A 112,767-nucleotide genomic window follows, 5' to 3' on the forward strand; every position below is an offset into this window, starting at 1 on the left:
CCTTATTCTGAGTCCTGCCATAAACATTCCTATCAGCAAGATATTGTATAAATGTTTGACCGCTGAGCGCTACGATCATTCAGAACCATCTTACGGAAGTCCATGGCGAAGAGTAGTTAGTACGGAGCGGCGGTTGCGCATGTGCGCTGCCACTGCATCCAAATTCTATGGATGTTACAGAAACAGTAAAAAACAACATGGTGGCTTTGAGTGCGACGCACATCGTACGGCCAGAGTTCGCAGGGTCGCGCCGCTTTCTAAGTATCTGAAGGAAGTGAATGCGGTCGCATTGCAAGCCGCGCATTGATGCTACTGTGACGTGAAACCACATCCTGCCGTATTTCTTGGAATTGTTGCGTGACGGTCGCGGCAATCCGCACATCGGAACACGACCGCGGTCACTGTCTTACTTGCGCCGATTGCAGTGCAACATTGTGATCGTGGGCTTTGTGATGTTTGTTGCTTTGAAATATAAGAGTACAGCCTAAGGCCGGCGTCACGGGCGTTGCGGGACGAACGAATCTCGCACGAATATGAACCCCGTTCTCTTGAGGGGTCATACACATGAGCGATGCTTTCCTGCGTGGCACTGCAATGCGGGAAACAAATCATGGCGTGTTTCTATCTTTGTGCGTGCTCTCGCATCGTAGCGCCCATTGTTACCAAGTGGGCCGGCGGCAGCACCGCATCCTGGGTGCACGAGATGCGCGGCTTCTCCATTAAAAACAATGGGCGAAAGTCAGTGATTCTCCGCCGCGGCCGTCATTGTGTCTTCCCTGAAGTGATGCAAGGAGGTGTTATTCCAAAAACATCTATGAGGAATTCACATGTTGGAGAGTGCGATATCGGGCCGGGAATGACCATGTGAAGATAGGCTTTGACTACTTTCATACGGGCTACACAATCGCGTGATTTTGCGGTGATGCGACATCGCTACAAAATGTGTGTTTGTGAAACCGATGCTTTCCAATGGGTTCCTTCACATTTGCAATGTTTTTACTGATGCAATTGTGCTAGATCATATTTTCTCCAGCAGGTTTCGGGGTATTTCTGTAGCTTCCAAATTGTATAGTGTGCACACATCATCGACCAGATCAGACACAAATGCTGGTCTAAACCGGGAGAGTCTCTACAATGTGTAGAGCCTCCGGCTTTTTATTATAACACATAACACCTGCCCTTTAATGGGCGTGCAACAGATTACATCAGTAACATATAAGATTCTCATTTGTCGGATCATATAGAATCTCCCGCCTCTCTGCCCACCCTTCCTCAAGTCCGATGAAACTTGGACTTTGTCTTCTTAGCATGCAGGCAACCTTAAGGAATTCCTGTGTACGTGACAACTCAACTTGGACTTTGTCTTCTTAGCATGCAGGCAACCTTAAGGAATTCCTGTGTACGTGACAACTCATTGTTTAAATAACTTCAGTGTTGGGTGTGGAAGAAGGCTAGGAAAACACTCAGTATTGAATATAGGTATACATATAACACTATGACCTTTAACTCTTAGAGGCTGCTTGTGCAACTTTATGTACTCAGCTAACATTACACCACACATCTTTCACCATGCCATTGTCCAACAAATACCATGATGAGATTGTGTGGCCATTAACCTCCACAAAGTTAAAAGTCATTACAATAGCATAATACATTTGGTTTATACAAATCAATAGACATTTTATACTAACTAATTATCATGTATATCACACAATATTGCGAGAAAAGAAAATTGCGGCATGCTCTATCATAGATTGGTAGAGTTGGAAGGGAGTGCAGGATCACTAAATCATCGCAGACAGATATTTGTCCAGCCTCTGTTTGAACACTTCCATTGAAGGAGAACTCCCCACTTCCCGTGGCAACCTGTTCCATTCTCACCGTCAGAAAGTTTTTTCTTACTGTGATGCGCCATGTTTGCCCATGAAGCCTCCTTGTTTATCGCACAAACTTTCGTGCGATGTGCTTTTAACATTAGATACTCCTATTGACTTTCGCAATAAAAAACTGCTTGATTTTATCGCGGGAAGAGGGGGGGGGGTAGCGGCGCGAGATTAGAGAGGTGAGAGAAGCATCTCTGACGCTACAAAATCACGGGGGCAAAGCTGTGAAAAAGGCCCGAGGGCAATACTCCACAGGGTGGGATATTCTGCAGGACACTGCAGGATATTCCACCTTGCAGAAAAAATCTACAATAAACATGCGGATTTGGTGGGGAATCCTCCACATGGCAAATTCCACTGTGTGTTGTGAAAGTATCGCACCCACCTGCCCTGAGGGCTCGCTCACACGGGCGCACGTGTCCCGCGCATAACATACAGATTTTTCACGCGAGTAATATTTGGTTTCTATTGGGCCGCTCACATCTGCGATTTTTTTAATGCGCATATTATGCATGTCCTTTTTTGATGTGTATCACGTATGTCACACGCACCAATACAGCCGGTGGGTGTATAACATACACAGCCAGCACGCAGGTCCGTGCATGTTTGCTGTGTAATGCGTATATTCCGCACGTATTCAGCGGGGCACATAAGAGTGCGTTCACGGATAACTGTGCTGCAGAAATCTGCTAACGATCCGCGCCAAAATCTACAGCAAATCAGCGAGGTGTGAACACACAGGGGGGGAGGGGTACTCCACCAGATGCTGCAGAATATTCTGTTTAGAAAAATCTGCACCAAAATCCACTCATTATTACGCGGATTTTGATGTGCAGTTGAAAATGACGTGAAAAGTGGCAGCAATTCCACGTCAAAATGCTGAGACTTGTAGTTCCATTACAGTTGGTGATAATTGTATTTCATTCCTATTTCTGTTATTGTTCATATTTTTTATACCAATAAAGATATTACACGTTTTGAAAAAAAATATTTTGTGTTTAAGAATAAAGTTGTTGTATAGTCAAAAAAAAAGCAAAAAAAAGAAACAAGAAAATCCACTCAGACGGAACGCGTCTCCCAGCATGCCGTGCGCTATGACGTCAGCTCCGGGAGCTGCAATTAGTAGGCGGGGCCTGCTGTCTCCACGGAAACCCCAGTGGCTGGTGGGCTGAGGCCTGGAGGGGACGGTGACTGTGACGGTACGTGATACGGGCGGTGTGGGGGATGGTCACCGGGGCAGGCGTGGCCTGGGAGGGGGAGTGGCTGATATTACATGGGGGTATAATAGTCATATAATACTCCAGCTGGGCTGCCAGTGATAATGGTGGCTGCTGCAGTATAATAACCGGCTCTGTTATAACACCGAGGCGATGGTTGTCCTCAGTGATGCTATTATTACATGGGTGGTGATGACGGATCCGCGGCGCCGCGCTGTAGATTATAACCATATTACGCCATTGGCCGTCTGATATCCTTAAAGGAATATTTCAGAATCCTGTTTGACATCACATGATGTCACTCAGCCGGCGAGAACACCGGCGCCACTCGCATGACCGCCATATTGGGAATAACGCGCTGATTACAATCTGCTCGTCGTGCGGCTCCGCCCCCGTGGGAAACCATTGAGGTCACATGACGATCCCACGATTTTACGGGCCCGCCACACGGCCGCAGAGCTTTGTATCATCTGGTGATCCGCAGATTCCGTGTAGTGAACCTCGCGGGTGCAGAAGCTTCTGGAAAGGGGTGTTTAAGATCATGTATGAAGCTTCTGATTTTTTCTTAAAGAGGTTCTGCAGCAGCTGATGTGAATCATACCATCAAATCTTACAGGAGTAGAACTTTGTTTTCCCTAAGAATGGCGCTGTGTAACCGCCGCTCCGTCCGCAGTCTATGGTGAGAGCCAAGCGCCCCTCCCCCAGCGATCAGAGCCCCATCCCCGCCCTGTGGAGGGCGGCAGAGAGCTGTAGGAGAACCCCCACCCAGGCCGCCCGTCCGCTGGTGTGGAGTTATAACGCTGCGGGAGAACATTTATTGTCACTGCGATTCATCGCAGAGATTCGCCATGGCTGTCCGCTCCTGTGCATCGCGCTGCGCTTCCACAGTTCTCCTATGGCCAGCGGTTTATGCGTTACCCGCGTGCAGATTACGCCAATGAACAATCGCCCGTGGACGGGAGGCCTTAAAGGGGTTGTACGAGTATGAAGAGCGCCGCACCTCCACTGCGCAGCGCTTCGGCTCCATCGGACGTTGTCGGCCCCTGGCAGGCTGCAGACACCCCAATATAGCGTTCCATGGAGACGTCTTCAGCCGTCGAAAGGAGCTGCAGCATTTCCGCAACGTGTGAGCAGGATTTGCTTCCACTCACTTACAGTCCGTCGCTCCGAGCCCCATCGCAGGCGCCGCTGTGCAGTCACTGCTGTGATGTTACCACTCGTCCATGGTAATCCTTCACATGCCGGTCCCTACGGAGGGTTCTGGTACTGATGGATGTCCCAATGTCCTGTGAGACCCCCTGAGCGAGGGCAGACGATGTGTGTGATGTCTTCACAGCTCCTACAAGGCTTCGTTGTCCACGTCCTGTCAGTTTGAGGTCTCCATGAACGTGGCGGCACCGCACACACCGGATGGCTTCCATCCCCCAATAACATGGCCAATAGTGGACTCTGGGAGGTCCAGAAGCTGCGATGCCCGTACTGATTGGTTGGTGACATCCCAACACCCTGCCACACCCCGTTGTCAGCTCTACAACCAGGGACAACCTGGGAGGAATTGGGCTAAGCAGCACATGTGAAAAAGACTTGGGTATACTAATAGATTATAGACTGAACATGAGTCAACAATGTGATGCAGCAGCCAAAAAGGCAAACACAATTCTGGGATGTATTAAGAGAAGCATAGAGTCTAGATCACGTGAGGTCATTATCCTCTCTACTCTTCCTTAGTCAGACCTCATCTGGAATACTGGGTCCAGTTCTGGGCACCCCACTTTAAAAAAGACAGACAAACTGGAGCAAGTTCAGAGAAGAGTTACCAAGATGGTGAGCGGTCTGCAAATCATGTCCTATGAGGAACGGTTAAAGGATCTGGGAATGTTTAGCTTGCAGAAGAGAAGGCTGAGAGGAGACTTAATAGCTGTCTACAAATATCTGAAGGGCTGTCACAGCGCAGAGGGATCAGCCCTATTCTCATCTGCACAAGGAAAGACTAGAAGCAATGGGATGAAACTGAAAGGGAGGAGACACAGATTAGATATTAGACAGTGAGGGGGATCAGTGAGTGGAACAGGTTGCCACAGGAGGTGGGGAGTTCTCCTTCAATGGAAGTGTTCTCTGATAATGTACCTGATTGGTGGGGATCTGCAGATCCGCTAATTGAAGGGGCTGCAGCGTCTTCTGTAGGTCATAAGTGAGGATCGTTTCTTCTGTGACGTTACCAGGAGAGGCGCGTCCGGCGGGGGGCTTCTCCATTGTTTATCATTGGCTTCCTTCCCGTTTCTTGGCGGGGATAACCCTGTGATCGCCTTGTTCTCATCACATGGATTTTTGTGCCGGTTTTCCCATCGACTCTACAACCAGATTGCAGCCCTCAGGATTGGTGGCTTTACCGGAAGGCTATAAATGGCCGCTCTCACCGAGTCTCACCAATGACCTCCCAGCAGGGCACACGGAGGAGGCGTCGTATTCACGAGGTTCGCCCCTTCCTCACATCTACTGTTACCTGGACAGTCAGGCAGTGTATGGGGGCTGTTGGTGTAGAGTGGTGGGCTCTGAGCAGAGTCTGAGGGTCTCTGCTTCCCAATTGGCTACCCCACTTGTACCTAATGAGGGTCTGCAATACTGTCCCTTTATTATCTGATGAGGTGACTAAATGTCCCCAACCCTCACCCCAAACCTCCTCCGCAGCTGCAGCACCTTCCAGACTCCACGCTCCGGCGCCGCTATGATATCACCGCTGTCCTCGGATATTGTGGAAGGGGGGCACTTCTTAGATACTCATTGTGTCCTTGGGGCCCAGGTCAGCGGTTTGGCCCTTGTCCTGGCCCCGTTGGAGGGGCCGGCTCAGGCGCCAATCTTCTGAGACCACTCTCTAGCTTGTGACATAATGTTTTGCCCCCTGAGGGAGACAGCCCTTCAAAAATGGGAGCCTGATATACCGGACCCTGACTCGGATGCTCGGGGAGATCGGCCCTCTACATGCCGGGGGTCCGTGATGCTCACTGGGGACGGCCACGTATGGGTTCTGTGGGATGTCCTCGGGCTCATGGACTCCCACAGTCCCTGCATCCTCCTTGGTCTGGTAGGTGACGCTCCGGCTAACGCAGTAACCTGTACTCCGTGTCAGGAAGGTGATCCTGATTAATGGAAAGCACCGTAAGACCGCTACCGCAGCCGTGGTACCCGTGTACAGCCTCGCATATATGGCCGGAGGTTGTCCCGACTGATTCCGATCAGTCCAACGCCCCCCCTTAATATTCTACTAGACGCGTCTGACTAATGTTGTCCTGTTCAGAGATGTCAGCGGCCTTATGGCGTGGATTTCATCCGATCGCTCTGATTGGTCGTCGTGCTGCGGGGAGGTTTGTTTGTTGATGTTACTTTAGGGTATGTTCACATGTCGCTGATTTGCTGTGGATTTTGGTGCAGATCTGCAATTTAATTCAAATTGTAAGGCTGGGTTCACACTGGGCGGATTTCGGGTGAAAATATCGCGGTTTGGAGGCAGTGAAAAACCGCAAGATTTTCGCCGGGAACCCGCTGCTTCAAAACCCGTGGCACTTAGCCGCGGGTTTTGAAGCGGCCTGGCCGCACGCTTTTCCACTGCGGCCGGCACTCCCATAGAGGAGAGCGTGGCTGCAGTGGAGGGAAAAAAAATAGACATTCTGCGGCTGGCGAATCTGCGCCAGCTTCTGCCGGCTTTGCCACGGCGGATTCACCGTCCCGTGTGGACAAGATTTCTGAGAAATTTTGTCCACATGGCTGGCTAATCCTGGGATTAGTGGCCGCCGGAAACCGCCCAGTGTGAACTCAGCAAATCAGCGACGCGCGAACATACCGAAGGCCTCGTGTCCACCGGGAAATTATGTGTATCAAATCCGCATCCCATTAGAAAGCATTGACCATACGCGGTTAATTAAATAGCTGCAGATGGGATTTTAAGTGATTTGTGGATTTTATGCGCCGGGGGAAAAAAAAACTTTGCATGTTCTATTTTAACACGGAGCACACACGGGAAGGGGGGGGGGGGGATTTCCCGCATGCAAAAAAAAAAGACCATTTAAAATGCATCCGCGCGGCCATATTTTTCCCGTGGACATGAGGCCCAAGGCCGCCCTCACACGGACTGTTTTGTACAGCGCTTAGCGGTGCCTTTTCAGCGCTGTACAACGCTTCCATTCATTTCAGTGGGGCCGCTCACACAAGGCTGAGCGCTGCGCTGTGACAGCTTTGATGCGTGTTCTATCTTTGGCCGTTTTCAGCCCTGCGTCGCCCATTGAAATGAATGGGCAGCGGTTTCAGTGCTGCTGAAAATGTGGCATAATTTGGTACCACGTCTTTGGCCGCGCTAAACGCAAGCGCTAGCTGCACTACCTAAAAAAAAAAAAACGCACTGCTCACCCAGCTGGCGCCGTCCGGGTCCCCGCTGCTGCTCTCTGGAGCTCTGGGCAGGCTGCCGGGCACTTGTCAGCACCAACAAAATCATCTATTTCTGGCGCTGGTTCTGTCTGGCCAAGGCAATCCTCAGAGCCAATCAGAGCAATCCCTTGGGGGAGGCGGGGAGTTTTCAATCCCGTGAATATGACCCCTATTGAGCGATGTTTGTCCCATCTTTGGACATCCCCCTCTGAACGCGTTGCCCATTGTTTTAGATGGGGCTGGCAGTAGCATCGCACGGCGTGGGAGGGGCAGGCGAGTGAGATGCGAGAATGTTAAACTGTTACCTATGGCTACTTCCCCGATGGGATGTCATAAGTTGTGCTGCGGTCACCTCCGGGTATTGAGGACGCTCCCCTGGCATTCTCTGTCCTGATTGAGGTCAGTAGTGTCCTTGTAGCGGCGCTCTGGTCTCCGCATCAGCGGGGGGCGGTGGGATTACCTGCCACTTCCACTTTGTGGCTTTCTCTTTCGGTCTTTCAAGATGGCGGCACCATCCCTTTCTCTCTCCGGTGCACACTGTGCATTGGTAGTCTTGGGCGTTACACACTGCGTTCTGATTGGCTGGCGCTGCTCGTGTTTGCGTCTCGTTTAGCTGATTTTTTTTTTTTTTGTCTTCCACAGAAGATGTCTACCATGGAAAAACAGCTCCACCTCGGACGGTTACCCCCACGACCACCTATGCCCAGCGGCCTGCAGTCCGGGTCCAAGATGAGAATGGGGTAAGAGGCGGGCGGAGCTGGTGTGTTTGTACAGCAACCCCCCCCCCCCCCCAAAAAAAAAACTATATAAATTTGGTATTGTACGCCATAAAAACACGGCCCCCCCTTCCCCCCCCCCTCCTCCCCCTTTTTCCATTTGACTCCACTTAGAATTTTCTAAAGGTTTTTCGGTAGATCATGTCGTACAGTAAGTATCACCACTGAGGAATACAACTCCCTCAGAGAGCCGTGTTGGCGAGTGGGGAGGGGATAAACCTGGGGTGGGGAGGGGGCCGCGTCATTGAGGAGCCTCAAAGGCTTTTTCCTGTTAATGACATCATTGTGCTTGTTTGTAGGCCAGGAAGAAAGCGAGACTTCACCCCCGTTCCCTGGAGCCAGTACTTCGAGTCCATGGAAGACGTGGTCGTAGAAAGCGAAACCGGCAAAGATATATCCTTTACTGAAGTGTGTGCAAATAATGGGGGTATTTATGGTTGGTGGTCCCATATCTGCCCCAACCTCTATTACAGGATCCCAGAACAGTATGGCCAAACTTACCAAATAGTGAAAGGACAAAGATGGGGAGGCAGAAGGCTCAGATGCTGCATGGAGGAGCTTTAAACAGGTACATAGTGCTAATGAGCAACGGCTCACATGACCAAACCAAGGAAGGGAGCGGCTAAACAGGTAAAACATATATGCAAGGATGCCGCCCAATGCATATCCAAAGCCTACAGCTGAAGCCGGCCGAAGAATGACAGAGAGCAAACCATGCGCCACTGACACCCCGGGCTCCCCCAGTGCAAGAGATGCAATCGGCCAAAGCACAAATATGGAGGAGCGTTGCAAAGGTGCACAACACTGACCTAAAAGCCGCTCACACATATCCCTAAATGGCAGGAGCGGTCGTCCAGCACAGAAAACGTACATGTATACATAATACAGAAGGTGTAAGGCCAACTAATAAATGTGGCCCCTCATACAGGCTTACAGCCTATTTGTTACATCGGTGGGCCGCCCTCTACCACATTGGCATGGACACCCCAGGCTCCTCCAGCCTGTGAGGCCAAACTGCCAAATACAAATCTGTTGATAAATAACGATATACACGAGGTATTAGTATTACGGCCACAACACAGAAGCTCACAAGCACCCGTCAAGGGTCCTCGTTCTCTTGTGAGTCCCCCTCAAATGTAACCTCTGTTACGGGGACTCTAAACGACGGGGGTGCACAAGAGGAACGTTTGGTCAAATGCGTCGGGTCGTCCAGGTCCAGCTGGTCCAGTCCCTATTGTTCTGGTGGTTATACTTCGCTGTGTGACTGTAGTTGTTTGTATCTCGCGGACCCCGCAGCCCCCATCATTTCCTTAATGTAAAACACAGCTTTCGTATTTACAAGAGTGGATCGGAGGGACCCGTCTTGTTACTGCTTCACGGAGGGGGACATTCTGCGCTGTCCTGGGCAGTGTTCACTGTGAGTATAGACATGGGCACTGATGCTGTGAAGGAAACAATCAGTATGGAGGTCAGAATGCTGGAGGCTAATCGTCCGTGACAACCCGCGTTACAGACTTCTGCTCTGAACATCCAACATTTAGACTTTTTTTTTTCTTTCACCCAGAATGCGATTATCAGCCGGATTCAGTGTAGAATCGTTGCATTAGACCAGCGGGGCCACGGTGAGCACCAGACCGGTTGTCCTGCACAGTATTGTCTGCCGATTCTGCCTGCCAGAAATGTCTTAGTGGATTGATTTCTCTTCCAGGAGAAACTAAGGTGAAGAACCCCGAGGACCTGTCGGCAGAGACCATGGCACAGTGAGTCTGGGGGATTTTACAGATGCTTTAACCCCTTCCCGCTCCTGGACGTACCTGGTACGTCATGGTAGCGGGATACTTCCCGCAACATGACGTACCTGGTACGTCCTGGAGATAGCACGGGATCACATAAGATCCCGCGCTATCCCGCAGCGGGAGCCGGCTGTCAGTCACAGCCGGCGTCCCGCTCCAACAGCGGGGGGACATCGGAGATGCGCCCGCCGCTGTTAACCCCTTCCCTGCCGCGATCTAAGTAGATCGCGGCAGGGAAAGAGTTCACAGAGGGATCGCGATCCCTGTGTGTCTCCGGCCGGAACTCGCGATGTTATCGCGAGAGCCCGGCCTGTCACCATGGCAACAGGACGCCAGACACTGGCGTCCTGTATTGCCTGTGCCTATAATCGCTGTACAAGCGATAAGGCATGGCAGAGCAGTAGCTTTGCCATGCCTTATGACAGCGATCATAGGCACAGTGCTGCAAGTCCCTCAGAGGGACTCAAATAGTATAAAAAAAAGAAAAGTGTAAAAAAAAAAAAAAAATGTAAAAAACCCCTTTTTTATGCTTTTTCTAATATTAGCATAAAAAAAGGGAAAAAAAACGAAAACCCCACATATTGGATATTGACGCGTCCGTAACGACGTGTACAAAAAGTTGAACACGATTTTTATTTTGTACGACAAAAAGCGTAAAAAAAACCGCTAAAAAACAGAGGCAAAATGCTAATTTTTAGCATTTTGCCTCACAAAAAATGCAATAAAAGTGATCAAAAAAGCTGTACATTTCCCAAAATGGTACCAATAAAAACTACAGCTCGTCTCGCAAAAAATAAGCCCTTAAAGAGCTCCGTACATAGAAAAATAAAAAAGTTACATGACTTTGAATGCAGCTATAGAGAAAAAAAAAAGATTTCCAAAAAAAGGGGGTTTTATTGCAAAAAAGTGTAAAAACCTAAAAAAAAATAACAATTTTGGTATCGTTGTTACCATACCGACCCGCAGAAAAAATTTAGTGTGTCATTTATGCTGCATGATTAATGCTGTAAAAAAAAAAAAAAATCTATGGCAGAATTGATGCGTTTTCTCTCCCTGTTATCATTAAAAAAAAAAAAAAAAAAAATGTTTACGATATTGTCTATATACTCAAAAGTGGCACCGATAAAAACTACAGATCGCCACGCAAAAAACAAGCCCTTATGCGGCCGCGTCCACGGAAAAATAAAAAAGTTATGGCTTTTGAAAAATGGAGATGGAAAAATCCCAAAAAATCGCTTGGTCCTCAACGCCAAAATAGGCCGTGTCATTAAGGGGTTAAAGGGGTTGTCCCGCGGCAGCAAGTGGGTCTATACACTTCTGTATGGCCATATTAATGCACTTTGTAATGTACATCGTGCATTAAATATGAGCCATACAGAAGTTATTCACTTACCTGTTCCGTTGCTGGTGTCCTTGTCTCCATGGTGCCGTCTAATTTTCAGCGTCTAATCGCCCGATTAGACGCGCTTGCGCAGTCCGGTCTTCTGCTTTTCTCAATGGGGCCGCTCGTGCCGGAGAGCGGCTCCTCGTAGCTCCGCCCCGTCACGTGCCGATTCCAGCCAATCAGGAGGCTGGAATCGGCAATGGACCGCACAGAAGACCTGCGGTCCACCGAGGGTGAAGATCCCAGCGGCCATCTTCGCAAGGTAAGTAAGAAGTCACCGGAGCGCGGGGGTTCGGGTAAGCACTATCCGTTTTTTTTTTTAAACCCCTGCATCGGGTTTGTCTCGCGCCGAACGGGGGGGCTATTGAAAAAAAAAAAACCCGTTTCGGCGTGGGACAACCCCTTTAAAGAAGCCGTACCAAATTCTAAAGTTATCCCCCCACCTACAGGATAAGGGACAAGCTTATGACTGCTGGGACCCCACCAATCCCAGGATCAAGGGGCAGAAGTGTTGAGCTCTCCATTCATTTCAATCACAGCAATGGAAACCGCAAAAAGAGTATTCAGCAAGTTCTGGCCCTGTGATTGAAATGACTGGAGCGGCGGCGTGCGTGTGCTTCCTCTGCTACATTCACGCAAGGACTGTCAGGGCCATAGTTCTCGGGATCAGTAGGGATCACAGCGGTCTGCCTCCTCCAATCATGAAGTCATCCCCTCTGTGGTGGATAGAGGATGACTTTAGGCTTTAGTCCAACCCCTTTAATAATGCTTCTTGAGTTGTCCCCTTCAGTCAGGTTGAATAAAAAAAGCAAAACAACTCAGTGATAACGGAGATGACTGATTGCCTAGTAATCTGATCACATTGTACTGTGTAAATGTCCCGATAATGAGCGCCAATCATCAAGCACCTGTGTGCCATGCCTTGTCACGGGCCAATTCAGAAGATATGGGGAATAAACGATGGCGTATACGAGTGCTCATTACCTGTACGGCAGCAGATCTGATCCCACGGGAAGATGAGCTGTCGACAGCAATGTTTTTAAGGGCTGCACAAAAGGTGCAATCAACCAATGACTGAGCATTTGCTCGCTTATTGACTGATCTGGGGTCTTCTCATGCGGCTGATGATCGGCCAAAAGAACATTACCATGGATGATGGAGCTCTTGTGCCCAGTAGCTTTTCCTGCACATATATATGTCAGTCATTCTCATACATGATGTTGTATGTTAACAGGGACATTGGAAATGTGGTGGAAGCCTTGTATGGAGACCTCCCACCTCCCATCATGCTGATTGGGCACAGTATGGGGGGAGCGATCGCTGTCCACACTGCCGCTGCTAATCTCGTCCCAAGTCTGCTGGGCCTGTGCATGATCGACGTTGTGGAAGGTGAGTGCTGTGGCCGAACTCTGACAGATGTAACTGGTGGAGGAGGAAGAGATGCTGACACATATACTGTCATCATGACCGCCGCCTCCTGATCCCTACTGCGGCACTGCACTATGTACCAAGTCTGTATCTGCTCCTCTGTGGTGCAGCAGCCGTAATCTGGGAGTATATAGACGCTATATCGATGTTCCTTCAGCCTCAGCTGCCATCCCTGACATTTTAACTCGGGGGCCAAACTATTAGGAAATTTACTTGACACAGTTTGAGTGATCAGTAAATTGCAAGAGAGCAGAGACCGAGCCTTCGGGCAGCTACTAACGGGGCACCGTTGTTTCTGTGGGGGATTTGCGTTTTTACGGTCTTACAGTTGTAAAAATCTTCTCTTCTCTACATGTAGGGCTATGAGAAGATCATTGCGTATACTTGGGGCCCCTTTACACGGAACGATAATGGTTCAGATTCTTGCTGCATCACAGATATAATCGTTCAGTGTAAATGATGCCAGCGAGTGAACAGTAATTTGTTCGCTTATCGTTCGTGGCATAAAAACCGAAGACAACTGGTCCATGTAAAAAGGCAGATCCTCTATGAACGACTGCCTGTTTGCTGATTGGAGGTGGGCAGCTGCAGCGATCTCCGGCCTGCCCTGCCTCCATTCACCAAATAGCTACATGAAAGCACTAAAGTGATTACCGTTGGACGGCCGTCGTGTGTCCTCTGTAAAAGGACCCGTATACTTTGGTGAAAGCTTTTTCCCATTCCTCAGGTACTGCAATGGACGCTTTGAACAGTATGCAGAACTTCCTGCGCAGCCGCCCAAAGACCTTTAAGTCACTGGAGAACGCCATTGAATGGAGGTCAGTGAGTTCTAAGGCTTATTTATGTGATGCGCTCGTGTACTGTTGTGGATAATAATAAAATAACTGACTGACGTCTTTCCTCAGTGTGAAGAGTGGTCAGATCCGGAATCTGGACTCGGCTCGGGTCTCCATGGTGGGACAAGTCAAGCAGTGAGTATTCAGCTGCCCGTGTGGGCATTAGTGCAGCCTGCAGGCTGATTGCTCCTAGCTACCGCATAAACATGCATCCTCCGCTCAGCGCACATGGTAATTTCAGTGGGGCCCCCTGTTGTAGCTTTCTGACGGGTCACTCCAATATCGCTGCCAGCGTCCGTATTTAGCTATATACTAATGCAAAGATCCAAAATGGCAGGTAAAAAGCCACCATTCCACTAGGAAGTGGAGTTTGTACCTGTGGCAGGTAAATCCGTCCGCTGACGGTGATATGTTGATGATATGATGTTCACAGCAATCTCATGTGACCATGACAGCCTGTGGAAATGTCAGGCCTGCACACATCTATTGGTTGCTGCGGACATCATATCCTCATGCTGCCGGAGTGGTGCAGCTGCCAAGTATATAGGAAGATGTAGGATTCCATTGCAGTTGCTAATCAGTTTGTTGGAGGCGATAAAGTGAAACCAGGGTTGGTTGTACAACGCTTTGTTGAGGGGCGTCAAGGAAGATGGCCGTCCTGTGTGAACTGACCGCGTAAAACAAGTTTGACTTTTTCGGAAAGTAGAAGGATCCTACTGCCAACCGTTGCAGAAAATGGACTTTGGGTCATATAAAGCACCGTTTTTCCAGTCTTCAAGTTCTCGGAACAGGTCAGGTTTTCAGGATTTCCGCAGCATTGCACACGGGATGTAATTACTGTCAGTGCCTCAGAATTTACCACAGGTATCCTCAAATCATGACCTTTTGGGGGGCGAGAGGACTGGAGATGTGAAAAACGAGTGTAAGGCTGTATTCACTCATTGCAAAAATAACCGCATCGGGAACGCCGCGCTCTTACTGGGGTCACAGGAAAAACTGCATTTAAAACCACTTGTAATACAAGTGCAGGTTTCCTGTTGTGGTTTTGACTGCAGCATGTGAATACAACCTAAAGCTTCCCTTACATAGAGGGGCAGATTTACTCCTGACTAATGGTAAGCGCTACTGTCGAAAATGCAAAAAGGTGTCGCTTCTGAAAAAATAAGTGAGTTCTGCTTTATCCGCAGATGTGAAGAGGCCACAAGTCCTGAAGGACTGAAAGCTTTAGTAGAAGGAATAATTGAAGAAGAGGAAGAAGATGAAGAGGAGAATGGAGGGCAGTCCATTAACAAAAGGAAGAAAGAGGATGACACGGAGGTAAAGCTCTGCTCATGTCTGCTTTGGAGGTACGATTTGGGCGCTCCGCCACTGATGCGGCCAAATATCCCCAAAATAGTGCAGTATGTCTAGTAAAACAGGAAATCGGAAAGACCCCCATTGTAGTCTGCCCGGCGTCCGGTGGTTCTGTCATGGGATTGGTCTGTTTGGGCAGGGATAACTGATCCAGAAACTGCACACCGCTGTTAATGCTGCTATGATCCAAGCCTTGGAGGCTTGTAAAACCTAATGATTAAATGGGTTTCTGGTCCTATAATATTGACGGTTTATCCTTTCAGCAATAGACTATTGGGGGTCCAACTCCTGACAGCCTCGTCGATCAACGGATTGAAGGGGCTGCTGCGATTTTTGTCAAAAACAGGTGCCAGATTTAACCCCTTCACCCAGGGTGCGGAATTTCTTTGGAGCGAGATCAGGAGTCAATCATTGAAAGTTGATACCTGGCTGCAACAGCCGCGATTGGCGGGAATACCCTTTAAATGCTGCTGTCAATTCTGACAAAAGTTAAATCCCCAGATCGGCCCTCTAACGATAAGATTGTGGGGTGCCGTAGAGTTGTCATGGCAGCCCATGGCCTTCTGAATGCCTATCGAGGTGTACCTGTGGCATGTCTTGTTGGACTTGTCAGAATGCAGTATAATGCAGTACATTATATCAGCGCTCAAACGATTGGAAGTTTGTCTTCTTAGAGATCCTTCACACTGGCAAGCTCGATATTGGGCCCTGATTCACAGCCCGATATTGTACTTGCCACCATGTGAAAGTCCCGTGAATGCGAGGGATTCTTCTTTCATTGCCTCGCACGAGATTTGTGCTTTGCAAGAAGCACAGATATGAACCCCACTCTTTTGAATGGGCTCATACACGAGCGATATTTTCCTAAATGGCACCGCGATACAGGTGAGGACTTTAAGGGGTTGTGGTGAACCTGTAATGTTCTACATGGAAAACCAACTTCATATCAGACCGGCGCGGTACGCTGTAGATGGGAAGTCTTAGATTTTGGCTACATTTCTGGTACCAGTCAGCAGGCCGCCGCGTTGTCTCTGGTTTGGTGCAATGGTTAAACATTACCAATTGTGATGCACCACAAGACTGATGTATGATGATGCTTGGCTTGTTAGGCCGCCTGCACACGGGCGGAAATTCTGCGGCGGGCTTTCCGCCCTTGAAAACCTGCATAGGAGTGCATTACAATATGCACTCCTATGCAGACGGCCGCGGTTTGGCTGCACAAAATCTCGTGTGGCAAACAAACCGCGTCATGTCCTATTTCTGTGCGGGGCTCGCAGAGCCCCCCACAGAAACGTCAGTCACCCGGCCGCCGGCTCCGGTCTGCGCATGCGCTGACTGCCCGGCAGCCGGCACATGAAAGAGCCGGGGCCGCCGGGCGCGGGTGAGTACGCGCTCGTCCCTGCAGGCGCTCTGGTCGGGTCCAGCGGCGAGAATCCTTGCCGCCGGATCCGACCCGCTCGTCTGCAGGCGGCCTTACAGTAGAGTTGTCAGTCTTGTATCCGTTACCTGTGCGTCCATCGTACCCTGAGGGTGGGGGGGGGGTGTCCCCTATAAACAGTGACTGCTATATTGGAGAACTCTGTAACCTTTCATTATACTAATAGCCTTTATTTGCTGAGACCGGGATATCTTGTAATCTTCTGTCTTTTTCTTGGTTTTGGGGGGATTATTTAGACCAAAAAGGAGCGCCCCTATACCTGGAGGATTGAGCTGTCGAAAACTGAGAAATATTGGGAAGGTTGGTTCAAGGGTCTTTCCAACCTCTTCCTCGGCTGTTCAATTCCTAAACAGCTTCTGCTGGCAGGTGAGTGACGTCTGCGGACCCGGGGACCCAACTGCAAGGTTGAAGAGTGATATGTGAGAAGCCGAAATCCCCTTACCGAGTCTCTCTAAGTCCTGCGGGACCGCTGTATGGCTGAAATAAGGAAACTGAAGTTCTGGAAGTAGGGCCTGTGCGAGAGCGTACAGGAAGGAGGCCCAAAACTGATCTGAACCTGAACCTCCTGCTGACGATGGTGGACGACTTCCTGGATGGCCTGCCCCACCATAGCAGGAAGCCACCACTTCCAGTACACTTTCGCATAGGCTGTATTGCTATAACTTGTGTTTCCTTACTTCAGTCATAGCAGCAGCTATTGTAATTTTTTATCTAGGACTCCAGTATTGGGATTTAGCTCTGGATCTGGCTTTTTGACAACACCTTGTATATGTTATACATAGAATCACTACTTTATTAGATCTCCGTCCGTCTCACGATTGGCGCTTTCCTGTATGGTAATTCTCCCCATGACCCCGGAGTGCAGCATAAAATCACGACCAGTTTTCCATGGACCAGTTTCAGTGTGAATCCACATTAGATGGGAAATCCAGCGATCGGAGCGACTTCCAACGAGGCCGGTCATCGGTGCTAGACTAGCCGGGGGCCTCACTGCTATCCGTGGGGGGTTTCTTGTATAACGGTGTGGAGAGTATACAGAGAATGGCGCGATTGAGGAAAACATCCAGCGAAAGGGGATTCTGTGGACGGGAACAACTCATCACGGAAAGGGGTCGGAGGAGGATGTCAGGAATCGTTCTGACCAACAGGCTGCACAGTCAGCTGAATACAACGCTGGGACTCCAACTAACGTGTCCGAACGCACAACTCGCCGTTCCTCCGCACGGATGGTATAACAGCGGGCGACCAGTTCCAGCGCCATTGTGTCTAAGAGAAACTCAAAGGCGAGACTTCAGCGAGCAAAAGAGCGCAAAACTTGTATCACTGAGCAGCGGAAAAAAATCTCCTGATCAGATGGACCCAGATTTCTGTTGCTGATGGGAGGGCTGAATTTGGAGCAAGCAGCATGAATCGCTGACCCCTTCCTGTCAGCCGGTCAGAACATGTCAGCACCTCCATCTAATCTGCAGGGACTACAAGAAGCTTCCTGTTCGCAGGACGGTTTCATCATGAGTGGAATCTACACCATGACAAACCTTTGCCGTTCTGAAGGCCAAGTCCAACGCTACCAGATGGGGGCTAATAAAGTGACTATTCGGTGTCTATAGATGAATACACTTACCTAGGTACCTACATTTACATGTATCTGAGGATTATATTACATGTGACTCTAGTAAAGCACAACTATTATGGGCAACATATATGTCCACATGACGGGTACGGTTTGTTTTTCAGGTGTGGACAGATTGGACAAGGACCTCACAATAGGACAGATGCAGGGTAAGGCCACTTCACTTCTGCCCCATGGACTCTCCATGTTTCTAACCCCTCTGTTATCATTTGTGTACTGTAAGCCCCCTGCCAGGTCCAGCAGGTAAAACCCCACAGATCAGAGGTGTTACATGCTGCCCACTCAAGTTATTGGGTGACCATGTAATACACGGGCGTGCAGAGTCCTCCAGAGCACATGGGTGCCCCCATTGTTCTAGAGCCGCACATGGCAAAGCGTCTCGCTTTTGGAACTGCTGCTTACGTCAGTTGGGTGGGAATTCGCCATGTGAGATCTTTACCCCGGACTCCATGTCTGTGTGAGGAGGACTTGCAGTTTTTTGTGGGGGTCTACAATTCTCTGCTCACGGATGTCTTTTGGCTTCCATTCCAGGAAAGTTCCAGATGCAGGTCCTCCCGCAGTGCGGCCATGCTGTACACGAAGATGCTCCAGATAAAGTAAGACTCTCACGGGGTGCAGTGTAAAGGGGGGGGGGGGGGCAAAACTATCAGACTGGTGGCTGCAACCCCTGTGACCGCCACCGAGGCTCAGACAGCGGAGTTGGCGTTGACTCTGCCATACGTTAACCCCACAAGGATGTGTCCTTGTTTTGGACCTAAGGACGCAGTGATTTTTTTTCAAAAGCCATAACTTTATTTTTTTGTGCACATGACCATATGAGGGCCTGCTTTTTGTGTGGTGAGCTGAACTTTTTATATTTGTACCATTTTTCAAATACCTATAATGTATTGTATTGTTTGTTTGTTTTTGAAGGTTTTTTTTTTTTTTTTGGAGAACAGGGAGAAAAAACACCAATTCTGTCATTTTATTATTATTTTTTTTTTATTTTAAGAAAGCGGACACTGTCTCCTAATCCAGAGTAAATCACTAGGCCTTTGCCATCTACTTTGAGACTGAAGGGGCACAGTGCCGATTGATTTCTGCATCCACCCCCCCCCCCCCAACCCCCACCTGAGGTTGCCCTGCACCGTGATCTGCCTTGGTGCAGATGGGAAGGGGATGCAGCGCTAAGGCCCATTTGTTCTCCGCGTTGGTGGGGGTCCCAGGAGTTGGATCCTACCAGTCATAAACTGTTAGCATTTTCTAGCAATGTATATTAGATCACCTTATAAAATGGGAATATCACTTTAAGTCATGAGCACCTGTGGTTGGGGCCCATGCACTGTCCACCAGGTGGCGATGTAGCTCCTATATGCGTCTAGTAGGGGAGATTTATCATATACGTAATTTTGTAGTGACGTTCCGGTTATGTTCATGCCTGAGATGCATGCAGCATATTACATTATGACAGTTGGTGCTCACAGCATGCCCTCCAGGCTCGGAGTAGTTTTGAAACTTCTTTTTTTTTAACGTTTCATGTTCTAAATGAAGTCTATACTGCGGCGCCACCTAAATCAGGTCTACAAACTTGGGCTGCAATTAAAATGGTGTGACCTGACATACAGATAGAAACAAACATTGAGCGCACAGGGTTCATAAATCGGGTGGACAGTAGCTAGACCAGAAATGCACGTTTTAGGACCAAATCCAGACACGAGCTTTGGTAAGTCCCCCTGTTGTCTCTTGGCGCCTCGCTAATGACTTCTCTTCTGCGCAGGTTGCTGAAGCGGTTGCCACTTTCTTGGTCCGTCATCGATTTGCAGAACCAGTTGGAGGATTTCAGTGGTAAGAGCAATAACATTAAAGGTGTTGTGCCGCAATAGTCCACCCTTTATCCATAGGATGGGTAATGAAAGCCTGATCGGTGGGGGTCTTGCTGCTGATACCCACACCGATTCTTAGAATGGTGGTCTGGTTTCCCTTCTCCTCTCTGCACCCCTGCAGTGAGGAGGAGATTGGATGGAGCGATGGTCGCACATGCACCGCACCTCTCCACTCATTTTCAGTGAGACTGCCGGAGATACTGTAGCGCTGGTACTCTGCTCTTTCCATCAGCCCCATTGAAATGAGTGGGGTGGCACCACGCATGTGCAACCGCTGCTCCATTAAGCTGACGTCACTGCCGGTGGCAGTGGGGGGTCTCTAGTGGGGGAACGCCTCCTTATGACCCCCACCTGTCCTAATATCGTTGCATGTTCTTAGTTGTCTCCTGTCTGTTTTGCAGCGTGTTCCCGACCTGTTAGTGCCCCGCGGCCACAGAACCATCTTGTAAATAACTTGCTCCGGAGGCGGCAGTGATGATCCTGGTTCTTCTTCATCGTCCCTGGTGCAGCAGAGCGACGCCTCTATCAGTAAATGCCACCGTCAAGTATCCATGGTGTTTCTTTCTTCTCTTCCTGGTCGGGGCGCTGTTGCTGTGTTGGCGCACTCATCACAAAACCGGACCTCAGTGGACCGATTACTCGGAAGTGACCACTGCTTATCTCCATTATACCTTATGGTCACAGTTTGGAGAAGCACAGGCTTCTAAGGGGCCACCTGTGCCCCCTAGTGGTGAGAGAGAACTGGGCAAACCTTTTTTTTTTCTTCTTAATAATTTTAGTGTATAATTTATAACCTCCGGTGCACAAGAGGGGCCGACTACTGATTCTAGATGCAAGCCTCTTCAGATGTGTAGCGCTATTCTGCATGTGCAGATTTCAGGGTGTATAGGCCGAGTACAGCTAAAGAGAAACTTCCCGCAGCTCAGGAGCCGTTACATTGTATCAGTCTATACAATCCTCTGTGAGCAGCACCCCAACCGTCAGCTGTGAGAAGTCTTACTAGTAGTGAGTTATCAATTCACTGACTGCAAATGGTGGTCATGAAAATGGTTGGGGGCTCATTCACAAGTGCATATATGTTTGTTTAACCCTACTTGCGCACGTAAGTGTACTTACGCCCTTTTGAATGAGCTCTTAAGCCTAGGGCAGCCGTATGCAGACTCCACATAGACCGCACACGGACCCAGAGTAGTCATTGTGCCAATTCACACAGCCGTCGTCTCATATGACTCTCATGAAACACACATTGTTCTGGCCTGATTTGCGGATGAGACTCGCCTCCGTGGGCTCACAGCATCCAGACGCCGGCGATCTTGCAGGATTGTTAAATTTGTTTTAACTTTTTTTTAAGGATGCGAAACCCGGATGATGCACTGAAGTAAACAGAACTGTGGACAGATGAGAACATATGTTTTGTGGTACTTGTGGTCCGTCACACACGGGGCCGGGCACCTTGTTAAAAGGGGCTTCTGAGATTAAAAAAAATGTCAGGGGCCGGAAAAAGGTGTATAACAGAATTGAATGCTGAGCGCCGCCGCTCTGATCCTGGAAGCAACGGCAGCGTCACCCCTTCATGCGCTCGAAGCACATGATTGCTGCCATTGAACCGGGAAGAACCGCACAATTGACTTTTATCGCCCAGCTATAGGATAGATGCTGAAACTCTGGCTGTTGGGGATTTATCACTGGGACCCCCACCGTGAACAGATGTCCCGCTCTTCTCGTCATTGTGGGCTTGCTGCACCCCTCTGTAGTGACTTGGCCACTCTGTTCATTTCATGGGGGCTGATGGAAGTGGCGGAGTAGAGGTGCGCTTGGTTATTTACCGCAGCCCTATTGGAGTGCATGGAGGAGTGTGCATGACTACTGCTCCGTTCAGCCTCCTACGCCAGGGGTGCAGCGAGGAGGAGAGGGGGACACGGTACCCTGTTGGAATGGGGTGGGGGGAGTCCCAGCAGGGAGACCCCCATTGCTAGGACTTCTATCACCTACCCTGTGGATCGGTGATATGTAGATTGCGGTACAATACATCAGATTAAACTGGTTTGCAGCTGAGGGTCTTGGGGCGATTGGACAGCTGTATGGTGGGTATGGGAGCTTCCTGCGTCTCCTTGCGAGTAGATGTCGGGGTAAGAAGGATCAGGCACGTCTGATTTCATGATACTTGATCCTTTTTGCAGGAGATAAGTGTCTGCCAGGGAAGGCCGGCAGCCGCTTATCCTCTCCCCGAGCAGAAGGAATAGATACGGTCTGCACAAGCAGTGCCCATCAGTTGGCATCAGAACCTGTTCTTTGGCAGCTCTGCCCCCTACATGAACCACCTCCGCCAACCAGAAGCAACAACCTTCAGCATCCTCGGCTCAGAACGTAAAGCAGGATGCCGGCATTTGCCAGTCTAACATTGCTGACTGTTCCTATGTTGCTGCTGTCAGTTTGCACCAGTTCTCACATCATCGCCGCGGTCGCGTCTCGCATTCACTTTACACTATGAACAGAATTTGCTTTGTGCCCAGAGTCAACTATTTTTTTTCTGTTAATGAATGTAAAACCTTTTATTTATGGACAGAATCTGAGAACAAATCAACCCGACTGTCCGACCGAAGTGGAGTGTACAATCAGGAGGCCACAATAAAGGCTGTACAGTCATCCGGTGTGTTATTATATAGGGGTGGAGTTACTGTAACACATGGTCATAGATACTGCAATAATGGAGGGGCGAAGTCCAACAGCTCTTTAGCAAGGAGCGTCAGCAAGCAGGACCCAGTTTACATGGAAATATGGGGTACCCGCACAAGACGTTGGCACCGGATCCTGTAAGACCTCCGTGGATCGGATGAGATCTGGGAGGAGAAGTCGTCCTCCTCACCTCTCTGCCCCTGAGCAGTTCCTGCAGTGTGGTCGGTGCATTATCCTGATGGTAGGGGCCGCTGACATTAGGGAATCCCACTGCCATGAAGGGTCTGTATAATAGGCAGGTAGTACATGTCCCTCCCCATCATGCCAGGACCTGAGCAGCTCGTTGCCCATCACACTGCCCCCTGCTGGCTTGTCTTCTTCCCATCCAGGTGCCACCTCTTCCCCAGGTACGTTACACACCCGGTTGTCCGCATGATAGAAGACGGACCTGATCTGATGATTCACATCTTCCATGCTCCAGTTCCTTTGCTCTCGTGCCCATCGTAGGCACATTTGGCAGTGGACAGCGGTCATATGGGCACTGTGCCCGGTCTGCAGCGAGCCCCGCTGTCCTGTGTAATGTAACGCCTACCTATCCTCACCAGCAGGGACTTTATCAGTAATTTGTACTAGTGGGCTCAGACAAGACTAGTGACCTTAGCCACCGGCACATCAAAGAGCCTCAGGTGCCCATCACCTTGTCCCCGGTCATCCTTCCTCGGAGACTTTTGGTAGGTATTGACCAGTACCTACTGGCAACACCCCACAAGACCCCGTTCTCTACCACAATGTTTCTCAACTCCAGTCCTCAGCGCCCCCAACAGGTCATGGTTTTAGGATCTCCTATAGTAAGAACAGCTGTGGCAATATCTGAGGACTGACGATAATTACATCACCGATGTAAGACAGGAAATCCTGAAGACCTGACCTGTTGGGGGCGCCGAGGACTGGAGGTGGGGAACACTGAGCTACGATTTGGCCCTCGTCGGAGGCGCTCAGATCCTTCCGCTTGCTCAGTTTTTCGGCTTCCAACATCAATTTCAAGATCTGTTGTCAATGATTTTCAATGACCTTATTGAATCGCTGTGATTGGTTAATCCAGGTGCCAGCACTCATTGGTTAATCCAGCGCTGCGTCAGCCAATCAGAAAATTGGCTTCCTGGAGGCGGGGTATTCAAGCCCCGCTTCCAGGAATAACTGCTCTGTCTGCTTGAAGGAGAATGCGGCAGCCGGCAGCAGCGACCGAGACCAGCACGGGGACCGGCATGTCGGCGGTAGGTGAGTATTGTTAGACACCCCCAGAACATAAGACACTGTGCCTCTTTTGAGGCAAAAATTAATATAGGACAGTGTCTTATTTTCAGGGCACCACAGTATAGGCCGCCTATCTGCTTATCTGTTCTAAATATTGCATTGCCCTGTGTTATCATTTTTGTTATTCGCTCATTGGGTCACACCTTAGACCGAATGATTGTTCACTGTCGCTCGTTTGAACGATATATATAATTGTTCCATGTAAAAGGGCCTTTATCCTCACAGACATTATATTCTCTACATGACCAGCAGAGGGCGCCCTCTTATGGGTTCCTAATACTGTATCTAATCCAATCTCGTGCGCCATTTTTGTGGGGTTATTTTTGCAAATGAGAAAAAAATACAGTGAATGTGCGCAACAAATCGGCATGTGTGCACAGAGGAAAACGCCGCGTATTTCACGGATCGCGATCGCATACATCCTCAAGGCTCATATCACACGGGTGAGTGCGATATCAGACTGTGATACTCGGCCCGATATCGCGCTCGCCAACATGCGATGTCTCCGCGGATGTCAGGTGTTTTTATACCAAAACCGCCTGGCATCACTTTGCGTCGGCGGATCGCGGAGTGTCTCCTGTTCTTTTCAATAGGGAGGCATCGCATTCACTTGCACCCAGTGCTGCCACCGACCCCTACTGAAAACCATGGCGATGCGAGTTGCACACCCTAAGATAGGACTTGCCGCAATTTGGGAGAAACTCTGCAGTCCTCCGCTGCGGCTGATCGCTACTTCCCCGAAGTGATGCCAGCCGGTGCTGAGCTAATGCCTCGCATTGGTGGGGAAATCACATGTTGACCAGTGTGATATTAAATGTGATTCATGGCCCGATATCGCGCTCACCCGTGTGAAGTTAGCCTAGGGGTGGCAATGCATGCAGCGTTTCTCCACTGCAAGTGGAGGCTCCGCTGAGTGCGGTCGGCACCTGGACTCGTCATGCTATTTGAATTGCTGAAGTCGGGTGCCGGCCGCAATCAGCGGAGCTGCGCCCGCATCTTGTGGTGGAGCAGCGCTGTGAATGCTGTACGGGTGTGGTCGGCTGACCTCAATTAACTCTTTCAATACTTCTAGTTCTCTGTTCAGCTAACCTAATCTGTAAATGGGGATCGGCTCCGGAGCGGGCAGGACGCGCGGCGTTAGCGGTTACCATGGCGCTCCCATGTGGATTAGGAGGTGAATGTTTGTTCCACATGAGGGATTATTAGGGCAACGGCTGCCGCTGCATTCCTGGCCCTTCTGGACTCCTCACCACATTATTCATCTTACCGGTTACATCCCGCTGTAGGTCTGTTCTCCCACAATTCCTCACTCCGCTATTGGGTGGGACCTACAGTGCTGGCAGGGACACCCTTGCTATGAGGCAACCTGAGACAGCTGCCTCAGGCAGCAATCTGAAGCCTGTCAGAGAGGCGGCAGCGGGGCGCCAGCCAGACTGGATTTTTTGCCGGTCATGTTAATGGTCAGTTAAAAAACAAATTGCCAGCTGTGAGCCGGCCGGGCCGCCTGCCAACACTGGACCCGCTCCGGCTACTATGGAGGACACTGCTACTACTGGGACACGATTACTACTGGGATGACTAAAGGTGCTATTACCACTGGGACCAGTAGGGGGGGGGGTAACTGTTACTACTGAGGCCCCTAATGGGGGCACTACTACGACCACTAACAGGGTCACTATTACTACTGGGGCCCTTAAGGGGATCACTATTACTGCTAGGACCCATTAAAGGGGATACTTGCTGCCACTACTGTGGGCACTATTATTAATGGGGCACATTAAGAGGGGCACCATGACTACTAGGGTCAATTAAGGGGGGCTTTATTACTACTGGGACACTAATGAGGTAACTGTTACTACTGGGGGTATTATTACTTCAGACAAGTCTCAATGTGTTGGGTATCTTGTGTATTTGGTTCTTTCAATGCCTGTAAAATGAGGTATTTTTCCAGAGGGTCTAGAGATCAATGTCCCCCCAACTCCAGTCCTCAGGGACCCCAACAGGTCATGTTTTCAGGATCTCCTCAGTGTTGCACAGGTGATGTAATTATGGTCGGTGCCTCAGACATTGCCACAGGGGTTCTATCTATAGGGTATCCTGAAAACATGGCCTGTTGGGGGTCCCTGAGGACTGGAGTTGAGAAACACTGGTCTAGAGGCTTGTGGCACCCATGAGTACTGTGCATTCTGAGGTTCATGAATAGAATGCCAGAGCTACAGTAAAGACTGCCACACTGGTTCATCTTCAAAAAACGGAGAGAAACTTTAAGATTTCATAAGACTCTTTCTCGGGGGCGAGAGTTGTAGTGGGGTGCAGCGGTCCGAGGCCCTTTTTTTTCCCCTAGAGCCTCCCTTTTTGTCTTTGTTCTTTTCTGTGTATTGCCCTTTAAAGAGCGCTTCCCCTTCAAATCCTAAAACTTCCCTTGGTGAGGTGTGCTTCTGGCAAAGCTAGATGACAACTAATATAAATCGTCATTACTCTGCCATATAGGTTAGTACCCAGCTTTCCCAGACCCCTGCATGTCACCTTTGTAATGATACATACTGGGCTGATTCTACATTCACCTATCAAGTCTGCAGCCGGCGGCCAGAGCTACGACTTGACGGAAGCTCAAGGGTGAGCAGCTGTGATTCCTGGCTGTCTGCACAGTCCCCAGCTGCTGCCGGAGAGCCCTCTGTATAATGCACAGACTCCACATATGAAGGTCTGGACGGAGGCCAAGAACTACAGCCGGCTCCTGCCAGCGCCTCTACAAACGTATACTGTACATCCGGACCTAATATCCAGGACCTTCCCCGAGCCGCCGGCAATCACAGACCACTAAGCCGATACATGCAGGGAATGGGGGGTAGAGGGGAGGAACCATATACTGTATATACACTGATGGCTCCTTTATCAGCCCCATCTTGGACCTTTCTTGGTCTTCAGAACTGCAGCAATTCATCGCAGTGTAGATTCCACAAGGTGATGAAATCATTCTGCAGGATTATCGGCCCCCGCGGACAGGAAGCTTCTTGTAGTCGCTGCAGATTAGATGGCAGTGCTGACATGTTCTGATCGGCTGACAGGAAGGGGTCAGTGATTCATGCTGCTTGTACCAAATTCGGACTCCCATCAGCAACAGAAATCTGGACCCATCTGACCAGGAGATGTTTCTCCGCTGCTCAGTGATACAAGTTTTGCGCTCTTTTGCCCGCTGGAGTCTTTCTGTTTCTCTTAGACACAATGGCGCTGGAACTGGTCGCCTGCTGTTATACCATCCGTGCGGAGGAACGGCGAGTTGTGCGTTCGGACACGTTAGTTGGAGCTTCAGCGTTGTATTCAGCTGACTGTGCAGCCTGTTGGTCAGAACGATTCCTGACATCCTCCTCCGACCCCTTTCACGGATGAGTTGTTTCCGTCCACAGGATCCCCATTCGCTGGATGTTTTTCTCCCCCGCGGTTGGCAGTGAGCCCCCGGCTAGTCTAGCACCGATGTCCCAACAGCTCTATAAGCTCATCGACTAATACCATTATATTAGGGAATGGTTTTATGCAATTCCTTAATATTGGGTAATAACCTCATTTCGGTGTCGTCCTCCTCAGTGTTACCCTCAACTCCCCCGCCCTGATCTATGAGGAGCTCCGGGCTGAGCTGGAGGCGACCTCCCTGCACCGCGCTCCGTGTCTGGGGGATGACAGGAGATCATTCTTATTCTGCTGATTGATCATCTTTCCCCACAGAGCAGGATGTGTGACGACTCGGGCTGCGACAATGCCAATCTCAGAAGCCAACTGCATCATATTCCAGGATTGAGAAAGCACATGGGATGCAATCGCCTCTCCATCGTGTTTGTCAGCGGCAGGAATCGTCTGAAGTTTGCTAATTTATAAACATTTATAATGTATAAAACTATAATTATATAGCATTTTTTTAACAGTGACAGGCATTTTTGCAGTTTTTTCCCCTTTTTTTTACGATGGCTCAAGCCTGGTTGTCTACAGTAGTTAATGGCATAATTCCTGGCTTGGAGTAATGAAAGAGTTAATATCAGCTTTGCTCATGGACTAGGGTGACAAAGGAGTTCACAGTAAAATCCCTGGTGGTCTAAGGCAGTGAGGTACTTAATGACTATATTCATTCCATAAGGCGACCACAGTGCTCTTGGCTCCAGTCCTTACTCCAACAAGATCTACTGTAGACAACACACTCGTAGCAATACTATTAAAATCATAACCTGCTTCAGAGAGGGGAGGCTTAAAATTGAGAAACACTGAGCAGTTTATCTCAAAATCCCTGGTGGCCTAGGGTAGTGAAGTGGTTAATATCAGCTAGCTTGGTGATCTAGGATAGAGAAGAGGTTACTTTCAGCATCCTTGGTGGTCTAGTGCACTAAAGTGGTTACTATCAGCATTCCTGGTAGCCTAGGGCCAAGAAGCTGTTCATTTCAGCATCGCTGGTGCTATAGGGCAGTGAAGTAGTCTATTTATGCATCCCTGATGGTTTAGATCAGTGAAGTGCTCCATTTCAGCATTCCAGGTGGTCTTGAGCACTGAAGCCGTTCATTTCAGCATTCCTGGTGACCTGGTACAATGAAGTGGTTCATTCAAGCATCCCTGGTAATCTAGGGCAGTGTAGCACTTTATTTCAGCATCCCTGGTAGTCTAGGGCAGTGTAGCAGCTCCTTTCATCATCCCTGGTGGGCTAGGGAAGTGAAGCGGTTGATATCAGTATTCTTGTTGAGCTAGAGCAGTGAAATGGTTACTGTCAGTATGCCTCATCATCTAGTGCAGAGAAGCTGTTTATTTCAGCATCTCTGGTGATCTAGGGCAGTGGAGTGATTTTTATTTAAGCATCCCTGGTGGCCTAGTGCAGTGAAGTGCTCTATTTCAGAATTCCTGAAGGTCTCAAGCTGTGAAGCAATTCATTTTAATATACCTGGTGGTCTAGAGCAGTTTTTCTCAACTCCAGTCCTCAATGCCCCCCGACAGGTCATGTTTTCAGGATATCCTATAGAGAGAACACTTGTGGTAATGTCTGAGGCCCCGACAATAATTACATCACCTGTGCAATACTGAGGAAATCCTTAAAACATGACCTGTTGGGGGGGCGTGAGGACTGGAGTTGAGAAACACTGATCTAGAGCAGTAAAGCACTCTATTTCAGTGTCCCCGGTAATATAGAGTAGTACACTGGTTAATATCACTGGCCCTCGTGATATGGTGCAGTGAAGTAGTTCAATTCGGCATCCCTGGAGGTCTAGGGCAGTAAAGTGGTTAATATGAGCAGCATCCCTAGTGGCCTAAGGCAGTGAAGCTGTTAATATTAGCATCCCTGGTAGCCTAGGGCAGTGAATTGGTTCATTTCTGCATCTCTGGTGGTCTAGTGCAGTGAAACTATCAGTTTCAGCATCCCTGGTGCTCTCCTTGCACTACTCATAGCAGTCTATTTTGGAAGCACCGCTGTAGCCCTTTTATATATGTTACAACCGTCATGTGATGTCCGGGGGTTCCTATTCTAAGGGAGAATAGCAGCCTATTGTTTCATTCCCCCATGTTTTGGGGACGGTCCTGCACCGTTGCTCCCTGCCGTACCGAGCTCACCATGGGATCACACCTACAGCCTCCATGAACATGAAATACAAGACAAGTAATGAGAAACACTAAGGAGGTGCGATGTTTATTACACAACCTACTTAGATCAGTGCAGTAAGATCACAAGTGCAAAAATACTCTGAAATACTCTGTACTGTTGGAGCAGGATATCAGCACACGCCTCCTGAAATGCTCTATGCTGCTGGGAAGCCCACTCATTACTCTCTGAGGCCCCCCACAAGATCAGCATACTCCTTTCCTGCTCAACTGAAGTCAATGGGACTGAGCTGCAATACCGTATAAGACCTGTGGACAGGTGGGGCACTGTTTGCAGAAGAAACAAGCCATGTTTTTTAATCCCGTACAACCTGTCTAAGATGCTTATATTGCTGGTGCCGGAGATGATGCCTGCTACGGTATGACCTGGAGGCCCAAACCCAATCTGCAGACATCGTGTTATAGAGCAGGAGGAGCTGAGCAGATGGATATATAGTTTTATGGGATAAGACTCAGTATAACGTGTGTTATTCATTTATATCACTGCCCATTCTCAGTTGAACAGTCCAATGGGCGGAGCTATTAGTGATTGACAGCTACCTGCTCTGCTCCTCCTGCTCTATAAGATGATGCCCGCAGTTTGGACAGCAAGTTCAGCTGACAGATTCCCTTCAAGGTTCACAATTTCTGTGATTGTCTCCATCCGATATGTCTCCGGTCACCTTAGGAGTCCTAAAATATACAGTATGTCCAGAATAGGGTAAGGTCTTGGTAGGGTCAGTGGTTCACTTGCCTCTGCTTGGTTAATAATCCACTTGGTTGTCTTCCTTTCCATGCAAGCTCTAAGATGCCCACACATTTCTTGCATCATCTACTTCCATAATCATCCATAGATACTAACTAACCAGATACCGGACAGTTCTGTATTTCTAGATCAGTCAGTACATTGGAAGACCCTCTCTAGATCTTCCATCCTTGCTCTGGAGATCAACTTCAGAAATGATTCCAGAACATGGACTAAGGTGTCCATACTTTCTGGTTCCATACGAGGTACCAGTCTGCAAGCTTCAAGGAGCCGTAACATCATCCAGACAAGGCTGGACGTCGGCTCTCACACTCCTGATCTTTGGCTCCTCCATCAGTCTTCTCAGGAGCCAAGAAGACCTCCTCATCTCCTAAGACATCTACCTGTGTACTCTGGATCTTCTACTCTCCAGGGTTCAGTCCGCACGGTCTGTTGAACTCTTGGCCGTACTCATGGATCCACTTGTTCGCTACTGCAGGAAGATATAAGACTATGTAAATATAGTATATATAAGTCTACAGAATTAGAAGGCTCTCTGGAAATATCAGAGATGTTACAAAAGATACTATCATTGGGGGTCTGGAAGCCAAGAAGGATTTTTCAAGGAGACTGTAACCCCCGTGTCAGAGAGTCAGAGTGAGTCCAACAAGTGCCGAGAAAGTTCTTCTTTGCTTCCATCTCAAGGAGTCCATTAGTGGTATCTTCTGAAACATGCATGTAATATAGAGCATAGCGCTATAAGTAATATGGCCTCTCTGTTTTGTGTTACTTACCCCATTTGCTACCAAGCAGTACAGGGCAGCCGGCATGCAGCATGTCCTCATTACCCTCCCCGTTCCTATGGAGATTCCACCAGAAAATGGCAGCATTCTGAAGAAGAAAGATGTAATATATACTGTCCCTCATCACATGTATAATATATAATGTCATTTATGAGACATACGCAATATCATCTACCTTTTACTACATGAGTAATCTATACTGCCCTTTACCGCACATAATAATAATAATCTTTATTTGTATAGCGCCATCATATTCCACAGCGCTTACATAGATGGGGGATACAGAAAGACAAAAGTACAAACATTACAGAACCACGGTTACATAGTAATCAGCTGATGGAAACAATAGGGGTGCGGGTCCTGCTCCAACGAGCTTACATACAAGTAATGGGGTGATACAGAAGGTAAAGGGGCTGGAGATGTGCACGGTATGGCGAAGTGTGAGCGATGTTATACACATAGACAGTGGTCAGACATTTAGCCGTGTGACGGCAGAAACAGTATGACTGCAGGAGTGGTTTATGATGGCTAGCAGGGATTGCAGTCAGTAGGTCAGGGAGCATGTTATCAGGCGGAGTACAGAGGGGTTTGTTTAGGGAATGCGGTATGCCTCCCTGAAGAGGTGCGTTTTTAGAGCACGCCTGAAGTTCTGCGAGTCCTGGATTGCTCGGGTATCCTTTGGTAGTGCGTTCCAGCGGACCGGTGCTGCTCTGGAGAAGTCTTGGAGGCGGGAATGAGAAGTTTGAATTAAAGGGGCGCTCAGTCTGGTTTCGTTAGCAGAGCGGAGAGCCCGGGCTGGGTGATGGATTGAGATAAGGGAGGCGATATAGGGGGCGCTGCGCTGTGGAGGGCTTTGTGGATGAAGGTGGCGAGTTTAAATTGAATTCTGTATTTAACGGGCAGCCAGTGCAGTGACTGGCACAGGGCAGAGGCATCCGAGTAGCGGCTGGACAGGAAGATGAGCCTGGCTGCCGCATTCAGGATGGATTGGAGAGGTTAGAGTCTGGTGCCGGGGAGGCTGACCAGCAACGAGTTGCAATAATCGAGCCGGGAGTGGATGAGGGCAACAGAGAGCGTTTTTAGCGTGTCCACAGTGAGAAAAGAGCGGATTCTTGCGATGTTCTTGAGGTGCAGCTGACATCTTCGGGCCAGAGATTGGATGTAGGGGGTAAAAGAGAGATCAGAATCGAATATGACCCCAAGGCAGCGGGCATGTTGTCTCGGAGTTATGGTGGCGCCACACACTGAGATGGAGATGTCAGGATGAGGTCGGTTAGTGGAGGGTGGAAACAGCAGGAGGTCAGTTTTAGAGAGGTTTAGTTTTAGGTAGAGAGAGGACATGGTGTTAGAGACAGCGGACAGACAGTTAGTGATATTTTGGAGTAAAGGTGCAGAGATGTCACGGGCAGAGGTGTATAGCTGGGTGTCATCAGCATACAGGTCGTATTGGAGGCCAAATCTCCTGATGGTTTGTCCAATAGGGGCTGTGCAGATAGAGAAAAGAAGGGGGCCGAGGACAGAGCCCTGGGGGACCCCAACAGCAAGGGGAAGAGGAGGGGAGGTAGAGCCAGCAAAGGAGACACTGAAAGAGCGGTCAGATAGGTAGGAAGAGAACCATGTATCATAATATATATATACTACCCTTTATGACGCATGTGTAATATAATCCATCCTTTACCACACATGTGTAATATAAATTGGTAATTACTGCAAATACATAATACAATCTGCCCTTTATCACACGTGTAACAAATTTTGACAATCTGCTCTTTATCACACCTGTAATATAATCTACCGCTGAACATATATGTAATATATATATTGCTCTATACCATACATATCTCATATATAGTCCGACCTTTAGTAATATAATCTTCCCTTGACCATACGTGTGTAATATAATCTGCTATTTGTCACTCTTGTAATATAATTTGATAATATTCTCTGTCACACATATTACACATGTAATATAATCTACTATTGAGTGTAATACATATATATTGCCCTATACCACACGTGTGTTATATAGTCTGACCTTTAGTAATAAAATCTACCCCTGACCACACACATGTAATACGTACTATCCCTTACCACAAGTGTGTAATATCATCTGCCCTTTACCACATCTTTGATGTATTGCCTCTGCCAGCGATGCTGCCTATATGCGTACCTTTACCACAGGGGTCGTGAAGTTGGCGTATATAAACGCTGTAGCTCCTCCCAAGTCTACAGAACTCAGCTGAAATAGAAATAAAGACTCATCATTTCCTCGATAATAACCCCAAAAACCCATCCTATCCCAGAGGTGCCTCACTCTCCATAATATGCTTATTACACCCTCAGAATATCTGCTCAATCTGTCTCCTCCCATGCATTTATATAAAGGGGCGGGGTCATTCCACTGTACATGGTGGGGAGAGGGGAGGGGGGTTAGAGGTTGTGTAATTAGTGCTAACTGATTTGCAGAACCAGACGGGACTTACATAAATCATGAACGTGGCTATTCTGTTCCCGGCGTTGGTGCGGTACAGGGGGCTCTTACGGGACTGAAATTGAATATATGGTTTGAAATTGAAGAAAAAAAAGATAACAAAAACTTACAACTTAATCAAAACATGAAGCAACTTTGTAGATAGTCTTTAATTAAAAATCTATTGTTTTGTGTCTACAGCCCCTACACAGACCTATATATCTCCCTGGTCAAACTTAGTGTAGTCAGATCCTGCAGCTGTGCTCCACTTTATCTTTCCCTGCTTCTCACTGATTTATCAGAACTACACTCTTTGTCAACAACCATCCGCCCCAGTAGAAGTTGTCACTTTGCTGCAGACCCCGGCATGCGGCTCCATCTCAGACAGATCTGTAATGATGAGAGTTGTGGTGATTAGATGGACAGTCTTGTCACCGGAGGCCCTAGAAGTGGTTCCCCCCTTGGCCTATAAGAGGCTCTCCGAGGCTCCCTGTATGTAGTGACTTCTTTTTCCGCTTGTAGAGCTTGTTGGCCACTAGACGCCTCTACGACGCAGAGAAGAGATTTCACCCCGTTACCAGAGGGGGCGCATTATTGGGATGTGAGAAGGTGGATGGTCGTATCGATGAGGCTGTCTGAACCATTTCCAGGCGCTTGGCTGAAGGACATTTGGTCTCACAGCCCCCATCACATGTACGGCCTCTGACCCCCACCATTGCCCCCATCACATGTACGGCCTCTGACCCCCACCGTCGCCCCCATTACAAGTACGGCCTCTGACCCACACCGTCGCCTCCATTACATGTACAGCCTCTGACCCCCACCGTCGCCCCCATTACATGTACGGTCTCTGACCCCCACCATCGCCTCAATTACATGTACGGCCTCTGACCCCACCGTCGCCCCCATTACATGTACGGCCTCTGACCCCCACCATCGCCTCCATTACATGTACGGCCTCTGACCCCACCGTCGCCCCCATTACATGTACGGCTTCTGACCCCACCGTTGCCCCCATTACATGTACGGCCTCTGACCCCCACCGTCGCCCCCATTACATGTACGGCCTGTGACCCCCCCACCGTCGCCCCCCTTACATGTACGGCCTGTGACCCCCACCGTCGCCTCCCTTTGCAGTGATGTCGGAAACAATGAAACTTGACGCTGCAGAGGGGAACTGGTTGTCTTCAGCGATGAACCCAGATTTAGTTTGGGCGCTGACGACGGCCATGTTCATGTCTGGAGACCTCGGGGTGAGCGCCTCAATCCTGCCTTTGCTGTGGAGCAGCACACTGCCCCCTGCTTGTGTGGCCATCACATACGACAGTCGGTCCCCCCAGTAGTGGTAGGAGGGACAATGACAGCTCAGCGATATGTTCAGGACGTCCTGCACCCACATGTGTTCCTCTCATGGTGGCTTCCAGCAGGATAATGCTCGGCCGCACACAAGGGGGTCCCAGGAAGCCCCCACAACATTGTGTTCCTCTTATGGCGGCTTCCAAGAGACAGTGACATCCATGGATAAGATTTCTGATATTTTTGAAAGAGGAAAAACAAAAAATGGGAGAAAAGGAGCCGCGTCACTGAGGGGTTAAAATTGGGCAGGATGCAGATACTGATGGGGATGGCCTCCATTATGACCCAAAGGGTTAAGCCAAAATCTAGCAGACAGGCCGTTCTTATGTCTCCCTGGCATACCGTGGCATGGTCAAAGTGCGGCTCATAGTGCCCCCCGATGCCGTAGTTGACCACCTGCAGGTACTCGGCGTACGGAGCTTTAGCATGTAAGCCGGTCGCTGCTGCAATCCGCGTGTCGAGATTCCTGGTGACCGGGTCGGCCGTATCCTTCAGCCAGGCACTGCAAGACAAGACGATGGGGGAGAGACGGCCTCGTTACGGGGGGAGAGAGAAGGCAACCGAGGCCGATTCACACCGATGTATGTGGGCGCACACTGAGGCCATTGATTTCAACATGCTGCGTGTCCCTGTACATTAACGCACCGCAGGGCCCATAAAACTCGTTATGTGTGAAACGCTGCGGAATCCCGCTGGAAGAACGCATCTGGAACTCATTACACTAATTAGTCTTTACAATTGATGCGTCTTTGTTTTCTGCGCACAAATGAAGATGCGTCCAGTAAAGTACGCCGATGCCGCGCGCAAAAAAGCAAAGTTCATTAAAAAAATGCTACCCTCATGCGCGTGAAGGAGGCCTGACTTCTAATAGTGACTGTTTGCACTCATGGGGGTCACCATTGTATCAGTGGTCTCAAAGCACGTTGATTGGTAGAGCTACAGGGGGTGCTTGCTTTGTGTGGTTATGGGGGCACTGTGAGGGTATCAGAGCCTGCCTCTGCCATGGGGAACAGTGTAACCAGCACTGAGATGCCATTCCTATGGGGGGGGGGGGGGGGGGGCATTGCTGTGAGGCACTGTTGTGTCACTATTATGGGGGTACTGTAATTGGCATACCTATGGGGAACCGTTTCTGCCACTGTTATAGGGTATTATTTCTGGCATTGTTATGGGGTCACTGTCTTGACCATTGCTGCAGGTCTTTCTGGCATTGCTATGGCTACACTATCTCTGGCATTGTTATGGCGGTATTTTTTTGTAGCACTGCTAATGATATGGGGGTATAGTTCTAGCACGGTTACAAGGATATCTTTATGGCACTGTTATGGGGTATTGCCTCTAGTATTGTTATTGGGGTGTTTCTTTCTAGTAATCTTATGTAATTCTTCTTCCATCGTTATGGGGGACTTGTCTCTAGCATCGTGGGAGTATTGGTTTCTACTGTTGTTATGGGGTATTTTTATACAGTGTTATGGGGGAGTTTTTAGTATTGTTCTGGGGGTATTGTTTCTGCCATTGACATAGGAGTATTTATATAATATTGTTATGGGGGGGGGGGGGGGGTCTCGCTTTGACATGCAAGTATTTTATAGCGCTGTTATTGGGGTATTGTATATATTATTGTACTTGTCTCTAACATTGTTATATATATTATCTACCATCGTTGTGGGGGTATTTTATAGCATTCTTATGGGGGTACTGCCTCCATCATTGTTAAAGGTGTACATTTTCTATCATTGTTATGGAGGTTTTTTTTCTAGCATTCTTGTAGGAGTATCCCCCCCCCCCCCTTCATCGTTATGGGGGACATTTATAGCATCATTATTGGGGGACTTCTAGCATTAGTATGGCGGTACTTTTTCTACCAGCGTTGGGGGGGGGGGTTGTTTCCAACACTATAGTGGCAGTATTTCTCCGATAACCTTCTGGAGGGACATTATTGCAGGGGCACTATGACTGGCACTGTTATTATTGGTGGGGCCCGTGTACTCTGTCCCTACAGTCCTGGCGGCATTATTTCTGCCTGTGTTATAGGCCTACTGTGCTGGCATTATTATGGGCGCATGGCATAGTGCACTGTTATGGGGGTACCTGTTCTGCCTTCAGTAATGGTGGTGCAGTTTCTGGTGCTGTTATAGGGCCATTGTGATTGACATGATTATGGGTACCTGGGACTGCTATGGCTACACTGTTTCTGGCACTGTTATAGTGACACTTTGACAGGCATTGTTATGGGGGCACTGTAGATAGTGCTAAGGCACAGATTATGGCAGTGCTGTTGGGCCAGCACTCTTCTATAGGCTCTGTGATAGTCTGGGGGATCTATGACTGTCATTATTATGGGGGCACTAGTTTTAGCATATGTGACCTCTACAACTCTTCCTGGCAGCTTTATGCAGAGATCCTGAAGCAGTTTATTACCTTTTGCTGATCCTGTATTCCGCCTGCGCCTGCTGCATCCCGGAGGCGACCACCGACCGCTGCAGCTGCAAGAGATGATGAAGAGATAATCGGGGCGTATTGCGCAACTTTATTACCGTGTATTATTCACCCGGCTTTCCTTTCATCTTGAAGGATCTCTGTGTATAGAAGAGCTTTCCAAGATGTTCAGAGACTTCTCCATCCTCCTCCTCATCCTCCGCGCTCTCCGGGGTCTCCGCCAGATTTTATGAGCACAAGGGAAAAGCTGCATCATAATGGTCGATGGATCGGCACCAAGACGCCTTCTAAGAATGTGTAATGCAGAACGTCCCGTCTCTACAGTCTCGTAAAGCGTCTTAGAGGAGGCGCCTTTATAGTCTGCCCACAATAACTGTATGACCAGCGGGATCATGTAAGACGCCAACACCTTCCAAGATCCCATAATATACATGTCACATACTGATGGTACAGGGAATCACCTGCCTGGGGTTTACTTATAGGGTAATAGTGAGTGCAGCTCTGGGGTATAATACAGGATGTAACTCAGGAGCAGTACAGGATAAGTAATGTATGTACACAGTGACTCCACCAGCAGAATAGTGAGTGCAGCTCTGGGGTATAATACAGGATGTAACTCAGGGTCAGTACAGGATAAGTAATGTATGTACACAGTGACTCCACCAGCAGAATAGTGAGTGCAGCTCTGGAGTATAATACAGGATGTAACTCAGGATCCGTACAGGATAAGTAATGTATGTACACAGTGACTCCACCAGTAGAATAGTGAGTGCAGCTCTGGAGTATAATACAGCATGTAACTCAGGATCAGTACAGGATAAGTAATGTATGTACATAGTGACTGCACCAGCAGAATAGTGAGTGCAGCTCTGGAGTATAATACAGGATGTAACTCAGGATCAGTACAGGATAAGTAATGTATGTACACAGTGACTCCACCAGCAGAATAGTGAGTGCAGCTCTGGGGTATAATACAGGATGTAACTCAGGATCAGTACAGGATAAGTAATGTATGTACACAGTGACTCCACCAGTAGAATAGTGAGTGCAGCTCTGGAGTATAATACAGGATGTAACTCAGGATCAGTACAGGATAAGTAATGTATGTACACAGTGACTCCACCAGCAGAATAGTGAGTGCATCTCTGGAGAAGGTTGGGTGTGTGAGAGCTCTGCAGGATCCAGGGTGTGGTCACCAGTTGGAGAAAAACCTACCCAGCAAAGGCTACAGGTGCTGGGCTTGCTCCAGCCATGGAGTCCCAGACCTCCTCCCTCCGGCTTCGGTCGGGGGGAGGGAGGACTGCACCCCAGGAGGGGAGAACACCTGGTCGGAGTGGCAGCAATGTCACCCTGACTCCCCTGGAGGAGCCCAAGAGGACCCGCAGCCAGAGGAAGAGAGTGGAGGACCATGCGGAAAAACAACGTTTGCAGGCAAGTTGGGCTGATCGCAAGGAGGGCGAGTCAGTGACGGATGTGGCAACCCGTATTGCCAAGTACATAAAGGACTTTGGGCATGTCGGGAGGCAGCTGAATAAATATAGGCAGGAGCTGCACGTTGCCCGCTATGATGCGGAGCGGGCCAGATCCCGCACCAGGAAGTTAGCCATATCGCGGCAGATTGAAGCCTGTGAGGAGGCCATTGAGTTTTATGAGGAAGAAAGGGAAAGGATTCTGCAAAGAAGTGGGCCTTTCAAAGAGAAACTGTTAAACGACGAAAGGTTTAGCAAAATGGCATCTGTGAGCAGCGGTGCTATTAAAGAGCGCTCTGCCAGGTGCTCAAGCAGCAGCACAGGCGAATCAGACAGTGCTGAGGATGGGCGAGCTGGGTGCTCTGGTGAGCAGCAATCGTCGCTGCCAGGTGGGACTACTGGGCCCAGCATCCCAGCTGAACAGGTCAGCCTGCCCCCCACGTCAGGCGAATCTGACCAGGAGGACACCGACGACAGCTGCAGCAGCAGTGGAGAGGGGGCGCTGATAATGCGGCAGATACAGCTGCAGGAGTCCCCAGAGAGGCTACAATCCTGCTACTTTGGAAAGGATTTGCCCCCAGAAACCTCAAGCAAAAAGAGGAGGAAAAAGGAAAAAACGTATATTCAAGAAAAGTTCGTTTATGTCACCAAGCACTCTGGTTTGGCTGAAAAGTCAGACCAGGTTGGTAACCCTGAGCTCTTAGTCCCGGGCTCTGTGGTGGGTCCGGTGCAGGGGACTGGGGAAGAGAGGGTTAATGCGGCCCAAAACTCTAAGCCCACTTGTGCTAGTAGTGGGAATGGAGGAGTAAAGGAGGTGGAGAAGAGCATTGGGAAAGCGAAGAGTCGCGGCCAGTCCAGAGGTGCTGACGCTGTTGGTCACGTCCCAGTGGGAGGGGGGCGTGATCCGGCGCCAGGTCCCACCGGTGGTGGCTTAGCTGTTCCCCCTGTGTCCCTAAAACGCCTTTCCGGTGCAGAGGGGGCGCAGGGGGTGGTGGCTGAGTCTGCCGATCCTCCCACACATGCTAAACATCCTTCTGCTGCTGGAAGGAAAGCTGGAGGAACTGCAAATCCAAGAGTGGCTAAGGTGGGCGGAGCTACAGCCACCAATGTCAAAAGACATGTTGAAGTACATCTTCAGCCACCCACCGAAGGTGCCATGGACTTGCCCTCAGGGCATAAAGAGAAAATTAAGAGTAAAGGTAACATGGGTCCTGGTCCAGCAGCTAATGGAGAAGTGAGTGCGGTAATGGATGCGGCTGTTGGTACCCCTGCTGCCCCTGTTCCTGCTGCCCCTGTTCCTGCAGGAACAGGTGTCCCCGATTCCCCGGCTGGTATGCCACCTTTTGTACGGGAGGGTGGGGCTTTGGAGGGTAGTCAGGGGGTGGGTCAGGATCCAGTCGCCCCTCCAGGGGGGATGCGTCCTCCTCGTCTTTGGGCTCTGGGGACGGCGTTTTGCAACAGCGCCTCCTGGAGGCCTTGAGGAGGGGGGAGAGCTCGATGAATGTAGGGGGCAGAGTTGTGGATTTGTCTCTCTGGGTGGAGAGACATGGTCTTGCTGCCTTCCGAGAACAAAGGGGGGAGACCGTCTGGTCCCTGCCGACAACCGGGCAGGACATTGGCCGTAGGAATGTGGCTCGTCTTCAGTGGAGAGGCAATGACGCATGCCCATCCAGGAGTAAGGTGGTGGAGCTTCTGCTGAAGATGGGTTTCAGGGCAAATGACATCTATGCCCTGATCCATCCTTATGGCACGTCTGAGTTCGACATCAGCTTTGCTCGCCCGGAGGGCCTGGAGCTCTTCTGGGGGAATTATGAGCTGATGAAGGACGAGCCCGGCTGGCGCGGTTTCGCTGCACAAGTGGTAACCCGCCAGACTGGAGTCAAGAGAGTGACCGTTTTGACTCGTAACGAGTCCCTCTCTTGTTACGATATCATGACTTGGATAAGTCGGTACGGAGAGGTGGTGGATATGCCCAATAAGAACCGGGACGAACACGGCATCTGGTCCGGAGCCTGGACGTTTATGGTGAAACTTAAGCGTTCAGGGAATTCGGTGGCCCACATACCATCCGCGGCTTTCCTTGGCAGGGATCGTATCTTGGCCTTCTACCAGGGGCAGCCGAAGCTCTGTCACAAGTGCGGCGACCCCACACATTTGAGTGCAGCCTGTAACGTCATCAAGTGCGCTCTGTGTGGCGAGGTAGGTCATCTTGCGGCATCTTGTACAGAGATTAGGTGTCACCTGTGTGGTGACCTCGGTCACCCATTCAGTCGCTGTCCACGCTCTTTCGCCAATGCGGTCAGGGCCCCAGCGGAGGAGAGCCGTGAGGTTGCTTCTGCAGGGGAGGGGACCAGCAGAGGCGATGGAGCCCAGGAGCCAAGGAAGAACAAACATGCTGGGGCAGCCAAGCTAAGGCGCCAAGAGAAGCGCGGAAGGGGCAGGGAGCTGGTGGAAACCCAGGTGGCAGGTGGGTCAATGCTGGCCCCTGCTCCGGACGCAAATCATGTGGCTGAGGCTCCAGGGGACAGGGAGCTGGATGAGGAGGTCAGGAGGATCCAAAGGGAAGAGGATGCCACTTATTCAGATTCTTCCCACTATGAAAGTGTGGGTGAGGGCAAGGATGAGTGGCAAAAGAAAAAGCGCAAGCAGGGCTCCAAGAAAATGAAAAAAAGGGAAGGGAAATCTTCCCCTGCAACGGGCCAGGTGCAGGAAGGCAATCCAAACTCTCCTCTTGTTGGGCTCTCCAACAGGTACCAAGCTCTCTCGTCCTCGGAGGAAGAGGTGCCTAGGACAAGCGTGGGGCCTACAGGGGGTGCTGAGCCTTCCTCTTGTGGGGGTTTGGTGACCTCCAGGGGGAGGGCTGGCCCAGAGCCCAGTGGCAAGGAGGATGAGGTTGAGGAGCCCCTTGCCATGGACCTTTCAGTGTCCAAGAAACGTGGCAAGGGGTCATCCTCAGACCCTGATGAGAAGGGGGGTGGGAAGAAGAAAGCCATCTAACTCAATCACCAATGATGGCGGCACCCGCTCCGTTGACGCTGGCATCCATTAATGTTGCCAGCATTAAGTCTGATATGGCTAGATTTGCGGCCTTTGATTTTCTCGGCCGCGTTGAAGCCGACATTTTGTTTTTGCAAGAGACCAGGCTGCCAAATTTGGCAGCTGTGCATAAGGCAAGGAGGGAATGGAGGTCTGGTCCATCTTACTGGTCTCTTGTGGCCGAGCCATATAGCGGAGTTGCGGTACTTTTTACCGCAGCGGTTGAATTCCGACGGGTTATCGAGTTAGAAATAGGGAGGTGCCTGATCCTGGATGTTCTCATGAAGGGACAAGAGCTTCGGCTAATCAACATCTACGGTCCCCAAACCAAGCGGGACCGCAAGGATCTCTTAATGAGGATCAAGCCGTACCTTTTTACCAGTCGGCAGGTGATCTTTGGGGGTGACTTTAACGCAGTCACGAGGACCCGTGACAGGGGAGGCTCCCTAGGCAAGCTGACTTATGATAGCGTCGCGCTTAATAGCATAGCTAGCGAAGCTCGCCTGGTGGATGTCCACATCCGGCACACCCCAGGCCACGCGGGTTTCACCTATTATAGAGGCGAGTGCAGGTCTAGAATAGATAGGTTTTATTTGAAGGAGGAAGCCATCTCTTCACCAGTTTCTGTTGTTGAGGTGGAATTCTCCGACCACTGTCTGATTTTGTTTTCCCTGAATGTTGCAGAGACCCCCCGGATGGGTAGAGGCTTATGGAGGCTGAATTCATCACTCCTGGAGGAAGCAGAGATAAGACAGTCCTTTGAGGATTTTCTGCAGAGCCAGGTACCATTACTGGATTTTTGTAGCAGTAAGTCAGAGTGGTGGGAGATGCTCAAGATCAGGGCGGCGAGGTTCTTCCGCCAGCTCTCTAGCCTCAGGAGCCTGAGTAAGTACCGTCTTTATCAGGGCCTGAGGAGGAAACTCGAACATCTCGTCTCGACTGGAGGTAGCCGTGAGGAGATCTCCAGAGTGAAGTCTTTGCTCAAAGGGTGTCAGTATAATAGGCACGCATCTTTGGTTTTTGAGAGGGACTTCGGGAAGTACCACTCACCTGACCCTTACAGAAACTGCAAGATGTCAGTGAATCGTAAAGTTGTCACTGGACTGATCGACGGTACGGGATCTCTGAACAGGTCCAGATCAGGGATTCTGGAAGTCATCAGATCCTTCTACTCGCACCTTTTGAGAAAGAGGGATCTAGATCAAGATGTGATGTCGGCTTTCCTGGCTGAAGCTGTTCCTGAGCCAGGGGATGACATCTCCCTTAATGTTTTGACGGAGGAGATCAACATAGAGGAAGTTAAACTGGCGATTGATGGGCTTGCGCTCAAAAAATCGCCAGGACCGGATGGCTTAACATCTGAGTACTATAAGACCTTTAAGGACCTCTTGAGTCCCCTCTTGACTGAGGTTTTCAATGAGTGTCTTTCCTCGGACACTCTCCCAAAGTCAATGAGGAGGTCGGCTTTGATCCTTCTGTCAAAGGGTAAAGACTCGAGCCGTATTGAGAACTGGCGTCCCATAGCGCTTCTCAATACGGACAGGAAGGTTCTGGCAAAAGTACTGTTTAATCGGCTGGTCAAGTTTGCACCCCGGCTCCTCTCGGGCGCCCAGCATTGCTCTGTTCCAGGTCGTAGCACCTTTAGTGCTGTTCTAGGTGTCCGGGAAGCAGTGGAGCAGGGTAGGGCTGGTCACTGGGAGGGGTACCTGCTGTCCTTGGATCAGGCCAAAGCGTTTGATCGGGTTAATCACGAGTACCTCTGGTCTGTTCTTCTGAGATATGGCCTGCCAGTGGGGTTTGTCAATTGGCTCAAGACATTGTACGCGGGGGCTGAGACTTTCCCGCTAGTGAACGGTTGGGTCGGCCACCCATTTGAGGTTGGGTCTGGCGTCCGTCAGGGTTGTCCTCTGAGCCCCTTGCTGTACGTGTTTGCCATTGATCCTTTCCTTAGGATGATTGATGGTGGGCCTATGGCGGGGGTCGGGATGGATCGGGCGGTGCCGGAAGCCGCCCTCAGGGTGGCAGCGTACGCTGATGACGTCACAGGGGGGAGGCAGAGTACGTGATGGAAGAGGTGGATCGCTACTCGGAAGCATCTGGGTCCGGCATCAACTGGGATAAGTGCGAAAGTCTCTGGTTAGGAAGGGGAGATCCTACATTTAGTCTCCCGGACACCCTTCCAGTGCCCCAGGACTCGGCTAAAGTTCTCGGCATCAAATTTGGCCGGGGAGATTACCCCATGCAAAATTGGGTGGTCAGGCTCGATGGTGCCACTCAGAAGGTGGCCCAGTGGAAGGGTTGGTCTTTGACCCTTCGGGAAAGGGTTAACCTGATCAAAACATACCTGCTCCCTTTATTCATCTACCTGGGCAGCGTATGCATTTTGCCAGAGCCTCTCTGGACCCGGGTCTACAACCTGTTCTTCCTAATGTTGTGGGGGAACAGGTTGAACCTAATAAGGAGAGATGTCACATATCGCACGAGGAGACTAGGGGGGTTATCTATGGTCAACCCCGTGGTGTTTCTCGTAAACACCTTTGTTAAGATCAATATAGGCAACCTCTGGCAAGAGAGGGCTCCTCCGTGGGTATTCTCCTGTTGGGGATGGCTTCGGCCTTTCTTCCAGGAATGGGAGACTGGAGGGCGAGTGAAGGATCTTCGCACGCCGCACGGGCATCTTCCGGCTTACACTACCGTGGTTCTGAAGATGATACGTCGGTGGGGTCTGGGGATGTGGGAGATCAGAACTCTGTCGAGGAAACTCCTCGATAAGAGGGTTCTGTTGACCCATTTCCAGAAGCCCCTGGCGCTCAAGGACTGCCCAAGTCGGGACCTGGAGGGAGGGTTACGTTTATTGAATTCTGACAGGATCCCCTTGAAGTTTTGGGACTTGACTTGGCGCTGTTTCCACGGGAGACTGTATGTAAGGGGCAACTTGAAGAGCAGGCCTCTGGTGGATAGGGGTTGCCCCCGCCAGGAGTGCAGCAACGTACTGGAAAGCATGGAGCATTTCCTGCTTCAGTGTCCCTTTAATACAGAGGTGTACAAACGGGTGGGAGCCTCCATTGGTTGGCCCAGGTTGGCACGCCTCTCGTATGCGGAATGGGTCTATGGGGCATTCGGGGACCTTGGTGGCAGGGACCGGTGCACTTTATTCTTAGTCAGCCTAGTGGTCAGGTTTCACATTTGGAACGCACGGTGTCTAGTTTCGACGGAAGAGAAAATCCTCCCCGCGGATGAGGTGAATAGAAACATCCTGGGTGACCTGGTGAAGGTGCGCTCTCTGGATTATGAGAGGTCGGGCACGACTAAGGCCTCTCTCCTATGGAGAGGGTTTGTCTTTCGTTAGGGACAGTCTTCTTATTGTTAGGCTCTTTGTAGGGACAGAATAGGGAGAGGTAGGGACAGTTTCTCTGAGGGTAAGTTTTAGGGAAGGAGTAGGGACATTGTAGGGACAGATTAACTATAGGGATAGTGTTTCTCTATTTGGTCGGTGCCCGGCTTATCATATCCAGTCCTGGTGGAGGGATGTGTGTGACACTAGTAGAGTTTTTGTTTTCGGTCAAAGATAAAGTATGTACGGCTGCAGGTAACTGAACCTTAGGCTTTCGGGTATTAATATGTAGTGTTGGTTTGTAGTTGTGTAGTATAAGAGATGTTATATGTTTTGTTTTGTATATAGGGCTAGGGGTTATAGATAGGTTGGGTGGGGGTTTATTGGGGGGAGGGGGGGGGATTTATGCCTCAGCCGTAGCTTGACACGTCCCGGACAATGAACACTGGGCACGGACTGTTGGTGCGGGCGTGGCCCTCAGGCTGCGGCGGGCAGGGTGTGTGTATGCGGTGCAGCTCGGCTCGTCCTGGACATAGACATTGAGCACGGACTTGGGATGCAGGCGTGGCTCCCAGGCTGCACCGTAGGGGGTTGTTTGGGGGGTGTGGTGGTTTGGTCTGGGTATAGGGTTAGTTTAGGATTATGTAAGGTTTTATTCTTTAGGTGGTGGGCATTAAAAAAAAATAAATAAAAAAAAATAAGGTATTCGGTTGTTCTTCTTATTATTGTTATTATTACTTTTGTTATTGTTTGCATTATTGTTATTATATCATTGCTTCGGTTATTAGTCAATTTTTTGGGATTTCAGGCTGGATCCTGTGAGTTAGGGATATGCTTTCTTACATATGGGTTTATTGTTATATGTAATGTATATGTATTGGTGAGAATGAGTGAGTAGGTAGTTTGGAGTGCAGGTTGGTGTAGTGTGCGGTGTGTATTATTTGGACCAGATGGACCTTTGGCTTTTGTTCCTTTGTCCTGCAGTAAGGCAAAGTACAGATAACACAAGTGATAATTTGCTTTTGTTTTATGTTTATGTCTTATGCCAAGTGAGCGATATTTATGTTCTGTTTATTGTTATGTTTTTCACTTTTATAATAAAAAGATCTACAGGATGTAACTCAGGATCAGTACAGGATAAGTAATGTATGTACACAGTGACTCCACCAGCAGAATAGTGAGTGCAGCTCTGGGGTATAATACAGGATGTAACTCCGGAGCAGTACAGGATAAGTAATGTATGTACACAGTGACTTCACCAGCAGACTAGTGAGTGCAGCTCTGGAGTATAATACAGGATGTAACTCAGGAACAGTACAGGATAAGTAATGTATGTACACAGTGACTTCACCAGCAGACTAGTGAGTGCAGCTCTGGAGTATAATACAGGATGTAACTCAGGATCAGTACAGGATAAGTAATGTATGTACACAGTGACTTCACCAGCAGAATAGTGAGTGCAGCTCTGGAGTATAATACAGGATGTAACTCAGGATCAGTACAGGATAAGTAATGTATGTACACAGTGACTCCACCAGCAGAATAGTGAGTGCAGCTCTGGGGTATAATACAGGATGTAACTCAGGATCAGTACAGGATGAGTAATGTATGTACACAGTGACTCCACCAGCAGAATAGTGAGTGCAGCTCTGGAGTATAATACAGGATGTAACTCAGGATCAGTACAGGATAAGTAATGTATGTACACAGTGACTCCACCAGCAGAATAGTGAGTGCAGCTCTGGGGTATAATACAGGATGTAACTCAGGATCAGTACAGGATAAGTAGTGTATGTACACAGTGACTCCACCAGCAGAATAGTGAGTGCAGCTCTGGAGTATAATACAGGATAAGTAATGTATGTACACAGTGATTCCACCATTACACTTTATGATTGGATGGAGATGTCTGGAGCTTAAACTCACCCATGGAGCAGCAAGTTCCTTAATCTTCTTCGCCTCATAGTCAGTGACAAAGTCGTGGTAAAGGACTATATAAGGAGTTGTGTTCACCACCTCCTTCTTCAGGGGTTGGAGTACGAGGTAAGGGCTGTTTGCATCATAAGAGCATTTGAGTCTTGGATCCTCATAACGAAAAGTCTAGAGTAGAGGAAGACAAGAAGACAAGGAGTGACGGAGGGACCTCTGATAGCGAGTCCTATGTACCCTCTAGTGCAGGCGGTGGCACCTCTATATACTTAGCCACCATTGTCCCATACACCCGCTGCTGCACACAGACTACTCTGAGGGCTGCACAGACTTCTGCAGGTCCCTTATAAGAAGAATGAAAAGACTGAGGAAGAAATCGTGGAGACGTGCCAGAGAGGCGGAGAAGAGTCAGGAAGAGGGGAGAACATCATGTCCCTACAGGGTGACCTGGACGGCATAATACCACATACCTGGGACCCCAAAGTCCGGCAGAGCCCCTCATACAGGTCTCGTGTCCTCAGATGGGTGACGTTCGGCCTCAGCAGGTTTGGCGCCAAGACGTCTTCTCCAGCCGGAGTTTCATCCAAGATCTTCTCGTATTTGGCGACATTTAGAGCCAATCGCATGTTATAAGGATCTAGGAGAGAATAAAAGGGAGCGTTTGCCTGGATATATGAATAGAATGCCAGAACAGCAGTGCAGACTGACACATCAGCAGAGGGACTGTTTCACATGCAATTCAGGATGTGTGTCAGTGGGGGGCGCCCTGGCGGCTGCTGTGGTACAACTACTGGTCTTTTGCAGAGAAATGCTGATTGAGGTTCTGATTTCTGTGATCAGTGGTAGCACCGCTGCCCCTCCGCCGATAGTTGTGAGGGCAAAAGTTCTACAACGGGGAACGCCTCAGTTGGGGCCGTTTTATCCTCAGATATAATTGTTCAGATTTTCGCGGGAATCTGAATGATAATCGTTGGGTGTAAATGTCGGCAGCGACTGAACGACAGACAAGAATTCTCTCGCCATTCAGAGTCTGCAGGCATAAAAATCAAATGGCGATCGCTGCGTGTGAACAGGCAGTCATCTGCGAGCGACGGCCTGTTTACTGTGAATGGTGGCCAGGAAGATCTCCGGCCGCTCCGCCTCTATCCACCAAGCGATCAACGCACAGAAGGAATAACCGCTGGGACGCCGGCCGGGCGCTGAGGGGCCTGCGTGAAAGGACGCTGATTCACCGCAGAACGTCTGCTTGCGGAATCGGGGCGAACGCTGCGCAGCGTTTACAGCAGCCCTGCGGAGGGATGTAAAGCTGCTGCACGTGGTGACGAATCCGCAGCGTGGCTATTAATGCTGAGAAACTGCGCCACAGAATCTAACCCTTGAAATACAAGGGGAGAAACACTTATAGGGCCTCCGGTGACCGTTCACCTAATCACTATAACTCTCATCATTTACAGATCTGCCGGAGATGGAACCGCAGGACGGAGTCTGCAGCAACACAACAACTTCTTCTGGGGGCCGGAGTGTTTTTGGCAAAGAGTATTTGTGATTCCCGCAGTATCCATATTTAGAATGAAGTCCTACAAGGATCAGTCAGCAGCAGCCACAAGGATCAGTCAGCAGCAGCCTGCTTGCTGATGGTTTCCATGTAGGCACTATATGACAGATCTGCTGAGGAGACGTTCCACGGCAGAGGGATGAGCGGTGGTTCACATACCGTACAGCAGACACTCCCTGGAGAGATCTAACGCCCGAGACACATTCCCCGTCTGGAAGAAGAAGAGACAGTCAGTAATACCGGAGGAAACCTCTAATATGGCGTCACGTTTAACCCTTAGCCATCCCCTGAGATGACGATATTTTGCATACGGCACGTACGCCGTAGTTTAACATGAGGCTCTTTTCTGTTAGTGGTTTATATGGGGGCATCCCTTATGAAGGCCCATTTACACGTAACGATTATCACTCACAGTTCGTTCAAACCGCCATAAATGAGCGATAATCGTTACATGTGAACGCGGCATCCGGCAGTTTTCACTTGAGCGATGATTTTAAGGAAGACTTAAAATCTGTCTTTCAGCTACTGGAGATAAAGCAAATGCATTTATCAGACTGCAAACGGTTATCTCCGTGGGCAGCCGGCAGATAACATTGTAATTTGCAGGGAGCAGAGAGCAGAACAATGCAGCAGTGAGTACAGCTGGGCGTGTGCTTAATCACAGGCTGGGCTCTGCAAACAGATCCTGGAGGTCCTTTTACATGCAAAAGAAGATGATAAAGTGTTAATAGCTATTAACACTTTATGCAAAAAGATCACTAAATATTTTAATATTTCAGTCGTTTAAAAGATTTTCTTTGCATGTAAATGGGCCTGAATCTACTAGGCCCCCGGCTGGTTCCCCCTTATTGTTCACATTATTAGAGACCCCCATCTACTAGCACATTGTACCCCCTTCAGCCTTCAGAACTGCAGCATTTCCTTATGGTGTAGATTCCACTCGGTAATGAAATTGTTCTGCAGGAATATCGGCCCCTGCGGACAGGTAGCTTCTTGTAGTTGCTGCAGATTAGATGGCGGCGCTAACATGTTCTGACCGGCTGACAGGAAGGGGTCAGCGATTCATGCTGCTTGCGCCAAATTCTGCCCTCCCATCAGCAACAGAAATCTGCATCCATCCAACCAGATGTTTTCCTGCTGCTCAGTAATACAAGTTTTGCGTTCTTTTGCCCGCTGGAGTCTCGTACAATGGCGCTGGAACTGGTAATCTGCTGTTATACCATCCGTGCGGAGGAACGGCGAGTTGTGCATTTGGACACGTTAGTTGGAGCTCCAGCGTTGTATTCAGCTGACTGTGCAGCCTGTTGGTCAGAACGATTCCTGACATCCTCCTCCGACCCCTTTCAGTGAGGAGTTGTTCCCGTCCACAGGATCCGCTTTCACTGGATGTTTTCTGCAATTATGCCACTCTCCACACTGTTACATGAGAAACCCCCCCTCGTCCACCGCGGTTGGCAGTGAGCCCCCGGCTAGTCCAGCACCAATGACCCGGCCTCGTTGGAAGTCGCTCCGATCGCTGGATTTTCCCATCTAATGTGGATTCACACTGAAACTGATCCACGGAAAACTTTCATGCTGCACTCCAGGGTCACGGGGAGAATTACCATACAGGGGAGCGCCAATTGTGAGAGGGGTGGGGCCTCTAATAAAGGGGTGGTCAGTGTATTAATATTTATACACTAATACTGCTATATGCTGTGAAGTAATCCCACACAGAGCTCACATAATATTAGCATACAGTGTGGGCATAATCCTGCCATACAAAACCCACATAGCACACAGTTTACATGGGACTGCTGTTCAGCCAAATAAATCAGACAACTGACTTATAGGGCTACCGGCCCTTTAAATATGTCACATTGTAGAAAGCACAGACTGAAAAATGAGTCAGTGCAGGAATATTCTGGAGTGGGGGGACCCAGAGGAGTTTACTGATGATTTTTCCATATGCATCAGGACTCCCCCCTTTCTTACCCAGAACTCCACTAATCCTCTGTCTCTCACACATATAATAGATTGCCAGACAAGCTCACATGGGGTATAACATGAGCTGGGTGTGACGGGAGGTTCCAAGGGTTACTTTTACTTTCCACAATGTTAGTTTCACTGCAAAACTTTACTGGGATATTCAAAGGCAAATCTGTCAATTCACTGTATGTAATAATTCAGAAGCACTGAATGCTGGGTAATAGTACAGCGCTAAAGGGAATATATATCATAACAAGCAGGGAGATAATGCATATGTTATCATTCATTGACTGTACTGAAGTTACATCCTGTATTATACTGCAGAGCTGCACTCACTATTCTGCTGGTAAAGTCACTGTGTACATACATTATTTATCCTGTACTGATCCTGAGTTACAGCCTGTATTATACCCCAGAGCTGCACTCACTATTCTGCTGGTGGAGTCACTGTGTACATACATTACTTATCCTGTACTGATGCTGAGATACGTCCTGTATTATACCCCAGAGCTGCACTCAGTATTCTGCTGGTGGAGTCACTGTGTACATACATTACTTATCCTGTACTGATCCTGAGATACATCCTGTATTATACTCCAGAGCTGCACTCACTATTCTGCTGGGGTAGTCACTGTGTACATACATTACTTATCCTGTATCATACTCCAGAGCTGCACTCACTATTCTGCTGGTGGAGTCACTGTGTACATACATTACTTATCTTGTACTGATCCTGAGTTACATCCTGTATTATACTCCAGAGCTGCACTCCCTATTCTGCTGGTGGAGTCACTGTGTACATACATTACTTATCCTGTATCATACTCCAGAGCTTCACTCAGTATTTTGCTGGGGTAGTCACTGTGTACATACATTACTTATCTCGTACTGATCCTGATTTACATCCAGTATTGTACCCAAGAGCTGCACTCACTATTCTGCTGGTGGAGTCACTGTGTACATACATTAGTTATCCTGTACTGATCCGGAGTTACATCCTGTATTATACTCCAGAGCTACACTTACTATTCTGCTGCTGGAGTCACTGTGTACATACATTACTTATCCTGTACTGATCCTGGGTTACATCTTGTATTATACCCCAGAGCTGCACTCACTATTCTGCTGCTGGAGTCACTGTACATACATTACTTATCCTGTAATGCTCCTGAGTTACATCCTGTATTATACTCCAGAGATGCACTCACTATTCTGCTCTTGGAGCCATGGAGTTAGATCATTAATGCCCTAGACCACCAGGAATACTGTCACTAATCCCTTCACTCTTCTGGAGCATTCGCGATCTTATTAGCCTCTTCCCCATCTTCAATCAAAAGAGTGTCACCATTAACCTATGCTTTGCCTTAAATGCCAACAGTGGCATTCTGCTTATATCAGCTCTACAGGCTAGACGTAGTTGCTGATATTAGTCAGTTCTTATGTCAGTGTCACAATGTATGACTTGTGGTATAAACAGCTAGAAGTTCTGCAACTAATTATATAGCTCCGCCGTCTCCCCGGCCCCGGGAGGGAAAGGGAAACCAGTCAGCACTGGAGACTAGTGCGAGATGTGTCGGGTGGTGGAGTGGAGCGCAGACAGCGAGTCTTATTACTATGGGATTCATTTTTCAATGGAGACGTAGCAATTATTAGGCTTTTCTTCTAGTGTAAGGTGTCCTTAAAGGGGTTGTCCCGCGGCAGCAAGTGGGGTTATACACTTCCGTATGGCCATATTAATGCACTTTGTAATGTACATTGTGCATTAATTATGAGCCATACAGAAGTTATAAAAAGTTTTTCACTTACCTGCTCCGTTGCTGGCGTCCTCGTCTCCATGGTTGCCATCTAATTTTCGCCCTAATGGCCAAATTAGACGCGCTTGCGCAGTCCGGGTCTTCTTATCTTCTCAATGGGGCTCCGTGTAGCTCCGTGTAGCTCCGCCCCGTCACGTGCCGATTCCAGCCAATCAGGAGGCTGGAATCGGCAATGGACCGCACAGAAGAGATGCGGTCCACGGAGGGAGAGGATCCCGGCGGCCATCTTCAACCGGTAAGTAAGAAGTCACCGGAGCGCGGGGATTCAGGTAAGCGCTGTGCTGTTTTTTTTTTAAGTCCCTGCATCGGGGTTGTCTCGCGCCGAACGGGGGGTTGAAAAAAAAAAAAACCCGTTTCGGTGCGGGACAACCCCTTTAATTAAAATGTCAATTTCATTAGTAATCAAATTACTCGTATATAATAAACCCTGCTGTACCCTATAATGTCCCAAACTATAATATCTATATGAGCAAGCAGAGTAACCACCCCGAAAAGGGTAACCCCAGCTGGAACCTGGAGAAAGAGATATTGGATCTCCAGGTCAGGAAAAAAACCTGATGCAAAACATAATAATAATGATAAGTCCAAAATACCACCAAAATGAAAAAATACAAGTAAAAATATCTATTTATGTCAAACCCTCATGACATCAAACTATACTGATTACTTTTATCAAATGGCTCATCCGGGATCTCCGCTCAATAACTGATGTCACAAACAGATATCACTTATAATCAATAGTCAGATAATTGGTTATCAAAACATCATATCATATTATTGTTATGTTGCATGTTTTGTCTCTTTTGCCCTGACCCGGGTATCTTGTGCCCTCCCCACTTTTAATCAGGGAAAGATAGGATGATGCAGGTCAGGTTCCAGTGTGGTGTTACCCTTTTCGGGGCGGTTACTCTGCTTGCTCATCTAGATATTATAGTTTGGGACATTATAGGGTGCAGTTAGGTTTTTTTATGTATTATCTGATTACTAAAAAAATTGAAATTTTAATAAAAGGATACAAAACACTTTACTGTGAATCTCTAGAAACTTGTTGTGGCTGTGACTGGATATTTTGGCCTATGAATATTCCTGATATTCTGTGAGCTTTCCTTCTACTGTGCCTGATTTTCACGATACAAAGGCATGGCTGACAACAGAGTAAAATAGTAAAAAAGGAGCAGCCGCTGACATCCCTTACCTTGTAGTAAGAAAATGCTAAATAATCCAAAGCGTCTTGCAGGGAACCCTGGTCCTCCGTGAACCAGCGGCCGTAGGAATCCTGGAACTTACTGACCGCTTCCTCCAGCCATGGAATAGAATGGTAAAAATCCTGCATGTCATACGCTATCTGTAGGGGGAAGCCACAAGGGATTATGGGATTGGATAAATGGCAGAAAATGCGACATCGCATTATTATAAGAGGGCGGGGTCTGTAGAGTTATAGCATTAGCATTAGAGGGGGTCAGCAGAGGCATCTTATTATTGTAGGGCGGGGTCAGCAGAGTCATCACATCACAAGAGGGCGTGGTCTGTAGAGTTCTCATTGGCATAAAAGGTGGGATCAGCACACTCATCTCATTATCATTAGAGGTGGGGGTCTGTAGAGTCAACACATTAGCATAAGATACGGGGTCTGTCGAGTTATCTCATCATTAGAGGGTGGGGTCAGCAGAGTCATCTCATTATCATAAGAGGGCGGGGTCAGCAGTAATTTTTTAGAGGGTGGGGTCAGCAGAGTTCTCCTATTATCAAAGGGCAGGCGCAGCAGAGTCATCCAATTATCATTAGAGGGTGGGGTCAGCACACTCATCTCATTATCATTAGAGGGTGGGGGTCTGTAGAGTCAACACATTACCATAAGATACGGGGTCTGTCGAGTTATCTCATCATTAGAGGGTGGGGTCAGCAGAGTCATCTCATTATCATAAGAGGGCGGGGTCAGCAGTAATTTTTTAGAGGGTGGGGTCAGCAGAGTTCTCCTATTATCAAAGGGCAGGCGCAGCAGAGTCATCCAATTATCATTAGAGGGTGGGGTCAGCAGAGTCATCTCATCATTAGAGGGCGGGGTCAGCAGAGTCATCTCATTATCATTAGAGGGTGGGGTCAGCAGTAATGTTTTAGAGGGCGGGGTCAGCAGAGTCCTCTTATTATCAAAGGATGGGGTCAGCAGAGTCATCTAATTATCATTAGAGGGCGGGGTCAGCAGAGTCATCTCATCCTAGAGGGCGGGGGCAGCAGAGTCATCTCATTATCATTAAAGGGCGGGGTCAGCAGAGTCATCTCATTATCATTAGAGGGGGGGGCAGCAGAGTCATCTCATCATAGAGGGCGGGGGCAGCAGAGTCATCTCATTATCATTAGAGGGTGGTGTCAGCAGAGTCATCTCATTATCATTAGAGGGCGGGGTCAGCAGAGTCATCTCATAGAGAGCGGGGTCAGCAGAGTCATCTCATTATCATTAGAGGGCGGGGTCAGCAGAGTCATTTCATTATCATTAGAGGGCGGGGTCAGCAGAGTCATCTCATTATCATTAGAGGGTGGGGTCAGCAGAGTCCTCTCATTATCATTAGAGGGCGGGGTCAGCAGAGTCCTCTCATTATCATTAGAGGGCGGGGTCAGCAGAGTCCTCTCATTATCATTAGAGGGCGGAGTCAGCAGAGTCTTCTCATTATCTGTGGTTTTCTGTTGTGCTGGAGGCCTGTAGAGGGAGGACCGTATATACACCCCTGTACACGCAGACACATCTCTCCTATATTGTGTCTTGCGGTTTTAAAATTCATTTTTTACTTAATTTACTATTTTTAAAAACCTAAATAAAACTTATTGAAGCCCATTTTTTGCATCTTTTCGTGATAATTGTCATCATTTCATGCATATATATATATTTTACTCAGTACAGAACTCTTTCGGCGTCGAGCAGCGCCCCCCCCCCCCTCAGCGCTCCCACATGTGTTCTGGATTAGTGTGACTCGCTGTAGATGGATTCCAGACTCTCAGACTTCTCACCACGTTGGCGAGTTTTCATCTCATTAGCTTAGACTAGAGTTACATAAATTAGATCATGTAGACATGAAGGAGAACAAATGTCAACTTTGCGGCTCAACTCTTTCTAATGATTCCATACATCGTTAGACCCCGATGCCGCGAGCCGAGGCGCAAAACTCTGAATGCATTCATTAAAAATAAGTATGTCGGACTACAATGTGACAAATTTATAAGGGGGTGCACACCCAGCTGCCAAAGAGTAAAATTGTAGCACAAGCCTACGCCACATTGTAGCTAGTGTAGATTTACACTATAGTTTACACATAAATGTAAGCAAATTTGTTTGTCTGCCAGTGGCCCCACCCCTTTCTGCTAAGCTCTGCCTCCTCTTTAAAGGAAAAAAGGACAAGATGCAAATTTTTGCTCTAGTATGGCAATATGCAAATTGTTTACCAACCCCTCCACAACCCTAGACCACCTAGGAAGCATCTTTTAATACCTTAGACCACCAGGGAAGCATTAACTGATCCACTGCCCCATATCATCAGGGAAAGAAGTGCTAATCCTTTCATTGCCCTAGACCACCTGGAAAGCATTCACTCATCCAGTACCCTAGACAGTCAAGGTAACATGCATTTACCCTCCCATTAGACCATTTCAGAAGCAAGCAATAACCCTTCAACTATTCAAGGCCACCAGGGAATTAATCTATCCAGCACCCTAGATCACCAGGAAGAAAGCATAACCACCTCCAATATTCTAGACTACTAGGGAAGCAAGCATTAACCCTTCCACTTCACTATAGTTGTCATAAACCCCTCTTCTTTCCTAGACCACTAGAGAAACTTGAAATAACCCCTTTCCTACACTAGACCACTAGGAAAGACTGATATATGCTTCCCTTACTGTCTGTTATCTAAACATGGGCATGTCTAATGTCTGGGTGTACCATAAAACTCACCTAACTTAAAACTTTCTTTCTGCAAATTGCAACCTTACCTCGTGGCACAGGGTTTGGTGTTCTGTAGGCACTATATGCTGGTATTTATTGGTTACTATGTAGAACTGCTACTTGGGCACAGGATGGAGAGAATCTCAGAAGAATGTGGAAGACCGAATGTTCTGGATGAACAAGACTACTACAGCTTCTTGGAGTTGAAATGAACTTGAAGATACCTTGCCAATATGGAAGCAGTCATCTGCCGACATGCTGGAGACCTGGTCCGGCTTGTACAGGACACCAAGCTGTGAACTACGTCCACTCTGGAATACTCCTTGTGTCAATCCCTTCACATTCAAGGAGTAGACATCTTGTAACCTCATGAGACCCTTGGCTGCTCCTTCAACATCTTCCAAAACTGGAAGGTTCTTCTCCACCTTCTTGTAACCATCCTTCAGGACTGAGAAAAGACGATCGAGTTATGTGACAGACTTGGTAGCACCTAGAAGAACTCCACATGACAGCAGCCAATCTTGACTGTTTAGATACAAGACTGAAATGGTGGCACCAGCTAGGTTTGTAGGTTGACCTTTCCTGACATGACGACTCTTTCTTTCTGCCTACAATGAGAAGAACTTGGTGGGACAGTGAACCAGTACTTGTTCCACCCCAACAGAAACTATTTTGCTCCAACTATGGTGGCAGCATGACAGCTCCCACAGAGGTTGTCATCACCTATCTTAGAGGCCCGAATATCCACCTACTTACAGAGTGTGGGCTCAGTGGTAAATAATGCCTGGAGAGCCCCTGAAACGTTGCTGCTATGGTGGGTGGCGTACATCCGCCTTGCTCACAGCCTCTGGACTTAATCTCTATGGCAATCACACTATGAAGATGCAGTGGAAGTCATGGAGGATCTATGGCTGTTAATGTTATGGAAGGTAGTTTGGTTGTCACATCTATTGGGGGCACTATGGCTGTTACTGACTGTTCTGGGGGTTCTATTGCTGTTACTCTTATGGGGTCATCAATGGGGTCTAAATTTATTTGTGTTTCTATACAGGGGATGTCTTGCCAGTAAACTCTGCAATCAGGGGGAAATCATCATAGCGGTCTGGGCTGGATGAAGAAAAAAAGGAAAGTGAATGACTATATTTAGAGATGACGTCACCTGTGAGCCATTGAATATTACTGTATTGTGACCACCCGGACTGTCTGCAGGGCGCCTGTATGGAACTGTTATCTATCAATGTAAGGTGGCATTATGCTATACCTTACCATAGTCCCTATTTGTATAAACATCCTCAGGTGTATATTAGTGTTGCCCCCTTCTGGTCTCGTTACCTCGGAGGTTGTCATTGTTTTCTAGACTATCGACCACGTTCATCCATTCGGACTGCAGCCTCTTTAACAAGGTGTAGGCAAAAATGGGGTCCGACACGGAAGTATCAGCGATACGGTGGAGAGCGCTGACCTTATTGTAGAACCTGCAAGACAACGTATGGATGATACATTATGGAGGACATATATGGTCACCTGGGAAGGGTTAAGTGATAGATTCGGATCTGCGGCTCCTGTGACTTCAGATATCAGGAATCTCTGGGTGACTCATTCAGCCACGTAAGTGATTTACACAGCGGGATTATTCCCTCCGGAGGGGGAATGTGCGACAAGACAAGGGAACGCTACAGGCGGCCATGTACATCAGAGGGCCAGAGGGTGATGGCTGAACAACCGCTGGACGAACGATCATCTGGTGAACGCTCTTTCCGCAGACTCAGCCGTTCGCGTTGGCCGCTGCAGTTGTCCAAACTGGTCGTACCTGTTCAGAGCGATGGGTGAAAGATCCATCTGGAATATTCTTTCAAAGCAAGATCTCTCATCCGCAAAACTTCTTTTGATGCAAGATGGGAGACAAATAGTTGGGGGACACAGCAGCGGACATCCCCCTGTGGTAAGGGGTTTCCTTGCTGGTCTCTGACATCAATGACCTCTCCAGTAAAGGTGGAATGAATATTGATGAGCTCTGATTGGCAGAAAGTACAGGTCACCATCTGTCAAGGTCAACTTAACTTTCCCCAGACCAGAAAGGTGGCAGATTGACCTGGAAAGATGGGTGCCGATCTACCGCCATCACAGCGCTGATCTTATAATAATGGGGTCTACATCTCAGTATTAACCTTATTCAGAGCACTTGGGCATCTCGTATTTGTTCTCTTTGATAGTAACATCTACTTCCGCTGGTTTTATGATCTAAGTACAAGCGGCGGTATTTGGTTACTGCGTCGCCGCTCTACGGCTCGGGGCCCCGAGGAGCCAAAGTCATTGTTTGGTGAAATGCGTCTGATAATCGGAGCGTCACAGATTATCATATAGGGTCTCTTATGGTCATATCGTTCCGGCCCTACAATAATCCATCCTGAGATATCCTGCACAGCGGTCGATCCTAATCTGCGTTGTCAGCTGTCCTCTTACTGTACATCTAATGAGACCGCTGACACTATTTCTTCATTTCCAGTCCTCTTTGCCCATTATCTTAGTTTTTTCCTTGTTTTCTCCCTTATTCTGTGGCTTATTAGGAGTATAGGCATACGTTTGGTCCCTATTATGTGTGTAACAGATAGGGGGATCTTGATTAGTATTGGGGTATTCATAAAAACCGCAGCGTGCCGTATTATAATCCCGCCCCAGTTTTTGGCTCCTCCCCACTGTGACATGCCTGTTTTGGCCCCTCCCCACCGCGATGTAGCGCGCGTCATTGGCAAAGTATTTTTCTGGTAGGGAGAGAGAGAGAGAGAGACCTAGAAAAAAAAAAAGCTCGGCACCCGGCGTCCCACATACAAAAATGCTCAAGTCTCCCATTGTAGTCAATGGGGTTCGTTACTCCAGTAGAGCTCTCGGATTTTACGAAAAGCTCAACTCGAATAACGCGGATCCGAGCATTTGGGGGCTCGCTCATCTCTAGAACCCCCTGATTTCAATGGATCCTCTACTTTGTGAGCATTTCCACACCAAGGGTTCCCATAGACGTCTGTGCTGGGTGCGCAATTGTGCATGCAATACGCAAGGGGATTCGCAAAAAACAGCGCAAAACCTGGGGAAAGAACTCATCTGGACCTCGTTAAGCTAAATCAGAGTGTGGGGGAGGGGTGTTTGACGCACATATGAACAGGCCTTGGGTGCACAAAATGTACAGTACAATGTGCAGACACTGCGCAAAAGCACTTAGTTCATAGCGCAAATGCATTGCGCTAAGGCGTGTACAAGAACAAATACGCCGGTGTGCAGGAGCCCTTAATGGGGGCTCGTCCTCACGAAGCCGATCATATGGGTTGTATGAACGGCAGTGAGCAGGCATCGATCAACATACTTTGTTGTTCTGCGCTTGTTGCAGCGCGCCAATTCTTCATCTGTGTAAGTAAACGGTTAGGCATAATGGAAGTACTGAGCAGCAGCCTCTGATGAGGCAGGGGGGGAATTTCAGACTACCTCAGACTTCAATACACAATGCAGCTAAGCTGGATCACAGCTGATGACAGCTAGGTTTCAATGGAGCAGAGCTGCAGTGCAGAGCATGGCAGAAAGAGAGCAGCAGCCTGAACCTTTAATGAGATAGGATGTAGGTTCTAGACTATGTTAGACATCAATACACACTGCAGCATTGGAGTCACTGTTTACAGCTGTGTCCTAATAGTGCAATCCTGCAGTGTAAAGCATGGAGGATACATCAGCAGGTGGATTTCAGACGACTCCACTAGACAATGCAGCTGAGCTGGAGTCACTGATTATGTTTATTGGAGCAGCCAGAAAGGTGATAAAGAAGACTGTCAGCCCTGCTGGATGTCTGGGTTCTTTGGGGCGACTTTCCTTCGTATTTGTCCGCCGCGTTCAGATTTCAGCAGCTGCGGAATTTATCACTTGGCAGAAGTTTTACTTTCTTCACATTGCTGCCATCTGACCTGTGAAATAACACAAGACCGAGCCGGTCGCCCCGGAGGCGAGAAGTGAATGTCAGCAGTAAATATTTGCATTTCTTCGCCAAATCTCCGCCACCCATCAATCTTCTTATGGAGAACGAGGAAAGAGTTAACTGTTTACCTGCCACATCTCTCCTGTTCAGTGGGATTGAATCTGGCTTACAGCCTAACACCCAGTTTTTGAACAACGAAAAGAGGGACAAAAATAGCAGCAAATTTTTATGACAAGCCACGCCCTTTTATGCAAAGCCACACCCTCTATCCCATAATAGTGCCCTTCAGTGACCCCCGACACAGTAATAGTGTCCTTCAGTGACCCCCTCCTTGTAATAGTGACCCCGTTAATGGCCCCAGTCGTAATAGTGACCCCACTAGTGATCCCTAGTAGCATTAACTTCCCGTTAGTGGCCCTAGTAGTAATAGTGATCTCCATAGTGGCCCCAGTAGTAATAGTGACCCTCATAGTGGCCCTAGTAGTAATAGTGATCTCCATAGTGGCCCCAGTAGTAATAGTGACCCTCATAGTGGCCCTAGTAGTAATAGTGATCTCAATAGTGGCCCCAGTAGTAATATTATCCTCTATATTGGCCCCAGTAGTAATAGTGACCCCATTAATGGCCCCAGTTGTAATAGTGACCGCACTAGTGATCCCTAGTAGCATTAACTTACCGTTAGTGGACCCAGTAGTAATAGTGATCTCCATAGTGGCCTCAGTAGTAATAGTGACCCTCATAGTGGCCCTAGTAGTAATAGTGACCCCCATAGTGGCCCCATTAGTAACAGTGACCTCCATAGTGGCCCCAGTAGTAATAGTGACCTCCATAGTGTCCCCAGTAGTGATAGTGACCCCCATTGTGGCCCCAAGTAGTGATAGTGATCCCCATAGTGGCCCCAGTAGTAATAGTGACACCCAATAGTGGCCCCAGTAGTAATAGTGATCCGAATAGTGGCCCCAGTAGTAATAGTGTCCCCTATAGTGGCTCTAGTAGTAATAATGACCTCCATAGTGTCCCCAGCAGTAACAGTGACCTCCATAGTGTCCCTAGTAGTAACAGTGACCCCCATAGTGTCCTGCGTAGTAAAAGTTACCTACATAGTGGCCCAATTAGTAATAGTGACCCCCATAGTGGCCCCAGCAGTAATAGTGGTCCCAATAGTGGCCCCAGTAGTAATAGTGTCCCCCATAGTGGCTTTAGTAGTAATAGTGACCACCATAGTGGCTCCATTAGTAACAATGATCCCATTAGTGTCCCCAGTAATAATAAGGCCCCCTTAGTGGTTCCAGTAGTAATAGCTATCCCCATAGTGGCTCTAGTAGTAATAGTGACCTACATAGTGTCCCCAGTAGTAACAGTGACCCCCATAGGGGCCTGCGTAGTAATAGTTACCCACACAGTGGCCCAATTAGTAATAGTGTCCCCTCATAGTGGCCCCAGTAGTAATAGTGGCCCCAGCAGTAATAGTGATCCCAATAGTGGCCCCAGTAGTAATAGTGTCCCCTCATAGTGGCTTTAGTAGTAATAGTGACCTCCATAGTGTCCTGCGTAGTAATAGTTACCTACATAGTGGCCCAATTAGTAATAGGGACCCCCAATAGTGGCCCCAGCAGTAATAGTGGTCCCAATAGTGGCCCCAGTAGTAATAGTGTCCCCCATAGTGGCTTTAGTAGTAATAGTGACCCACCATAGTGGCTCCATTAGTAACAATGATCCCATTAGTGTCCCCAGTAATAATAAGGCCCCCTTAGTGGTTCCAGTAGTAATAGCTATTCCCATAGTGGCCCCAGTAATAACAGTAACCCCATTTGGGGCCCCTGTCCATTAGCTGATCGTCTGTCCCGCTGTCAGTGCAGTGGGCCAGATGTCGTCATCAGTCATCAATGAAGGAAGTCAGAGCGCAATCATTGAGAGCGTTACACTGCTCCTGTCATGGTCGTCATGTCTTGAGCAGAAAGTATTGATTTCAATGGGAGTGAAGCCAGCGCTTCAACTGCTTCCTCTGATCGCTGCTGCATTGGACAGCAGGTCAGACAATCAGCTGATGGATGGGGTCCCGAGTGGCAGACCCCCATCCATCATCTACTGATGACCTAGGCATAGGATAGGTCTTCAGCTAAAACTGGCCAAAATACCCCTTCAATATGCAGACATCAGAAGTCCAATAGAAGCTCTGCAGTGTATTGTACAAACAATCACAGGTTCCCCAGGGGGATTAAAGAAGAAAATAGATGAGATTAATTGAAAAAAATTAAATATTCCAAAGAAAAATTAAAGTTTTTCCAGTTTTTAGGTGACCCATAATCTGTGTTAGATACGGTCATCTTGATCTTAGTAGAGCAAGGTGCTGCAGAAGGGACAAGAACTCCAAAAAGGAATAGAAACAGAGAGTGGCTGCACCGCTGGCAACGGCTGCACTGCCTGAGACACTGCTGGAGAAGCCAGGCAGCAAATTGTTTGGAAGACAGTGGAAGCGTGTGACTGAGTGCATCTATATCAGGTCGTAAGTGAGGCTGGCCTCAATAAAGGCTGAACAGTGTGCACACTAAAAGGGACTTTTGAGTGACTGAGCAGGGCTGCTAGCAGCATAGCAAAGCAAATGCTATTTGTTCGGACTTTAGCAATTGCAAGGTTCGTATGCTTAACTGAGAGCTGTGACTGGGAGCTTTACTGGAATCAAGCCTAGGACTAGTGAACCATAGTGTTGGAGTCTTTGGAAACCCGCCAGTTACAGAGGGTCTGACTTGTGGTAAAATGCAGATATTGTGAAAACATACCGTATCCCGTCTGTTCTGCGCTACTAACATTGTAATCATCTCTTGCAAGGTGTGAAGAATTGTTATTGGCGGTCATGCATTTATGAGTTGTAGGCCTTAGTTAGTCATAGACGCGATTACGTAACGGTAGCAAGACAAGTTATTTCTTGGAGTGTTTCTTAACCCCCTCAGCACCAGCCATTTATCACTCTTTTATTTTAGTTTTTTCGTTCCCACCACCCAAGTGCTATAACTTTTTAATTTTTGCATTGACATCGCCGTATGAGGACTTCTTTTTTGTACAAGTTGTATTTTTAATGGCCCCATTTAATGTACCGTATGATGTATGGAAAAACATTTTTAGGGCTTATTCAGATGACCGATATCCGGTGTCTCTCTGCAGGAGGAGGCTGGAAGAGTCGGGAGTAGTGCTCTGAGCTCCCGCCCCCTCTCTGCCTCCTCTCCACCCCCTGTCCGCCCCTCTGCACTATTTGTAATAAGAGGAGGCGGAGAGGAGGCAGAGAGGGGGCGGGAGCTCAGAGCACTGCTCCCGACTCTTCCAGCCTCCTCCCCCTGCAGAGAGATGCCGTATATCGGCTGGCGTGAATACGCGGCCGATATACGGTCGTCTGAATAAGCCCTTAAGTTGGAGAAATGAAAAAAAATGCAATTTTGGTATTTATGGCATTCCCAGTACAGTAAAAATGACATCTGCACTTTGTTCTACAGGTCAGTACGATTTCAGTGATATTACATTTCTCTAGGTTTTTTTAATGTTTTTCTACTTTTTGAGGGCTTATTTAGATAACTGTATATTGGCTCGGTTTTCATGCCGAGCCGATATACGGTGTCCTTGTCTGCAGGGGGAGGAGGATGGAAGAGCCAGGAGCAGGAACTGAGCTCCTGCCCCCTCTCCGCCCCTTGCCACTATTTTCAATAGGAGGGGGCGAGACGAGGGCAGAGCTAAGGCTCGCTGCTTAGCCCCGCCCCCTCCCCTCCCATTGCAAATAGTGGCAAGGGGCGGGGAAGGGGTGGGAGCTTAGTTCCTGCTTCTGGCTCTTCCATCCCCCCCCTGCAGATAAGGACACCGTATATTGGCTCGGCGTGAAAACCCAGCCGATATACGGTCGTCTAAATAAGCCCTCAAACTAAATAACTATTTTTCTTAAACAAAAATTGCTTTCCGTCACCGTATTCTGAGACCCAAAACTTTTTTATTTTTTGACACCTATGGGTGCGGTGTGAGGGCTTATTTTTTGCGGGGTGAGTTCTGGTTTTCATTATACCATCTTGGGGCTCATACTAATATTTGAGCACTGTTTATTCAAATTCTTTGGAAGCAGAGATACAAACCCCAGCCCTTTTTACATTTTTTTTTTATAAATGGCCTCATCGTGCCGGATGAATATTGGGATATTTTAATAGTTTGGACATTTATTAATACCAAATATGTCAGCATTTTTAATTTAGTTTTTAATGTAAGAAGAGGGTTTTGGAACTTTTAATATTTTTTTCTTTGTTAAACTGTTTAAAAAACTTTACTAGATCTTTTTTTCACACTTTTATTTTGCCCTCAGCGGACTTGAACTTGCGATCATTTGACTGCTTGTACTATAGACTATATACAGTGATTTTTGAAGTTGCTGAGGCAGGACGTGATAAGTATCTTGCATGGCAGCTCTGGGAGCCTTCGGTAGGCTCCAGGCTGCCATGTTGGCCTGCAGGCACGGTCTGCGCAGGGGTGGGGAGTATCAATGGGGTGCTAACTGTTTAGGCGCACGATCAGCTTTGATTGCGGCATATAAACAGTTAACTGTCACAATCAGAGCTGCAGGGACAGCTGACAGCCGCCAGGTGTGCAGTGGACTCGCTCTATACACCCTTCGGGACCGCAGGATGTTTCTGGGTGTTCAGCGGTCATGAAACGGTTAAACTGAGTAATACTGGTTTTCCTTGTTGCAAAATAAAAGTCTCAGTTTTGTTACTTTGTGACGATTTCCGTTTACATGAATTTACCATGAAGTGTGCAGATGGACGCACCAGTGAGGAGGCATCGCTGTCAGCAGCCCCCTGTGGATGTGCGCAGCTCCCCCCCCCCTCCCGCAGCGCCTCTGCTGCACCACCTTCTAAATGAAGCTTTTGTTGGGGGCTTCTATCGTGTCCTGGAGCAGAACCAGCGCAAATCCCATTTGTATCCCGTCTGCATAAATTATCACCCGCCAGGAATACATTATCATAAAGTCCTATAGATGAATGTAGAGCTGTGTGCTGCTCCGAGAGTGTACCACACACCACAGGCTTAGATACAGCAGCATCAGGGAAGAGAGGATTAGATACACAGCTCGGAATACAGTATCACACACCACAGGCCTAGATACAGCAGCAGACTGTATCACATAGGAGAGGATTAGATACACAGCTCAGCAGACAGTATCACACAGGATAGGATTAGATACACATCTCAACAGGCAGTATCACATATGATAGAATTAGATACCACCCAGTAGGCTATATCACACATGATAGGATCAGATACACAGCTCAGCAGACAGTATCACACAGGATGGGATTAGATACACGGCTCAGCAGACAGTATCACACAGGATGGGATTAGATACATGGCTCAGCAGACAGTATCACACAGGATAGGATTAGATACATGGCTCAGCAGACAGTATCACACAGGATAGGATTAGATACACAGCTCAGCAGGCGGTATCACACAGGATAGGATTAGATACACGGCTCAGCAGACAGTATCACATAGGATAGGATTAGATACATGGCTCAGCAGACAGTATCACACAGGATAGGATTAGATACATGGCTTAGCAGACAGTATCACACAGGATAGGATTAGATACACAGCTCAGCAGGCAGTATCACACAGGATGGGATTAGATACACAGCTCAGCAGGCAGTATCACACAGGATGGGATTAGATACACAGCTCAGCAGGCGGTATCACACAGGATAGGATTAGATACACGGCTCAGCAGACAGTATCACACAGGATAGGATTAGAAACACAGCTCAGCAGACAGTATTGCACAGGATGGGATTAGATACACAGCTCAGCAGGCAGTATTGCACAGGATGGGATTAGATACACAGCTCAGCAGACAGTATCACACAGGATGAGATTAGATACACGGCTCAGCAGACAGTATCACACAGGATAGGATTAGATACACAGCACAGCAGACAGTATCACACAGGATAGGATTAGATACACAGCTCAGCAGACAGTATTGCACAGGATGGGATTAGATACACAGCTCAGCAGGCAGTATTGCACAGGATGGGATTAGATACACAGCTCAGCAGACAGTATCACACAGGATAGGATTAGAAACACAGCTCAGCAGACAGTATTGCACAGGATGGGATTAGATACACAGCTCAGCAGGCAGTATTGCACAGGATGGGATTAGATACACAGCTCAGCAGACAGTATCACACAGGATGAGATTAGATACACGGCTCAGCAGACAGTATCACACAGGATAGGATTAGATACACAGCACAGCAGACAGTATCACACAGGATAGGATTAGATACACAGCTCAGCAGACAGTATTGCACAGGATGGGATTAGATACACAGCTCAGCAGGCAGTATTGCACAGGATGGGATTAGATACACAGCTCAGCAGACAGTATCACACAGGATAGGATTAGAAACACAGCTCAGCAGACAGTATTGCACAGGATGGGATTAGATACACAGCTCAGCAGGCAGTATTGCACAGGATGGGATTAGATACACAGCTCAGCAGACAGTATCACACAGGATGAGATTAGATACACGGCTCAGCAGACAGTATCACACAGGATAGGATTAGATACACAGCACAGCAGACAGTATCACACAGGATAGGATTAGATACACAGCTCAGCAGACAGTATTGCACAGGATGGGATTAGATACACAGCTCAGCAGGCAGTATTGCACAGGATGGGATTAGATACACAGCTCAGCAGACAGTATCACACAGGATGAGATTAGATACACGGCTCAGCAGACAGTATCACACAGGATAGGATTAGATACACAGCACAGCAGACAGTATCACACAGGATGAGATTAGATACACAGCTCAGCAGACAGTATCACATAAGATGTTAATATAAGGTTGGCTTTACATGGATGTATGCACGTTGAACATCAGGCACCATTGGTCTTGGACAGCGCATGGACATAACGGTACAGCCCGATCCCTGATGGCAGGGAACATCACATGTCCGATTCTCGTCCTTAATACGGTTCAATTTGTTTTGGCCATAATGGGTTCAGTGAAACACACGGACAAGACATGGGCCAAAAATACAGCCCTGTGGTACGCCCGCTGGGACATAGGATGCTCATAGCTCGGCTCTCCGCATACATTATAGATGATGCACGGTGGTGGAATACTCCGCACTGAACTCTCAAAGCAAAAATCTCAGCTCAGATGGCAGCGGACTCGGATTCTGGATGATTTGCTATTGTGGAGAATGCCAACATTCTGGGGTTAACCCCTCAGTGCCCAGCACTTCATGGAGCTTCACCTCCTTCTACTGTCATCTCATCATACTGATAAAAGTTGTGTCATGTCTGATGTTGTGTACCTGATCCGCTGCAGTAAATGTCCTGCTGGGGGCCTTTATGGAGAAACAGGACAAAAACTAAAGGGAGAATGAGGTCTTACCGCCATACGATTAAGGAAAGAAAGAATTACCTGCGGCAGAGCACTTTTCTAGTCACGGAAACAACATAGAACACATGAAAGTCACCATATTAAAAGGCAATTTCAAATCACAAAGCCATAGAAGAATTGGGAGTAGAGATTTATAACTTTTGACACTTTCAACAGAGGCCTAAATTCTTCAAGAGGATTCATGTGTGACTGGGGAGTATGAGAAATCTACAGCGCAGATAACACGCTGGCCTGGTGACCCTCCAAAACTAATTCAGAGACCATAAAACCTTCACATCTTCTTCAGTGGACTATTTAAGCATTTATTTATTTCTCTACTCACCCTGTTCTGGTATTGTTTTAGGTGCAAATTAATCCCCCCATGTCTGTGCCTTGTCACAAGTATCTGTGTATATATATATGCATGCCTCTTCGGATATATTCCATTATGCCTGAGGAAGAACCCTGTGAGGTTCGAAAGCTCGCTGTAACATCATGTGTGTTTGTTAGCCATTAAAAGGTCTCATATCTACAATGTTACTTGGTTTCTCTTGCTGGGAACAATCACATCATATTGACCAGCACCGACCCTGACACACTCCTGCTACTCATTGTATGGCAAACTGGACCTGCCCATCCTGACATTGTGCCATACAGTCTGTGGGTAAATAATGCTATTCAGTGCCCAGAGGGTGCCATACAATGCCACCCATTGCTGCACACACACAACCCTTCCTACACTGCCCAGAGTACCCCACTTTGGATTGTCAGCACTCTGTGATACCATCTGGGCAAACAGTACCCACATGGTGCAATACTTTGCCCACCAGAACGTCTTCTAGTACCCTGCTGACAGTACTGCTGCTACCCCCTGTCACAGCTTCTTCTACTATCCCACTGCATTGTAGCTGGAGCGACCTTGTATGTCTACAGAAAACATGCTCTGTACTGTGGGATATATATATATCTTAATTGTATGACTCATAATTATAGAATGCAAGCTCTTGGGCCAAGAATCCTGGCACAATGGTGTATAAACTTCTCACAATATGATGTTGGATTGTCGGGCTTTTCAGTCCACTGCAACTTTTTGTTTCCCCCTAAGTATTGCCAATAAAGGGGCGGGGCTAAGAGGTTCTACAGCTGCTACATGTCCATCATTCCTCCTGCTGGGTGCTGCATACGCCAGAAGTTCAGGATTCAGTTTAAATTGGGATATTTTTTAAATATATTTTTTTTTAATTTTGTGCAATCTGCGGCACCTTCAGCCGGATAGAGCTTGTAGTCAGACAGCAGCCGCAGCCCCACAGCTGGACGTATCAGCCAGAGCTCATGAGTCCTAGAATAGGGTACAATGACTAGTAACATACCTGTGGAGGTCATTCAGCCGGTAGGTCTCCTCTTCCAGGTACGCCGCTAAGTGCTCTGTCAACACCTTCTCAGTGTCCAGGGCCTGCTGGATTGTCAGCATAGAGCTGTAGATGTCCCCAGAGGTCACCTCTATATGTCCCAGGTAGAAGAATAATACAATCCACACACCTGGACACATCCCAGAGGAAGAAGTGCAGAACACCAAAAAATCCCCAACAATTGCAGAGTGATGCCTCTGAGACGACCGGTGATGGCTCAGTGGGTGAGAATGTGCAGAATTGTGCAGGCGGGTGTGAGCTGCCAGACTATCCCCGGGAATTGTGGTTTTGGCAGCTCCTGCAGCCTTCAGCAGTCTAATAATTCTGGGAGAGACCACACTGAGGGGAGGGACGGAGAGCAACATCAGCCCCATCCATCCAACACTTCTTGTCCTCACAAAGAACTTTCTTCACTGCTTTTTCCCTTATTATCTATCTATCTACTATCTATCTATCTATCTATCTCATATCTATCTATCTATCTATCTATCTATCTATCTATCTATCTATCTATCTATCTATCTCATATCTATCTATCTATCTCATATCTATCTACATCATATCTATCTATCTATCTATCTGTCTATCTACCTCATATCTATCTATCTATCTATCTCATATCTATCTATCTATCTATCTATCTATCTATCTATCTATCTATCTATCTATCTCATATCTATCTATCTATCTATCTCATATCTATCTATCTATCTATCTCATATCTATCTATCTCATATCTATCTATCCATCTCCTATCTATCTATCTATCTATCTATCTATCTATCTATCTATCTATCTATCTATCTATCTATCTATCCATCTCCTATCTATCTATATATCTATCTACTATCTATCTATCTATCTATCTATCTATCTATCTCCTATCTATCTATCTATCTATCTATCTATCTATCTATCTCCTATCTATCTCATATCTATCTATTTATCTATCTCCTATCTATCTCATATCTATCTATCTATTTATCTACCTCATATCTATCTATCTATCTATCTATCTATCTATCTATCTACATCATATCTATCTATCTGTCTATCTATCTCATATCTATCTACATCATATCTATCTATCTATCTATCTATCTGTCTATCTACCTCATATCTATCTATCTATCTATCTATCTACCTCATATCTATCTATCTATCTCATATCTATCTATCTATCTATCTACCTCATATCTATCTATCTACATCATATCTATCTATCTGTCCATCTACCTCATATCTATCTATCTACATCATATCTATCTATCTATCTATCTACCTCATATCTATCTATCTATCTCTTATCTATCTATCTATCTATCTATCTATCTATCTTATATCTATCTATCTATCTATATATCTATCTATCTACAGTCACTTAGAACAAGAGAGCCCCCCTAGTGGGTGGACTGCAATATTATCTACCTACTTGTCTATATTTGAGGTCTTTTTTCCACCTTCTGCTGTAATCCCAGTACACATTTCCCCAGTTATGATCACTCTTGTGTATATCTATCTATCTATCTATCTATCTATCTCATATCTATCTATCTATCTCATATCTATCTATCTACTATCTATCTATCTATCTATCAATCTATCTCATATCTATCTATCTATCTATCTATCTATCTCATATCTATCTATCTATCTATCTCCTATCTATCTATCTATCTATCTCCTATCCATCTATATATCTATCTATCTCCTATCTATCTATCTATCTATCCATCTACCTATCTATCTATCTACTATCTATCTATCTATCTATCTCATATCTATCTATTTATCTATCTATCTATCTCATATCTATCTATCTACCTCCTATCTATCTATCTATCTATCTATCTATCTCACATCTATCTATCTCATATCTATCAATCTACATCATATCTATCTATCTATCTATCTCCTATCTATCTCCTATCTTTCTATCTACCTCATATCTATCTATCTCATTATCTATCTATCTATCTACATCATATCTATCTATCTATCTACCTCTTATCTATCTATCTACCTCATATCTATCTATCTATCTATCTATCTCATATCTATCTATCTACGTCATATCTATCTATCTCATTATCTATCTATCTATCTACATCATATCTATCTATCTATCTATCTATCTACCTCTTATCTATCTATCTATCTACCTCATATCTATCTATCTATCTATCTCATATCTATCTATCTACGTCATATCTATCTATCTATCTCCTATCTATCTATCTATCTATCTATCTATCTACCTCATATCTATCTATCTACATCATATCTATCTATCTCATATCTATCTATCTACATCATATCTATCTGTCTGTCTATCTATCTATCTACATCATATCTATCTATCTATCTCCTATCTATCTCATATCTATCTATCTATCTACCTCATATCTATCTATCTATCTATCTATCTCATTATCTATCTATCTATCTATCTATCTACATCATATCTATCTATCTGTCTATCTACCTCATATATATCTATCTATCTCATATCTATCTGTCTATCTACCTCATATCTATCTATCTCCTATCTATCTATCTATATATCTATCTATCTCATATCTATCTATCTATCTATCTCATATCTATCTCCTATCTATCTATCTATCTATCTATCTTATATCTATCTATCTATCTATCTGATATCTATCTATCTATCTCTATCTCTCAAATCTATCTATATCATATCTATCTATCTATCTATCTATCTATCTATCTATCTACAGTCACTTAGAACAAGAGAGCCCCCTAGTGGGTGGACTGTAATATTATCTACCTACTTGTCTATATTTGAGGTCTTTTTTCCACCTTCTGCTGTAATCCCAGTACACATTTCCCCAGTTAGGATCACTCTTGTGTATATCTATCTATCTATCTATCTATCTATCTCATATCTATCTATCTACTATCTATCTATCTCATATCTATCTATCTATCTATCTATCTCCTATCTATCTATCTCATATCTATCTATCTCATATCTATCTATCTATCTATCTCCTATCTATCTATCTATCTATCTATCTATCTATCTCCTATCTATCTATCTATCTATCTATCTATCTCCTATCTATCTATCTATCTATCTATCTATCTATCTATCTATCTATCTATCTATCTATCTATCTAGCTCATATCTGTCTATCTACTATCTATCTATTTATCTATCTATCTATCTATCTATCTATCTATCTCATATCTATCTATCTACCTCATATCTATCTATCTATCTATCTTTCTATCTACATCATATCTATCTATCTATCTCCTATCTATCTCATATCTATCTTTCTATCTACCTCATATCTATCTATCTATCTATCTATCTATCTATCTCATTATCTATCTATCTACATCATATCTATCTATCTATCTGTCTGTCTGTCTATCTATCTCATTATCTATCTATCTATCTATCTATCTATCTATCTATCTACCTCATATCTATTTATCTATCTATTTCATATCTATCTACATCATATCTATCTATCTATCTATCTCCTATCTATCCCATATCTAGCTATCTATCTACCTCATATCTATCTATCTACATCATATCTATCTATCTATCTATCTATCTATCTATCTATCTATCTATCTATCTATATACATCATATCTATCTATCTCCTATCTACCTCATATCTATCTATCTATCTATCTATCTATCTATCTGTCTATCTATCTATCTCATTATCTATCTATCTATCTATCTACATCATATCTATCTATCTATCTATCTATCTGTCTATTTACCTCCTATCGATCTATCTATCTATCTTATATCTATCTACATCATATCTATCTATCTATCTATCTATCTATCTATCTCATATCTATCTATCTATCTATCTATCTATCTATCTACCTCATATCTATCTATCTATCTACATCATATCTATCTAGCTATCTATCTATCTATCTCCTATCTATCTCATATCTATCTATCTATCTATCTCCTATCTATCTATCTATCTCATATCTATCTATCTCATATCTATCTATCTACTATCTATCTATCTATCTATCTCATTATCTATCTATCTATCTATCTATCTACATCATATCTATCTTTCTGTCTATCTACCTCATATCTATCTATCTATCTATCTATCTATCTATCTCATATCTATCTACATCATATCTATCTATCTATCTATCTATCTATCTATCTATCTATCTGTCTGTCTATCTACCTCATATCTATCTATCTCCTATCTATCTCATATCTATCTATCTATCTATCTATCTACCTCATATCTATCTATCTATCTATCTATCTATCTATCTATCTATCTATCTATCTATCTCATATCTATCTATCTATCTATCTACCTCATATCTATCTATCTACATCATATCGATCTATCTGTCTATCTACCTCATATCTATCTATCTCATATCTATCTATCTACATCATATCTATCTATCTATCTATCTACCTCCTATCTATCTATCTATCTATCTCTTATCTATCTATCTTATATCTATCTATCTATATATCTATCTATCTACAGTCACTTAGAACAAGAGAGCCCCCTAGTGGGTGGACTGTAATATTATCTACCTACTTGTCTATATTTGAGGTCTTTTTTCCACCTTCTGCTGTAATCCCAGTGCACATTTCCCCAGTTAGGATCACTCTTGTGTATATCTATCTATCTATCTATCTATCTATCTCATATCTATCTATCTATCTATCTATCTATCTCCTATCTATCTATCTATCTATCTATCTATCTATCTATCTCATATCTATCTATCTATCTATCTATCTATCTACATCATATCTATCTATCTGTCTATCTACCTCATATATATCTATCTATCTCATATCTATCTGTCTATCTACCTCATATCTATCTATCTCCTATCTATCTATCTATATATCTATCTCATATCTATCTATCTATCTATCTCATATCTATCTATCTCATATCTATCATCTATCTATCTATCTATCTATCTATCTATCTATCTTATATCTATCTATCTATCTATCTGATATCTATCTATCTATCTCTATCTCTCAAATCTATCTATATCATATCTATCTATCTATCTATCTATCTATCTACAGTCACTTAGAACAAGAGAGCCCCCTAGTGGGTGGACTGTAATATTATCTACCTACTTGTCTATATTTGAGGTCTTTTTTCCACCTTCTGCTGTAATCCCAGTACACATTTCCCCAGTTAGGATCACTCTTGTGTATATCTATCTATCTATCTATCTATCTCATATCTATCTATCTACTATCTATCTATCTATCTATCTATCTCATATCTATCTATCTATCTATCTATCTATCTATCTATCTATCTATCTCCTATCTATCTATCTCATATCTATCTATCTCATATCTATCTATCTATCTATCTCCTATCTATCTATCTATCTATCTATCTATCTATCTATCTATCTATCTATCTATCTATCTATCTCCTATCTATCTATCTATCTATCTATCTATCTATCTATCTAGCTCATATCTGTCTATCTACTATCTATCTATCTATTTATCTATCTATCTATCTATCTCATTATCTATCTATCTACATCATATCTATCTATCTATCTATCTGTCTGTCTGTCTATCTATCTCATTATCTATCTATCTATCTATCTATCTACCTCATATCTATTTATCTATCTATTTCATATCTATCTACATCATATCTATCTATCTATCTATCTCCTATCTACCTCATATCTATCTATCTACATCATATCTATCTATCTATCTATCTATCTATCTATCTATCTATCTATCTATCTATATACATCATATCTATCTATCTCCTATCTACCTCATATCTATCTATCTATCTATCTATCTATCTATCTATCTATCTATCTGTCTATCTATCTATCTCATTATCTATCTATCTATCTATCTATCTATCTATCTACATCATATCTATCTATCTATCTATCTATCTATCTATCTATCTATCTATCTATCTGTCTATTTACCTCCTATCGATCTATCTATCTATCTTATATCTATCTACATCATATCTATCTATCTATCTATCTATCTATCTATCTATCTATCTCATATCTATCTATCTATCTATCTATCTACCTCATATCTATCTATCTATCTACATCATATCTATCTAGCTATCTATCTATCTATCTCCTATCTATCTCATATCTATCTATCTATCTATCTCCTATCTATCTATCTATCTCATATCTATCTATCTCATATCTATCTATCTACTATCTATCTATCTATCTATCTCATTATCTATCTATCTATCTATCTATCTATCTATCTATCTATCTATCTACATCATATCTATCTTTCTGTCTATCTACCTCATATCTATCTATCTATCTATCTATCTATCTCATATCTATCTACATCATATCTATCTATCTATCTATCTATCTATCTATCTATCTATCTATCTGTCTGTCTATCTACCTCATATCTATCTATCTCCTATCTATCTCATATCTATCTATCTATCTATCTATCTACCTCATATCTATCTATCTATCTATCTATCTATCTATCTATCTATCTATCTCATATCTATCTATCTATCTATCTACCTCATATCTATCTATCTACATCATATCGATCTATCTGTCTATCTACCTCATATCTATCTATCTCATATCTATCTATCTACATCATATCTATCTATCTATCTATCTACCTCCTATCTATCTATCTATCTATCTATCTATCTATCTATCTATCTCTTATCTATCTATCTTATATCTATCTATCTATATATCTATCTATCTACAGTCACTTAGAACAAGAGAGCCCCCTAGTGGGTGGACTGTAATATTATCTACCTACTTGTCTATATTTGAGGTCTTTTTTCCACCTTCTGCTGTAATCCCAGTGCACATTTCCCCAGTTAGGATCACTCTTGTGTATATCTATCTATCTATCTATCTATCTCATATCTATCTATCTATCTATCTATCTATCTCCTATCTATCTATCTATCTATCTCATATCTATCTATCTATCTATCTATCTATCTATCTACATCATATCTATCTATCTGTCTATCTACCTCATATATATCTATCTATCTCATATCTATCTGTCTATCTACCTCATATCTATCTATCTCCTATCTATCTATCTATATATCTATCTCATATCTATCTATCTATCTATCTCATATCTATCTATCTCATATCTATCATCTATCTATCTATCTATCTATCTATCTTATATCTATCTATCTATCTATCTGATATCTATCTATCTATCTATCTCTATCTCTCAAATCTATCTATATCATATCTATCTATCTATCTATCTATCTACAGTCACTTAGAACAAGAGAGCCCCCTAGTGGGTGGACTGTAATATTATCTACCTACTTGTCTATATTTGAGGTCTTTTTTCCACCTTCTGCTGTAATCCCAGTACACATTTCCCCAGTTAGGATCACTCTTGTGTATATCTATCTATCTATCTATCTATCTATCTCATATCTATCTATCTACTATCTATCTATCTATCTATCTCATATCTATCTATCTATCTATCTATCTATCTATCTATCTCCTATCTATCTATCTCATATCTATCTATCTCATATCTATCTATCTATCTATCTCCTATCTATCTATCTATCTATCTATCTATCTATCTCCTATCTATCTATCTATCTATCTATCTATCTAGCTCATATCTGTCTATCTACTATCTATCTATCTATTTATCTATCTATCTATCTATCTCATATCTATCTATCTACCTCATATCTATCTATCTATCTATCTTTCTATCTACATCATATCTATCTATCTATCTCCTATCTATCTCATATCTATCTTTCTATCTACCTCATATCTATCTATCTATCTATCTCATTATCTATCTATCTACATCATATCTATCTATCTATCTATCTGTCTGTCTGTCTATCTATCTCATTATCTATCTATCTATCTATCTATCTATCTATCTACCTCATATCTATTTATCTATCTATTTCATATCTATCTACATCATATCTATCTATCTATCTATCTCCTATCTATCCCATATCTAGCTATCTATCTACCTCATATCTATCTATCTACATCATATCTATCTATCTATCTATCTATCTATCTATCTATATACATCATATCTATCTATCTCCTATCTACCTCATATCTATCTATCTATCTATCTATCTATCTATCTATCTATCTGTCTATCTATCTATCTCATTATCTATCTATCTATCTATCTACATCATATCTATCTATCTATCTATCTATCTGTCTATTTACCTCCTATCGATCTATCTATCTATCTTATATCTATCTACATCATATCTATCTATCTATCTATCTATCTCAAATCTATCTATCTATCTATCTACCTCATATCTATCTATCTATCTACATCATATCTATCTAGCTATCTATCTATCTATCTCCTATCTATCTCATATCTATCTATCTATCTATCTATCTATCTCCTATCTATCTATCTATCTCATATCTATCTATCTCATATCTATCTATCTACTATCTATCTATCTATCTATCTCATTATCTATCTATCTATCTATCTATCTATCTACATCATATCTATCTTTCTGTCTATCTACCTCATATCTATCTATCTATCTATCTATCTATCTCATATCTATCTACATCATATCTATCTATCTATCTATCTATCTATCTGTCTGTCTATCTACCTCATATCTATCTATCTCCTATCTATCTCATATCTATCTATCTATCTATCTATCTATCTATCTATCTATCTATCTATCTATCTACCTCATATCTATCTATCTATCTATCTATCTATCTCATATCTATCTATCTATCTATCTATCTACATCATATCTATCTATCTGTCTATCTACCTCATATCTATCTATCTCATATCTATCTATCTACATCATATCTATCTATCTATCTATCTATCTATCTATCTATCTATCTCTTATCTATCTATCTATCTTATATCTATCTATCTATATATCTATCTATCTACAGTCACTTAGAACAAGAGAGCCCCCTAGTGGGTGGACTGTAATATTATCTACCTACTTGTCTATATTTGAGGTCTTTTTTCCACCTTCTGCTGTAATCCCAGTGCACATTTCCCCAGTTAGGATCACTCTTGTGTATATCTATCTATCTATCTCATATCTATCTATCTATCTATCTATCTATCTATCTATCTATCTATCTATCTATCTATCTATCTATCTATCTATCTATCTCCTATCTATCTATCTATCTATCTATCTATCTATCTCTTATCTATCTATCTGTCTATCTAATATCTATCTATGTCATTATGGGGGGTCAAAGAAGATCCAGTGAGAACCTACAATCCAGGACTTTAAGAAATCTCTCAGAGTCACTTGGAACAAGAGAGCCCCCTAGTGGGAGGACTGTAATATCTACATACTTGTCTATATTTGAGGTCTTTTTCCCCCTTCTGATGTAATCCCAGTACACATTTCCCCAGTTAGGATCACTGCTGTGTATCAGAAGAATGCTACATACAATGGTGCATATTTACTGAGATTGGCTTTTCAGAAAACTGGCGTACAAACTAATGCACAAGAAGTCGGGTCTCACCATTACCGGGGCAATCTGTGATTCTTCCTATAGATCCCTCGCTGGTAGATTGTTTCATCGTGGTGTAGATTCCACTTGGTGATGAAATGGTTCTGCAGGAATCTCGGCCCCTGCGGACAGGAAGCTTCTTGTAGTTGCTGTAGATTAGCTGGAGGTGCTGACATGTTCTGACCGACTGACAGGAGGGGTCAGCGATTCATGCTGCTTGCGCCAAATTCTGACCTCCAATAAGCAATTAGAAATCTAGACTCATCTAACCAGGAGATGTTGTATTTTGGTGATACAAGTTTTGCGCTCTTTTGCCCACTGGAGTCTTTCTGTTTCTCTTAGACACAATGGCGCTGGAACTGGTCGTCTGCTGTTATAGCCCATCCGTGTGGAGGAACAGCGAGTTGTGCGGTCGGACATGTTAGTTGGAGCTCCAGCATTGTATTCAGCTGACTGTGCAGCCTGTTGGTCAGAACGATTACTGACATCCTCCTCTGACCCCTTTCACTGATGAGTCCACACCGTTGCACGAGAAAACCCACCGCATCTGGCAGTGAGCACCCGACTAGTCTAGCACCGATGACCGGCCTCGTTAGAAGTCGCTCCGATCGCTGGATTTTTCCATCTAATGTGGATTCACACTGAAACTGATCCGCGAAAAACTTGTCACGTGATATTATGCCGCACTGCGGGGTCACGGGGAGAATTACCCTACAGGGTAGGAGCGATCATGAGAGGGCCGGGGATCTAATAAAGCCATTACTGTATGTTAGATAGCATAAATCCATAGGCGACTGTATAACCCTGTGAGGGGTTAATTCTAGATTTTCTCCTGTCTCAAATAAAATAGAGAAAAATAAGCTTTAATTTCTCTGTCTGAAATATTATCTTTCTGTATTTCTTTCTGTTCTTGTTCTCACACGAGTTCTTATCTATCCTCCCTTTCTCTCACACGAGTTCTTATCTATCCTCCATTTTTCTTCCCTTCTGGGAAAGTATCCTTGAATACTTTTTACTTTGATAAACTGATCATAATATGTTGATGTACTGTCCTGGGAAACCGGGTGTCTTTGAAAGGAGTATTATTAATTATTCCTCCAGATGTCCAGCGACCTCAGACATGCGCAGTGATTGAATCATTACGTAACAAATTCTTCTTTTTAAATTCTGTACTTTGCAAATAATAAACTTACTTCGCTTTTGACAATCCTATGGTGCATGTGGCTGTCCATTTGCGTCGTCTGAGTACTCATATCTAAGACTAATTCGGAAGCAGACAGCATCAGCTGAACGGTCTGTCTAGACCCCCCTAACATTACTTGGCTGCCTAAACGTGGGGCAGAAGCTAACTCCTTACCTGCAGCCGATACCTGACGACCCTACCTGCCGACCAGCCGGACCAGAGGCCATGGGACCCCAGATCTACAAAACACTAGTGTAAGGTAAGCCCTTGACTTGCCACTCCAGCTCTGGGCTCCCCTGACTTCAGTCCCGTGTTGACAGGAGGTGAGTCGCTGCATGTTTATAGGACGCTTCTGCCTGTTATTTTTGGTGTTCTTAGTAACCGTACTAGACGGAAGAACCCTTGTGTGTAGATTGCCATGCTGTCTGCTGTGTGCTGTAGAAATTATTGCTTTTATTCTTGCTTTAACTGCCAGACTCATAATGTTAGCTGTAATTTGTAAAAGACAAAATTACTAAAGCCGCCCAGCAAGGCAAGCCGTGGTCCCCTTATGCCCGTAAGAAGTAAAGAGATTGCAAATAGAATTCCTGCCAGCTGCGGACCTGGCAGAAGGGACTGGCCTGATTTACCCGAAGGAAGCTGTGGGCATCCTTATACTGCGTGATTGAGGTAAAAACAGAGGAACAAGTCCATAGTGCAAATAAGTGTCCTGCCAGCCGCGGACTTGGCAGAAGGGACTAAAAGGTCTGTGGGACCGCCAGATTTACCAGAGGAAGCTGTGGGCATCCTTACACTGTGTGATAGTGGTAAATCAAGAGGTAAGTCCAATAGTCAAAATGGGGTCCGACCAGTCTAAGACTTATCTGACACCCATCGAGATAATACGAGAAGGGGAGGGGAAAGACATCTGTAGGCAAGCCTGTAAAGTATACAAGCGGATAGGACTTAGAAAAGCGGGAACCTTTAACTATGAGTTCTGGCAACAGTACGGGAAAAAGCATGAAAGATATCAGATACGCCGGTTTAGAAAAATCAACAGACAATGTGGGAAATGTACAGGGCAAGGAGTATGCCTATATGGAAACAGCTAGAGAAATAGCAAAAGACAGAGAAAGCAAGTTAGCCGTGGGGAGAGAATGTAGTAAGTTGTTGAGAAAAGCAGGTGTTTAGAATTTTGGGAGAAGGGAGTCTTAGACCAGCAAATTTGGTAAAGATTCAGAGATAGTCAAAGGTTGGATAAAAGTATGTTAGACAGATGGATTGAGGCAAGCGTAGATACGGCAGTAATGGGTTATCAGAGAAAGGGAATTCTTTTAGTTTGTGTTCCTTTGGGACATAAAGCAAGTTCATGCAGAATCTGTGGATAATTATGTGACAAATAACCACTATTGTTTGTCTTGTATGTCTTGATGTTATGTAATCTAATCTTTGTTATACGTTTTAGTCTCCTTCATACAAGTGTAAGAAAGTTATACCCCACTCACATCTGTGGGGGCCTTTAAGAATACAAGGGTCAAAAATGCGAAAAAAATGTTGCGCTGTTAGAAGCGCTTAGCATGTTGTCTTTTCTATGTGTTTAACTATCCCCTGCCGTCTGTGTTTCATAGTCTGTGCAGAGAAATATACCTCTTGTAATTACTAATGATTAATGTTGTTTAAAGTCTGAATGTTCTAGCTGCTTATTAATATTTTAGCTATTGTTCTGTTTCATAGAGAGATAAAATTCAGGGTCATAGAAAGAAGGATGAATGCTGATGAAATAAGAAACTTGTAATGAATTACGTGAATTATACGGTTTTAAAAATAGAAAACATATAGGGATTTTAAGGTATATTTTTGCTTTTTGGGTAAATGTCAGTTCTGTGATTGGTTGGATGTCTGTATCACTGCTAAATGCTGTTAGTATTGTACTGTCTCTGAGAGAATGTTCTGTAGGGGAAATACGCAAACGGCCAGTATCGAAGGGGTGGAGCTAGATGATGTAAAAGTACGTAATGTTTCATCCTTCTCTTGTCCACAAAGGAGGGGTGAGGAGCTTGGGCAGTTAGGAAAAGTTTTTTGGTTTTTTTTCTTCTCAAATTTGATGAGACATTGCAGGCAGGATCAGATTAATAATGAATTTGCTTAAAGAATATAATATTCCAATGTGGATAGATGTTTGTGGATTATTCTGCCTTGTTGTAATTCATGTCTTTGTACTGATATCTTACAAGCCTTATCTGCATCCATCAAATTCTCACCAGATGAATCGGTACGGGTTGAGATCTCAGGTGACAGTTCAGAAGAGTTTTGTAAACTAACTGCTCTCTTGGTGGATCCGGCTCATGTATTTGTCTTGACAGCTACTGCAGAAACTCAGCTTTCCGCAGGTCCTGACAAATAGTAAGCCACCTCCAAGACAAACTCCAATTCTGCAAAACAAAGGTTGTTCTCCTGGTCATTGCTTAGCTCAAGGAACTGGACATCTGACATAGGGACAAAAGGCTGCTGTCCAAAAGCCATACCTGTACTTACACCTGCTGCCAAATTCCGTACCTTTCTGGGCCTTGTTTCATACTGCCGCCCATGGATCCACTCTGTTTCCTCTCTTATGCAACTACTCTATGACTGTCTTTCAATCATTCTTTTCTCTCTCACCCCTGAAGCTCAATTATCAGCTCTCCATCCTTTTACACTTTACCCTTTATTCTTTTCTGTACTGAATTTTCTGGCCATGTGACGACAGTATTGACACAAAGGCACGGAGGACAACCATGACCACTTGGATACTACTCCATGAGGCTGGATCCAGTGGCTCGAGGAGCTCCCTCATGTGTGTGTGAGGTGGCAGCAGTACAGGCAATGGTTGACAAATCTTCGGAGTTGGTATTGGACTACCCCCTAGTGGTCCTCACCCCTCATGACATCCGGAGCATATACACGCAAGTGCAACCCAAGCACTTATTTCTGGCCCATCAAATCTAGCTACAATGTGCTCTTTTCATTTTTTTCAATGTTGCTACTACTTTGAACCCGGCTACTCTTCTTCCAATTAAGTATCCTAGTTCAAAGGGGGGAGGAGAAGACATAGGTTATCTAGGTATTGCAGGTCAGCTATTTTTAAAATTTTTTTTTTTGCAACAAGGTTCTGATCTATTTGAAATAGAATACCAGCTTGATTGTCTAGCAGTAATCGGTGCAAGGGGTTTCAGGAGTGCCAATTCAGCTGGCAGAAACTGAACCGCTAGAGGTAATATTTGAAGGGTCGCGATGCCTCACGCGCTTCCTTGTGCTGGAAGGTCCTGAAAGCATATTGGGAACTGATGTGATGGGACCCTTGGGATGTTGTATCAAACTTCACCCGTCCGGTGAGGCTCGTATACACCCCGGGTCTGAAAGTCACCCGACCTTCTGTCGGATGGCAGCAGACCAAGCGACACCTCTCCCTGTCTTCACTCTTACGCACGCAAAGGAACAAGTTTTTAGTGTCGTTCCTTCGAGCCTTTGGGCCACCAAACAGACGGACCTCAGCAGACTGTCAGTCCCACCGGTAATGGTGTACCTAAAGGAAGGGGAAAAAGCCCCCTTGGTCCGTCAGTACCCCCTGGCACATGCCCAGGAAGATGCAATTGCAGACACTGTCTCTTCTTTATGTCAACTTAAAGCCCTTAAGGAATATGTCTCCCCAGCCAATACCCCTTTTGTTCCCCGTTAAGAGAAAGAGTATAAAGGGCAGCCAGACTGTCAGTATTTGTTTGTTTAGAGGAAAGCAGTACTGTTGGACAGTGCTGCCACAAGGGGCACGGAATAGCCCAAACCCAGTTCACCAGATGCATGAAGCTGGTATTAGACGCCTGGCCATTTCCCAAGGGCACCGCCCTCTTGTAATATGTTGACGACTTACTTTTGTGTGCTCCTGACCCAAATAGTTGCCTCAATGCATCACTAACCCTTCGTGTTTCCTCCATCAGAGTAGAATGGCTGCAAAGCCAGCAAAGAGAAACTTCAGTTCTGCAAATCTCACGTAGTGTTCCTGGGCCACTGCCTAGGTCCAGGTACTAAACACCTGACGCCGGAGCGCACGAAGGTGGTAAGTGACATGCAACTTCCCACCTCCCATGCCCAGTTGCATACCTTCTTGGGGTGGACTCATACTGTCGGCCATGGATACGCTCTGCCTCCATGACCATGCAGCCTCTGTACGACTGTTTGGGTTCACGGCCATGTGCCCTGACCCCGCAGACCGAGTCAGCCTTCCATCAGCTGAAAGTACAGATAACCAGTGCACCCGCACTGGGGCTGCCAGACTATGACAAACCTTTCCTAATGTACGTCACTGAGATGGCGGGACATGCCACCGCTGTACTGACACAAATGCATGGTGACAAAAAGCAACCTGTAACATACTACAGTGCCCATCTTGACGCGGTGGCTAGAGGGTCTCCATCATGCGTCCGAGCAGTTCTAGCAGTCCAGGCACTACTGGAAAAAAGTTCTGACGTTGTCCTAGATCACACCATGGTGATCTACACCCCACAGGACATACATGGTATCCTGACTCAGGTAAGCCGTCGTCATCTGTCTGAACTCGCAGTGCATTCCTCCTCGAACATCTCATTCCAAAGGTGCACCACCTTGAATCCAGCCACCTTACTTCCATTAGGTGACGTAGATTCAAATGGGGGAGTAAGTACAGGGGATCAGTTGTTTTACAACTCCCTGACTGACGAGCAGGAGGCATTTGACACAGGAAACCAGCATGACTGTGTGGCCCTCATGGCCCAGGAAACGGCTGGGTTTGCGCATGTCACAGACAAGCCCCTGCAGAACCTACAGTTTGAGCTGTTTGTGGATGGATCTAGATACCTGAATGACGAAGGAAGGTTTGTAACAGGTTTTGAAGTAGTCCCATTGAATGAGATGCTTGTACAAAAACCACTGCCGCCACACATGTCAGCGCAGGAGGCTGAGCTCCGTGCTCTAACTGAGGCCTGTACAAAGGTACCACTGCTAACATCTACACTGACTCCAGGTACGCCTTTGGTACTGCACACGATTATGGACCCATCTGGCTGTCCAGGAGCTTTCTCACGGCACAAGGCAAGCCCATTAAGAATGGTGTATCAGTAAGTAGATTAATGCAGGCCATCATGTTGCCCGAACAGGTGGCCATAATAAAGGTTAAAGCACACACGCAGGGGCTGTCACCAGAGAGCAAGGGAAACGATAGAGCAGCCAAGGCTGCAGCTCTCCTGGACAGGACTCGAGACCCCCCAAGCCCTGTGTGCTGTAAGTTAGATCTTGGTCCCACCACTCGTGTTGATGTGGGATTTGGCGCCACACAGGATGAAGTGGAGCAGTGGACCAAGGCAGGAGCTAGGTACGTAGATGATGTATGGAGAATGGGAGACAGAGTGTGTTTACCAGTGGCTGCCTACCCCCACCTCGCCGTCCTAGCTCACGGGAAAGTGCATGCCTCTCGGAATGCCATGGTTTCTGTTGTGGACAAGGTATGGTATGCTCCAGGGTTCGACAGGTTGGCGAAGGCATGTGAAGTGTGCACCCTGCACAACAAGTGGTGAGGACCCCCCCTCGGAAGTGCACACCCAGACCACTGTATCCTTTTCAGAGATTACAAACCGATTACATCCAGCTTCCCAAATCAGGCAGGTATGAGTACGTCCTTGTGTGCGTGGACCTGTCCAAAGCCACCGCACAATGCACAGCGACTAAACGTGTGTCAGAACTTGTATGTAGATTTGGGGTACTAGAGACAATTGAGAGTGACAGAGGTACACATTTTACAGGTGAAGTGATGCGAGAGGTGATGTCAGCCCTTGGGGTGGAACAAGCGTTTCACACCCCATACCACCCGCAGAGTTCAGACAAAGTTAAAAGACTAAATGGTACGTAAAAGAAGTGTTGTTTGGCTCTGTGCCAAGATTGGGGCTGTATCATCCACAGGCCCTACAGCAGGGCTATGACACAGTAGCCGGGTATGTAAAGCACCTGTGTGACCAACTAACAGTAACACAGAATCTAGTCTTTTCTTCCATTCCAGACCCAGACAACTTAGAGGGATCACACTCTCTACAACCTGGAGACTGGGTGGTCGTAAAGAGGCGTGTCCGGAAATCCCTAGGGCCCAGATTCGAGGGGCCCTATCAAGTCCTGCTGACCACACCTACTTCGGTAAAAGTTGAAGGAACTGTTGCTTGTCTTGGGACTAATGGGACTTTTCACGCCCTGCTTTGCCCCCCCTATGAGAAGGAAAATGAAGAATATTTTGTTTGTTGATGGACTTTTTGGACTTCTCACTCCATGCTTCACCCCTATGAGCGGGTGCAAAATGACAATGCCCAGAACCACTTTGTTAGACACCACCAAATACTGGTAGATGGACTGAACACCTCACAGGTGAAGGACTGTTGGACTTGCACACACGCACCAGTAACTGCCACTAGTCTTCCTTTCCTGGCTGTTCCTGTTCCGTCGAAAGAACTGCTTGCATGGACAAATGAAAACTCAGAAACCAGAGATAGCTAGTGGGGTAACACATTTAGCCTTCTCAATCCCGCTAATTGGTTCTCTGGTTTAGGAGGGTGGTTCATGGGAATTTTACAAAGTATGCTTCAAGTGATGATTTTGCTCGTCATATATGTTGCTTTAAAGTTAACCATGTCTTGTATCACACATTGTAGTGAAAAGGCTTTTGCTAAACTTAAACCCAGATGGACTTTGGGACCACCACATGACTCTAGGGAATCTGGCAGGAGCTGGCACCACTCGGGTGAATGTACCTAGCATGATGGTGGACCCTATGTCCAAATGGGGGAATGTGAGGGGTTAATTCTAGATTTTCTCTGTCTGAAATATTATCTTTCTGTATTTCTTTCTGTTCTTGTTCTCACACGAGTTCTTATCTATCCTCCCTTTCTCTCACACGAGTTCTTATCTATCCTCCCTTTTTCTTCCCTTCTGGGAAAGTATCCTTGAATACTTTTTACTTTGATAAACTGATCATAATATGTTGATGTACTGTCCTGGGAAACCGGGTGTCTTTGAAAGGAGTATTATTAATTGTTTCTCCAGATGTCCAGCGACCCTGGACATGCGCAGTGATTGAATCATTACGTAACAAATTCTTCTTTTTAAATTCTGTACTTTGCAAATAATAAACTACTTCGCTTTTGACAATCCCATGGTGCATGTGGTCGTCCATTTGCGTCGTCTGAGTACTCATATCTAAGACTAATTCGGAAGCAAACAGCATCAGCTGAACGGTCTGTCTAGAACCCCACCCTAACAACCCGCTCTTGATATAAGACGACTGCTGGATGTTATAGTCATCGTTGGGTTCATACCGTAGTGCTTCAATTGCGGTGATCTGGTAAATGTTCTTGTCTGTCAGGTCAGATGGTCCATTTAAAATTTATATTATTGTGATTCTCTTCGATTTTATGTCTGCTCGCACCGGCGCCTCCGACCATCTTCATCCAGCAGAGAAATACAAAAAAGTTTGTTTTTGGCCCATTTCTCTTCAGACCATTATTCAACATAGAAATACAGCTTACTTGTTGTCTAGACTGGAGCCTGAATGACGCTTTGCATACAACATTGTCCCCGTCCTGGCCGGCTGCCCCGCTCTATTATTGTATGGCATTAGCTGATAAATACAGGGACAGTGTGAGAAGCTCGTCAACACCACTACACCATGCTCTGCCTCCGGACCCTCGTCCTGCTGCTCTTGTTTACTTCAGCACTACAACTCGGTTGGTATACATGTTGCCTTCAGCGCCTGACTGCCTTTTATTGGATGTAGCAGAGCTGAGTTTTTCCATTTGTGGATTGCTATATCTCTCCTGGGCCAAGATAATGCAATGGGTCGGGGGCGCTCTAGACATCTAGGTAGCATACTGGATAACAGATCAAGGTATTACCATGAGTTGTGCCAAAGGGGAACTCAGCTCTACTACACCTGTGATTGAAGACACGGCAATATATAATCTAGGCTTCATGTTCTGCATAGCTATAGATACGTTTGCATTGATTTCATTGTTGGGGGTCAATGAGATGAGGGAAGCCACTGATGGGTAGAACCAGGAGCCCCTGGAGCACCATGCTGGGGGGTTTAGAGAACCAATTTCCAGATCTCCATCGTGTTAGACTTTACTTCCAAAGATTCTATTAGGACTGCAAAACCTCAGTTTAATGCTCGGACCCATGGACGGGTTATTCCACAATATTCAAGATCGGGTCTCCTTCCAAATTTTTCATTAGCCAGATGTAGAAGAGGGATGGCACCAATGGGCCGAGTTCTAGTGGATACACAAAGTCTGGACACCCCTGCTGAAATGCCATATTATAAAATACAACAAAGATGAATCATTTCCGATTTCTGTCCGCCTTCCATGTGAGCGGGATCTGTACAATGACACTGGAAAACAAACTGGAATCATTAAGGTGGAAAAAAACTCTAAACTAATGTGATACATGAATATTCACAAGCTAAAACTGATACTTTGTTGCTGCCCCCTCTGACGTTATGACAGCGGTCAGTCTGCTGGGTTGGTGTCTATCCGCCTGGCACGGCTTGATTTGGCAATTTTCACCCACTTTTCCTTGCAAAAGTGATGCAAATCTGTCAGATTACGGGGGCATCTCGTGTGCAGCGCCCTCTTCAGGTCAACCTATAGATCTTCAATGGGATTCAGGTCTGAGCTCTGGCTCAGCCATTTGAAAACTCTGATCTTCCTCTGGTGAAGCCGTTCTCTTGGTGATTTGTCTGTCTGTTTTGGGTCGTTGTTGTGCTGAAAGGGGTAATTCGTCTTCAGCTTTTCAGCAGAGACCTGAAGGTTTTGTGCCAAAATGGGCTGATATTTGGGACTGTTGATAATCCCCTCCCCCTTGACTAAACCCCTAGTTCCAGCAGCAGAACAGCCCCCCACATATTGCTGCCCCAACCATCCTCACTGCGGTCTGGGGGTCTTCTAGTGATGGCAGTGTTGGCTTTACACCAAACATCCCTTCTGGACTTCTGGCCAACAAGTTCCCTCTCGGTCTCCTAAGACAGAACACGTTCGCCATGGACTGCTGGCAGATGGGATGGAAGATTTGGTAAACCATAGCCAGGCTTGGATGTTCTTCTTTGTTAGAAAAGTCTTCCATCTTGCCCCTATCCCCCACAGCCCAGACATATGAAGAATACAGGAGATGGTTATCACATGACTACACAACCAGGACTTCCCAGAAACTCCTGCAGCTCCTTTAAAGGAGATGTCCCGCGCCGAAACGGGTTTTTTTTTTTTTCAACCCCCCCCCCCCGTTCGGCGCGAGACAACCCCGATGCAGGGAAGTAAAGGAAGCTTACCGGAGCGCTTACCTTAATCCCCGCGCTCCGGTGACTTCAATACTTACCGCTGAAGATGGCCGCCGGGATCCTCTGTCTTCGTGGACCGCAGCTCTTCTGTGCGGTCCACTGCCGATTCCAGCCTCCTGATTGGCTGGAATCGGCACGTGACGGGGCGGAGCTACACGGAGCCGCTCTCTGGCACGAGCGGCTCCATAGAAGACTACAGAAGACCCGGACTGCGCAAGCGCGGCTAATTTGGCCATCGGAGGCCGAAAATTAGTCGGCACCATGGAGACGAGGACGCTAGCAACGGAGCAGGTAAGTATAAAACTTTTTATAACTTCTGTATGGCTCATAATTAATGCACAATGTATATTACAAAGTGCATTATTATGGCCATACAGAAGTGTATAGACCCACTTGCTGCCTCGGGACATCTCCTTTAATGTTGTTGTCGGCCTCTTGGCCTCCTGGAACAATTTTCTTCTGGTCTTTTCATCAATCTTCGAGGGACGTCCCTTTCTTGCTGACGGTCTTCCCTGTGCCCCATGTAATGCCTTGGAGATGTTTTGGCCCCCTTCTCCGGACTGATCCCTTCCCACAATCAGATCCCTTTGATGTTCTGTAAGATCTTTACTGATCAACTAAGAAAATGTCAGGAAAATCCCCCTAGAAGAGCCGAACTTAATATGGGGGAACCAGAATCCCTGTAAATACTGGCAGTGGAGCGCTGACTACTATCTATCAGGAGGTCACATGTGATTGGCCATCTCTGAACCCAATCACATCCCCCAATATAGGAGGGCGTGAACACTGATGTAACTGCATTATTTAAATTTTGGTTATTTTTCCACCCTAAAATATTTCAGTTTGTTTTCCAATAATATTGTAAGGACAGCCGGTCACAAGAAATGATTCATCTTTGTCGGATTTTTTTTAACATGACTAGAAAATGGCATTTTAACAGAGGTGTGTAGATTTTTTAGACCTCCAAGGAACATTCAAGCTTCCCGTAGGATGTTATCTACTTTGGACCACAAATACAAGTGGTGGAGCATTGTTCTCCACAAATACAGTCTTCCCCACTTCTGGTGACTTCCATAATATTTTTTGAAAGCACTGCTTGACTGTATGTATATGTAATCCAAAACATGATAAGATCCTATGAGAAGCCTGAAGGTTCCTTTAAAGTAGGTTGTCCCAGTGGTGGGATCCTTTTCTGTGTATGGCAACACTACAGTTCCTGCTCTGGCATGATATTACTTTGCTATTGTCCAGTGTCTGGTAGCTACAGGCCCATCTGTCTGGTCCAGTTAGAGTTATTCTCTCCCACTCATCTATTCAGGAACTCTTAGGGTTTTTCTTGACATTGGGTCATGATCTTCTCACATCTCACAGGATCACATCAGTGGAGTCTATAAGTTCAAACCAACACTAACTACCCGAAAAAGGGGTGCAAAGGAGTGCATAGGACCTCTCAAATATTTCTTTAATTGGAAGATGCCCTTGACTTGGCTGCTCCTTCGTGTCGAATGTTGATTCATACTCAATCTAATCAATGGCATCCGAGATCCGCCTCTCCTTGTCATACTGTATGTAGAAATGATCTCTTAGGATCTCATTCTGTTTTTGACCACAAACCCAAGTGATGGGGCATTATCCTCCACAATGCTCTTGATTCCTGGTGTCTTCTTGTACCACTTTTTGAAGAAAGTATCATAAACTTGCCATAGTAGATTTTCAAGTCCTTTCTTCATCTCTGATTCTGCCCTACCATAATACAACTTTGTTGGTGTCCTAAATTCAGTAGCTACAGGCTCATCTGTCTGGTCCAGTAAGAGTTACTCTCTCATCTATTCATGAGCTCTTAATCTTTTACTCAACTTTGGGTTAGGATCTTCCCACTTCTCAAAGAATCACATCGGTGGAGTCTATGACTCAAACCACTACTAATCACCTGAAAGAAGGGGGTGCCTTAACCGCTAGGAGCTCTGAGAGGTTTCTGTTACAGGAAAGTTCCTTTGACTTGACTGTCCCTTTCTGTCGAATGTTTTGTCAGATTTTCAAAAAGGTTGAAGCGTTGTACAGCTCTTGCAGTTTCCAAGGGTTGGACTCCACCAATGAATGTCTTTTTTTGACACTTGAGAAGATCAGTATTAGGTAGTTTACCCGTTATACGTGAATTCAGACTCAACCTGAGGCCCAATGTCCATTAGTGACTTACCTGTCTGGTCCTTCAAGAGTCACTATTATCTCTCCAGTTCATAAGACCCTCACAAAAAAATCTAATTCAAAGGGGTTGTCCAGGGAGGCAAATCCTTACCCAGACCCTGTCTGGTATGGACCCTCTCTGTGCCTGTCATATCATTGGGGGATTGTAAGGATTTTGCCTCCCTGAACAACCCGTTTAAGGTTTCTCTTGACTACGACTTATAAGGCTTTCGTGGTGTTTCAGCCCTTGTAAAAATAATTTTTGGCACCTTATCCTTCCAGAGAGACTCCAGGGAGGGTGCAGTCGTGTGCATTGATGGTTCCTGGAGGTTCGATGTCTATTTTTTTGTAAGTTTTCTGCTCAAGGAACCCAAATGACTAAAGTACTGTATCTTATTGTATGAGGTGGGGTGGGGTTTTTCGAACCTCAACAGTTTGGCAAGGTTCAGAATGTTTTATCTTTCCGATCAACTCAATTTTCATTAATGTCATTTGTAGAGATGAACGAGCATACTCGCTAAGGACAATTACTCGATCGAGCATTGTCCTTAGCGAGTATCTCTCCGCTCGGCAGAAAAGGTTCGGCGCGGCACGGGTGAGAGGTGAGTTGCGGCAGTGAGCAGGGGGGAGCGGGGGAGAGAGGAAGAGAGAGATCTCCCCGCTCTCCCTCGCCGCTCCCCGCCCACCGCCGGCACCCAAATCTTTTCTTCCGAGCGGGCAGGTATTGGCTAAAGGCAATGCTCGATCGAGTAATAGCCCTTAGCGAGTATGCTCGCTCATCTCTAGTCATTTGGCCAATTTAACTTATAATAAAAAAGCTACATTGTGGTTCTACATGAATATAAAGTATCTGCTACCTGAAGTTGTACTATGCTAATCAGTGATGTCACCAAAAGGGGTGGGGCTGTGACAACCTCACAGTATTACTATAGTGCAGGGTTCCTGTATCTCTTTGGGTGGTAAACTGTACAACACAGCGGCATACGTAAAACCGGTATAGAAGAGAGTGCGGCGGCTTGGCGTGGCCAATGTCATTGACCTGTCTGTTTTCCTGCAGCCAGCAGTACTGATGACACCAGGTTCTCTTTATGGATGTGTGGTAATCACCAGGGCTACTGCCGGCGTTACTGCTTTACGCATGAAAGTTTCGTAGGGGCATTTGGATGCCCTCGAAAATTCAGGTAACGTAAATATTTGCTGGCGCTCGGAGGAATCTGAATATTTTCTTGTACATTATGTCTTCTTGTATCTTAGGCTAGCGGTCCAGGGGAACTTCATTGACAAATTGCCAATATAGACCCGCCTTACTTGGGCTCCGCCCACCCAACATCACCCTCCCCCAAAGAGCTGATGGAAGGGGTGTCCTTAATAGCACAAGGACTATCTCAATTTTCAAAGGGTTGTCCAGGAATGCATGGACAGGAGAAAACATGTGCAGATTGAAGGGGACAGGCCAGCTGCTGGTCCTGAACAGTGTAGCATTAACTTCCACCCTCCTTGCTATTCGGTCTGCATGTGCATTGTTCCGCCCTAGGACGGGTTGCCGAAGGCTACATAGAGAGCAGCCATTTTGTTGCATTCTTGGACAACCCCTTTAAGTAAATAAAGCTTAATCTGTGTATAATGAAATATGCAACTTCTAATAGAGTTTGCTATTCAATTTCTCAGCATTTTAACCTATCTGCTTGCTGTCAGTGAATGAGTGCAAATCATATTTACACCCTGAGAATCAAGACCCACCCTGACCTACTGTACTATTTTTCATAGCTGAGGGTGTGTTACATTGTATCGAATACTAAAAAACATCAGCAGCACCAATGCAGTATATATAGTATATCTTGACTTTAGTAAAGCATTTGACAAAGTATCTCATACCATACAAATCTGGGATTGACAAGGCAACTGTTAGGTGGATTCACAACTGGCTGAGTGATCGTACTCAAAGAGGGGTCATAAATGGCTGCACAGCCAAGTGCAAGAATGTATCAAGTGGGGAACCACAAGGCTCTGTCCTAGGCCCAGTGTTGGGCAACATTGTTATAAATGATTTGGAGGAGGGAATTGATGGGAAACTGATCAAATTTGCCGACGACACAAAGCGAGAAGGGATAGCTAACACTAGGGAAGAGAGAGTATTCAAAAAGATCTAGACAAGCTTGTACAGTGGGCGGCCACTAACAGAATGGTATTTAACAAGGAGAAATACAAAGTCCTACATCTGGGCAAGAAAAATGAAGAAAGCACATACAGAATGGGAGGAATTGGGCTAAGCAGCACATGTGAGAAAGACTTGGGTATACTAATAGATCATAGACTGAACATGAGTCAACAATGTGATGCAGCAGCTAAAAAGGCAAACACAATCCTGGGGTGTATTAAGAGAAGCATAGAGTCAGGATCACGTGAGGTCATTATCCCCCTCTACTCTTCCTTAGTCAGACCTCATCTGAAATACTGGGTCCAGTTCTGGGCACCCCACTTTAAAAAAGACATAGACAAACTGGAGTGAGTTCAGAGAAGAGTTACCAGGATGGTGAGCGGTCTGCAAATCATGTCCTATGAGGAACGGTTAAAGGATCTGGGAATGTTTAGCAGCAGAGAAGGCTGAGAGGAGACTTAATAGCGGTCTACAAATATCTGAAGGGCCGTAACAGTGCAGAGGGATCAGCCCTATTCTCATCTGCACAAGGAAAGACTAGAAGCAATGGGATGAAACTGAAAGGGAGGAGACACAGATTAAATATTAGACAGTGAGTGGAACAGGTTACCACAGGAGGTGGGGAGTTCTCCTTCAATGGAAGTGTTCAAACAAAGGCTGGCAGACATCTGTCTGGGATGATTCAGTGATCCTGCACTGAGCAGGGGGTTGGATTCTTTGATCTCCCTCCTGTCCTAATAGTTTGTTACAATGTATCGGTGTAGGTAACATGTATCAGTGTGGAGCTCTGGAGGATGATTTAGGCTGGATGCATTTGTAACAAATCCTCAGCTGTGAGAAGTATTAAGGTGCTAAAGCTCAGGTTACTTTGACAATTGCCAGGCGGCACCTGAACTCATAGATGCCAACTGGCAATTGCCGCTTGAGCTCGTGTACTAGCGTCCTTAGGCTTACACAAGCTTTCAGTCTCCGGCTGTAAACAAAAATATTGACTGCAAGCAGAGATCTTGAAAAGGCGAAAAACTGAAGCAAAGTATACACTTTGTCAAAAATCACTCTGGCCCCCAGAAGAAGTTGTCGCTCTGCTGCACACCCGTCCTGCGGCTCCATCTCAGGCAGATCTGTAATGATGAGAGTTGTAGTGATTAGATGGACGGTCTTGTCACCGGAGGACCTAAAATTGGTTCCCCCCCTTGGCCTATAAGAGGCTCTCGGAGGCCCCTTGTGTGCAGTGACCTCTTCTTCAGCTTGTAGAGCTTGTTGAGCCCTGAACGCTTTTTATTGCATTTTTATGAGGGAAACTGAGGAAAAATAGCAATTTAGACAGTTTTTTTTTTCACTTTATGGGATAAATAGCTAAATATTTTATCTGTTCAGGTGATAATTAATAAGTGTGTATTTTTAAAACAATTTAACCCCTTAACGCTCCATGCCGTACAGTTACGTCATGGAGGTTCGGAGATGTATAAAGGGGGATCAATCTTGCTCCATACAATGCGGGTGTTGGCTGTCTATGACACCTGACACCCACCTGAAACAGCTGATCATGGCTTTAACCCTTCAAATGCCACAATTGGAGTTCAAAGGCCCAGAATGTCCCCCTCGCGATTAAATTGCGGGGTGCTGTTCAGTTACCAAAGGCTCTGAAGGCTGCCATTGCAGAATGCCTATGAAGCCATGCCTGTGGTGTTGCATGATAGACTTGCTGTCAGACCGCGATATAATGTAACTAGAGATGAGTGAACCTACTCGGCCACGCCCCTTTTTCGCCCGAGCGCCGCGATTTTCGAGTACTTCCGTACTCGGGTGAAAAGATTCGGGGGGCGCCAAGGGTGAGCGGGGGGTTGCAGCTGGGAGTGGTGGGGGGAGAGGGCTCCCCCCTGTTCCCCGCTGCTACCGCCCGCTCCGCCACGCCTCCCCCCGCCCCCCGAATCTTTTCACCCGAGTACAGAAGTACTCGAAAATCGCGGTGCTCGATCGAGTAATTACTCGAAATGAGTACGTTCGCTCATTTCTAAATGTAACACTATGGTATTACATTATATGCAGGGGGCTAAAAAGAACAAATGTAAAACTGGGTTTAAAAAAAGTATTATTAAAAAAATAAATGTTAATAAAAAGTTTAAAAAAAATCAAAATTAAAAAAAATATTTGGTATCGCTGTGTTGATGGATAAATAAAGAGTTAGGATTTTTTTGAAAGTGGGGAGGAAAAAAAAAAAGAAAAAAAAAAAAAGGTGTCATTAAAGGATTAAGGGCTTATTCAGATGGGTTTTCATGCCCGGCCGATATACACTGCCACTCTCTGCAAGCAGAGAAGGCAGGACGGGAGCTAGTGCACTGAGCTCCTGCCCCTCTCCGCCCCCTGCCACTGTTTGCAATGGAAGGGGGCGGGACAGGGTGAAACCTAGCTCCGCCCCTTCCCTCCCATTGCAAACAGTGGCGAGGGGTAGAGAGGGGGCGGGAGCTCAGTGCACTAGCTCCCGTCCTGCCTTCTCTGCTTGCAGAGAGTGGCAGTGTATATCGGCCGGGCATAAAAACCCGACTGATATATGCCTGTCTGAAAAAGTCTTAAGATTGGTTTTAATTGTACAATGCTTTTTTTTTTTAACTAAGAGTTATTGAACTTTTTCGGGCACCAAGTTTTAGGCCTTGAAGGGGATTTGAAGATTCCATTATTCAATGGCTAGAAAGTACCCTGCATTACTTTTGTATTGCGGTATACTATGTATATGCTGACAGCCTATCCGGCTCAGCTGAAGGCAAGGTCTAATAGGCTGAGCTACATGGCAGATATGGAGGCGATAGGCTTTCTTGTGATGGGAGTGAAAACGCAAGATAATGAAACCAATGATTTTCAATGGTTTCATTCTTATTTGCGATGTTTTCACTGAAGCCTCGCAGCGCTAAGAAAAATCTGCACTATTGCCCACTGTTTTCAATGGGGCCAGCGGCAGCAGCGCTACCCCCATTGATAACATAAGGAGTACATTGCGCTCCCCTGACACAGCTGTGACACCTGTAACAGCTATGGCAGGGGATTCCTTCATCCCCGCGGGCACTGCGGGGATGAAGGATTTCCCTGCCACAGCTGTCAAAGCTGTGGCAGAGGTCTACCATGCTATCTCATTGCTTTCAATGGGGCTGGCACTGCTGCCACCCCATTGAAAGCAGTGGGTTGCAGACATCTCCCGCAGTGATGATTTTCAGGGAAGGGCTTGAAATATAAGCTCTTCCCTGAAAATCCTCCCTAGCCGTAAAAAAAGTTAAAAAAAATAAATAACTCACCTAGACGAGCCGTCCGGCTCTTCTCTACGTCCCCAGCAGTCGTCTTCTGGAGGCAGGGGATTAAAAGCACTGCCTATGATTGGCTGAGCGCTGTGACCTATTAAAGCCAGTGCCCAGCCATCATTGAATAACAGCTGAGCGCTGCCTGTGATTGGTCACAGCGCTCAGCTAATCACAGGCAGCGGTCAGCCATTCATTGATGAATTGGCAGCACTCAGCTGTCACTCAGTGACCGCCCTGTGTGAAAGGTCCCTAACGGTATCTGCCAGTTGTCACGCTGCATTGTAGTGTTCTAACCCTGAGTCTCTCCTCTTCTAGATGCTGTATTCCTGGGACCTAAATCATCCTCACTAAGGGTACCTGCGCACGGGCAATTACGAAGTTCCGCCTGAGATTCTTGGGCACAATTTGCATCTAACAGCCCGTCCGTGTTCTGTCCGACGTGCTGAAGACCGCGCACAGCATGCGCTATTCTCATCCACAAATCGGGCTAGAATAGGATGTGCCACCATTTTTTTTACTAGGACTACCCGTGTGTGTGCACACAGCAATATTGTCCGTGTGCACGTACCCCAACGCCGGATATAGCAGAATATCGCCTACAAGCCGCGGATCCCTTCAGGAAATTGCTTTGACAGCTACAGAATGTTCGCGAGTTCTACACGACGCGCCGTAAACCTTCCAATCCCTCGAAAATGTGAACGATAGGAAATGTGCGACAGCGCTTTATTTATTCAGAATGTTACGTTTCCGATCTGTGAATTTCAATATTGGTAATAGCCACAAGACAGACCTCGCGGACGCCGCTATCGTCTACACGGGGCGGAGTAGGCCGCCTGACGCACCACGAGCCGCGGTACATTCCGCACGAGAATCTCCAGGCTAAATGCAGATTTTGATGCGGAATTGAAAATGGAAATTCCACATCAAAAACCACGGATTTGGCTGCGTCTTGCGGCGTAATTCCTTCCTGCGTGAAAGCTTCCATAGGGTTATTCTTCACAAACGGACTATGAGAAGATAATTCAGTAGCGAAAACCAATATGGCTGCACTTCCTGTTATCACTTTTCGAAAAATGGCTGCCCCAACACAACAGAAGACCTGTTATAAAGTTGGATATTGACCCATAGGGTAGCTACCTTCCAATAGGTGGCGCTGTGGAGGATTATTCCATCTCTTATTTGCATAGCTTTTTCCCAGGGAGCATTGCATGGCCTCTAAGACTCCGCCTACTCTTGTGGTGCTCTCCACAAGGAGAAACATTACTCCCCGGTAGAATGCCAATCACTGATGACTACAGACCTCGTCACCAAGCTCTGCTGCTGCTCTAACCTCTGCTGTGCTGATACAATGGTCAGTTTTAAGTGTTTTGTTGGACATTATAAGATGGTTGCAAGTGGAAACATCAGTTACAATACGGGGATCGGCTGAGAAGTTCACCAAGAAATTCGCATCAACTTTTTAGGAACGTTCCATAATAGTTTGTCGATCGATGTTTGAATACCTCATCCCCGCCGGCAGCGAATGCCTTCCTAGATAGAAGTGGCTGCGCATTTCTGAAAGTTGTTTTTAGGAGGAAGACCTTGTGGAGCTTCCTCATCTTTAAGGCTCATTCACAAGGGCGTATTTCAGGTCTGTGCGACTGACCACACACAGACAGGACATGGATCCATTACAGTCAATGGAACTGTAGGGTGAGGCAAAAGTCTAGACACACCTGACATGTAGTGTGTGAAAGTACTAATTGTGATGGTGGCTGCAGTTTTTATTTGAGAAGATGCTTTCGGTGGCCATTTTTAGATCCAATATATTGATTTCAGCTCAGGTTTTTCAAATAGGAAGAGGGTCATGTGATATATTGGTCTTAGAACTGACTCAGAAACACGCTGAACATGTCAGTTTCTCAGTTAAAGGGATTGTCCAGGGTTAGTAAATCATGGCTGCTTTCTTCCAAACACAACGCCACCCTTGTCCATAGGTATCGGTGTGGTATTGCTGCTCAGCTGCATTGAAGTGAATGGGAGCTGAGCTGCAATACCACATGCAACCCACGGACAAGGGTGGCGCTGTGTTTGGAAGACAACCCTGGACAATCCCTTTAAGCAAGGGTGGAGTTTCACAAAGTGCTCTACATGATGTGTCCGATATGTCCATTATGTGTCTGTGAAACACGGCCAGATATCGCGCTCGCCAACATGCGATTTTCCCACGTATGCAAGACGTTTTTGTAGCAAAACTGCCTCATATCACTCTGGAGAAGTGGCGATTCTTCGCTGTGGCTGTTGGACACGACGGGGGATTCAATGGGGAAACCTCGCATCACATGGCGAGCACCTAGGACGTGGTGCGATGCCACTGCAATGAGAACAATTGGCGCAGCAATGCAAGGGCACTGAAAAAACAGAGCATGCCACGATTGGTTTCCTCCATCAGTCGTGCGTATGACTCCATTCGGCTTATATTTGTGCGAGATTCATGTGTCTCGCAACGCCCAAATCTCACGTGTGAATCCGGCCTCAAGTGAAACATATTGTGTATTTTTTCTGCATACTCAAGGGACTTTAAATGGCCCAGAGATAAAAGTGCAAAAGCTTTAACCCCTTCATGACACGGCCTATTTTGGGCTTAAGGACGCAACGATTTTGGCGGATTTAGCCAAGACCGATACATCACATGACCCCCTTCCCATCTGAAAAAATTTGAGCTGAATTTGATATAGCGGGTTTAAAGATGGCCACTGAAATAGTCTCCTCCGCCAAAATATGGAGCCTACTTCCTCCCCAATTAATACTTTTGCACATTGGAGTCAGTTTCCTCCTAATTATAAGACTTAAATGGGCGTGTCCAGACTTTTGCATCCCCCTGTATCATACATAATTTTTTTTAACACAGCCCGATGGTACATGTGAAAAAGAGAAATAGCAGCATGTCCTATTCTGGTCCAAAATTCTTGGATGACAGTCACCATTCATGGCAGTCGTGTGCAAAAATGCGTATTGCACATAACGGGCATCCATGTGTGCGCCATTTCCCATAGATTAATTATATGCACTGTTAGGGTGAAGTCACACGAACATATATCGGCTCGGTTTTTACGCCGAGCCGATATACGTTGTCCTCATGTGCAGGGGTGGGGGGGTGGGGGGTGGATGGAAGAGCCAGGAGCAGGAACTGAGCTCCCGCCCCCCCCTCTCCGCCCCTCTGCACTATTTGCAATGGGAAGAGGCGGGGCTGGGGCGGGGCTAAGCTCCACGAATTAAGGAGATGCTTGGGCTTCCCTCAGTTTTTTTCCACATGAAAAAAAAAATGAATGACCCATGGAAGTAAAAAACGGGCACACCCAATACATTCTGATGCAGATGGACATCCACAAATGGTTAAAATCTGTTTCTTTTTGACCAAAATCGGACATGCTTGCCTGAATAAGCCCTGAAGAACAGAGAGTATAAGGGAGGGAGAGATGAGCCCTGAAAGACGTGGGGCACGGATTGTGCATTCAAGTCTACTTCTGCCCTCATCAAGCATACTGTGCCTCTTATAGTGTTCTGCAACCATTAAGTGTACGAGGCCTCTTGTAAAGGAAATAAAGTGATGTTTTTCTGATTGTACCGGCTGGTATTGTATCAATGGGCAACCAGTGCTACATACACCACTATAGTGGGTCTACAATTTAAAGGGGGGTTCCGGGCAAATATTCTTAATGACCTTTCCTTGGTATAGGTCATCAATATTTGACCACTGTGGATGCACCACTTGATCGCCGGTGATCAGCTGATTGCCCGGCTTGCTGTCAGGGGCTGGATGTTGTCATCGGTGTCACGTTGGGATCAGAGCCTGAAGTGTAATAGGGTGCTTAGCTTCCATTGATTGCAATGGGAGAGACTCCGCCCATTAGGCTTCCTGCTCCAACCGCAATGATGGCATCCAGCCCCTCAGCACTGACAGCAAGTCGGGCGATCACCTTGTTTCCAGGGATCCCGAGTGGTGGATGCACAGCGATCAACTATTGATGACCTACCTCCTCCCCTCCCTGCACAGGTCACACTGCATGCACACAACATCCCCCCATATAAATGAATGGGTCCCCCTCTGTGCATTGTATCTATGGTCCATAAGGTGGCTGTAAATCATTTCTCTAAACTCGGTAAACTCCAGCTCAGGCAAGATGGTCCCCCCCCCCCTTCCCCGTATGCAGATTTGTAAGCCAAGGTCAGAAGTGGATCGTAAATTAATGGGAAATATGAAGGCGTTCCTCCCAGCCTCACGCCTCAGCACTCGGACACCTAATATATGTGTAAAAGTGTGTTTATACGAAATGCATAAAAAATAGAGATGAGCGAGTAGTGCCTTAGTCGAGTATCTGCCCGCTCGTCTCTAAAGATTCGGGGGCCGGCGGGGAGTGGCGGGGGAGAGCGGGGAGGAACGGAGGGGAGATCTCCCTCTCTCCCCCCCACTCCCACCTGCTCACCGCCGCAACTCACCTGTCACCCCCGCCGGCCCCCGAATCGTTACAGACGAGCGGGGAGATACTCGGCTAAGGCACTACTCGCTCGAGTGATGTGCCTTAGCGAGTATACTCGCTCATCTCTAATAAAAATACAAGGTTCTTAGTGCACATTTTGATCAAAGCATGTGGGCCCATCCACCACATCCAGGGGAACCTTATTGGATGGGTACCAAGCTCTAAAAGAAATACACCTTTTTGGGGCCAGAGGCTTCCAACAGAGTCAGAGGAAGCTGGATACCTGCTGTATACTCTCATTAAGCCACCCAGAGATGGGTGAATGAAGTACAGGACCAAAGTAAAGGCAGCCACTCCCCCAACAATGCAATGCATACAAAGAACAAAAGGAAGCACTACTAACAAATAAATGAATATGAATGTGCACTTAAGTAATTGCTGCAACCCTTAGAGCAACAGAAACAAGTGCCTGGCCGCGGCAGATGGGCCTAGATGTTTTGATCAAAATATGTGCTAAGAATCTCGCATTTATATGCAGCTAGTATAAACGACAGTTGTGTAGTTTTATTTAGACATTGGTTCTGAGCAGGTGTTAAAACGCAAAGATAATCGTTGAAAAGATAGGTTTTGAGTGATTGTTTTGCATAAACTGCTAATGGACACTAATGTCCTTTAGCAGCTTATCACCTTCATTTGCATGTAAATGAGCCTCCTAGAGCTGTATGCAGAGAACAGCAGGTGGTCTGTTCTCTGCATTCAGCTCCTCTGGTCTGCCGCGGGGCTGCAAGCTGAATACAATGTAATCAGCAGCTTCATTGGAGAATACAGCACCACGGACAGCAATCACACAGGTCTCTCCTGTTGAACAATGGATTTCATGCTCATCTAAAAATCATTGTTCAGCCAAAGAGTGTGTAGTCGGAGCGAAACTGGGCACCTCTGAGTTCACTATGTGGGCCAAATTAGTTAATCAGAAGTTTTGTGCAGAAAAGGTAACAGATTACCACAATGCTCTGTAACAAGCCAGTATCCTTCTGATTTATTCCAAGGAATACAATCGCTTTTATGGACAAACGTTACATCACAAAATAGGAGTTCTTGTGCTGATATAGGATTGGTCAATACAATGATTATCGCTCAAACAATGGCTTTTGAGCAAATTTTGAGCGATAATCGTTGCGTGTAAATGGGCCTTTACTGTAATTGTTGCAGCTATGGCTGATGTGCATCTTCACATTTCTTTTATTTCTTGGAAGTGCTGACTTGCTTTTTTGGAGTTGACAGGATAGTCTTGTATGTTGGGGGGCTATCCCACTGCCCCAAGAGGCAAAAGACAGGTCTCAATTCCACCCCCATCACATGCCCACTGCAGTCCATCCAGCAACAGCATTAACTATCTTTATCAGGTCACATGCAGACACACAGGACTTGCCACACGTGACCTTATGCAACCCCCCCAATTTCCAGACACACCGAGCTGAGAGACGGAGAGCAGGCAGGGGTCAGGCCCTGTACAGACCGCCACATCGGCAAGTCCGGTGTGTCTGTGAGTGATCCGATGGAGATAGTTACTGCTCCACTGGACAGACTGGAATTTGGGCCTGGCACTATAAGGAGCCACAGAGGGGCGTTATCATTGGATATACCATGAATGTATCCAACCTCTCACAACGGCTGGAGTACAAGGTGCGGAGCCATGCGTCCTGAAGATAAAGTATGTATTAATGACAGTTATACATTTTACCTGCGACAGAGAACTGTCTGTATTTAGGGCCACAGAAAAGGTCCTAAGCGGGGGCTCCCAGGGGTCTTACTGCTAGGTAGGGAGCCATAGTGGCCCTATTACTATATGGGGTCCTGTCACAGCTCTTACAGTGTCCCGTGTGACAGGGGCTTACTGACTAATACAACAGACCCATCTCTCCGACTGAGCCCATATAGTCTACACCTTAAACATGGGGAACAGGTTGGTTTTGCCCAGGGCAGAGAGGCCGGAGATAACACCACTAAAACCCTATCATTAATTGCAAAATCCCGTAGATGTGGAGAACCATTATGTCTGCCATCCATAGACGCAGTAAAGCCTTTCGACAGGGTCAAATGGGATTTCATGGAAATGACCCTAAAAAAAATAGGCCTAGGCCCAAGAATACGTTGATGGATCAGGTCTGTCTACCATAACCCATCAGCACAGATACAAGTCAATGGGATCTGTCAGCCCACTTCCTGATTAGGAATGGAACAAGACAGGGGTGCCCCATATCACCTTACTGGTATATATTGGGGATGGAATCCTTAGCCAACTCCCTCAGACATAATGCTTCGGTCCAAGGAGTATACATAAGGAAGCAGGAGCAGAAGCTATCCCTTTTGAAGATGATCTGTTACTAATTGTCCCAAACCCTAGAATAGGCCGCCTGTGGTCGTACAGGACTTTATTACATACTTAGCAATTTTGAAGTAAACACACAAAAATAAAAAAACGAAATATATCTGTCCTCCAGATGAAGCCGAACACCTCCAAGAATCTTTGATCTACTTTATAAACCTCTTATACCAACTCTAGAGGCAAGCAATGGCAAAAACTGCCACTTCCCTGGCTTGGAAGAATGAATGCACTCAAAATGAATATTCTGCCCCAAATCCTATATTTTTCAGACCAGCCCTGGGATTTACCCAAATGTTATTGTACAAAGCTGAAGAAAGTGATCACATTCATCTGGTGAGACTCACCGTCAGACCCAACAGGGCCGGAGGTGCAGGACTACCTGATATTGAACGGCACCATAAGGCCACGATAGGTAACTGTATTCTGGATTTCTTGCACCACTCTGTAACTAACCTATGGGTGAAGGTGGAACAAGATCCAAGTCTTTTTTCAGATACAGGGGACTTTCTGGATTCCTCGGGGACTGGATTTGGAAAGAACGGGGTCTTCAACTCTATTAACAACATTACGTAGCGCGTGGTAAGACTTCGTAGACAGAGTCATGTGATCTCACAACCTGGTCCTCTCACTCCATTAGTAGGTAATCCCCAGTAACCAACTACTCTACCACAGCATTACCTTTCATTCCTCCTAGAAGTGACATCTCCCCGGGTGCAAGACGTCATGGGCCCCAGGGGTGTGAGACGTCATGGGCCCCAGGGGTGTGAGACGTCATGGGCCCCAGGGGTGCGAGACGTCATGGACCCCAGGGGTGCGAGACGTCATGGGCCCCAGAGGTGCGAGACGTCATGGGCCCCAGAGGTGCGAGACGTCATGGGCCCCAGGAGTGCGAGACGTCATGGGCCCCAGGGGTGTGAGACGCCATGGGCCCCAGGGGTGCGAGATGTCATGGACCCCAGAGGTGTGAGACGTCATGGGCCCCAGAGGTGCGAGACGTCATGGGCCCCAGGGGTGTGAGACGTCATGGGCCCCAGGGGTGCGAGACGTCATGGGCCCCAGGAGTGCGAGACATCATGCGCCCCAGGGGTGCGAGACGTCATGGGCCCCAGGGGTGCGAGACGCCATGTGCCCCAGGGGTGCGAGACGTCATGGGCCCCAGGAGTGTGAGACGTCATGCGCCCCAGGGGTGTGAGATGTCAGGGGCCCCAGGGGTGTGAGACGTCATGGGCCCCAGGAGTGTGAGACGTCATGCGCCCCAGGGGTGTGAGATGTCAGGGGCCCCAGGGGTGTGAGACGTCATGGGCCCCAGGGGTGCGAGACGTTAGGGGCCCCAGGGGTGAGAGAACTCTTTTTTTATATTAAATATTTTTTATTTGGATTTTCACTTTTCTTATTTAACAAAAATATAAATAAAGAACAAAACAAAAAGTGTCCCCCCCCCCCCCTTGGGCCTTTCTCGTATGTCTAATATACAGATCATCCAGCATCCTGAGTAATAGGCAGTTGTGCTTTCAATGAGCTCCATCCACCCTTCAGTGAGTGCCGCACTTTACCCATCCCCCATACAACAAGCTTATAACCTTTGCTATTGTATATCCACACTATATTGTGATATACACCCGATACATTCACATACATGGCCTGTGATTATTTCAGGGGTCTCCGCTTTGCTCTCTCTTGTGACTGGGATATACCCTACGTATCGCTTCCCTTGTACTCTCAGTTTACCTAATGTGCCAGTTCAGTAGTACCAAATGCATCCAACCATTCGGACTGTATTTGCGTCCTGTTTTACCTTTAATGTATAAGCCTTTCTCCCATGTTAAGAGTCAGTTGGCCTTATCCTTAAATTCCCTCAATGTAGGGGAGGGGGGGGGGGGGACTCATCCAGCCAAGGCGGCGCTATCAGTTTTCTTGCGATATATAAGGGTCTCGCTGCCGCTAGTTGTTCGCGCTCCTCCACTGGTAGATCACTTCTATATCCTAGGATACAAACTAATGGAGTAAACTCCAGATCTATTGTATATACAGTATTAATCAGTGAGTGGACCTCCCTCCGGTATCGGCTCAGTTTTGGACACTGCCACATCCTATGTATCAGTCCCGCTACTTGAGGTTTACAGCGAACACATAAAGGGCTTTTCCTTACTTCCTCCTTCCTCTTTTGAGAATCTAGGTATCTCCCCTAAACTACCCACACAAGTTTTTTCTCTAGTCCAGCGGTTCCCAAACTTTTTCAGCCACGGAGCCATTTTTGAAGCAAAAGTTTCTCGTGGAACCCCAAGGTGTGTCAGGGGAGGGGTTGGGGGCGTGGCTTATCACAGCATGATTTTTGCCTCCGTCATTATAAAAAGTACAGGTCCGTTTAAAAAAAAAAAAAAACACAGGGCGAAACGCTACAGCACTGGATGGGCTATTGATATACATTATATTTAAATTAACATGCTGCTAAACTAAATCCCGCACCACATGTCAATATCTACGCGGGTTTTGTGCAATTTTTTCCACAGCAAGTGGATGGGATTTTCAAAATCTCATCCACTTTGCTGCTACAGCTACTGTAAACTCCACAGCAAATCCACCCCGTGTGGTAATAGTGACCCCCACAGTGGCCTCAGTAATAAGAGTTACCCCCATTGTGGTCTCAGTAGTAATACTGACCTCTATATTGGCCTCAGTAGTAATACCAACCCCCACAGTGGCCTCAGTAATAAGAGTGACCCCCACAGTGACCGCAGTAGTAATAGCGTCCCCACAGTGGCCCCAGTAGTAAGAGTGACCCCCCCCAGTAGCCACAGTAATATTAACCCATCTCAGTAATATTAACCCCCTTAGTAATATTAACACCATAGTAGCCAGAGTCAGGCACACTTTGCTGCTACAGCTACTGTAAACTCCACAGCAAATCCGCCCCCTGTTGTAGTAGTGACCCCCTATATTGGTGGCCCCAGTAGTAATAGTTACCCCTATTGTGGCCTCAGTAGTAATAGTGACCCCACAGTGGCCCCAGTAGTAATAGTGACCCCCACAGAAGCCTCAGTAGTAATAGTGACCCCCCCCCCACAGAAGCCTCAGTAGTAATAGTGACCCCCCCCACAGTAGCCTCAGTAGTAATAGTGACCCCCCCCCCCACAGTAGCCACATTAATATTAACCCCCTCACTAATATTAACCACACAGTAGCCAAAGTAATATTAACCCCACAGTAGTCTAGTAATAATAGCCCCCCAAACCATATACTTACCTCCTCCTTGTAGTCAGCACCCCTCCTCCTCTTCTCAGCGCTGATCCTAGGTGCACAGTGACATCAGTGTGTGTGCCTGGAACACTTCCTCCCCGCGTCCTCTCCTGCAGAAGTGAGGAGAGGACTCAGGGAAGGAGGATCCCGGGTGCACACTGACATTAGAGTGTGCACCAAGATCCGTGTTGCAGCGTGATTACCGTCAGGGGAGCTGTGGCACCCCACCAGTAATCACTACAGTGGTGAGCAGCCGTCAGCTGCTCACCATGGAGAACCTCGGTCTAAGCCCCTGACTGTCGCTTGTGGAGCCCCAAGGAAGTTTGGGAACTGCTGCTCTAGTCTATGGCCTGCTACTATATGAACAGATGGAGAGCTTTGAACCTCACTGAGCAGGGAAGTGGTAGAGAGTGTTGGGTAGGTCTTTCTCTGGAGAGCTCTGGTCAAAATCCTACTTACAGACTTATGATTGTATCAAGTGGGCTACAAGAGCTTGACTTTAAAATAGTCTCAGAATGGTACAGAACACCAACCAAACTACACAAAATGTTTCCTTCTCTATCAGACCAACGCTGGAGGTACTTGTCAGACTCTGGTTCAGTGTTGCACATTTGGTGGGAGAGTCTGCTTATAGCTCCCTTACGGCAGGACATCTCTAGGTCATATAGGGCGGTATGTAGAACCTCAGTTGATATCACCCCGGAGATGGCACGTTTGTCCATGTTCCTGCGATCAATATCTAAAGATAAAAAAGGTTTAAGACAGGGGTCCCCAACCACCGGGGCCGGGCCGTTGGGTGGTTAGCGCCGGTCCGTGGCACCGCCAGGAACTTTTGCTCTAAACACAAGGCCCGCAGCCCGAATCCGGCCCGCTGCCTTGTGCTATGTGCCCCGCGGCGTGCCGACGCCGCTGACCACTGAAGCGATTACCAGCGGGGGAGCCGCAGTTCCTCGCTGGTAATCGCGCTGTTCCCGGCTCACACACTTACGTCTGTGCAGCCAGATTCCCCTCGCCGAGTCCCCTGCTCATTAGTTCCGCAGGAGAGGACTCAGGGAGGAAGCGTTCCGGGCTGCACACTGACATCCGGGCAAGCAGAGTGAGAGAGCGACAGCAGGGAGGAGGTAAGTATATGGGTTGGGGGGGCTACTTATTACAGGGGAAGGGGCTGCCTATTACTGGGGGGGGGGGGGGGGCTACTTATTACAGGGGAAGGGGCTGCCTATTACTGGGGGGGCTGCTTATTACTGGGGGGGACCTGCTTATTACTAGGGGAGGGCTGCTTATTACTGGGGGGGACCTACTTATTACTAGGGGGGGCTGGTTATTACTGGGGGGAAGGCTACTTATTACAGGGGAAGGGGCTGATTATTACTGGGGGGGGCTACTTATTACAGGGGAAGGGGCTGCCTATTACTGGGGGGGCTGGTTATTACGGGGGGGGGGCTGCCTATTACGGGGGGGGGGGGGGTGCCTATTACTGGGGGGGCTGCTTATTACTGGGGGGACCTGCTTATTACTAGGGGGGGCTGCTTATTACTGGGGGGACCTACTTATTACTAGGGGGGGCTGGTTATTACTGGGGGGAAGGCTACGTATTACAGGGGAAGGGGCTGCTTATTACTGGGGGGGGGTTATTACTGGGGGGGGGGGTTATTACAGGGGAAGGGGCTGCCTATTACTGGGGGGGCTGCTTATTATGGGGAGGGGGGCTGGTTATTACTGGGGGGGTGGGGGCTACTTACTACCGGGGGGGGGGGGGGGGGGGACCTGCTTATTACTAGGGGGCTGCTTATTACTGGGGGGGCTTATTACAGGGTAAGGGGCTGCCTATTACGGGGAGGGGGACTGCCTATTACTGGGGGTGGGGCGCTGCCTATTAATGGGGGGGGCTGCTTATTACTGGGGGGGACCTGCTTATTACTGGGGGGGCTACTTATTACTGGGGTGGGGGCTACTTATTACAGGGAGAGAGGCTGCTAATTACTGAGGGATGGGGGCTGTCTATTACTGGCGGGGAGATAAATTACATGCTGCCCTATGTGTGTGCTGGGGGGGGGATAAATTATATGCTGCCCTATGTGTGTGCTGGGGGGGGGGGGGGGGTAGATTATATACTGCCGTATGTGTGTACTGCCAGGACATTCTAAATGTCATAATTAAATAAGAATGCACTAAACTCCAACCCCCTTTGTAGCCCCGCCCCTATAACCAAAGCCCCGCCCATGTCCCGCCCAACCCTGCCAGGCCTTGTAAAAATGGTCTTGCTTGAAGCCGATCCCTGGTGCCAAAAAGGTTGGGGACCACTGGTTTAAGACATTTCAACATGACAATGTAACAAATCATCCCCAGATACTGGAAACAAAGTAATGTGATCCCAAGAATAGCATGGATAGAAGCCAGTGATGTCATCAGACATATGAACTAAAATGTACAGATCTCTACTTCACCTGGGCAAGTCTCTCCAGCTTTCTCTAGCGGGCTAGCAAGCGGGATTGTACAGTAAGAGGGGAAACTCCATCTATTTAAGCACCCAAGAGATTATCCCTGTTCATGACTCGTGGGCCACAGCTTCTTTTCTTTCCTCGCTGCTTCCCTCCTTTTCATCATCCCTGTTCCTCGGTACACCGTTATATTACATTCCCATGGTTTTGGAGTGGATGCAACTTAAGTAACAGGAGAATAACACAATATGTGGATCCCGTTCCGATTATCCCAACCAGGGCTTCGGGTATATTCATACTTGAGAGGGATATACAGAGCTGACATAGATCGCCCTCTAACGCTATATGAAAACTTGAGCCAATTGTTATAAAGCACAAGACCCAACAAGTTACACAGTTTTATTACAACTTGTTATATCTTTGATGTTTCTTGTAGGACCCTGAAAATGTCAATAAAAATCTTCTGAGCAATAAATGTAGCTTCTCCTTACACGGCCGTGGAGCTCTGTGCACTGTGCTGGGTTTTTCCCCCTCCACCTCTTTAGCTTCCTACCTTGACAGGTGGCTAGGGTGCTGGATAGGGGATCGGAGCTGGGCTGCCACCTTTGAAGTACTGAACAGAGCGGTGTGGAGGTGCACCGGAGCTCAGAATCCAAGATGGCATCTGCAACCTATGCCACCACCTGTGCCAACTGCTGGCTGCATGCAGTCCTTCAGCATCCGGACGCAAAATAATGCAGCGGACTCCATTTGGTCTAGGGGCCTTGAGTTTATCGTTTGTCCTGGGGGAACAGCCGTTTTGGACAAGGTGAACTCGTCAGACTGGTGCGGATTTCAGGTAAACAACATTCAGCGTGCAGATCTGGACTCATTTGTAATTGTGGGAAGCTACTATTGCTTCTACACCTCTCTCTTAATTCAGCAGATCATATCTGAGAATCCGGTATTGGTGCATTACACCGCATGGGATTAGTAAATTTTAGGTGCTGCAGTATAAAGGGCTCTCTAGAATGTCTCAGGGAGGTGCTGGAAGGTCAATCGCCATAGACATGGGATATCAGAAAGCCATGGAATGTCATTCACTATTATTAGTTGCCCAGGAGAAGTCCTGAATCATATAAGACCCAATATATTACTGGAGGGCAAAATGGCCGGACTCAGGCTCACGTATTTTGGCCATGTAATGCAAGCGGAGTTGCTAGAAAAATTTATAATGCTTGGATAGATCAGTGGCCGAAGAAGACCTGCGGACAGGAAGCTTCTTATCAGCACCTCCATCTAATCTGCAGCAACTATATGTTCTGACCAGCGGACAGGAAGGGGTCAGCGATTCATGTTGCTTGCGCCAAATTCTGACCTCCCATCAGCACGGAGCAAATGCAATCTGGATCCATCTGACCAGGGGATGTTCAGTGATACAAGTTTGTGCTCTTTTGCCCGCTGGAGTCTCACCTTTTTTGTTTCTCATGACACAATGGCACTGGAACTGGAACTGGAACTAGCCCATCCGCACGTGGACACGTTAGCTGGAGCTCAGGCATTGGATGCAGCTGCTCCTTACTGTGTAGTGTCTGTTCATTTATAAGGGGTCAGAGGAGGATGTCAGGAATCTTTCTACTCGATCAAGCCTGTCCACCAAGTCTTGTGTTTCTCAGATACAATGGAGCTTACAAAACGCACAACTTTGATGTGAAGGAGCCATCAGGTGATTAGATGGGCCAACCAGGAGGGAATAGGTAATGGGGCGACAGCTGAAGGACACACTTTCAGTACCCAAACCATCTGTTGGAACTTCCAGTAGACCGCTCAGGCACATGGATGAATGGTAACAGCCAGCAAGTGGGCATATTATTGGAGCTCGGCCACATCCTTGCTTGAAGCTTTAACAATAGCCGATGCGCTCAAGAACGAGTATGGTCTCACCTGCACCAAATTCGGAGCAGCAGCTTACGATGACAGCCGGCAGCATGCACTGGAGCAGTCTCTCGATTGCCTCCTTTCCCTACCTGGTCTATGGCTAGATGCAGGCCAAACTTAAGGCACGCTTCACACTGGCGTTTCTTTATCATGGGACCACACACTGTCCTATCGGCTGCCCTTTCTTTTCGGCTTTGCCATTTTCGCAGTCCGTATTTTGAACCACCTTTCGGACCACTCACCATTCAGTGATCACACCTACTACGCCCCTGTGAGGTTGCGCCACCAAAAACAGCCACCATCTTAAAAGAACAGGCACCCCGAACATTTCACACACAACTGCTTGCGCCTGCTGCTATAGCGCATCCGTGGTAGGGCACATCAAGTTAGACGTTCGGACAGGTTAGTTGGAGCACCAACATTGTATGCGGTTGGTTTCCGATAACGCAGTGCCAGTTGATCAGAACGATTCCCGTCATCCTCCTCTGAACCCTTTTGGTAACGAGCGGTTTCCATCTACATGATCCCCTTTTGCTGGATGGTTTTCCTTGAATACACCATTCTCTGTATGCTCTCCCCATCGTTACACAAGAACCCCCCCCCCCCCCCTTCCTTCTGTTGGCCATGAGGCTGAGCTAGTCTAGCACCGATGACCGGCCTTGTTGGAAGTCGCTCCGATCGCTGGATTTTCCCATCTAATGTGAATTCACACTGAAACTGATCCACGGCAAGCTTGTCATGTGATATTATGCTGCTCTCCGGGGCTCACGGGGACAATTTCCATACAGGGAAGTGCCAATCCGGAAAGGGCCAGGGCTCTAATAAAGGGCCGGTCAGTGTATGTCAAAGGAACTGAGGAGCAATTTGCATTTCACCGAAACTGAATATTTTAATTGACAGATTCAGCTGTATTACATAAACATAGGAGATCGGCATTCTAAAAATTATACCTGGGGCAAAAACTTCGATATTGCAAAAACCTTGTTGCAGAGAAGCAGCTTGAGCGCACGCCCGTCCCTCTGCTCTCCACTAGCTCTAGCCATCATCAGCCTCCCAATAACTAGTCATGGAGAGGGCATCGGCTCACTCAGGGGCTTTCCACAGTGACAAAAGGTCAAACAGCGATTTCATTCAAGCCCCTGGTTCAGGTCATGTCAGGTCTGTTGGAGAGGTGACCCGAGGACATCCTCCCATGACCGCGGCTGTACAACTCCACAGAGGATTGGGCAGTGGGCTGGGGCAATGTTCTCAGATTTGCAAACCATTCCTATTTACTGGAACTCAAAAAA

At 46.6% G+C, this 112,767-nt stretch overlaps 2 protein-coding genes across 3 annotated transcripts; one reads left to right on the forward strand and one right to left on the reverse strand.

Moving 5' to 3' along the window:
- The first annotated feature begins 2,981 nt into the window (after nt 1–2,981).
- PPME1 (protein phosphatase methylesterase 1) lies at nt 2,982–22,665 on the forward strand. 2 transcript variants are annotated; one of them, XM_066588347.1, is made up of 15 exons: nt 2,982–3,082; nt 8,162–8,259; nt 8,595–8,688; nt 9,620–9,712; nt 9,860–9,917; nt 10,004–10,055; nt 12,707–12,861; nt 13,628–13,718; nt 13,806–13,871; nt 14,924–15,053; nt 16,764–16,893; nt 18,262–18,306; nt 18,689–18,753; nt 19,914–19,981; nt 20,421–22,665. In XM_066588347.1, exons 2-15 carry the CDS (start codon nt 8,165–8,167, stop codon nt 20,437–20,439), a joined length of 1,161 nt encoding a protein of 386 aa, XP_066444444.1. In that variant the 5' UTR covers nt 2,982–3,082; nt 8,162–8,164; the 3' UTR covers nt 20,440–22,665. The 2 variants fall into 2 exon arrangements, with proteins under 2 accessions (XP_066444444.1, XP_066444445.1); XM_066588348.1 differs by having other exon boundaries at nt 2,993–3,082; nt 8,165–8,259.
- Nucleotides 22,666–29,652: 6,987 nt separating this feature from the next.
- P4HA3 (prolyl 4-hydroxylase subunit alpha 3) lies at nt 29,653–69,573 on the reverse strand. Its single transcript, XM_066588349.1, has 13 exons — nt 69,237–69,573; nt 57,804–57,946; nt 56,696–56,919; nt 53,733–53,882; nt 48,915–48,966; nt 47,671–47,837; nt 47,198–47,371; nt 37,415–37,479; nt 35,336–35,495; nt 33,651–33,713; nt 33,338–33,406; nt 31,159–31,255; nt 29,653–30,857 (listed from the first exon to the last, which is right to left on the reverse strand). The coding sequence occupies exons 1-13, from the start codon at nt 69,413–69,415 to the stop codon at nt 30,787–30,789; spliced, it is 1,614 nt and encodes a 537-aa protein (XP_066444446.1). The 5' UTR covers nt 69,416–69,573; the 3' UTR covers nt 29,653–30,786.
- Nucleotides 69,574–112,767: the final 43,194 nt, after the last annotated feature.

The sequence above is a fragment of the Eleutherodactylus coqui genome, chromosome 1 (genome assembly GCF_035609145.1).
Source record: "Eleutherodactylus coqui strain aEleCoq1 chromosome 1, aEleCoq1.hap1, whole genome shotgun sequence".
NCBI lineage: Eukaryota > Metazoa > Chordata > Amphibia > Anura > Eleutherodactylidae > Eleutherodactylus > Eleutherodactylus coqui.

Bases quoted from the DNA above. Each gene is read 5' to 3' on its own strand.
- PPME1 (XM_066588347.1), top strand. From the start codon at position 8,165: ATGTCTACCATGGAAAAACAGCTCCACCTCGGACGGTTACCCCCACGA. The intron at 9,918-10,003 runs GTGAGCACCAGA...TTTCTCTTCCAG, and splicing joins ATTAGACCAGCGGGGCCACG to GAGAAACTAAGGTGAAGAAC. The intron at 18,754-19,913 runs GTAAGACTCTCA...TCTTCTGCGCAG, and splicing joins ACGAAGATGCTCCAGATAAA to GTTGCTGAAGCGGTTGCCAC.
- P4HA3 (XM_066588349.1), bottom strand. From the start codon at position 69,415: ATGTGTCCAGGTGTGTGGATTGTATTATTCTTCTACCTGGGACATATA. The intron at 48,967-53,732 runs GTAAGGGATGTC...TTCTTCTTCCAG, and splicing joins TAGCATTTTCTTACTACAAG to ACGGGGAATGTGTCTCGGGC. The intron at 37,480-47,197 runs GTGAGTTTAAGC...CATCTCTTGCAG, and splicing joins AGGAACTTGCTGCTCCATGG to CTGCAGCGGTCGGTGGTCGC.